The 135,847-nt window shown below is 40.2% G+C and overlaps 5 protein-coding genes across 9 annotated transcripts; 3 read left to right on the top strand and 2 right to left on the bottom strand.

The window, feature by feature from the left end:
- Positions 1-32,798: 32,798 nt before the first annotated feature.
- Positions 32,799-40,129, top strand: LOC119735520 (probable pterin-4-alpha-carbinolamine dehydratase). The gene is made up of 3 exons (XM_038209249.1): positions 32,799-32,945; positions 38,807-38,944; positions 39,714-40,129. Exons 1-3 carry the CDS (start codon positions 32,856-32,858, stop codon positions 39,900-39,902), a joined length of 417 nt encoding a protein of 138 aa, XP_038065177.1. The 5' UTR covers positions 32,799-32,855; the 3' UTR covers positions 39,903-40,129.
- A 2,292-nt stretch (positions 40,130-42,421) lies between these two features.
- On the top strand, positions 42,422-100,345 carry LOC119735516 (neural cell adhesion molecule 2-like). Of its 2 annotated transcripts, XM_038209241.1 has the most exons (17): positions 42,422-42,615; positions 48,057-48,202; positions 52,342-52,492; positions 53,313-53,492; positions 55,506-55,598; positions 56,561-56,676; positions 76,606-76,783; positions 79,031-79,155; positions 81,046-81,202; positions 81,864-82,032; positions 82,796-82,947; positions 87,382-87,533; positions 89,276-89,393; positions 93,472-93,653; positions 95,679-95,796; positions 99,070-99,216; positions 99,926-100,345. In XM_038209241.1, the coding sequence occupies exons 1-17, from the start codon at positions 42,540-42,542 to the stop codon at positions 100,147-100,149; spliced, it is 2,484 nt and encodes an 827-aa protein (XP_038065169.1). In that variant the 5' UTR covers positions 42,422-42,539; the 3' UTR covers positions 100,150-100,345. The 2 variants fall into 2 exon arrangements, with proteins under 2 accessions (XP_038065169.1, XP_038065170.1); XM_038209242.1 differs by lacking the exons at positions 99,070-99,216; positions 99,926-100,345 and adding an exon at positions 97,561-97,650.
- Positions 59,074-61,442, top strand: LOC119735519. The gene is made up of 2 exons (XM_038209247.1): positions 59,074-59,904; positions 60,688-61,442. The coding sequence occupies exons 1-2, from the start codon at positions 59,089-59,091 to the stop codon at positions 61,018-61,020; spliced, it is 1,149 nt and encodes a 382-aa protein (XP_038065175.1). The 5' UTR covers positions 59,074-59,088; the 3' UTR covers positions 61,021-61,442.
- Positions 65,150-72,370, bottom strand: LOC119735517. 4 transcript variants are annotated; one of them, XM_038209243.1, is made up of 5 exons: positions 72,231-72,370; positions 71,371-71,425; positions 70,190-70,286; positions 67,888-68,787; positions 65,150-66,719 (listed from the first exon to the last, which is right to left on the bottom strand). In XM_038209243.1, exons 3-5 carry the CDS (start codon positions 70,277-70,279, stop codon positions 65,394-65,396), a joined length of 2,316 nt encoding a protein of 771 aa, XP_038065171.1. In that variant the 5' UTR covers positions 70,280-70,286; positions 71,371-71,425; positions 72,231-72,370; the 3' UTR covers positions 65,150-65,393. The 4 variants fall into 4 exon arrangements, with proteins under 4 accessions (XP_038065171.1, XP_038065173.1, XP_038065174.1 ...); XM_038209245.1 differs by having other exon boundaries at positions 67,888-68,772; positions 72,231-72,369; XM_038209246.1 differs by having other exon boundaries at positions 67,888-68,768; positions 72,231-72,369.
- Positions 100,346-106,849: 6,504 nt separating the features above from the next.
- LOC119735194 (ABC transporter G family member 20-like) lies at positions 106,850-131,061 on the bottom strand. Its single transcript, XM_038208900.1, has 16 exons — positions 131,023-131,061; positions 126,322-126,396; positions 124,134-124,208; positions 123,461-123,593; positions 122,399-122,495; positions 121,186-121,351; positions 117,385-117,488; positions 116,062-116,135; positions 114,775-114,824; positions 114,187-114,240; positions 113,051-113,121; positions 112,509-112,597; positions 111,549-111,652; positions 110,990-111,149; positions 110,151-110,255; positions 106,850-108,030 (listed from the first exon to the last, which is right to left on the bottom strand). Exons 1-16 carry the CDS (start codon positions 131,059-131,061, stop codon positions 107,924-107,926), a joined length of 1,503 nt encoding a protein of 500 aa, XP_038064828.1. The 3' UTR covers positions 106,850-107,923.
- Between the last annotated feature and the right edge of the window lie 4,786 nt (positions 131,062-135,847).

The following is a 135,847-nucleotide window of genomic DNA, read 5'->3' as shown; positions in this document are numbered from 1 at the left end:
GGGGGGTGTCAGTGTAGTATGAAATATTGACTCTATAAAATTAGGACTCATTGGCTCGATTGACAGAGCTCAGTGGACAGAATAAGATCGAGAACAGTAACAAGTCACGTGTCAGGGTTTTAATAAAAGAAGATGTCACAGGAAGAAAAATTTCATATGTGACACCAGCAAAAATCGAGGCAACAGAAGCTTGACCAGGCCCCGTTAAATAACTATTAAACAAAATCAGAATTATTTATGAACTTTAAGTGTTATGGAACTAATCATTACATTTTTCAGTAACAGTTAAACTTCACGTATTATACTTAAAATCGCTTTTACTATACTACAATCGTGAAAACGACTCATCCACACTATCGGAGCAATTGGACCACATAAGATTACATCATCATAATTATTACTTCAACTGATGGTGTTCATATTTATTATAACTCGAAGAAAAGGAGTGTATTAAATCTACTTTAGATCACCCCTTTAAAAATGCTTTAATTTGGGTTTGCGTTAATTTTGCTCGTCAATTTATCGACACGCACATTACTTAAATTTTACTTTCCAATACTGTAACATGGGTTTTCACGTCAAGATACGGGTTTGCCTTCGGTTTGCTACAAAGAAATCGGTTTCCCCCGAAATATATTGATTATTGGCTTTTCCGAATGTTTTTGTTTGTTTTAGTTTGATATAAAATATGATCGGATTTTGACACTTCGCCAACGAATTCGGAAAAGGCCCCCGACAGTTTATCGACGTTCAGCCCCCAACTTTCCCGAAAATGGAAAGTGGTAAACACAGTGTGGAGTCATTGCAAACTTTTCTCCACCAGGGCGTCGAGCAACACGCAGAGGCGTAACTAAAGGTTTAAACTTTTTGGGGGGGGGGGGGGGCACCCGTTGTTTCATATTTTTTGTCAAGGGGGGGGGGGGGGGGTTGGGTTACGCCACTGGTAATATTCGGTGGGCTCGTGGTCTGGAGCATTGAATACGCGGTTTGCGGGTAATTCTGCAGGTTGTGGGTTCCAGTCCAGCCTGTGGCTATGGTGCGTGTGTCCTTGTGCAAGGCACTTTGTCACTCATTGCTTCTCGCCACCCAGGAGTAAATGGGTACCTGTGAGGGCAGAGATAGTTACTGTGATTGACTCTAGCTTCCTTGCACCTAACATGCAGCATCTAGCTGTATTCTATATTTGGAATGTATAATTGGCCCAATGATCAGGGGTAATACTAATGTAAAGCGCTTCGATCCTAAGTTAAAAGCGCTATATAAGAACCCGTTGTTATTTCTTTACTGCTACTTTTCTTATCGAGGTCGACAAGTTAACCCCGGAACGAGGCTGGAGTTATTACGTCACATGTCTACTCCACTCGACACTGTCAAATCATATTTATTATTCTTCCTTTTCCAGCCAGCCGCAGGTTAGATACGTAGCATGATAATATGGGAAGTCACGTCAAGATTAAAAAACCTGATTACACAGAAAGAAAAAAAGTTACTCGCGGCATTCCGTTCCACCTCGTGCCCAGCCGACCGGCAATAAATCACACCCGATACCAGTCGAGTGCATAATGCATGAATCGGCCCCTGGCCGTATAGTGGAAGATTAATTTCGGCGATTCTGTTTGCGGAATAATTTTTTTTCTTTTCAAAAAGCCAGTGGCCCATATTTATATCACTGCCGAGATGCCCTGAGCATATCACGAAAATCACTAAATATGAACTGATGTAGGCCCTATTTATTATAGTTTTCATACAATGGATAGTGCGAGAGTGGTACAATACAAAAATATGAAATTGCGGACCTTTCTTACATAATGAGGAATAAAAACACCCGGTGTGGCGTTGTGAATGGGATCTCCGTATGATGATGATGATGATGATGATGATGATGATTATAGGGTCACTTACTGAGACACAATTTCGAGCAAAAGTTGTTTAGTTGGCTGTTCATTTTCAAGTAGGTTTAGTTTAAGTAATTATATTTCTACAATGAAAGTCGTGGTGGGCGCTCACTTACAAAACCAAACTTTAACATTTCGATTTGAGAAGTCGCTCACTGGTATATATATATCGAATGTTTTCTGAAACATTTATCATTTAACAACATTTCACAGTTATTTCATTTCTATAGACCTTTGTCATGCTGCCACCATTTCAGTTCCCTGTATCATTATAACAGTACTGAATGAAAATGTTTGGGGTTTTTGCAAATGGGAACGAGACCATTTTTCCTTCCAGCCTCGCTTTGGTTACAGTGATTTGAATGGGGGAAAATGAAATGGCTGCAACATGAAAATGGTCTATAGCGCCATTGCTATAAAAACAAAAACAAAAATCTTCAAGAGCGCTGTACAGTGTAACACAATTAGAAATTTTAAAAATATAATTAAAAACATTAAGATTATTTAAAAAAAAACCGACAAGATTACCCAGAAAACACTGACTCAATTAAATTACAAATTACAAGGACATATCAAAAAGTATAATTAATCATAAAATTGATTAAAGAGTCGCGTCTTGATTGCACACTTGAACTCGTCTTCATTTGTAAATCTCTTCAACTTGTGTGGCAGGGAGTCCCACAAAGTCGGTCCGGCAATTACAAATGTCCTGGCATTCAGTTTATTATAAGATCGGAGGACATAAAGTTTCAGAGTTGTCTTGACTGCGCAAGCCGTAAGCACAACGGAACTTCACAATCAAGTCCGTTAAATAAACTGGTGCCTAATTGTTCTGAAATACCCTGAAAATCCAAAGCAAAATCCTGAACTGGACACGCGCACGAACTGGAAGTCCTAGTATTGTGAAACCTCACTCTAAAATGCAATGCTTTCCAGCCTCCTACTTCATTAATTTTTCTGCTACACGGGGAGAATTCAACAAAACTAACACATCGGAACATGTTCACTGAAGTATAAAGGCGCAATTTATGTAGAGACTTTAAGAATTGTTCAATCACATTTATGAACTCAGGGGAAAATATGTAGACTGACAGCCCTCTCCGTAACCAATGTCTGATATATAATTATGTGAGCATGCAAATTTTATGCGATCCCACGCGCCGGTCGGGCGGAGTCGACTTTTGAAATTGTGTCGTCATTTCGATCAGAAATGTGGATCAATTAAAGTTGATTGGTCAATTAGGCTGTCATGTTTTTGTTACACAACAACGGGTTAACGAAGACCCGATATAGAAGGCTCCAGCTGAATGCACGGGCGGATCCAGAACACATTTTTTTTTGGGGGGGGCAAACAAAATAATTTTGGTCCCTCAAGAAGTGGGTCGAAAAAAATTATACGGCGTGGGGTTCGGGTCCCGCTTTAAGGGTCCATAATTTTTGTTTTTGGAATTCTAGATGCTCTGTGGTGCGATCTGAGGGAGTTTCTGACCACTTTAACCAAATCTTTTTGAGGAAAAGATGGTGGTGTACGCAGTGCCTGCCTTGATTGCGACGTCACTGAAAAAACATGGATTCGTTTCTGGGTTTTTTTTTTTTGGGGGGGGGGGGGGAGGAGGGGGGAATATTCCCCGTTGCACCCCCCCCCCCCGGATCTGCTCTTGGCTGAATGGTCAGAATCTCGAGGTCAAGACGCAGTCTAGCTGCATAATTAACCCCAACTCCCTAGGGGTTGTGCAATATTGTATTAAAATTGGAGGACTCAGGACTATTGATGAATCTGCTCGAATATCATAGACCCTTGCTGTGCAAGCAGACAAAAAAAATTGAAGGGCAAGAACTAATTTAAGAATTATGCTCAGCTCATCACAGAAAAACATTGGCTCAGCAAAAACGGGTTACCGGCCAATATGTCGTGCTACGTATCTTCCTTGTGACTGGCTCCCGGCCAATTTGTGCTAAGCACGTAAATTGGCCGGGCACCATTTTCTGCTTATTTAACAGTTCCGTGCAATCGGGACCGCAGGTGGCCGGCCTCCGACCATCGTCGCCTCGCTCGGTCCCCGATGCGCTTGCCTCGTCGCCTCGATAAAGCGCCCTGGCACGCCGGTGATACGATGTAGCACGCACCGTGTCGTAAAGACGGGAGCAACCACAAAAGTGGCAACACGCTTCTGATTATTATGCGAGGGTAAAAAAATTGGATAAGTTTAGGTGGGAAATTGGAGCATTTGTTTCTTAAGCCTGAAAAGCACCCCCAAAAAAATTGTATCACGCGGATACCGGAAAACTATACACATTTTATGCAAATGTAAGAGATAAACTGTATATAGTTGGCCTTGTGCACAAGTTGGCCATTTTTTGGTGTTCACTGAATGTTTTTCATAAATTGTGAACTGTTGAATGGGATGTTGCCAGACTATTTATTCACTATAGCCTTACTTTCATTATTTTTTTACAAAATGTTTTCACAAATTTCAAATTATTCATCAGAGCAGACTGAAGTTAATTTGCAACGTCATTACTTTCATTTCTCTACACAAGTTCCCAAAGGAAGATTTTACCTCACTCTCAATCCAATATGGCCGACTCGTGGATAAGGCCCATTTGTGATGATTACGGGAAGAGCACCCTTTAATAGTATAGAAACCTTTTTCGGAAGGGAAAAAATCCTGACGTACACGGCAGCCAAGTTTTGTCAGCTCCGTAGAACATCATGACACACACAAAGATAACTCAATTGTATGAACTCTGTTCTTCGTGTAAAGAGTTTCGAGAATAAAATACAAAGAAACCCCCAGCTCAGTAGTTTTTCTATTTTTAACCCCCGCGTAGTACATGTTTTATGGAGCCCCTGCTTTATTGATAAAAGGCTGTGCATTTTTGCACGAAGTCCATTTCAAGAACCTTGAATTGCTCTCCATCCTTCAGTTATTATGTCTGAACTTCTGGATACATGTAGTTGAATTTGCTAGGAGGGTACAATCCTTCAATTTCTTCTTCTTTTTCCGTTCGAGGAATCCTTTTTTCTCTTCTTTTCTAATCTCATCACCCCAAGGATGAGATGTGGAGTGGAGAACACACAAAGAGCCAAGGAAGAAACAAATCTAATTTGGTCGAGAGGCAGACTACGTCTTCTAAAGGGATTATATCCGGACAATTTGAAATTGTCTCCGAGAACCTCTAGAGAAACGAAGATCGACCGAAATCTTCTTTGAGTCGCTGCGCAGGCCAGGATGGATCGATCAATTCAATAAATATGAACGTCTCGGTACCAAACACTGACTAGTCTACAGACTCCCTAGTCACGAACTCCCCATTGCCATCGGATGCAGTTCACTTGATTCAAAATGACTATTCACTGAGAGTGTAAATTCATACATTGGTGTGCGCAATGGGCGGGATTTATAGCTCGTTCATTTACGTTACAGGGTAAACATATACGATAGCACTGCCCGGCTTACAAGTGACAGTGAGCCAGCGAGTCAGTCAGCGCGGCACGAACATGACTGAAGATTGGCGCCTTTTTTTTTTAGACCTGCCAAAAAACTGTAGAAGCCAACGGTTCGCCCCGTTGTCTAAAATCAAAAAGGAATTTGGAAACAACTTTAGGCGTGGGTTATGCGTCAATCTAATTGCGAAATGTGCACGTATACGGCGTTGACACTTTGACATTAATCATAACGGCGCTAACATTACACCCCACGGTGACGACAGGGCCTATGGGAGAATGGCATTATTTATATATCAGAAAAGTCATTATATCGACCGTGATATAGGTCGATTGAAGTTCCATGGTCATGTACGGAAGCGTAGATGGGCCACAAGCAATACAAATTTTCCGAATTGGTGTCTCGCAAAGGTGAGTTACCATCTGAGAGATAGGCCTACAGCGCGTCCCAAAATACCGCAACTTTTGTTTTCTTTGCGAGGCTCTATCGTCGGCGCGGAAACACGTACCGCCATTTTATTTTTAAGTTTTGAATTGTAACTTTATCCCTGGCGGGTATTGGCTTGATTTTTTTAAGGAGTTTTAAATTATTCGTGTTCAAATAAGGGCATGTCGAAAACAAACTTCACCGATTTCAAGGAAAATTGATGATGCAGTGCATCAGATGCAAACGCGAGTCAACAAGCTGTTGAAAAAAAACCCCAGTTGATTTATATTAAAAACACATTGAAATTGAAACGAAGAGCAATAGACTAACCGTGAATTTATTCAAAAAAGGAAACACAGATAGTGAAAGACAACGAGATCGTCACATCATGAACCTGATGAAGCATTGCCACATTAGAAAAAAAAAGCGCAGTTGATTTTTCCTTGAAATCAGTTGAGTTTGTTTTTGACGTGCCTTTATTTGAACACATACAATTTCAAAACCCTTTTGAAAATCAAACAAATACCCACCAGGGATATAGTTCAGATTCCAAGCTTTCTATAATGATTATAACAATAATGGCGGTACGTGTTTCCGCGGCGACGCTAGAGCCTCGCAAAAAATGTTGCGGGTATTTTGGGACACGCTATTTCTGGTGGCCCCCCTACGCTTCCGTACTAAATCAAGGAGCAAAATAACAAGAAGATAATTGGAGTGTGGTGCTTGGTTTTTTTTTTATTGAACTCTCGTCTATTTCAACGTCATATCCTGCCTCTCGCATTTTGCGAAACCGGATTTGAAATTACAACAAATTGTAATGGACATTATGTTTGTCTTTGAACTTATGAAGCTGAAAATCGAGACATCAAGGTTTAATGCAAACCTGTCAAAAACCACTGAACAACTAGTTGCTGTTAAATATGAAGAATAATATTTCTGTTGGCGGAGTGTGGCCAAGTGGTAAGGGTTTGTGTTTCATCGTCAGAAGATCAGGGGTTCGAAACAAGCTATTTGTTGTGTCCTTGGGCAAGCCACTTTATCCCAACTTGCCCCTCTCCACCCAGGAGTATAAAATGGTACCGGCATTAACTGGGGCGTAACCTGCGATGAACTAGTATCCCGTCCAGGGGGAATAGAAATATTCTCAGTCATTTCATGCCAAGGAAACCAGAGGAGTAAAACTATACGGGTCTGATTTTTAGGTTTTTAATTCTTAACCCTGCGCAGCGTTTACAAGAAATTTTTATCCGAAGTCGCCAACTGCGTACCTTTGGGACGCAGGTACTTCCCCCACTACGCAAGACCCTATCCATGTCAAAACAACAAAAAGCCACGTGCCAGACAGTGTCCAGGCATTTGCCAGACAGGGCACTTAAAAGATAATTGACTGGTGGCTGCGGTTTGCGGCTATGAAGGGAGATGGCTGTGTCAAGTTACAGGTGTTTGTATATGTTTCAATGAGACTTGGCAGGAGGCCTGGTCCCAAGGTTGTTGACACCGCTCGGGTGAAACCCTGGCTGCAAAGTTCATTGAACCAGCTGATTTGGCATGGGTTGAATGAGGATTAGATGGAAGGTGAACGTCATTGGCCCTCAATTTTTTTTTTCCAAAAAATTCGGTCACCTGCGTACCCGGGGTACGCAGGTCACTCCGCGCAGGGTTAATTGAAAGGGCCCATGCAATGTAATTCGTTAAATGCAATCCTTGAAAATGCACCTTTGTGTCCCATTTAAACTTATTTTCAACTTTCATTTTGCTATTTTCAAGGATGTTTTGGTGCCTTTTTGGTTGTTATGCTCATGAAAATTTCCATATTCATGAGCAAAAGTGTGATGTCATTTCAGTCAGAAACCTCTGCGTTACAGTTATTTCAGCACAAAAAAGTTGCCCCAATTTGGGATATTTTGCTGTCATTAATTTTCTTTTCTTTGGTTATTCGTTGTAATGTCAGCACATGGCAGCAAGCCAATCAGCAAACTTTTCTCACAAATGTTTTCAATGAGCACATTTTTTGGTTTTCACAACTTGAACCGACAACCGCTATACTGAACAGTGTCTTCCTGAAATTGCATCACAGCAACAGCGCCCCCAGTTGTCTGGAAAAGCATGCACATTTTTTGTTTAATGTTTAAAGAAGTGTACGTTTCAATCAAATTAACCAAAAAGGGATGTCAAATATTTTTCTTACATTTAAGAGGAGCAGAGAGATGTACAAAATGTGTTCCTAAGAAAAATTCATTTCATGAACTTTAAATTTCCATTGAAAGCCTGTTGGACCTTTTAAAAAATATTTCAACCTTATCCAAAAATACACGTTACCGGCAATATTATTTTAAAGATGTATGCGTCAGTACCATTGTTTTTTCCCTTCCATATCCCGCACTCGCTTGCATTACTCTCTGACTCAGCAGAAAAAAGGGGGAAAATCATGTTTGTCAAATCTGATTAATTTCCATCGCTGTCATGCAGTCTTCATTAAAATGTAATCAACTCTCGCCCACCTTCAATTATGAACCGAGTGTGCGCGGCAACACGATTCCATACAGAGTTGCTAATGCGCTGCCCTGTCGCAAATCTACTCATCTACTCATTCACTTATTCGTCGTTAACCAAATTTAGTTTTATCGTATTTTCTTTGAGTTTAGTTCATGAGATATTTTTGGAGACGAATATGCCGAAGCTATAACGAGTTAGAATGCTGTATTCAGATATTACACTGCTATGCACTGCTATGCGAAAATGAGATCTTCTGTAAATTTGAAATTGAAACTAACAATTAAGCCTGAGGATTTTCAGAAACGGTGTTAAAACATCTGTCCGTTGAATTTGCAAACCGTGAAAAGCAACCCATTGTTTTTATTTTTTATGTTTCATTAGCTGTAGTGTCGTGTGTGCTTGTAACAGATCCTTGGTTTGATGCTTAATTGGTCAATCAAAAGTAAAAAGTTAAATTCCAGTTGTATGAATCTGTTATCTTTGCCGTCATAACTCGATAACAATCGTGACAGGTCGTTTGTACCTAATCTTTATTTTGAAAAATCAGTGATGGGACTAACTGCTTCCATTTCATCTTAATTTGTATACCATTCATACTCACTGCGCAAGCTCAAAAAATTGTATTGTCTATCAGGGCCCCAAATTCTCTTATAGAAGTGTTAGTAGTCGCCTTTATTTAGGAAAAAGGTCTGCTTATGTAGTGTTATTAATGCGTAATCTTGTAATTTATATGTACTCGTAGACAAAATGACAACGCGCTTAAGGAACTCTTAAGTACTTGAAAACAAATTGGAAATCTGGTCTCTTATTATGTAGGCCAAAAACACATGCCATGGTTTTAACTTTCGACTCTCTGCAGGTGGATATTCAGTTACTTATCCTGGGGAAAAAGTATGTTGTTTTGACTGATTTCAGTTTCAATCAGCTTAAAGGTAATTTTTGTACAACATTTGCAAACATGGAAAAATTAAACTACAAAATTATTATGAAGCACCTTACATGACTGCGAGTAACAATCTTAAGCATTGTGTGAAATCAGTGCACCTGGTATTCTGTGATTTTCAAGAAAAGGGGAGTTTGTGTCATTCTCAAACGATGGTTCGGACAGCCATCGTTGTAAAAACAAAATTTGTTTTTTCTTCTTCAAATACTATCCCATACTGACCGAATTTAGTTAGTCCACATTTAGTGGTAGCAATCGGTAACATATCCATGAACAGCCATGAGCCAGCTAGTTTGGTTTCCTGACCTGGCAATTCGCTGACGTCCATAAATTATCCGATTTCGTCTGAAGCGTAGGGGCAGAGACTACAAGAACTAGACTACAAGAACATTTTTCCCCTTTTTCCCCGTCATCTATGAACACAAAACTTTAAACAGGTCAGTGAAACGATATTTGCTTTGAAATTCTAACCCCCAATCCATCCATTTCTGAAAAATACAGCAAAAGCAAATGTTGTTCATCAACTTTAACAAAACGTTAGACTGTTCCTTTCACTACATTTTTGAAGAGAGCACTTAAACAATTTACATCGTTGGACCACCATGATGCGAGAACGTTTCTATTAAGGCCTATGTCGTGTAAATCATCAACAGAAATTTAAATCAGAGATTTTCTCTTTTTGAAATTGAAATTACTGGACGATTCGACACACGTATTTTTCTTGATAAAATTCATTTTATTCCTCCGGCACTGTTCGGAGACTGAACCCGGCCGCGATATTTCTTTTGTCGCCTGCCAATCTGCCGAAAGCCGGTCAGCATTGAAGGTTCGCGGTGTTTACGAAATAAACAGAAAAAACACCTGGGCGTCCATAATTATACTTCAATATGGATCGTATCCTTCATCCTGGCTCTCTCTCTCACACACACACAAAACTCATTTCCTGAAGAATTATGTGGGTAAAGATTCGAGGTATGATACACGGGCCATAATTGGCTTGGCTCAATGCCATGCGTCGTTGTCGAGAAGAGAAAGAACGAAAGAAAGTAACAACCCAAAGAAAAATCTTGAAATTGTCCTCAGCTTATTTGAACTGAGGCCAAATCAGAACTGACAAGCACTGGAAATTCAGGTCATGTAAAAACAAATCTCGCACTTTGTATACGCGAATTCTTTGAAATAATTCCAATGTTGGCCGTAAATAACAATCTCCGTCTTGAAGTGGGAAAAATGGGTCATCTTCGAAAAACGATTTTCTGTATTATTGCCAGTCGGCCAACGATTGGTTATAAAAGTCAGATAATACGATACAGAGTGAGTAAAAAAAAAAAGCGGAACCCAAATCCCAACAATTATATTTCATATTTACAAAATCTGTAGCACCGAAAATAATAATAACTGGAAAGCCAATTTCATAAGGTACTTTTGGGTGAAAAAAAAATGACTGAAATTGGTCAATCCGTTCAGAAAATATCACCATTTAAAATCAATGGCCCTAAAGCCTGTCTCTTAAAAAAAATGCGATTTCAAGAATCGTCGTCGCAATTGTCTTCAAACATCACCAGCGATTAAATCTCAGTTTTAACGTTAAAGTATTCAACAGAATCCCTTGGAAGGCCCGTCCTTAAAAAGTGGATTTTATAAATAATATTATTTACCCAACCAGGGTTGTTGATGAAGATACTGTGTACTACAGTTGGGTGACAGTTGTTGAAACAAGGATGTGTGTTATTTTCTGTGTTGTTCCAAACAGTCCAAACACACAATGAATTGCGTTTTTTTTTGGACGAGACAGGTTTTAGGGTTATTGTGTTGAAATGGAGATACTCTTTGAACGAATTGAGCAATTTCAGTATTTTTTCATCTATAAGTAGCTTATGAAATTGGCTTTCCAGTTGGTTTTTTTTAGTGCTACATATTTTTTAAAATATGAAATATATTTTATGGGATTCGGGTTACGCTTTTTTTTTTACTCACCCTGTATATAAAAGCATAACATAATGTTCCGATAAAACAGCAAACCCGGTTTTGTTTTTTGCTCTGGTCCCAGAGAGCCAGTATGTGGTCCTCTTTGTAAGACACTGACGGACTCGCTGTCTTACTGACGTTGTGAGTCGGACAGTGCTATCGTATAGGTTTACCTAGTAATGAATGGCTGAATCCGGCTGATTTTGTACACAAGTGCATGACGGATTTCCAGTGATTAGCCATCATGAATCAATCGAATAGAATTTCGTAAGCACTGAGACCAGCTTTACTGGGCTTGCTTTGTCCTTTTTTTGGGGGGGGGGTCACATTGTAAACAAAAAAATCACATATGTAGGGGCAAAGGTAGTTTGATATATTTTATCTAAAAGTATTGTTTTCAATTTCAAATTGTTCTTACAGACGTCGCAACTGGACAGTAAAATCATGACAGGATCTGGTCTAAGAAATAACGAATATTTTAAAGACTTTGGCATTCTTTCAACCGTAAAAACTCAAACCTTTAAGAATTTCTCGCAGAATGTTAACTCTTTTTCTTGTATAGAGGCCAGCCTGACTGACATCTTTTATCGCGCGAATAAATAATGCACAGTCATTGATCCGCGGCCGTTGGAGAGGCCGAAAACTGTATGTTTGCTACGCACTCATGCAGACGATCACGAAGCCACAGACAGCGCGTTTTCCACGCATGACTAGTCGACTGTGTCGAAGACCTGGCGGGCAAACCCAACATTATTCAAGATGGCGAGAGAGGACACAAATATGAGAAAATGCCAATTTCCTGGTGTCCTTAACGATACATTTATCAAAAACGAGGATTTTTTTCCGGGAAGACTTTGATATTTAATCTCTGGCTATGTCCAAATAGTGAAAAATGCATTCACTATATTAAAGTGACATTCAATTCCACCGACTGAAACTAGGGACCAGGCATTTTAGAGTGAAACTCATGGTGGCAATAAAATCCACATGGTGTTCCCATGGTGTTCATAATATCCCCATGGTGTTTATATATGGTGTCCATTAAATCCCCATGGTGGTCCCATGGTTTCCATTACACCCTCATGGTGTTCTTATTGTGTCCATATAATCCCCATGGTGTTCATAAAATCGTCATGGCGTTCCCATGGTGTCCACGCAATCCCCATGTTGTTAATTCCCATGATGAGTATAAAATATCACATGGGGATCATTGTAACTTGGAATGGTTCTCTTGATTCCCCCCCCCCCCCCCCGGGTTCTCCATGGGGTCCTATGGGACACCCATGGGGCCCCTTAGGAATCCCATGGGATCCACATGGAACATTTTTGTAAGGGCAGTCAATCGAAAATATCGCAATTTCACTCGAGTTTGCACTGAACTGGAGTGGTTTTTTTTTCAGTGTATTTCAAGCTATTACACTGGTTTCACTTTAAATCGTCTGATAACTAGCTTCACTCTTTGGAATTTAGAGAGTATGCATTTTGGTTTTCTTGCTACCACTGGCTTTTGGATCTTTTGCCATGCTTGTAATTTTTAACCTAATTTTCGCCGTGAGGAATAAAATAACAGTTTCGAAATATTTATATAACCAAACAGTCGTGCTTGATTTATCTCTCCCTGTAATCACGATCTCCACTGCATCGTATAGTCTTAGAAAATTGCACTTGATTGATATCGCTCGATCCCCGTCTCCCACCAAAATCCCTCGTTTGTAAGCAAGGTCCCTTACACACTAATCAGTTTTTCCTCTTCAGATAGAAAACCAGCCTGCTGGCATTAGATTTTTGTCTGGTCATGTCCGACTGTGCATATCGAGATATTAAAAATTCACCAAGGTCGCCGGCGGCCCCGGCCGTGTTGTGGCCCCGCGGAGTTGTCATGTTTCCACGGCTTGATTGCATTAAGTGCACGGAGCGCGGGCTGCAATGCGACTTTTCATCAACATGACTGGTATTGTCATTATTTGCGATTTGTTTTCATCGAAATGTCGGGCTTGATGCTGGGACATGATGGATGTGTGTCAAAAACCTTTTCACTAAATTAGGAGCGTCAACATGTATTGTAACTGTGTTTACGTTTCTGACTTGACACACTTCTATATTCAACAGTAATGTATTTAACGGACGTATATAATCGACACATGTATTTGTCATCATTTTCTATCATGTATTCTCGTGGTTTGATATTATATTAAGAAGGCAACACTTTCGATTTCTTTTTGTGTACCAGGGAAAGACTGTCATGGGCTGTATTCGGTTTATTCGTAGGTCGGCCATCTTGAATCAAAAGTGAGGCAGACCATTCGTAGGTCGGCCATCTTGAACTTATGGGGAGAACCTTGTTTTTCAACAAATCAACAATGAATATGAATGAAGACGATGTATGGAACATTATAGATACCAGCCTCATTGTTCTCCGGTGAACATTAAAAAAAAACTGATGGATAAAAAGCCATCTTATCATATTAGTGAAAAGAATAAAAGAATGAAAGCAAGACAATCGCAGCAATCAGTATACGATCAACCTCGTCCCCAGTGCTTACTTTATTTCCAACCTAGTTTCCAATAGTAAACCCTGGATAGGAAACTTTCTTCCTGCATCCTGAATCGATACGGCAATTGGATAATAATGGATTTTTGTCGTGTACTTGGTGTTGTTATTCACAACGTGCAGTAGCCTACGTGTTTTCGCGATTATTCGTCCATGCCTTCTCAAAAATACTCATTTCCTTCCCAATTTGTTCATATTAATATGAAATGTGATACTACATGTTGTCTCGGTAAGATCGTAACAATTTAATTAAATAAATCGTGTTTTTCATAACTCACGCCATGTTCGCGCTGCGACGAATTGACTCTGCTTTTACCCCAGACACCGCATACAAAAACAAACGCAAATGTAACGCACAAGCAGGCACCAGACTATTCCTCATTTGAATACGTGTTCAAAAATCTTGCACATGCAAATGATCCAATACCAGGGTGAGAGAGCAGGTAGTGATGGGCGCGTACTGCTCGACACCCTGGGGTCGAGGTTGGTATACGATAGTCTGACACCTTCCCATTCAAGAGTGTACAAAGAATAACATTGATTCGGGGAGCACGATCCGAAAGGATTATTTGCAAAATAAGACTTCTGAACTCCTTGCCTGGTTAACTCTAAAAGGGCCGGGGCGGAATCCGCCCCCCCCCCTTAACTTTTTCGCGATACCCTTGTAAAAACAAATTTCCCCGACCCGAGCTTCCTGACTTTTTAGCCTCGAGTCTTGCGCATCTTTTGATACCAAAAACATCAAATTCCGACCATGATTTACCGCGCAGCGAAAAGAAAATTCGGCGTTGCGCGCCGTGAAAACTGAATTTCCCCATACGTATAGTGTACACAAAGCAGAAATACAATTGGTGCATATGTATAATTAATTAGCCTACAATTCCAAAACCCTTTAACATATAGTCATGGAATTTCTTGGGTATGTTCATATGAAGTTGTTCTATGCATGCACCGAGTTTCATAATTTTTCGTCACTCAATGGCCGAGATCTGTGAAATGCTGTGAGATGTTTAAAATAACCCGGCCCCTGTAGGGATAACCCTACCCTAAAATAATGGTAGAAGTGTAACATGCACAAATTATGATTGTACGCCTATGTAATATTTCTTGAACATTTCTTTCTATTACCTTCTTTACTTTTTTATTTCGATACAAATTACCAAACTCAGAATCTTGTATCATGCAGAAGAGATCACTAGAAGAACCCACCCTGCTCAGTAGTATATCTTTAAAAAAATAATCTCATGGTATATGCAGCTATGCATTAACACACGCTCAAATTAAATTTGGGCAAAGAAAAAAAAAACAAAAGATTGTGTATTATCGGCTCCTTTGGTTGTTAAAGGGCCTGGCATGAATTTTACTCGGCAACATATTGTGTGCAACTATCTTCTCCTCTTAAAATGTATGAACGCTATTTGACATCCCGTTTTGGTTAATTTGATTCAAAAGTGCACTTCTTTTTTTTAGACATTTAAAATTTCCCATGCTATAAAATCCTTGACAAATGAGGGCGCTGTTGCTGTGATGTCATTTCAGGAAGACACAGTTCCGTTCAGGGGGTTTCTGTTCAAATTGTGAACCAGACATGTGCTCATTGAAAACATTTGTGTGAAAACTCTGCTTATCGGCCTTCTGTCATGTACTGATGAAACAACAACGAATCACCAAAGAACAGAACATTAACAACAGCAAAATATCAAACATTCTGTCAAATGTTTGTGCTGAAATAGCTGTAGCATTGAGGTTTCTGCCTGAAATGACTTCGCACCTTTGATCATGAATATGCAAATTCTCATTAGCATAACAAAACCAAAAAAAGGCACCAAAATGCCCTTAAAAATGGCAAAATGTGAATTCAAATTAAGGTTAAATGGGACACAGAGGTGCATTTACAAGGACTGCCTGGAATAGCTGTAACATTGAGGTTTCTGCCTGAAATGATTACACACCTCTGATCATGAATATGCAAATTTCATTAGCATACACAACCAAAGGATGGCGCCAAAATGCCCTTAAAAATGGCAAAATGAGAATTGAAATTGAGATTAAATGGGACACAGAGGTGCATTTACAAGGACTGCATGACAAAAATTGCATTGGCCCTTTAAAGAAAAGAAACTGAACACGTGACCCGACAATCATGACGACAAATAAATGTGGATGGCCTGCCGGGGGTCGTCGGTATAATTAAATTTTGACAAGGCCGGTGCCATTGAATTGCCCGCCGATGCGGTCACTCATCCTTCACACAATAGCCCATCTTATTAAGCTGGCTTTATACTGGACGAAATTGACCGGATGCTAAGTTGGAAGTAACTCACACAAACACCAGTGTCTAGTGGCCGTTGGGGTAACTGTAAAGCTCAACGACAGTGACAATGAAATCGCGCATGATGGCGAGCTGATGTCGATCTCAAAGAGCAAAAAGTAAAGGTAACGTTTGTCTGGGGATCCCCATTATTAAGTGCTTTTTGATTGTTGACTTTCCGTACTTCACATCCATAATTTAGGTTACCAAAAAAAAATCCCCCTAATGTCCTACAATCACGAAATTGAAAACCTTGTTAATTTGACATCTTACGCAGCATCTATTTTGTTTGCTTTGCCTAAACGTATTTCCAGCAGCGGCCATCGAATTAAGAGCCAAGGCTGTTTTCGTCAGACTAGCGCCGTATCCATGAATGCATATCAGAAATAACAATTCAATATAAGAAATCAAGTCTCAAAACACTGAAAGCACGTCGGTTTGAAATCAGCGTTTTCGAAAAGAAACAGTCATGTCAGTTCAAACTATAATTGAAACAGAAATTCGATCCATCGTGTGATAACCGCAAATTTTCATGGCGAAGTTGTTTGCACGTTTGTAGTTTTCTTTTGGATTAAATTATTTCTTGGGAATCGCGTTTTACATGTAATTCGAAATCAAGCGCGACAGCGGTTTCAAACAGCAACACGCTTCAAAGGGATCATGACATGATTTTACCTCGAAACATATTTTGTGCAACTTTCTACTCCTCTTAATCTACGAATACGATTTGACATTCCTTTTTGGTTAATTTGATTAAGAAGTGCAATTCTTTAAACATTTAAAATTGTCCACGCTTTTCCTGACAACTGAGGGCGCTGTTGCCGTGATTTCATTTTAATATGCAGACACTTCAATTTAGGGGTTTTCTGTTCAAATTGTGAACCCCAAAACTTGCTCATTAAAAACGTTTGCGAGCAACGTTTGCTCACTGGTTTACTGTCGTGTACTCAAACAACAAGGAATACCCGAAGAAAAGAAAATTTACGACAGCAAAATGTACAAAATTCTGGCATATTTTGGTGCTGAAGAAGCTATAACGTTGAGGTTTCTACCTAAAATGATATCACTTTTGCTCATGAATACAGAAATTCGCATTGTCATAACAACCAAAAAGGAACCAAAATACCCTTGAAAGTGGTAAAATGAAAATTGAACATAAAGTTTAACTGGGAACGAAGGTGTATTTTTAAGGATTGCACCAACAACAAAAAAATACATTATATATCCCTTTAAAGGCAACTACGAACATTGGTAATTACTCCGAGACGAAAAAGTGAAGATTGTGATGTACACACATAATAAATGTTTGTGAGTGCAATGGTAAGAATAATTACATGAAGTCAAGTGTGAAGCCGGGTGTAATTGAACATTCCAGCTGTCGCTGAATGAAATTATTCTTTTTATTGCACGAACGTGAAACATTCATTATTTGTATTATGCAACACCTGAATAAATTCTCGTCATCTGATTGGTTATAGCCCCAATAATGCCACCGTACTTTTATTACCGCGTCCGGACCGTAGGTTGGGACGAATAATTCAATGATATATGATATCATATAAGAACGACCTACCAATCAGAAAACTAAGATATATTCAGACGTTGCATAATAATACAAAATACCCTGTGAAAATATACTGCCTAAAATGGTATCGTTCGGAAGAAAACAGTCACTGAATGTGATGGTCTGTAAAACGTGTGCTGCATACGTAGTTCTCCCCCCCCCCAACATGTATCCACAGAGCAATTTTGTCACTTAAAACGAAAACTAAATGCACATTCCAAAAAGCTCATGATCTTCCGTACCCTTACCATTTACCCATAATGTCGAAGGATTTTTTTCCCTTTTTGCTGCGGATTGCAATCTCATTAAAATGCTCCGCCGATGAGAGCACGTCTGGGCAATTGGATTTACCACTTTGTGGCTGATCGCCCCAATGATCACGGTATGAATTGCGTCAATTCTAAGGGGCTGGGTCTACCAATAATTGCATTCAACCACGGAGGCTCCTTTTGCTATGCTTAATGTCAAGCTGATATTATCTTCTTCTTTTTTGACTTATAGTTTGTTGCATAAAAGGTTATCTTCGCGACAGTGGTCTGCTTTACATAATTTATATGAATATGCCAAGGATAATATTTTTGCAAGCGGCGGTTATCCGATTTCTTTTTTATTTTTTATATTTTTTTATACGCAAAGGTAACCTGTATATCTGACAGCCGCCGCAGCAGTCGCCATTATTGTTTAGCTATGCGTATGACGAGGATGTTCTTTTTAGAAGTCCTATGTAAAAAAAAGAAGTAAAGTCTGTTCCTTGGCATGAAACGACTAAGAATAGTTATATTAATTCCCCCTTATGGATGGGATGCCAGTCCATCGCAGGATACTCCCCAGCTAATGCCTTTACCCATTTATACTCCTGGGTGGAGAGAGGCAAGTGGGGTGAATTGGCTTGCCCAAGGACACAATATTATGAACAGCAGCTGGATTCGAAGCCCTGACCCTCTGATCATGAGTCACAAACCCTAACCACTGGCTACTCCGCCACAGAATGGACCGATCCAGTAAGCCCCGCCCACTGCGCAAATTAACACGTGCTCCTCTCCAATGCCACACTGCGTTTTCCTGCCGAGCGCATCATACGCGCGTGCACGCATGTCGAACTTTTGTGCACGCATGTCGGACATAAATCACGGCTGTGATTGGTCAGAATACCATGGGGCGGTGCTTCCATTGTTTGCATGCCAGACGGACCGACACACAACCGATTGCCTCAAACCATAATATGATTGGAGTTTATTTAAGTCGACAAGAAGTAAAGGTTGTAGCCTGAGGTGTGATGAAATAAAAACGACTATTGTTTCTGTCATGAAATGAGTACAAAGGGTACTTTTGAGAGCTATTTTTCAGGTCCTGTTTCGACCCGAACGTGCAATTTGTGTAAAAGTCGTCGTTGCGGGCAGCAAACAAAACACAGTAAATCGTGACGTAATAAACAGGCTCATTTATGCTACTCTCCATCGGGAGTCCTGTTTATTACGTCACGATTTACTGTGTTTTGTTTCCTGCCCGCAACGACGACTTTTACACAAATTGCACGTTCGGGTCGAAACAGGCATGACAGGACTTGAAAAACAGCTCTCAAAAGTACCTTTTGTACTCATTTCATGACAGCCACAATAGTCGTTTTTATTTCATCACACCTTAGGCTACATATACCCAAAAAATGATGGAAATGTTTTCGAGCATTCCACAACCTCTTTAATGAATTAACACAACAAAACACACCTCAAAAATAGCTGCTGAATCCAATCGATCTACAGACTAAGGCTGCATCCGAATCATATAGAGCTAGGTCTAGGTCTGCGCCCATTGAAAATATGCGGGGACGCGCTGACAATAGACGTAGCCGTAGCTCTGGAAGCCCGTTTCGGACACGGCCTAATCCAACAGACCTTATCCAATTAGAGGAAGCCATTTTTCGATCGTACGGTTCCCTGAATCAATCAGTTATATAAATTGTAAACTGGTCAATGGGATGGTGCCAGAATATTTTAAGATTGGAAGTGCGTTCCAAGCCTCATTGTCAATGTTTTTCTCAATTTTTTTTTTTTTAAATATGGCTTAAAGCATTAGCATATGTTTAATCTCAAATTTGAAATTATTCATTAGAGCAGACTGGTATTAAGTTTGTGATTAACTTTAATTCATTGTTTTTGTTTCTACTCGCAAGTTCCAAAAATGGAAAGTTTACCTCGCTTTCAATTGCATATGGCCGACTCGTGAATAATGTATATAACCACAATTTCAGGTCTCAATTCGAATGATATTATTAAAGTAATGTTTTCTTCAGAAATTTGACCAGAGAGTAAACAGTCAAGTGATTATAACTTGCAGCCTAAGACTGTACCTGTACAAGTTCAGCTTTTTCAAAAGAGGGATACTTTTCTACCGTCTCCTGATGTAAGGTTGAGGAAATATAATGGGCACAGGAATCGAAAGTTTCCTTTCAATTTATTCTCTGAGAGTCATTCAGTGCTGGACTGGTTATCTCACCGCCAGTCCATAATTATCTCTTGATATCAAGGCCCACATTTTCGAATTATCGTGGACGATGACTGCTTAAACGATTATCAATCGAGTATTTCGTACTTATATGCAGATCGCCACTCAACGGTACGACTTACATTACAATCCTTCCAAGAATCATTAACGCATTAAATCGTTAGAAGGCCTTCGTCAAAAAGGAATTGCTTTTAAGACCATTTATGGCCCTAAACCTCGGAACCTTTTTGTCTACTTCAACATCCCATCAAAAAATGTCCATTAAAATTTCACAATCACTGTTCATTACACGGATGACCAGTGGTAAGATAATTTGCTTCTGCACATGTATTGGTTGATCACCATTGCGTATAAGCCAGTGCCACTCAACTTTTTTTTATAGCTCTTTAATAACATTTGCTTACCAATTATGCTTACATATGCCACTTTTTAATCGCTGCTTGCTGGTTCTTTGATTCGAGAGAGGCCATTTCCACCCCTTTACCAATTTGCTTCCCCAAATGGACTGAAACGTGACACTTTGGCACTGGGGAGCCCAATGACGTCACGTACCACCTTGGCATTCGCGCACTCGCGCGACAGCCTCGCCTTTTGGACGCGTGCGAGTTCTCGCGGCCATGCGTGCCCGTGCGCACGCACGACTTCACGAGACAAAAAATGATGGAGATGTACAAAAGTCAATTATTCAAATAGCGACTACAATACACCTCCCCTCCCCATGTCTGCTTTCATTTCATGCAGGCACAAGTGTGTTTATCTTGGTGAATCGTTTCCATGGGCACAAAAACTGTATCTCTATTATTTCCAAGGGTAGATTTTTAAAAGATGAAACTATTTTGACCTTCGTGAAATGAATGGAAATGCCTGCAGTACCTGCACAGCTATATTTTTTAAAGCTCAATGGTTTCGCCGGTAACAAAATAACATGTGTAGTTTTCCGCGCACGAGTTTGAAACATTTTCGCAAAAATCTTCTTTACCTTTGTGAAATAAATGCATGTACCTTCAATATCCGGCGAACACAGATTTGTACACGCCGTTAAAAAAATGCTGATTAAACAAAATTGATTGATTTCAAAAAATGATGTGAAAATGTGAACTTTTCATTTATATAATTAATGAGTATCCTTGAATGTCCATGGCATTTAACACTTGTTTTTCGTTAACAGCAAAGCACAAAACATAAAACTAAAAGAAAATGGCCGAGTGCATGATTGTTGCTCAATCATATTCACAACAAAAAAGCCTGTATCTCTAGTTTTTTTCAGTATGGGTAGAACTCCTCTGCCCTTCATAGGATATAAGATAAGTGGTTACAATGACTTCAACATTCAGTACATACAGGATTTTCAACCAAAGAAATTAATGGATCGAAGAAATGGTACCTTATTGAGACATTCCTACACTGCAAAAACTGTAGTGTTAATTTAACACCAGATGGTCCTATATAGATACCAATGGTGTAAATTTAACACTGCAGTTTTTGCAGTGTATAGACTTCTGCACAAGAGATCCTATTTTTAATAACCACTTACCCTAACTTTACCTTATCCTTCCGTCACCAAACTTTGGAAATTTGGGTTCACGAGGAATTGATGTATCCTACTTGCGACACTAAGTTTTTTTGCCGAGAAATAGGAGTTGAAACGACAACTTTAAGGAGACATTGAATAATCAACCTTTAAATTATCTCCCTGAAAGGTTATCTCCCTGATAGAGGGGCCTCGTAGCCGAGCGGTTAGAGCGTGGATCTACGGAGTGGAAGGTTGGCGGTTCGAATCCCATTCGGACCAAAAACTGGAAAACTCTCTCTGACGACCCAACAGTAAAATGGGTACCTGATTCGTTCAGGGAAGGTAAGACGGCGAGAGGAGAGGACTGGGCCCCGCCACTGATATACCGCGCCCAAGACACAGTGGACCTCTAACATCCTGCGGCCAGTAATGGCTATGGGATCTTTACCTTTACCTTTACCTGATAGGTATAGCTTTTTTGAATAAAGTGTCTCCCCATACTCTCAAATCGCTGGTTAAAATTTGGTTGGTTAAACAAGTTGGTTAGAATTTTAACCAACATTGTGTAAAATGTTACCCCGTTGCGTAAAATGACAAAAAATGTTGGGCCAAATTTGCAAATTTTACACAATGTTGGTTAAAATTTTAACCAACTTTTTTTTAACCAACCACATTTTAAGCAGTGTTTTGATAGTGTATAAGGGTACATTTTACAGGAGTTTGGCTTCGGGTAAAAGGGAAATGAACTCAGTTCAAAAAGTTCGTTGGTCTTTGCGAAGACAGCTTGCCAATAAATTCGTGGTTGGCCACCTGACACCTTATGCATGACATGTACATGCATAAAACAATGCACGCAGAGAGAGTGTCAGTTACGAATTACGTGTGCTTGCGTGCCCGGGTAAGGGTGCGTCAGCGAGGGCGATGCGCTTTTGACAGCCACTTGTGCGTCTGGGGTTTTTTTTCTTCGAAACATCGGCTGCGTCTCTGGCTTGGGCTCCGGGAGAATCAAAGATAAAGCACATGACTTGAGGCACTTCGGTTTAATGGGAATCCATGACATTATATTCTGCCACCGGAACATTGAATTGTGTAATATTATATAGCCGAAAGATAGAGTATTTTACATTTTGGCTCGGGCATTTGAGGCTTCTGAACGATTCTGAAGCGAAGGATGCAGCCGAAACTATAAACGCGAAGCCGAGGTTTCAGAAATACCAAACAAAAACACGTTGGCCTACCGGGTACTCTTCTGTACAGTTGGGGGGGGGAATGTCGCTTCACCAAAACGTTTCCTGATTCGAAATAACATCCGTGCGTTCGTGCGCACGGAATGCACGCGCATTGATAATGGCGGTCAAAATTTCCCACAGTGCTTTGCGGCATCGGCATTTCCTTCCCAAGGTAATTGTTTTGCAAAAGAGCCTTACTCCCTGGATGTAGCAGCTAACAAGTCAGCCAAGAGCGACGTGCACTGACGATGTCATGATATTGATTGGTTTGTTAATGAGGAGAACACACCGCGATGTCCTGTGTTTTCACCCGTGATGGTGACGGTCAAGCTGGCGGTACCAGCCGCCAAACCGTAACAGTTATACCACTAGAAACCTTCGAGCCCTCGCCCGTCGCGTGTATGTCCCGTATACGGGTTTTTAGCTGCATCGATTCGGCGATGTTACAGTGATATTGACCCGCCGCTGCCGCTCCGCGGCGACGGTCAAGGATCATTAGGGACCATTTTTAGAAATGATGCAAGTGTAATTTATCTTGCATGCATGGTGGAGACGTATGCTGCTCTGAAGAAGTTGCCAATTACATTAATATTCTGAGTGGATATATCACCAGGCTTATAATCATCTGCATATCCCCTTCCAATTCTTGTCGCGAGATGCCAATTAATATTCAGCATTCGTTGATCTAAAACTTCATCAGGTTAGTTGTTAAGCACTCGTCTTTAGATTTTAAGCAGTTTTGTTGCTTCATACGCAAAGAAAATGCACAAATGACAAATGATGTACTCTACCTTTATGGCGTTCAAAAAAGGAGACGGTTTCGAAAAATAAATCCACATAGGGGGCCTATTTCTACCGTATTTAAATCGTGTCAAGAGCAGTGATACACGTAAACCTACCGTCCATGCGTTTCTGAGAAAAAAACCACACCGATAACACCCTAGCGTGGTTGACATCATTGCAACTCGAGGTTTCATTCCTGTTGGCATAATCTTGATTAGGTTTATATCAACCTCGAGCTCAACAATATTTTAGACCATGGTTAGTACTGTTGTTAAGCACTCGTCTTTAGATTTTAAGCAGTTGTGTTGCTTCATACGAAAAGAAAATGCACAAATGACAAATGATGTACTCTACCTTTATGGCGTTCAAAAATGGAGACGGTTTCGGAAAATAAATCCACATAGGTGGCCTATTTCTACCGTACTTAAATCGTGTCAACAGCAGTGATACACGTACACCTACCGTCCATGCGTTTTTGAAAAAAAATACCGATAAGGCCAAAAAAAAAAAACACAAAATACTCGGTCATTGGTCAGCGCGCGCGTCGATTTTAATCATGCGCGTCGACCTTTTTTTTCTTCAAATTAACACGGAAGCTACAACAGCGCCCTCTATTGCCGCGCCTCCTCAAATGTTTGTACCAAGGAGCACCAAGGAATGGGGAAATTGCACCAAGGCAAATGATAAAGGGCACCAAGGCAAATTATGGAGGACACCAATGTATAATGAGGACACGACAAAGTAAAATAGTACCCACCTCGTCTGTACAATACAAGCTTGAAAAAAAAAAGCCACCCCACCCCCCCAAAAAAAAACCCAGCGTCGCCGCATCAATTCCGGAACTTCGGTCTGACCAGAGACCGACTATTTTTTTTGGCCTAACACCCTAGCGTGGTTGACATCATTGCAACCCGAGGTCTCATTCCTGTTAGCATAATCTTGATTAGGTTTATATCAACCTCGAGCTCAACAATATTTTAGACCATGGTAGGGAAACTGGATCAGTTCTCCTTATTTTGATTGGTTTAATGCCGTAGCAACTTGCAACCAGTTTTTGTATCGTGCACTTGGCGATTTTAATTTTACACTTGCAGGCCTATATCGTGTTTTACAACGTGTTTCGGGAATATCTTACCTATAAATTTCACAAAAATTCGCTGTTGAAATTTGCTTTCTTTCAGTTGAAGATTAGTCGTGAAGGAAAGATGGAATGATTGTCAGCTTTTAAAATATAAACCTTACTCGCGGTATTATGGGAGTACATCCGCTATTACATGGATTCCGAAGGCTACTTGAATCTAGTTCCCAGACTCCATATCAAGAAACCAAAAGTGACTTGAAACACTATAAATCCGCCACGGGCTAGAATACATCTCCCAAAAGGGACCATATTATTATCCAAGATTGTTGGTTATGTAAAATGATTCAGTAGCAACGAGTAAGAGACAGCAGCTAATAAAAGCGCACTGCAATACCATGGGGACGAGGTTGTACCTGTCCCCATTTTATCTTCCCCATATGCTTATAATTACCACAATGATGAGTTTGTAAGGTCGCTCTCGTATTTCCAAGTAGTGAAACTTGACGCCAGACGATTTAGAGGGAAAGTCACTCCATTGAAATACGTTGGGAAAAGAGTTTCTCTTTTGGAAACTCCAGTGAAAACCCGATTTATTCACTTTTCGTGAAAATGAAGGTAGTTGAGGTAGTTATTCACTTACAGTCCAGTAATGTATATCATATAGTTTTGTTATTTAATCGTTGGAAATTTATACGATAATATATAACGCTCAAGTTTCTTGAGAAAAAAAAAGGTGTCATGATTTCACAGGATGCTTGAGATAGTTATTCACTTACGGTCCAGTAATTTATATAAAAAAAATTGGTAGTTTTGTTTTTGTTTTTTAATGTTTGGAAATGTTGTATAAAATTACCTTTAAACTACATGTACATATGGTTTAAATAAAATAGGGCGAGAGAGCCCCTTTAAGGAGTTGATCTCGAGCACCGCGTGGCTGATCGATGGCATATCCGTGGGGAGGTTTCTGTCTCACCTGTCCACGCAGGGCTTGCACAAAGGGACATAAATACATCACCAGCTGCTCAGAATTGCTTTTTCTACCCCCCCCCCACCCCCCCCCACCCCCACCCCCACCGGTCACCGGAATCACAAGATAACTCATTACCATATGAAAGAAAAAGGCTTGCTCGCTTTTTATTCCCCAGAGGGGCTATTAATTTTTAACAATCTCTTCATTTTTAGGAAACAGTTGACTCGCGTAGCTCACGTGTCAATTAAAGGGAAGCACGATACGAAGAAACAGAAAGACAATGAAGATGAATCACCGCGTTTGACCATGGAGCTTTGACAGAGGTGGAGCCGTCATGATTTTTTTTCAGTGGGGGCCCAGTGGGGGTATCAGCATGGTATGGGGGCACCAAGGGCAAATCTACAAGTTTTTTGCAAAAAAAAATCAGTTTTGGCCAACCTTTTTGCTGCAAATTCGAAAAGCGGGGGGGGGGGGGGGGCCTCTGCACCTCATTTGACGAGCCCTTTTTTCTTTTCTTATCTCTGTTTTCATAATTATTTCACAAATCCGTACGATGAAGGGAATTAACATCAAATTAAAAACTATTCGTCTACATTCTTTCCCCTTTTGGTTGATCTACTTTTAAACAGACACTTCTTGGTTCAGTTGAGGAGCAGATTTTATTCGTGGGGGACACCTGCGGGGGGGGCGCACTGGGAATTTATGGTGGCACGTCCCCCCCCCCCCCCCCCCCCACCCAACTCAGTCTTCCCCCCTCCTCGGCTACGCAACTGCTCAGTTTGATCATACAAAAAATGGGCATTGCTTATTTTACAATACACATCTTGCAAGTTGCATGGTGCCCACTCACTGATGAAAGGTGCTGTTATCAAACCTCAGAACCAATAAAAGGACGAAGTATCTTATACGCATGCTCAGTTTATACAGAGAAACTAAGGCCTGACCTCATTTGTGACGTCAGACGCTAGGGGTCGATGAACGATCAGAAAATTATAGAAGAAACCGCGAAAATATCACATTGTGCGCCAGGTCGATAATACAGTATACGCTGTGACACAATTAAAACACAGTTAAAGGTTAATGAATTCTGCCACAAGGCTGTTGCGCCATAGTTTACACAATCAATACTGAGCAGTAACAAAAGCATGTACCATATACTGCAGCCAGCGCCACAGGCAATAATGTGATCAAGATATTCAATATGGCGCGACGGGAAGCAACCAGACTAAAAATTACAAAACGTAATTAAGTCACGGTTGAGGCGCTATACACCCTGAAGGGAGAATTCAATCCGAATATTTTTTTTTCCGTCATTCTGGATTCTTGATGCTATACGGGTGTCACGACGTCGTGCATGCTTGAGTAAGGCACGCGTTCAAAGAGCACTTTCGAAAGAAAGCGTTTTACCACGAATTGATAATGGTTGGAAAGATCGTTAAAAGGTAGAATACGAACGTTCACACAACTAAAACTTGTAAATGTGCTGTTTTGTTTCCGAAGGAATTTCAGGGTACAACCATTTTGGTCCGGAAAATCGAGCTGCGTTGGAGCGCTAGTCGTCATTCCAGTCACAGTTCAGTTTTCAAAACGTTCTTCAAACGCGCTAGGACCGCTACTGGTACAATCCTGAAGTACAGGACCTGATATCTTACAGCGAATTTCACAGTAATTTAAATGCATTTTATGCGGCACCAGCCTTTTGTAATGTTGACAGTCTGGCTCAATATACCATGCTTGAAATACGTATAGACAGGGCCACGTATAGACGCGTCCGATGTAAACATACCATGCCTGTCCAACGTTTTTCTCGGAGATTTTTTGAGAAATCTGGCCGAATGTCTTCCTTTAAGAGAAGCAGGCCTGCACTTATATTATTACTTGAAATATCTCTAGTCAGTAAGTGGTCGGAAAAAAACCTGTAGCCGACAGAACGGCTTAATATTATTGGTAAGGTAGTTATAGCGTTTTGTAAATCAAATTCAATGCAACCTAGGATGTACGTAAATTGAATTTCAATTTAATTTCAATTCGTTGTTTTTTTAACGTCGATTTCAACTGAACAATGACTTACAATTTCGCACACACGTCACAATAAGGTATCTATGGCAACTTCAGGATTTTGCAATTTAGAAAAGATTGTGATTTTTTTTTATTGGCATCGATCTATGGAAAGTGACAAACCTGTGTCAAGAAGTCATATACATTGTAAGCATACAAGGGGCTCTTTTCGTACCTGCATCTATATGATGACAAAGTTAGATTATTTTACGTCATTTATTTGTTTTTGAAACAAAGAAGATATTAATATATTTTGAAAGTTAGTAGTCAAATTAATGTTTCAAGATTTTCACGGAGTGACCACAACGACAATGCCGCTTAGCTCCTTAGGCCTACATTGCGCCACAAAGTTGCCACTTGTTCACGCTTTCTCTGTACTTTGGGAATAAAGGCGGATCCAAGGGGGCAACTGGGGCCTTTGCCCCCCCCCCCCCATTTTTGTTTTTTTTAGTGACGTCGCTATGAAGGCAGGCACTGCGTAGGCCTACACCACCATCTTTTCCTCTAAAAAAAATGGTTAAAGTGGTCAGAAATTGCCTCAGATCGCACCACAGAACATTTAGAATCCAAAATTGTTGGGGCCCTAGCCAGCACCGAACCCTACGTCATAATGTTTTGATCCATATTTTGGGGACAATTTTTGGGGGCCCTCCAACCCCCCTCACCAAAATAAAAATTGTGTTCTGGATCCGCCCTTGTTTGAGATTCTCTTTGTTTAACTCCGTTTAATGTGACGATGTACTTTTTGATTGATTGACTTATCCTAATGATTCTCTTGAATGTCTTCTAATGGTTTCCTTTAATATGTTCTGTGCTGTGATGCAAAGTCTGACTGGAGACCAGAAAAAAACACATTTTAATACGTCTTTCCTTTTCCTGTTTTTTTTCTTCCAGAATAAAACTCCTTCAGAACCAATTTGCCGTGTCCTCTTCCCACTTATTGACCCCGACCAGCCAGGGTCACACAATAGACCCCTTTGTGTTTTGCACCGGCCATCTTGGAGGTACATTAGTCATGTAATTCAATGACAACGAATGCACAACAAGCAACGCACCTCAAAATGGCTGCCATGCAAATGGTCTGTACGTATTATATAGGTGAAGCGAGCAATACATGCAGGGTGAGTAAAAAAAATCGAAACCGAAAAAGGCAGGACCAATTTTTGAATGAATTTTTGCCTGCAGAACTTTAAAAATCTAGGATATGGAAGCCCAATTAATAAGCTTTCTTTTATCATTCAAATCACTCATGTACTTTTCAAGTTACGGAATTTTGAACACAAACACCGTTTTAAAATTCGTCCACGGATCACAAAAAGGTAAGTGTTCAAATGAGTTGACAAAGATTGCAAACAGATTTGTTTTAAGGGGCTGGGGCTGGAGAAACAGCAGTTTAAGTTTTTTTATAAGTTAGGCTGTGTTACATTAACCAACGGATAACGTATCACCAACCGATAATGTTACAATTATTGACCGATACTGTATCACTAACCAATACTGTTACAAAAAAGACCGATAATGTAATAGAATGTGCTACACCATCAGTCAATTGTTGTTGCATTATCAGTCTACAGTATCAGTCAATAATTGCAACATCGGTAGCATTTCGAATATTTTAATGCCCGATTTTCTTCAAACTTCGGTTGGCGGGTTTTTAGGATACTGCAAAAACATAGCTTCGATGCCTGAAAAATACACATCATCTGATAACCCATTGCCGCAGGCCGCAGCGCCAAAATTGTTATGCACGTTTTGGAACATGTGCAAGTACACGCATGTTCAGATAGGTAAAAACAAAAACAGAAGCTTCAACAACTGGTAAATTTTACATTAAAAAAACATTAACCTATACGAAGATAAATAAATCATGCCTACTCTGACCATGAACGTCGTGTTTACCTTAATATTTAAAACAAAATCTAATGAAAATGTAATTGCAACGTTTAACGTGTTGTTGTTATATCGAGGGGGCATTAAAATTACATGAAGTGGACTGTTCAGCTATCATTCCTTCACAGGCAAATCCTCTGCATTATACATCAAAATGCCTCTCGGTTCACGTTGAAATCAGATTGATGACGATGTTCTCAATGTTATGTACAACGTACAGAGGTTTATGCGTGGATCTTGCCAAAAATGTGGACGCAAGCCATATTGCTAATTGTACGCCATACGCCCTCAATTCAAAATAACCTGCGATAACGGTAAGAAAGAGCAAGAAAATCACACCACTTACCGCCAAAGACAATCCGTTGCTCGACCCTTACGCAGAAATCCAGTCTCTGATCAGTATGCCGCGAGAACCGGCGCTCAAATCGCAAGGAATATCGCCAGTCCAGTTGCCGTAGCGATAGCAGACCTGCGGACGTGTATATAATAATCCCCGCTCGCTGATGCTGCGAGCATCGCGCATGATGCTCGGAGCGCAGAAAAATAGCCGGTGTTGTCTGGACGGTGCGGTGCTGTCTCGTCTTCGGAAAAAAGGATGTACTGCTAAGTGGATCAGCTACTGCGTATGATGATGAAAACCAAGGGCTTAAGTGTGCGAAGGTCTGAGCCCGGCCTCCCTCGTTATTGTAAACCTCCCATTGACTCACAGAATCATCAACATATGCCTACACAGAAATAACTCGCTGTAGCTCATCATCAGACTGGTATCCAGATACGCATGCACAGTAGTAATCTGTCCTCCGTCGTCTAGGGCAAAAAACAGTGCCAGATATGAACGGGAAGATATATGACGGCGTGATATAATAGCGCGTGAAGATGTCAAACGCGAACTGCGAGATGAAAAATCGCTCTGATAATTTCAGCCAATCAAACCACGCCAATATATGATGACGGGCTAATGAAAGGATGGGCCCGTACCCTGTGATAATGCATGCTATAACACACTGACTATAGCCCAGTGCGCCTCTGTAATTGTAAACACTGTGGATGTTAATATTTTGTAGCACTTGACTATAAATACGAGGGCCCAGCCTCTCGCTGTTGATCGGTTGCCATGGTAACGTGTTGCCATGGAGACCCCTCCGCCGTTAGCTAATTAGGGAGGAGAAAGTGGCCGTTGACGGACGGTAAATTAGCTCTCGGAGCCGGAGGGAGCAAAAATCATGTTTGCCTTCGGCGGAAAATAGCGACGTTTCACCTGAGGGGGCCATTAAGACAATGCTATTTTTAGCCTAGTAACGATTACATTGTCATTGGTTATCGCGCTCGTAATAAGATAATGCCGATATAATGGTAGCAGCGATGGGTATTTCCTTACAGAAAAGAGACATAATGATGAAGAAACTGGAATTATTATCAATACATGAGGTTATTGTAAAATTGAGAAGAAAAAAAATTGAAATGTAATTTTCCACGTCCTTTTAGAAATAAAAAATGTAATAGAAAAATAAATCTAAAAATTAATGTGGCCTGACGTTGCGAACTTAGCAAGTTCTTCTTCAGAGGCTAAAACAGATTCTTTTCTGTTTTAGCCTCTGAAGAAGAACTTGCTAAGTTCGCAACGTCAGGCCACATTAATTTTTAGATTTATATATTTCAGGTCCATCCAGTCAGTAAGCAGTTTGCAGCAGTCTTACTTTTTTTCATAATAGAAAAATAGTTATGCTCGAGATTGTATTATTTTTTTATCTCAAAAAGGTGTTGTGACGCTAACATTTACAATGGGAGTAGGCCTAGGCCTACTTCTACGTACATTTTTTTTTTAAGAACATTCAAAATTTAACAAATCTTGAATTTGTCAGCTACCCATTATCTTAAAAAATAATGCCGCCTGACATTGCGAACTGGACAAGTTCTTCATCAGAGACAGAATGAGGGAGGTGCAAGAAACAAACATTTTATTGTAACTCTGAAGCCGAACTTGTTAAGTTCGCAACGTCAGGCCGCATTAATTTTTATTAGATTTGTATATTTAAGATCAATCTGTATATGTATCATTATAGTCGGCAAAGTATCCCGGGGAAAACATCACACAAACTTAGAGAGAGAAGACAATGAGAAGAATTGACAGTTTTAGAGGTGGGAGGAAAAGCCCAGAAGATATTCTGGGGAAAACCCACAGAATCAGGTAGGGACTGAAAACCCAATCCACATTATTAGCCCAGGCAGGAATCGAACCCGGGTCACAGCGGTGGAAGGCGAGGAAAGTACCACGCTACGCCAACCTGACTCCCCAATCAATCCAGCCAGTATTAAGCAGTCCTATTAGTTTTCATCTATCCATTATCATTAAAACCTTCCTCCTTTTTAGGGGGGGGGGGTGGCGATGGGAGTGGATGGCTGGGATGTAGAACTGCACCGAGGATGGCAGGGGCGGATCCAGGAATTTTCGCGGGGGGGATGAACACTTTTTTTCTCCGGACACTTGGCCTCCCCGAAAATCAATAGGGGAGGGGAGGGGGGGGAGGGGGCTCGTACGAAAATCAGTAGGGGCCGGGGGGGGGGGGGCTTGTACCATACTTTCAATGGGGGCGCTGTTCAAATCAGACGATTATTAACACTATATTACGGAATAATGTACAAATAACCCCTAACCAAGCTGGCTAGATCTGTCCGTATTTTGTGCAAAGCCTCGCGGCACACATTATTACCAGTATAATGTTCTGGGTGTCAGCAGGCGGAGGGGGTTGCATTATTTTTAAGGAATTTCTTTGATTTTTTTTGACAGAGCTGGGAGGGGGGGGGTAGGGTCCTTGGCCCGGGTTCTGTTTTATTTTCGAGGTTTCATTGCGTCATTATTACATTCATGTCTTGTCACGAGCAGGACCGCAGCCCGGGGGCCGGGAGGGGTGGGGGCCGGGAGGGGTGGGGGGAACATTGATTCCTAATAATTAAGCGAATTTGAGCTGATTTTGTTTTGAACAATGTTTTTGTTCAAACATGAATTTCTTCAGAAATAGTCTCTGGTGCTTATTCGGTTTTACACCCCAAAAAATGTGCACGTGACACGCTGAGAAAAAGAAGAATTGAGATATGAAGTTTGCTGAGTCTGCAAAAATATTTTTAAAAAATACATGTATGGATTTCTCCGCTTGAGGGCGGCATAGTACGCTTACGTTGCAGACGACTCAAAGTATGGTATCCTTTGTCCCGCACACGGTTTTGTATGGTGGAACTGTCACGATTTGGCAGAGTGTCTGACTACAATCTCGTAAACATGCGACTTTCACTTGTTCGGCGGTTCTTGAAAACAATGGTGAGAATGAAATCTGTTTGGAAAATTACATATTTTACCACTATCTGCTGTACGTGTATGTAAGAACAATGAGAATTCCCACAGGGGAGTTCTGTCAGCCATTATTTTTTGAAGTTGAGGGGCTTTGGGGGACAATTTTCTGTCAAAAATTAGGCCTAAGTAATGCAATTTTATTTTTAAACCTGAAAACTGAACTGAACCAACATGACCAATAGGCAATACCACTTTAAATACACGTCTATACCCGTTTAATGTTACCAAATACACGTAGTTCAATAATTGGAAAAAAGGGAAACGTTCCATACTCGATCGTCAATTTATCTGCTGCCAAACATATTAATTGTCACCACACCTTGTGATTTTGAGGAATCCAGGAAGCTGTGTTAAGGTGAAAAAAAATTAGGAAACATTTGTTTTTAGGAAATGGGTCAACTCGTACCCGAGTTAACTCGTACCCGAGTCAACTCGTACCCCAAAATTGACACCCAAGTCAAGTCGTAAGAGTTAGGTCGTACCCAAGTCAAGTCGTACCCCAGTCAACTCGTACCCGAGTCAAGTCGTACCCGAGTTGACTCGTACCCGAGTCAACTCGTACCCGCAGCTCAAAATAGTTGCCTATTTTCGAAAAGAAAATCAGTGAAACGAATGGAAGATCGGAGGGATATGGCCGGTTGTCCGTGCACGGTGACATCGTTTGTGCCGAGCCTGTGCGCACACTCGCTGGTCAACGTGGTCGTACCGTGCACAGTGACATCGTTTTTGCCGAGCCCGTGCGCGCACTCGCCGGTCCACGTGGTCGTCCGTGCACGGTGACATCGTTTTTGCCGGGCCTGTGCGCGCACTCATCGGCCAACGTGGTCGTACCGTGCACGGTGACATCGTTTTTGCCGGGCCTCTGTGCGCGCACTCATCGGCCAAAGTATGCATGCTTTTATGCTGCTCAAACCGATCGATCGGATGGTCTGTCACACAGTTCATGATGAATCGAATCGGATGTCAAGTTTCGAGGACGAAACCCGATTAGCTCAGTTTTGTTTAAGATAATAAAACTTTCTCTTGCACTTGAATTACAATTTGCTAATGTCAAACAATCTTTCACACCCAAGGATCAACTAACAAATTGGTCCCCTAAAACTTATAGAAAGAGCATCTCTGAATGAAACGAGCCACCATTTTCCTTTATCGTGTTTACTTCCTTGATGCCTCAAATGTAAACAAATAATTAAAAATCCTACATTTCTGTTACCAAAATAATATTCTAGTTGAACTTATCGCAGAAACTTTATTTAAGCTGCACAAGATTTTTTTTACGACATTTACCGAACTAATTGTACAAAAAATGACCAACATACTAACCCTAACTCCCTAGGCCTTTTTGCTAGGATGTAGCCTCAATCCTGCAAAATCCTCCAATTGGCCTCATGGAAAAATAGCATATAGCCTCAATCCTGCAAATTCCTCCGTTATTTCTTGAATATGGTCCATGGAGGGGTGACCACTGCCTGAATCCTGCAAAATCCTCCGGCTATGACTGTAAATAGGTTGAGGCAGAGGCAGTGACATCTTGGAGCAGTGCGGAGGATTTCAAGTATAATCAAGGACTAAATTTATGCACGGCTGAGCATAAACAACACAAGGTCCGGCCCAAGACCTTGACACAGTGCATACTCCGAAATCAGTAACGCACTTTTGCCATGTAACCTCAATCCTGCAAATTCCTCCAATTTGCAAAAAGGATTTTGGAGGATTCAGGGCGGTTAGGGTTAAAGAATCATTATAAATTAAATAACGATGTCCGTGTGACTCTTTTAAGTTTCCTGTAATATATTTTCTCTTCAGATTTGTACTTTCAGGGCCCCCAATCTTCCCAAAGGGATTTGTGCCATGTGCAGTTTTTATTCAATAAATGATGCCAAAAATGGAGTGAGTGAACGTTGAAAAATATTACTTTTACATTACAAAATTCATTTTTTAAAGGGAATATACAACATTTGCAAACATCGAAAAATAAAACTACCAAGTTTTTGCGAAATACCTTAATAGGATGTTGGTAAATGACAGTCTAAAGCATCCTGTAAAATTATGGCACCTGGTATACTGTCATTTTCAAGAAAAGTGGTATTTTTGTATCAGTTTCCAACGCTGATCGGCCGATCAGCGTTGGAAACAACTGGCTTTTTTTCAAATACTGGCCCCAATTGACCATTGTACTTGTTTGCAATCGATTACAAACCTATGAACGGGTACGAGCCAGCTAGACTGGTTCCCTGACCTTACAATTCCCCAATGTATGTAAACTGCTCTGTTTCTTCTTATATGGAGTCAGGGAACCAGACTACAGGAAAATGATCGTTTTTCTTGGTTTTTATAGCATTTTCGAACCCAAAACCTCCAAAAAGTCAGTGTAACTATATTTGCTTTATATTTCCAACCCCCCAATTCCATCCATTTCTGAAAATTACAGCAAAAGCAAATGATGTATATTCCCTTTAATAGCAGCTTTCTTTTAAAAAAAGGTCTTAAATACTAAATTCGTAAAAAGAAAACTATGCCCTTAAAACACGTTCGACCGAACAAAAAAAAAGACGTAGCAGTTCGCACAGTCACTCCGCAATCTCAGTGATCCAGGGTCTCTGAAAAAAAGAAAGAAAAAACATCATTACTAATACTACACACATTTTAAAATAACACATCTGATAATCTTGATGAAAAGTGAAATTTACCATTTATCAGCGAGGGCTCCGTCGACTCGCGAGTGGTACCACACTGATGCCGTTTTGAAAATGTTCTCCGCGCGGTACCCGTCCGTTCGCGATGAAGCCCTTGCCGATGAACGGTACATTTTCCCTTTTCATCCAGATTGTGATCAACATTTGATACCACCGCCTTCAACTAATCCTTGAACTTTATTTGTACTTCTGGCGGCGTAACTACTATTTCTCAGTCGCCGTTTTTGAGGGTAAAATCGGAAGTTTTGTTAACCATCCATCCGTACTTCCAAACTAGAAAAGGAGGGGAGTACGAGTTGACCTGGGTGCGAGTTGACCCGGGTACGAGTTGACTCGGGTACGAGTTAACCTGGGTACGAGTTAACTCGGGTACGAGTTGACTCGGGTACGAGTTGTCTCGAGTACGAGTTGACTCGGGTACGAGTTGACTCGGGTACGAGTTGACTCGGGTACGAGTTGACCCAAAATCTGTTTTTAGAGCACATTTTTGGATGCACACGTCGTGCAGAACCAAGTTGAAGCAGCCGGTCAAAACTGATTGAAGTGTCTGGAACAGCGGTACGTTATACGCATGACATGGATAACCATGACGTCGCATGAGCCGGCCAATGATAATGCAATACGTCATTATGAATATTTATTTTCTCATGAATATTTAGTTTATTTCAATGGATACTTCAAATACGTCCAAAGATTGATTATTGCAACAGCGATCATGCGCGGCCTAGCGGTTAAGAGTCTCGTGTATCAAGCAAGCGTCCCGGAGGTTCGAATCTCGATGAAGTAACTGACTGATTAATAAATAGAAATTAAGGAAAGGAGAGGGTGAGAGTAGAGGAGGGAAAGTGGAGGAATAACCATAAAAGATGTAACTTTTGGTGCTAGAAAATTAATTGAAAAAAGTGGCGATTGAGTATGGAACTTTTTCCATCATCTCAACGAAGGTCAGTCATTGTAACGCTGATGAAAAGACATGAATCTGGGACTGAGAAACTTTCCAATTTAGTAAGGAAATACAAAATTTTCTTGACTCTCCGTAGATTCTGTACACAACTGCTGAAGTGGGGTTAGGTTGCAACATTTTTTCTGAAACACACTTAAAAGAGAATCATGTCGCTTGAACAAGCGACAATAACATCATTATTTATTTTCGTCGCTTGAACAATTTAGTTATTTTGAGATCATAGCTCTCGACTGACCTCGATCCCTTCATGGGCCTAAATCTTCAATAAAATGACAATGATTTGCCTGATTTACACCACGTGTACTACCCAACATCCAATAACAACATTCCTTCTAGACTAGTAAATGTGGTGTCAATAACAACGCCACGTTCCACAATCGCGTAAAAACACCTGAAATATATCTGCACGCGATTATACGGATTATCGAAGCAGCTTTCGTGAAAATAGAATGACGTCATCGTACTGAAGAACGATGTGATCGTTGTTTGATCATGCGGCTGTTGTACAATCTAGCAACATCACTAGATTTAGCGCTGGTCCTCTACCTAATCACACAGCAAATCATTACATCCAGACTGATGGATTCTGCTGAGTCACCGACGTAAACGTAATTGTAATGACATTTAAATCAGCTTCATCTTCCTTTTGGAGTATACAACAATTTAAATGGCCAAATTTGGAGTTTGAATTCTGTAAGATTTTTTTTACATTTTTACTTTTAAATTTGTTTTACAATTCTAAATTGTCCAAACCTATCAAGACGTTTAAATTTCATAGGAATCCCCATTCAATAAACAATGACTTGATTTTTGAATCAGCTTTTTATAGCTCATAACAAAAAAGTTGTGATTTTTTTTCCCCGGACCTGTCCAGACGTTTCTGCTTTTGATTCTGCTTCTGCTCCATACTGTGCAATCACCTCCATTTGGCGGTTGTCACGCACAGGTCAGTGTGGAAGTGGTACAGGCGTGCAACTTTTCCTCGGATCTGCTGATTTCCTTGTTTCTTTCTTCTCATGAATGCCATTACAAATGGCATTGGAATGGTTCGGAATGTCCTCGTTTTTTTTCTCTAAATTCCCAGTTGCATGCCTGAGTGTAGCAAGCTAAATTTTGAAGTCTGCCTTGGAAACTAAATTTTGGAAGTTGATGTCCGCTGCACGGATGTTTGGTGGGAGCATGTTCCATTCTCAGGCTGATCTTGGGTGCATTCAATATTGGTAGCATGTCTTGTTGAAAGGTGGAGGAACTGTGATGTGTGGTCCTGCCGGGCCAACAATGTGGTTGTTGACAATCACCTTGCCTTCGGCTCGAATAATTATCAGCATCCAGACTCCAACCAGTCTAAAACATAGTGTTTCAAGACAATTCTAACTTTTTGTTTCGGGAGATTGACAAAAAAATTCAAAATGAGTGCAATGATGGAGGGATCGAACCTCGACGTTGTGATTCCGAATTAAGCGCGTTATCCATTTGGCTACACAATCACTCGGGTTTGAATGGCAATTTAATATATAACATGTATATGGTGTAGGCATAGCCCCACAAATGCGGCCAATTTACTGGACTACCTCCGTAAAAACAGCCACACTGTCTCCATCAGTGACATGTTATGCGCCCTCATGCAATCTATACACAGAGGATTACTAAAGTCAAGCAACAGCCGTCGCGTGACACCGCGTGACTGACAGCTAACATGTTGACCTGCTGGTCACGCTATCAGCACGCTTTGTTTGTAAGCGTCGCCATGTTGGAATTGAGTTGCACTCAAATGTGTACAAGAAGTGAGCCTCAAAAGTTCCTCTGGAAATTACACGAAAAGTAGACGTCTGAGGAACTGCCTATTTGTTTCCCTTGCTGGTATTTAAGAAGGTGAGTTTTTTTACAAAACGTAAATAAACTAGCAGCAAAGTCTGAATGTGAAAATCGCAAAAAAAACAATGCCCTCCTCATCACTCAAGATGGTGACAGTGTGGCCGTATTTACGGAGGTAGTCCAGTAAATTGGCCACGTTTATGGGGTTAGTGTAGGCCTACTTGTATACGTGGACATGAGGGCGTTGTACGATGTCCCAGTTTAAGAACGAGACCAGTTCACGGTAATATGAACACTTCGTAAAATTTAAACAGTGCCTGACTGTTTCTTTTGCCCCCTCTCTCGCTCTGCAGGCAACAGAAGCTAAGCAGATGAAGCTGAGCGCTGACGATCGGACGGGGAAGCTCGCTCCTCTCCAGGCCCAAGGATGGAAGGAAGTGGAAGGCCGAGACGCCATCCAGAAAGTCTTCATGTTTAAGAACTTCAATCAGGTCAGTAATACCAATGGATCCAGAAACACATCGAAAGGGGTTCCAAGTCACTCTGGAGATCAGGCAAAACTTTGAAAATGAGTCTCCATTTTTCCAGTCGGGAAAAATTGGGAAAAACACCAAAAATCAGTGTTGCAGTTTCTGCGCGACTGCTGGCGGAATAGCCTTTCTCTGTGGTCATCGACGCACCCAAATATAACATGACACGCGACACAAATTTGCCTGTCACCAATTGGGGTGTTGACTTCCCGTTTAATGACTCTGCCGAGATAACCGGCTATCCAGCGGCAGAACTGCAGCTACAAATCGGTAACTTCATGTACATTAAGTCATGTTGACATCGACAAAATGTCTTCACAAAAACAATAATGTCTGGCGAAGCTAAATACGAGCCGTTGTAGTTAACACCGCACCGTGTGCCTAAACCCGCACACGTAAACACGTACAGATTGCATGACACACTTAAAGTGACCTAGAAAGTATATACATTTTGGGCGCGCACTCTGATAAACAGTGCATCGCTAGGTGACGTCTTCAGACTTAATGAATAAATTATGAAACCAAGGTCAAAGGTAAATCTACTACAGTTTGACAATGTGCACCTGCGTTACAATCAGGGTAAACTCCGGGAATTTGACAGGAACCCAAGAAGGGAAAGGTTTTCGCCAGTTCGGTGTACATGTATACGTGTGTATCTTGTGCCATGTGTCCAAGTTAAGTTGTGTTCAGTGACTAATGTCTTTTCGTCTCTCTATTTCTTCATTGCAAGGCCTTTGGGTTCATGAGCCGCGTGGCCCTCCAAGCAGAGAAGATGGACCACCATCCGGAGTGGTTCAACGTGTACAACAAGGTGGACGTGACGCTGAGCACGCACGACGTCAGCGGGCTGTCGGACAAAGACGTCAAGCTTGCGACGTTCATGGAGACGGCCGCCTCTTCCGTCCTGCCTCCATGCTAATCCCTAAACTTCGTCTGTAGGGGCGTAACTGTACCGTTTTTTTTTTTTTTTACATGATGTGTATCGTAATATTGAGGTCACGATATGATACGCATCATGATACAAGGTCTGCATGTGGGATTTGGAAGGATTTGAAATGGTTTGGATTGAAATAGAAGAAAATCAGCACATCAACACAGCAGAAAGCTACTTTGTACTGTAAGGTCAAGTAAAACAAAAATAGACCAGTTCTTGATCGTCCCTGCCTGCTTCTTTTTAACTGCCCATCTCCTAGTTTTCTGGGGGGTTTTGATCCTACATTTGCGACGCAACATAGTTTGTCATTTTATTCCCACCAGAAATTGGGAAATCAAAATGATTGATGTAATTTTACATGATATGATGCAAAAATTAAAGTTTTGTACTATCTTTCATAATATAGATTGAAGTAAAACTACTAAAATAGGAAAAAAATTCCTCAATAACAGGCATGCAACTTTTCCTTGGATCCGCTAAAGTTCCTCGTATTTTTGCTTCTCATGAATGCCATTACAAATTGAAAAATACTGTACAACAGCTTTTGTGGTTTGGAATTTCCTCGTTTTTTCTAAATTCGCAGTTGCATGCTTGCAGTAAAATTAATACGATATGTGTGCTGTTTGTACCCTACATTGTGGTGTCATCGCAGTATCCAAATTCACTAAACATATGGCGTATCATTACTTTGTTGGTTTGAATTACAATTGTAATTATGTATTCATTGACATGTGATACACGGAGTACAATGTCTTTGTGGCGCTGTAGACAGCTGGTGTAATGGACCTTGGCCAGTCCACTGCTGTTTCATGCCTAGGCAGATGGACTGAATAACATAACATACTACAGCTGTTTCATGTTTGCTCAGTTCGACTGTGTCCAAGGGCGGATCCAGGGGGGGGCCAAAGGGGGCCATGGCCCCCCCCCCCCCCCCCCCCCCAAAACGAAACCAATTTTTTTTATTTTTTTTTATGTGACGTCGCAATAAAGGCAGGCAATGAGTACACCACCATCTTTTCCTCAAAAAACATTGGTTAAAGTGGTCAGAAATTGCCTCAGATCGCACCACAGAGCATCTAAAATCCAAAAAAATTTCGGGGCCCTTAAGCGGGCCCCAAACCCCACGCCGTAATTTTTGGACTCACTTTTTCGGGGGCCCAAAAATTTTTTTGGCCCCCCCCAAAATGGTGTTCTGGATCCGCCCTTGACTGTGTCAGGCCATGGAAAACAGTTCCAGATGAGCACAGCACTACATTTAGCATGGAATTTACACAAACGATTGATTGTTTATATTTGCCGATTAAAAAGTTCTTTGGATTTAATATGGTAAAGGCAAAAGCAAAACATTCTTTTACATGGGTCATATTCCTCCATTTTTACCAAGCTTTATAGTCTTTTCTTCTTTGGAACAGAAACACCTGCCAAATTTGGTAATTTCATTTGTGCTTAGGCCAAAAAAAAAAATAATTCTGCTTCCGATTACATGGCATTTGAAAATAGGGTAGGTAGGTAGGGATTTTTTTTTTGGCATTTTTTTTTGTGTACGGTCATATGGAGGTGTCTGCGTGTAGTCAAGGGTAAAAGGTAGTAATTGATGGTTTTCGGGTTTTTTCCCTCATTTTCCCCCCCCAAAAAATTAGGGTAGGGGCTGTCAAAGCAGGGTAGGTAGGGTAACCAGAAGCAGAAGTATACATTTTTTTTTGCCTCATGTGGTGCCCCAGAAAAGTCATTTCCAGCTGTGTATATTTTTCCACTTGTGTATTGGTTCCATAGCATAAAAAGTAATACCGTCTGCTTAAAAAAATGTTACCCTATGGGGTAAACTCAGAGTTTTCGAATATAGCTTTCAACATTTATATTTGTTAAAATATTGATTGTAATGTCACTTCCAGACGTAGACCACTGTCTTTTACCAGTGCGTTTTGTTTTGTTGAAGTTAAAAAAAGAAAGCAAAAGTGTCCTTAAATATTCAAAAATGCAAATGATTTTACCAGCATATCATTGTATAAAGTTTGACTGGAGTTCAGGTAAAACAATGTCAGACTAATTTTACTTAAACATTCATGATATCAGAAACCAATAATAAATCATGTGTTGGAAAATACTTGGATCTATTTGTTGCAAATTATTTTATGAGATTAATGACCCCATAATTATTCATGCAAAAAAAATAACACTTGAACATTTTATCCAAAATATGATGGCCACCTATTAATCATGTAGTGAATAGCAGCAGACGCATTGAAGTGAATTCCAAAGTAGTGTCCGCATTTTTTTATTTCAATTTTTAACGCAAATTAAAAAAAAGTTGCTAAAGAGCTAGGATGAAAAACCAAAACAGCGCCACCTGCCGATAGTGGTTTAAAAATAAATTCCGCTGAGTATGGTCTGACGTACCATTACTTTTAGCCAATGGGATGACTCACTCGGAAATACGTCATCAGAGAAGTCGCTGAGAGGATGACGTCATCGCGCTTCACGGTACACGTTCGCGCGAGCGCACTGTACTCGTGTATAGCATAGTGACTTCAGAAGCTAGATGGGGTTGGGTTTTTTTTAGTGACTTTGGTTTTATCATTTTGCCTACATTTCTGTTGTTTGGAAATACCCTTATTCGCAACCATGAAGAAGGAGAGTGTATGGTCGCTTGTGAAGGTTGCCGTGTTGTCGATATGCTGTGGAATTATAACAGTTGAATGTAAGTTGCCGAGTTAAAAAAAACATGTTGCCATTGTTTTGTTAGCGAAAGTTCAGTTACACTGGCCTGACTACAGTTTGTCTCAGTGTCACTATAGCCTGTCACTGTCATGACTGTGTGAGATTTCCGTGAGATTTGCAAGAACTTAGTTTTAGTTCAGGCTCAGTTCATCTGACTGCGTAGCATGCATGCAGCGTAGTGGTTTCACCATTAATAGTTGAAAACATTGTGGGAAAGAATGTTGCAAACTGACGCCACTTTTTTCTTCATGTATCATGTCAATATTGGAGGTCAGTCATTGGGGAAAAAAAGGTTGAAAAGACACGAATCTGGCCTGAGAAACATTTCCAATTTTTAGGAATTACTAACTAACCCGTAACCGTGTTAACTTACAACAGTTTCTGGCATGTCTGTTGCAACCTGACGCCACTTCAGCGGTTGTGTACAAAGTCTATCAGTCTCTGGAGAGTCGAGAACATTTTCTAAGTATTTTTTAACAAATAGAAAAGTTTTGCAGTCCCAGATTTGTGTCTTTTCAACATTTTTGCAATGACTGACCATTATTGAGACATGACATCACTGTCAACAGGTCAAGGGCTTTAACGTAAAAGGATGGGAACAATGAACCACGCTTGACCAAAAAGTTATCGTCACCAAAAAATGGCCCAAAAAATGGCATCTTACAATATAAAACAATGAACCAAACTTTACGATTGTTTAAAACCAGTCGGTGTTTTATCAACTGTATAAACCCCCCATGTGACGGGCTCTCATGCCAGGGTAAACTGTCTTAGGTATTTATGTATGATTCAAAACTTGATCTCTCACTCAGTCTCATTCAAAGTGAATAACCTTGGTATTACTAGTGGAAAAAATAACAATTTAAACAAGAAATCTATTTTTTTCACAATAAATCTCACTAAAAATCACAGAAAATGCGTCTTGAACAAACTCTGATTTAGAATCTTATCCTATTTGGATTTCCTCAATTTTTGTAAGGGAAGTCTTTACTTACTTAAATGTACAACCTAATGACATACATTTACAAAAATAGTAACACGATGTTGAACTCTGTAGGAACACACACACGTCTAAGAACTTAAATACTAGTTAGCTGCTGCAGGAAGTGACTGCCTGGCAACAGATTATTATGCATTTCCTCTGACTTCTCAGAATGATTTTATCGAGAGGTTCCGGTTTCTGATAGTTGGGGGGGGGGGGGGAAGTAATTGCTTTTAACCCTTGGCATGAATCGTAATCGTTGTAGAGGGAGGTAGAGTGGGAGGAATGGGGGTGTGTCATTAGGGCCAGAATAACATGTTTTTCAGCTCTGGCAGGAGCTTTGTCACTTGGTGGTCGGTCAGTCGGATGGTCTGTCTGCCGGTTCTAATTAAAAATTGACCAAAAGTGTGGTAGGCCTACCATTCCATATACGTGCCATTTGCGGCGCATTTTTTTGGTGTGGCATTTTTAAGCTCTGGCAGGAGCTTCTACACGTCACTTGGTGATCAGTTGATCAGTTGGTCGGATGGTCTGTGTGTTGGTTCAAAATATTCACCAAACAAATGGTGTTTCATACCTGCCAGTGGTGTTGCATTTTTCAAGCTCTAGCAGGGATCATTTTGATCGATTTCATGCAAGACTTTCATGCTAATCATGCAAGACTTCTTGCAACACATGGCCAGAGCAATATTGTTTACTCACACTTTTTTTCCCACTCACAACAAAAGAAACGTAGAAATTAAAAAAATATGTACATGCAAAACAATTTGGGTTTCATATCCTGTGCAGCTCATTTGTTTTCTTATTTTCAATAAATTTCAATGGAAGTTATTCTACATGTATCACTTATGTATGTGAGGCATTCTCATTCTGGCAAATTGAGACAGAACTGGACAAAGTTCGAAATGAAGGTTTGTAGGTATTAAGAAGGAGAATGATTTCTCCTTTACATAACTGTTTATTGCACTTCAATCAGACATTCCATTGACAAGTTAGGCTGATTAAAGTTTGCATTTATCGACATGCCAGTAAAGTGGAATACTGAGGAAAGGGCCTTTGAAGTTTCAAGTTTTTTAGTTGTGAAAGTGAAAGATGCCAATTATTTTTGTCCTTAATCCCGGTTCATACTTCACGCGAAAGCGAAAGCGAAGCGAAATTCGTAACGTCAACAATACGTTCAAAGCGCGTCCACCATTGTTGACGACATGGATTTCGCTTCGCACTTGCTTTCGCGTGAAGTATGAACCGGGCTTTAGAAATAATTTTATTCCACGATTTGTATACTATTTTAAAAAAAAAATAATTGTGCAGTGGACATTAAAGATGACAAATATCAATAAATCGGAATATTGAGAAAAAATTTACCTCCTTTTTTTTTTTTTTTTTTTTTTTTGCATTTTCCTTCGCTACAGCCAGTGCTCCGTTTCATTTTGCCAGAAACCTTCACATACATGTATTATTATTTTTTTTGATAATGAACAGTTTCCTCTGAGGAGAGTTACAGTAGAACCCAGGATTTGGTTTGGGGGGCTCAAGAATTTTTTTTTTACAAATTTGTTAAAAGTTGAAATAAAAAAAAAAAAATGTTGCCCAAACTTTTTGGCCGCAGAAAAAAAATTGGGTTTTTTTAGGGGCGGCCTATTTTGACGTTGGCGCCAGTTACACCCCTATTATACTACTCGAAAACAGGCCACATTCAGATCACCAAGGCCAAATCGTGAGACTAAAAAAAAAAAATACCAAAAAAAAAGGAAATAAATAAATTGACAACCTCTTGGGGGAGGGGGGGGGGGGGGCTCAAGCCCCCCGAGGCCCCCCCTCTTGGGTGCGCCACTGGACATAGCCTTGACCAAGGCTATCAGCTTGTTCTCATACGAGCTTGTTCCCGCTACCGCACACCACGCGCGCCGCGACACAATCACTAGTTGTACTATACCGTTAGCCTCAACGACCCTTGCGTGTGCTTTGTGTGCATGTACTGTACGTACGCCCCACACACACTTCCGCAAACAGCCGTACAATAAGTCGAAGCGCAAGATAGCCTTGACGCAACCGTGGCGAATTCCTTATGTGTTTCTTTATAGTTTCGACCGAAATCGGCCGAAAATTTCTGATGCGCATATATTACACGATATCCAATCAAAGCCCGTAAACTTTGACCTGCGACATACATATTCATGACCCACAAATTACTGTATACACCACGTACATGTACATGTATGTTCACTCAAACCATGGTATGTCCAGGTATTTCAATCCCATTTTAAACCATTTCTCCAGTTTTATTACAAACAAATGAAACATGCCGCTATATGAGTGAACAATTTGTTCAAAATGATACTATTTCCAATGTATTGCGAATTGGACAGTTCAAGACAGTCCGCCGACGTTTTGTCGGTGCAACAGCGTACATTATCACGCCGCTACCTGCCCGTGCTATTCTGACAGCGAATGTAGGGAACAGGTCAACTCGGACCCAGGTCAAATCATACCCATTTAATCGAATGCAGGTTAACTCGTATCTATAAGCACCCGTATGAATTAACTGCAAGAAACGAGCTATTGACTTTGGGATGGAAATATACGAAACTGTCAGGTACATGGTGAAAACAAAACTCTCCCTGAATACGTACCATGTGCAAATTACATCTCATACGTACGACACATGTATTTTAACGCGTACGTATGAATCGTATATGTCGTACCTACGACATACGTACGACATGTAAGTCGTAGATGTAAATCGCACAAGATACAAGTCGTTCTCACAAGATATGTTGCATGTACGACATAATCGACAAACAAGTCAAACATACGAGTTACAATTCATATTTTGTACACACGAGATATTAAGTCGTACTTATATACGACTTTGTCGTATGCGACAAAATTATATCGTACCCTGTCGACTCGACTTATGCACGACATATATGTTGTACCGGCACCTGTCGACATTATGTCACATGTTTGATATGTCATACTCTGTCGACATATATGTCGTACCCTGTCGATGATATTAGTCGTACCCTGTCGAAATATGTCGTACCCTGTCGATATATTAGTCGTACATACGACATATAACTTATAAGTTGTTCATACAAGTTAAAATCAGTCTTACAGAATAAGTTTGCTGAAGGAGAGATATTTTTTTCCCATATCCCCTTGACAGCTTAGAAGAAATACCCCCCCCCCCCAAAAAAAAGTCAGCGGTAGATATACTCAATAGTGTGAGCACTTTTTTTGCCGCTGAACGTGAAAGCGCAGCGTGTCTTACTGCATGGCGCCAGCCGGGCCGGTGCCTACAGTGGACGGCCCCAACGTGGCCTCTGTGCATGGTGACATCGTTTTTGCCGGCGTGCGGTTTTGTACCGTTTGCCGTTTTTGGAAGGTCTAATTTTTCATCCTTTTTCATTTCATTTTCGACCCAAACTATGTGTAACTTTATAAATATTATTCTACTATTATTTAAGATTTTAAGGGGGTGTTTACAATAATTATTGTTACCACAGGCCGTCTGGTTTATAAACCTTTGGTCGTATTATGTAATGCAATAAATATTCATTTTTTTGTCAGCCGTTATCCAATAAGAGAAGACTATTTACCATAGCGCGTACTAATTATCATATTCGGCATACACGGTTGCGTCAAGGCTATCTTCCGCCTCGACTTACTGTACGGCTGTTTGCGGAAGTGTGTGTGGGGCGTACATGTAAGTACAACATGTACATGCACACAAAGCACACGCAAGGGTCGTTGGGGCTAACGGTATAGTACAACATTGTGTCGCTGCGCGCGCGGTGTGCGGTAGCGGGAACAAGCTCATATGGGAACAAGCTGATAGCCTTGGTCAAGGCTACACTGGACAGTAACATTTGAAATAGAGATTTAATTTATCTTTGAATTAGTAACATCCTCTAAAAAAAATTGACTAAACGTTTGTTTTCCATCAACATGCACTATTTGGCACTCGAATGATAAAATGTGAATCGATCAGACTTTGTTCAACAGAAAAAAGAAAGAAACTGAACCAGAAAATCATAAGATATACAAACAGTGTGTCTCATAATGAATGTACGTAATCCTGAGGGACAGAAAGGTCTGTTTTTGTCCATTTCCCAGCAACATGCTCTAGATAGTTTGCAGTTGAATGATGAAATGTTAATTGAATGGATTTTTTTTTCAACAGAAATTGAAAAAAAAACCACCAAGAATCATCGACTGTACAAAACTTGTGTCATTTAATTGATGTAATCCTGACCGTTACATTGCAATTGCAAAAAGTCATTGCAGAAATATGTGGCCAACTTGTTTTGGCAAAAATTATAGTTTGATTATTTTTCACATACCTGCCCTCTCTTCCAATATAATTTAGAATTAAGCAGACTCAATTGTAAATATATTCTCAATTTTTTTTTATTCCATATGTCATTATTTTACAGGTATCACCTTTGACCCACAGCAGCAGATCCCTGTACAGGTGGACACGACCTACGTCCAGCTGAGATGCCCGTTACAACGCTGGGGCGTGGTCAGACCAGTCACGTTCAGCTGGTTCCACCGGCCAACGACTGGACAGGAGACACAGGTATATTAACCTATCGCCGTAGAATCGCATCAACGCTGCTTGTGAAATATTGTCCAATTATTTAAACAAATGGACGCGAAACGCGCCAAATCTGAGACAAACAAAACTTAACGTGCAAAATTCCATAGGGGTACAGACCAGTAAATCGGTCCGAAATTGCCTGCGCCGGCCAAATCACGATTTGCATGCCCTCAAAATCTTCGGTATTTGAGCATGCTGTGGGCCATGAACTTGAGGGATTGTAAAAAATATGGGTGGAAGCCGTGCACAGGACTGGGAGCTTGCAGTTCTGTGTAATTTTGATGTAATTTGGACCCTAAAAGCGCACTATTTTGCAATGGAGTGCAGGCATCGTTTTTCAAAATGGCGATGGGCTTCAGGACTATTTTCAGGGGTGATCATCTTCAGATTGAAATTTCTCCTAAAAGTCATCAGTTGACCCCCCGAAAATTTAAAAGAAAATGAAAGATGATGAAATAAGCTTTAATTTGATGTGTGTCTTGAACACCTTGGAGAGTTGGGAGTATTTTTCCCGAATTTTTGAAGTGGGAGCATTTACCATTGGGGTCTATGGAAGTTTATTTACTGGTCTGCTACCATAGGGTTGTCTAAGGGGCGTGGCTAACTTGCAAACGGCGATTGGACAATTGAGGTCCCGTCTGAATGAAATGGCTTATGGCTTTGCAGTAACACACATGTCTATGGGAAGGGGCTTATCAGCTGCTTCTATAAATGGGTGTGTAAGTTTGCAAGCCGTAGCGATTAGTATTTGAATGTCAAAAAAAAAAAGGAAATCAAAATGTCAGGACATTTTTTAAATGAAGTTCTGCATGCAGCACTTTCAAAATCTAGGATATAAAAGCCCAAATAAACTTTCTTTTAGTACAGGAATAATTCAAATCACTCATATGTGCTTTTCAAGTTACAGAATTTTAAGCACATGCAACTACTGTTTTAAAGTTCTGTCCACAGATCACCAACAAAAAAGGTTAGTGTTCTTTCAGCAAAACAAATACAATTCACATATAAGAATGTATGTGAATTGTTTTCTTTTGCTAAAAAACCACACCTTTTTTCCGTGGACAGAAATGTAAAACGCTGTCTGTGTTCAAAATTCCGTAACTTGAAAAGTATGTGAGTTATTTGAATGCTTCTTGTACTAAACAAGTTATGAGTTATTTGAATGTTATTTGACTGCTTCTTGTACTAAAAGAAAGCTTATTAATTGGGCTTTCATATCCTAGATTTTGAAAGTGCTGCATGCAAAACTTCACCTTAAAAATGGTCCTGACATTTGGGTTTCCTTTTTTTTTTGGACTAGCCCTGTATACAGGGACAAGACTACAGTGAACATGTGAACTATTCAACATTTTTGATTTGAATCTGCCTAAAAATTGAAAAAGAAAAAGATTTGCCTACCAAACTGCATGGACTATTCAAAATAGCCTACAGGGTGTCCAAATGAGGGCTGGAAACACATTTTACTATTAAAACCTCGTACACAAATAGAGAGACCAAACAAGACTTTTTTGGGGGAAGGGGGGCTTTTGATAACAAAGATGCATTTTTTGACAATGGATTTTCGACTGTGTGATACTTCGATGGCCGGGCACTGTTCATACCCCTCCCACCGACACAAAAGCCAGCATTGATATTATAGGCCTAATAGTGATTAGCCTATTGTTTTACCCTCTATGTTTTAATTGGTTTGGATGCCATTATTTAAAAAACAACTCCCGCATTTTGAAAATTATAATTTTGAGAGTTCACAGAAATGTATGTGAATAGAGCAGTAGACATGTACATGTACGTTGCACTAAAGTTCCATGGAAGTGAGTAATACAGCAATGGTGACTAATATATCCTGTCCTTACACAGAGGTACTACCTGATACCTTTCACAGAAATCTTTAAAGTGATGTTTGAAGACACACTCTTAAGAACAGCCATTTGTTTTTGCACTAGTAAAACTTGTTGGGAAACATTGATACACGGTTGTGTTTTATTATGAACCACACGAACACTGAGGAGACAAAAGATAAATTTTTGAAGTCAGTGCTGCTAAGTCTTGATTCAGAATGAATATGATTTCACTTACCTTAACAGTACATGTATAAGCTCATTTCATGGCACATTAAAGCTATAGTCCATCTTTTGTAATTAGTGCATTTTGTTCGTTTGAAGCAACAAAAGTGTTCAAAATCCAATGAAGGATACTGAGCAACTAACCTGATGAAGTTTCAGCTAAGCTTCAGCTGTACATTCTCAATTTCAAATCAAAAGTTACTGAATCATGTTTTGAATTGTTTTGAATTGCAGCTATACGCGACGTCGCGCACTGATCCAACGAATTACAACAACCGCGCGCGCTTGTGCGTCGTTCCAATACTTGTGCGCGCTGCGCTGAATAACAAAACGAACTACTAATTTAAATTTTCCTACGGTGCTTCTTAAGAATCACCGTTGGAAATGCCTTCTTTCGTTGATTACTTCAAAATGACAGCTTCCCAGAAAGAATAATTTCACAGGGAGTTTAGTTCCCTTACTATCTTTCAACCAAGTTTGTTTTTCAACAATAATTACGCCAGTTACTTTTCGGATGGCTGCAAATGATGGACTATAGCTTTAAAATAATACAAACTCATTTCATGGAAATGGCCCCCAATGAATTATCCGTCTGTTTTCATGACTCATGAGGGAGAGTAGTTGGAAACCGGATGTGGAGGACCTTCCATGTGGGGGCCATTGACCAACACTGACCATGAGTTGTGGTCGTGTTTTTTCTACCTTACATTTACAGTGTCTGCTGTAGTTCAGTAAAAACAAAAATCATACTTGATATTTTCCTTTGATATAATAAAGGTTTTATTATATGAAAAATATGGGTCATTGTGTAAAATTGGGGATGCACTTTTGCCCTGTCCCTATACATCTGACATACATGTAGTATGATTGCCGTGTTGTAGTTTAGTCCATCACAAGTCCTTTCACAAGTGCTTTCATAATTCCAGTCACAAGTAACTTGATGAACAATGCATGAATGCTATTCAAACAGTTCATTTGAATAGCTAGTGATCTCTGACTTGAGCCTGAAGGATTTGTGATTGACTTGTGATGACCAGGGGTGTGAAATCTCAGCTTTAAAGCTGATTTCAGCTTTTTTTGTTTTGGATTTCAGCTTTTTTACCTCACTTGCTGTGTACAAAAGTATGGGAGGTTTCCAAAGTTCAGTTTTTTTTACACCTTTTTCAGCTGTTTTCAGCTATTTTTTATCAGTGGTCACTCACATCCCTGGATGACCTAGCTTGCCGGGACTTGTGGGAACTTGTGATGGTCTCGACTACAACACTGTATGATCGGCATAATTGTGGACATCACTACTAATTAATGCAGTCGTCCTCCAAGAAAGATTTATAACAAACTACATGTATACATGTACATACCCATCAACAAATGAAAAATCGTTTGTAGTCGCCCTCAATTAAACTTTGAAGCAAATTACGGAGTTCAGAGGTCAGGGCCAGGAAAAATTTCACACCTTGGACCCTAAATTTACGAAGTGACTGATACATGTATGAGATCACACTTTTCTTGAAAAGAACATGGTATTTAATACCCAATTTCTGAGCTGGAACTTGAAATAAAATCACAGCTAAAGCTTATAGACTCAGTAACTTGCTTAACTTGCAAAATACACCTGGGTTGAAGGAGGCAATTGCAGTAAATTGCCTTGCCCAAGGACACAAACAGCATAATATTCCCATCAGGGCCCAATTTCATAGAGCTGCTAAAGCAGAAAATTTGCCTAAGCACGAAAAAACATTGCTTAGTAAAATTCGGTTACCGGCCAAAACTCCATGTGATGTACATTGCTTGTGACTGGTATTTAGCTGTTACTTAGCATAACAATCGCATGGAGTTTTGGCCGGTAACCTGATTTTATTAAGCAAGACGTTTTTGTGCTTAAGCAAATTTTGTGCTTAAGCAGCTCTATGAAATTGGCCCCAGGTGTTCGATCCCATGCACCATCAGACATGAGTCAAAGACCATAATGTTTGGATCACATACGACACTGATGTACACAGAGCAGCTTCTCGAATCCTTACTCATCCGTTGACTAATTCCTCCCGCCCACCACAGATTTACACCTCCGCCCACTTCACGATAGCCACGGATGGGGGCCTCCTTACCATCGACAGGGTGCAGAAAACTGACGGCGGGGTGTTCACCGCCATGGCCACCGACGCGGCCGCCAAAACCGGCAACTGCACCTTTTACGTGCAGGTGTTATGTGAGTGTCGAATGAATTTGAAGGATTAATATGTAAAAAGTAAAGAGCCCAGCTGCTGTTACTTTTAATAATAACCTTTGAAAGTTTGAAGCACCTTTGAAGTTGAAAGCGGAGGATTTGGGTAGATTCATGTTGGTAAAAGGGAATATATATATACATCATTTGCTTTTGCTGTAATTTTCAGAAATGGATGGAATAGGGGGGTTGGAAATATATAGCAAATATAGTTACTCCGATTTTTTTGAAGTTTTGGGTTCGAAAATGCTATAAAAACCAAGAAAAACAATCATTTTCCTGTAGTCTGGTTCCCTGACTCCATATAAGAAGAAACAGAGCAGTTTACATACATTGGGGAATTGTAAGGTCAGGGAACCAGTCTAGCTGGCTTGTACCCGTTCATAGGTGTGTATTCGATTGCAAACAAGTGCGATGGTCAATTGGGGCCATTATTCGAAAAAAAGCCAGTTTTTTTCCAACGCTGGTCGGCCGACCGGCGTTGGAAATTGATACAAAAATACCACTTTTCTTGAAAATGACAGTATACCAGGTGCCATGATTTTACAGGATGCTTTACACTGTCATTCACTAACAGTCCAGCGAGGTATTTCAAAATGATTTGGTAGTTTTATTTTTTGATGTTTGCAAATGTTGTATTTTCCCTTTAAACGATTCAAACACGCTGAGACTTTTCCGCTACATGGGATATTTTGTGGTTTGTGTACGTTTCAAACATTATAAAAATGTCAGAGTCAAGTTACATCATAATGTTACATCTCTACTCGTATACTGTACCAATAACCCACAACCCTTTTGTTTCCAGACGGGCCCGTCTTTGACACCCCGTCCGTCAGCCAGTTGCAAGTCAACGTTACCCAGTCCTTGGTCCTTACCTGCCCCTACGACAGCAGCCCCGAGGCACGCGTCTCCTGGATGAAGGACGGCATCATGCTGGGCTCCACCCAGAAATTCATCTTCAGCGGCAAAAACCTGACCATCACAGGTACAACAAGCATGAATATTGAAAAAAAAACGATGTTTTAATTAATGGATAATTAATCGATAGTTGTGTGGTTACATTTGTTTCTTCAGTTTAGGCAAGTAATATTGGGGAGTCAAGTTTTCAGTCCCTACTTGATTCTGTGGATTTTCCTCAGAATGTTATTATTATTATTATTTATTCGGCCAAAATACAAGATACAACAAGTAATCCACAAAAGTAGGCAAAACTTGAACAAAAACAATCTAATCCAAGCTGGCCAGGATTGACAAAAGTAAAATGAAACACTGTGACTCGAAAGCCTGTCAATCCTAACTTGAATGGTACGTTCTATTCTCTGGGGTATTCCTCCCACATCTAAAACTGTAATTTCTTCACATTGTCTTCTCTTCACTGGGCCCCATGGGAGACCAGTGGATTCCACTGAATGGGCTTCCCAGTTAAAATAATTAAACATGTAATAAAATAAAAAATAATGATTGTAAGAAAAGACTGAATACACATAAAGTTTTCCTCTCAGAATCAGTAACAGCTTACTAAAACAACAACAACAACAACAGCAAACACACAAATAGCTTTCAGAAGAAAGTGGGAAGAAATTGGAGACAGACATGATTGTGAAAATAACGTCAAGCGAAATTAACATTCTGTAAAGGTGAATGGGTTATTATTGAAACTTCCATTTTTCTGTACTAATTGAAATGGTAATGAAAGCGGAAAAGGTTAATCAATCAACAAAATAATCATGTACATGTACTTGTCAGCTCACCAGAGGGGGCTAGAGCAAGTCTGGGCAGCCCGTCTATCAAAGGCAAATTTGGACACGTTGTTCAGCTTCACTGTGTTCTCTGATTTCCAAAGAGTGAAAATTGGGACCAAACAATTTAGAGTGAATATCACTCGAATTTTGGACTGAAATACTTTGAAAAACTCGAGTGACAACTAAGCTTGATCTATTGAATTGAATGAATTTCATGATAAAATGTCTGGTCCCTAGTTTCAGTCGGTGGGAGTAAATTGTAACTTGAATGGAGTGACTTTTTACTCTTTAAGTATAGAGAGTATACTTGGACATTCAAATGTCCTAGAAAAGTTGCTTTTAGCTGTGTTTTATAACTCTGTTATTCCATACCCAACTCTACTCAGCCCTGCCCCTCCTACACCATCCTACCCTGTTCCAATGTTTCCCTTATCCTACCCTCTCTTTCCATGCTCTCCTCCCATTTTCCCTTCTCACCCCCCTCTACCCTCAATCATACCCTGCCCTATACATTTTGCACATTGCCAGACCCAGCTGTTTCTATCCTGTCCCGTCCTATTTGTCCTCATTTCCTTCCCTAATCACCCCACCATGCCCACAGCCCGAAATCCTACTTTACTGCTCCTAGACTTTTTATGATTGTATAGTAGTAACTGTGTTTTTGTATATCTAAAAAAGTACATGTTAGGATATATTTTGGTCTTGTCATGTTTTGTGTATTTTTTTAATTATTGGATGTATACATATTTTTAATTGTACACTGGGAACATGGGCGTCGCGAGGGGGGGCAAGGGGGGGCACTTGCCCCCCCCCCCCCCTGGAAAAGCAAAAAAAAAAAAAAAAAGGAAGAAAAAGAAAAGAAAAAAAAAGAAAAAAGAAAAAGAGGCGCGAAGATGAAGTGGTGTAAATTTAATGAGTGGGGGGGGGGGGGCAAAATGTCCCTGCCCCCCTCTAAAACTGATAAATTGAGAGTGTGTTGAGAAATACAAGCATTTTTTGGCCAAACAATTTTTTGCCCCCCTCTAGAAAAAATCCTGGCGACGCCCATGACTGGGAAATGAAGTTTCATGTAATTTTGAGCATGACAATAAAGAAATCTAATCTAATGTAATGCAACCTTGGTACAAATTGCTAGAACCTGGTGTCAAGGGTCGCCTGCAAGCCCTAATCCTCCCCTACCCCTCCCCTCATAAGCTCTACCTCTTCGGAAGAGTCTCCGATTGATGACCTTTGAATTTTTCCTCCTGCACACACAGCTGTGGACTCCACTGACAAGGGTAGCTACCAGTGTCGAGCCACCAACACCGTCGGCTCAGCCGTCAGCTCACCGATATCAGTCGTGGTTGTGAGTAAGTGGACGCGAACCCTTTATTGTGTCATTGTCGAGTCAATCACGAGCCTATCACAAGTAAATCACAAGGCGGTTCACAAGTCTGTTCATAAGTAACGGTAAATGTACCGTAAGGCCAAAAAAAAAAGTATCCTGTTTCTAGTATGGAGCTTGCCCGAAAAGTGGTGCGGCAACGCAGGTTTTTTTTTCTCCTCCTACTTTTATTTTTTTCAAATGTCGGCTGATGTTGCAGATGACGCTTAGATCCCCTTAAAACTCTCAAAAATATCCTTCAGAGTGGAGCTTGAGATGCTATAAGGCTTGAGAATTCTGCACCCACTTACGATCTAGATCGACACGAACATTCTTTGGGAAATTTGGATAGTCAAGACAGAAATGAGAGAAAACTGTAACGTCGCACCATAGCGACATCGACATCGTGCATGTGCTGCCAGGCCGGTCATTAGTCTGCTCCCTTACATATTGTGCCAATTAAAAAGCATTGACAGGTTCCATCGCTCTCTCAGTCTGGCTTCCAGATGCACAATTACAAGAGTAGAGGATCACTAGAAGTGTACATATCACTCTTTTAAAAAAGTCAACGCCTGTTTCAGACCGGCAATTAATCCACACATTCTGAATCATATTCCAAAGTACATGAAACTTACCATCGCTCTCTCAGTCTGGCTTCCAGATGCACAATTACAAGAGTAGAGGATCACTAGAAGTGTACATATCACTCTTTTAAAAAAGTCAACGCCTGTTTCAGACCGGCAATTAATCCACACATTCTGAATCATATTCCAAAGTACATGAAACTTTTAGACATTTGAAACTGTTTAGGAGCAATTAGGTCAAAGGATGGCGATCTATTTCTATTGAAAATGATCACATTAAAGTTTGCCTGCCTGAAACCAGATTCTATTTGGGTTCATTTATCTTGCATGCATTGACATTCCTCCCGTTGCATTTTCCCTGCAGTTCCGACGGCATTCGTGACCACGCCATCCTCTGTAGAGATCTTCATCACGGGAGAGCCCGCCAATCTCACCTGCAGCGCCATGGGCTCCCCCCGCCCAACAATCGAATGGAAAAAGGTATAAGGTTGATTCGTGTCGTAGGCCTTTAAACAGTATGGTAGCATTCTCATTTCTCTGTGTACTACTAAAGGGAATATACATCATTTGCTTTTGCTGTAATTTTCAGAAATGGATGGAATTGGGGGGTTGGAAATATATAGCAAATCTAGTTACACTGCTTTTTTTTGAGGTTTTGGGTTCAAAAATGCTATAAAAACCAAGAAAAACAATCATTTTCCTGTAGTCTGGTTCCCTGACTCCATATAAGAAGAAACAGAGCAGTTTACATACGTTGGGGAATTGTAAGGTCAGGGAACCAGTCTAGCTGGCTCGTACCCGTTCATAGGTGTGTAATCGATTGCAAACAAGTGCGATGGTCAATCGGGGCCAGTATTTGAAAAAAAAGCCAGTTTTTTCCAATGCTGATCGGCCGATCGGCGTTGGAAATTGACACAAAAATACCACTTTTCTTGAAAATGACAGTATATACCAGGTGCCATGATTTTACAGGATGCTTTACACTGTCATTCACTAGCAGTCCAGCAAGGTATTTCAAACTGATTTGGTAGTTTTATTTGTTGATGTTTGCAAATGTTGTATTTTCCCTTTAAACCTTGTGCCCAGGGTTTTAAATTTCTCAAAACTCAGTAGCAGATACACCCTGGCAGGCAAAAGTGGTTTCCCTTAAACTCTGATTGGTTTATTTTACGTCATAAAATATCACAAGCCCAGTGGTGTGGAAAATTCAAGTCCACTATATTTTATAACTATATGCAGGTGTGTTTGTAAAAAAAAAATTCATGATCTGTTTTTTTTTAATGGAAAAAAAGTATGAATTTGGTTTTACTGAACTTCAGGGGAGACATGTACGGAGCTTTTAAAGGGACATAGGTGAAAAAAAAAAATTAAAAAATCATCGTAAGAATGAAAAAAATCTGCGTTCGAACGAAAAAAATCTGCGTTCGAACGAAAAAAATCTGCGTTCGAACGAAAAAAATCTGCGTTCGAACGAAAAAAATCTGCGTTCGAACGAAAAAAATCTGCGTTCGAACGAAAAAAATCTGCGTTCGAACGAAAAAAAATCTGCGTTCGAACGAAAAAAATCTGCGTTCGAACGAAAAAAATCTGCGTTCGAACGAAGAAAATCTGCGTTCGAACGAAGAAAATCTGCGTTCGAACGAAGAAAATCTGCGTTCGAACGAAGAAAATCTGCGTTCGAACGAAGAAAATCTGCGTTCGAACGAAAAAAATCTGCGTTCGAACGAAAAAAATCTGCGTTCGAACGAAAAAAATCTGCGTTCGAACGAAAAAAATCTGCGTTCGAACGAAGAAAATCTGCGTTCGAACGAAGAAAATCTGCGTTCGAACGAAGAAAATCTGCGTTCGAACGAAGAAAATCTGCGTTCGAACGAAGAAAATCTGCGTTCGAACGAAGAAAATCTGCGTTCGAACGAAGAAAATCTGCGTTCGAACGAAGAAAATCTGCGTTCGAACGAAAAAAATCTGCGTTCGAACGAAAAAAACTTTTCGTTGACGACGCTGCAGGCGCGCCCGTAGTTACTGTACGTCTCCAGATTCGGAAACATATAGGTAAGAGTAAGACTATTCAACAAAGTGTGGTTATCCAAGCCAGGCCTAATTTCATGGTCCTGCTAAACAGATGGTTTTAGTTTTTGCCCATCATAGATTTAGGGAATCATTTAAATCGGTGTCTCTATTGAGCTTCTACCCTTCTAAAAGGTAGGGGTTGTCGATGTCTTATAATATCCTGGAATGATAATAGCTTTTCACTGCTCAGTCTTCGTGACTAATTATATATTTTATTGTGAGGGTGGAAATGAAATCATTGCATAAACTGTGTAGCGGCAACATGTTTATTTTGTACTGACTCATATGATTATTATTAGTTGCATTTTTTGTACTAAAAGTGTATCGCATAATTATTATTACATTTACATTGTATATCGTTTGTGCTGTATGCATGTAAAGCTTAAAAACTCTGTTGTTTGATATAGCGCCCTCTAGTGCCAAAAAAGTTCAGGATCAGAGGTTGAATTCTTCATGAGCCAGTAGGCACTGTATGTACAAATTTATCTCTTAGTAACTTCAAATTACACCAGTTTCAAAGGGAAAGATTTTACTTTTATGCACAAACCCAATGGACCTCATCTAAAAAAATCTAAGTTTTTCCTAAGAATTTTTTTTAATCTTTCCACGCTAAAATCATGATTTCTCTTCAGAATTTTACTTTTTGGTGGTTGATAAGCTGTAATAAGGAAAATATAGTGGGGGTATTAAAGTAAAATCTTTCCTTTTCCTAATAACGACCACCTTGTTGTCTCTTGTCTATTTCAGAGCAGACTCATATGGTTTGGTATCTTTCTGAATGCTGTGGCCTCCAATGGAATGGATGCAACTGAGAGAAATGTCATGATCAAGGTTTACTTTGAAATGGGATTAATATATTCAGATATCCTACGCGCATTGGCACAGTATCATCAAACGGTAATAAGTGAAAGACACTTAAAGCGTATTTTGAAGGGTATGGGACTGTCACGGCGAAAGGATTACAGTGACATCAATGATGTCATTCGCTTCGTTGAGCACCAGTTAAATGAGTCAGGCAAGCAACATGGCTATCGCTGGATGGCACAGAAGTGTAAAGTCAGCGGACTAAAAAGTACACAGGAAGAAGTCCGCATCATTCTTCGCATGCTTGATCCAGCGGGAACACAGCAAAGAAAAGGGCGGCGCCTCCTAAGACGATCGTACATTTCCAAAGGTCCAAACTTTTTATGGCATTTTGATTCATATGACAAACTAAAACGCTTCGGATTTTGCATAAATGGATGTGTTGATGGGTTCTCCAGGTATATTGTCTGGCTGAATTGTTACATCACAAGTAGCAATCCAAGAGTAGTTGGCAGTTACTTCATGGAAGCCATCTCATCACTGGGTGGATGTCCTTTGGTGATACGAGGTGACCTTGGAACTGAGAATGTATTTGTGCGTCTGTTCCAAAGGTATCTTCGGCGCAATGACAATGACAACAGGGCAGGTGAAAAGAGCTATCTGGAAGGTCCCAGTACAGCTAACCAACGAATAGAGTATATGTGGAACTTCCTGCGCAGGGAGTGCACTGACTTCTGGATTTGTCTCTTCCGGGACATTGAAGCTGCGGGTGATTTTGACGGGGGATTCTTGGATGTTGGTCTGTTGCAGTATTGCTTCATGCACCTCGTGCAGGTGAGCAGGCGACATTTACTTCTGTATGTCCTATCAGTGCATTCCCTTAGGCAGTGGCATAGCTTGGCTTTCTCAGAGGGGCGGGAGGGGGGGGGGGGCAAAAGGAAGGGGCAGGACTGTTTTTGCTGTAAATTGATGCACCTTGTTGGTGTATTATGGGTTTTTTGGGGGTCAATGTAAACAAGTAACCACCCAAATTTGTTTTAAATACAAGCGTTCTTGTGGGAAATTTAATGCACTTTGAGAGCATCGTTCAATTATATAAGCACATGATCAAGAACATTCCGCAATCAAATTTCAAGCTACGCCCAAATTTAAAACTACTATACAGGTCAGTGCCTGTATACATGTACAATGGGGAAATATGTTCGACACTATTTGGCACCGCACTTCAAAGAAGTTTGAACATATAGAGTTCTTACTGCTCAGTTGAATATCAAATTAAAATGAATAATTTGTTGTGAGGTTGTTCTCTCATATTAATTGAAGGGAAATTCTCTATTTCAGACATGCTTGATCCTTTTTGTATTTTTTAAATGGCAGCCTGAGCATGGTATATTTGAATCTCCGGTGAGTACATAAGGTATAGCTGAATAAAGTGTTGACCAGCACTGAAGACAATTTTATTGAAGGCAATTACAGTGGAACTGTCGCAAAACAATTAGGCAAACTTTTACATGTACACTAAAAAAATGGTCACTCCAAGTTAAGTTGTATGCAATGTTGCAATGTTTGAGCCACTAAAATAACTGTAAAGTTGTTTCTCATCCATTTTTGATGTAGAGGGATCTGGATGCTATTTTGGAGACGTGGAACAGTCATCGGATTCGACAGGTGCACAATTCAAGAAGCCCCAGTGGACGTCCTTTGATACTATACTCACTGCCTGGTTTATATGGCACCCATGACTACATCTGCCAAGTTTCAGATGCAGACGTGGAACTCTGCAAGCAGGAGTGCACATTTCGACAGCCTTTACCATGTGATGCAGATGTGTTTGAAATGTGTTCATGTATCATGAATGAAAACGATTTGGACTACCCAACCAGTACTGATGAGGCACTAGATTTGTATCGAACATTGAGAAGGGCATCACAGATTTTTCTGACCAATTGATTATGATAAATGTTACACTCTTGGTCCAATTCATCTTCACAGAGGAGCACTTGTCATCCTACTTCCCATCCTCAAAATAATTGTAAATGCATACAAATAAAAGCAATATACATGTAGTTTTCTAATGTGCGCCTCATAATTTGCAAAGATGAAATCTGATTTAGTGCGACATACCTCTACATTATTTGAAAGTTCAAAACTCATCTCTAGATCAGTGCTTGGCGACTACAACTAGCTTTCGAATGAAATTCTAAGCAAGACCATCCCCAAGATAGGCCTATGGAGTAAGAAGCATGCAATTTTTTTAAAAAGTTTACCCGAAAGATGTTTTGAACAATTAAGTATATCTACTAATGGCTTAAGCCGTGTTTGTTTGGGCTTTCTTTATGCATGAGCCTTACAGACTCGCAAATAAAGAAAAGCGGTCTTATAAACGTGAAATTAAATCATTGGTTTTCGGTGACTTTTTGTGAGTTTGTAATTGGTATTTAATTTAAAGCCTAAAGCTTTTGCAAATTGACATTGCTGTTTACTTTAAAGTACTCGTGGTTTGGCTAAAGGTTTTAACACTTGTGTAATAACAGGACCCTTTCAGGACCCTACTTTGCAGGAAAGGCCAGAAATATTGTGGTGCCAAATCACTATCGAACTAAACATGGGAGAGAAAAGCACCTGTTCATCATCGGGATTCAAAACCAAGACCAGTTTCATAATTGGGGTATAATTTGCAGGGGGCACTTGGGGGCCTGTTTTTCTTGGGGGGGGGGGCACTCAATCAGTTCTGTCACACTTAAAACACTGACTAGGGGGACTACCACCAGATTTGTTCCTTCTCTACTTTCATAGTGCAGGCTGTGACGGCCCTTGCAAAAATTCCTGGGTTTCAATCCTAATGAGAACCATATTTTTTTGTTTTATCTTATCCCATATTTGTTTCTTTCATTTCGATCAAGCACCAAACCAAATACTACATTCTGTATGTACATTCCACACTGCCAAACCTGGAGTGTTAAATATGACACAAACGGTGTTAATCTTGATTTTTTCCCGTTATCTATATATGACGACACCCTTGGTGTTAAATATAACCAATTCTTGGAATTAACTTGCCAACACCAAACTGTGTGTATTTTTAACACTGTGTATTGTTGTTAATGTAATACAGATTTTGTAAAATGTATTCTTCACTGGTATCAATATGTGACAACGCCAAGCGGTATAAGTTAAAACCAATTGAATTTAAACACCATTCCGATAGCCAAAATGGTGTTGAAATGTAATACCAATGGTTTTTTTTCTAAGCCACACTGGTGTCAAAATGTACACAAATGTGACAATGACAGTGACAGTTTTTTTGTAAAACCTTAATTTAAAAATCAGTCGATGGGGATATAATACAGCACAAGCGCGGTAACTAAACCAGAATTTCAAGAGGTACAATTCAAATTAGATTATCATAACCTTTTTATTAAACAATAACATTAAACAGGAGTGCATGATATGCAGTAAAAATATGTAAGTGTTAAAACTTTAATTTTAAGATACCAAAATAGAACTTTAATAATAAACAGCACATAAAGATATGGTCATACTTTGGTTGTGACCCCATAAAAGAAATGTTTTTTTCCCCCTTTTATTTATTTGAAAGCCCACTTATTTTAAAGATAGCAATTCAAGGAATCATCCAGCGAAGTTATACTAAAGACCCTGTTGATTAGAACAAAATGAAAGTATGTTGATAATTGAAATCTCCAAATATCTTCTGCCGAAAACTTTTGGAAATTACCATGTGTCCGTGTTAATACCCACGCTTCCAGCTGGTTGTGAATGTGAATCTACCTTCCTTTGAGAACACCGTCATATTTTTTGCTGTTTTCTGAACATGCTGTGTTCGACTGAAACTTTCACAGGAAGACCATTTATTGTCTTTTTTTGATTTTCTGGTCCAAAAATCAGCATTGCACTTACAAAAATCAATTGATGACCATACCTTTAACAGTTTAAAAATCCTCAGCCTTTTGCAGGTTAAAACATGAGGTAAAAATAGTTAACATACGTGTTGGTTCATACAATATAGCTATTTAAAGGCTGGCACAAACATTGGTCTTGGACTGTGCGCACACACTTACTCAAAGTCTTCTCCCTACCCCTTTTTTTTTGAAAACTGCCAATGCTATTCCATGCCTTTTAAATAAACCTAATGATGAAGCAACAATGACATTGCAAAAATGGAATTAAGTGTAATAAACTGTGTTAACACAAATCTGCTTTCTATTATTAATGGCAAGTGTATACAATAGGGTAAACTGGGGCAAAATTTTCACTATCTGCTTAGAGATAGTAGGAAACAAATGTGTTGTTTTATGCACAACATATTTCCATTATAGTGTGCAAATCTGAAATTATGGTGACTATACCCATAAGGGGAAATGTTCAACCCTTTTGGGGAGGAAGTTTGGCAGGCCTTTTACCGGAGCATTGGGTTAAAAACATCCGCCCCCCATTTTTTTTCTACGATGATTGCTACAAATTTCTTTTTTGATCTAGTGTCAAAATTGGTTTCACACTTAATGATATTTGTGTGCAATGGGTCCTCAAAACCCTAAAGATAATCTAACATGAGGGAATTTTGGTAAACTTTGACCATCCCCTCCCCCTCCAAACCATTCCCACTTAAAATGTCAGTTTGATTTTATACAATATGTGGGTACATTTCAGTAACCCCAATCAAAGAATAGATTTGTAGAAAGTTATCCAAAGGCCCTTTATTTTGACCGGGTAAAAATGCCCTGTCAAAAAAACAGTACTAAGCACATATTAAGATAAATGTTCAAATTTCAATAACTTGGACCTATTATTGCATAATTAACCCTTAAAAGAGAAAATAAAACCCTTGTTCAACTAAGATAATTTGAAGTGATATATGTGCTAAACAGCACCTACGTACTCTTAAAGGAAGGGTATACTTTTGGTAATTGTCAAAGACCTGCCTCCTCAATTGGTGTATCCCAACATATGCATAAAATAACAAACCTGTGAAAATTTTGTCTCACTTGGTCATGGAAGTTGCAAGAAATTAATGAAAGAAAAAAAAAACCCTTGTTGCATACAATTGTTCTTTCCGACGCCTGATAAAGTCTTCACGCCTAAAGCCTTTATCAGAGTCGATTTTTTTTGTTAAAAATTACCATTTTCTCTAAAATTACATTAATTCAAAGGGGTTGTTTCTAACAATACAATATCATGCTCTTTACCAAGTACATGTAAGTTGTTATGGTCATTAACTTGTGGAGTAATTACCAAAAGGACACCCTGCCTTTAAGATATGGCAATGAATGAAATGTTTTCATTATTAATTTTTACATGCCTTGTACATCTTGTTAATTTTTACAAGCAGTGGGAAAAGTCAAGGAGGCATTTTTTACCCCAGTTTACCCTACAATTTATTTTTTGGGTAAAATATAACTGTTAAAAGTCGAACTTCTAAAATACCAATATTTATAAGTGGTCAAGAAATGTGTTAACTATGCATGCATTCTGAAGAAAACCTCAAATCCAACCCCCCCCCCCCAAAAAAACCCTCAAACCCAACTCCCCCCCCCAAAAAAAACCCTCTCAAACACAACTCCCCCCCCCCCCAAAAAAACCCTCAAACCCAACTCCCCCCCCAAAAAAAAACCCCTCAAACCCAACTCCCCCCCCCAAAAAACTCAAACCAAACTCCCCCCCCCCAAAAAAAACCCTCAAACCCAACCCCCCCCCCAAAAAACAACAACATCAAACCCAACTCCTCCCCCCCAAAAAAAACCCTCAAACCCAACTCCCCCCCCCCCCCCCCACAAAACAAAATCAAAACCAACTTCCCCCTCCAAAAGAAGAAAACCTTACACACCCCCCCCCCCAAAAAAGGTACAAATGTACCTGTACACGTACATCAGTGTACATGTACATTTACTGCACATTTTTCTTTAAATACTACAAGTTATGTGATCCTGCAATACATGTATTTCAACAAGTGGAATGCAGTTGCCCAAGGGCGGATCCAGAACTGAATTTTTTGGGAGGCCAAAAAAATAAAGATTTTCTTATATAATGTTCATGGTATTTTTGAATTGTGAGGATAATGTTGTTGGCATTTTATGCACTTTGGGGAGGAAAGGGAATTATAAAGTACCCAGTTGTCCTCTCCAAAAAAAAAATGTTTGCTCCATTTAAAAAAAAAAAAATTGGGCCCCCCCCCCCCTGGATCTGCCCTTTCAGTTGCCTATCCAGGTCAGCAAAGTTGAGACCTACACCCCTGGAATTTAGTTAACAAATTTTGTTGCACATCCTGAGTACAAGTTTACTGTATAAACACTCATTTTACCGGAGGTTTAAGCGATGTCCATGTTCATGTAGTTGGCATCTAGTATGTGCATGAATTCACTGCGGAATTCTGGATACGATCCATATGTGCACGGGAGTTCCAGAAGTGGACCACATGTGTGGGCTTGTGGTGCCCGGTCAATACCTCTCATTCGATTGAAGGTTACATCTATGGACTTGGTGCAGATGAACTCAGATCCTGTGACATGCCTAAGGAATTTTCTGAGCAATCTGTCATCCAAACTTTTGATGAACTGCTTTAGGTATGCCAATGCTGATGCTTGCTCTGGGTTCACTGGAGAAGAATCTAAGAGTTTGACTACCTTTCGTGGAGTTGGCATTTTGCTGCTGTACATCTCTTGTAGAGCTGCTGGATTTGGAATTCTGATCTGTAGTCCAGGTCCTGCAACAGAGGCAATAGCATCCAAGGCATATTTTGGTTCCTGAATTAGCTCTTTATGAGCAATACTTATGACCATGGGACGAATTTCATCCTTAGATGGGAGTGAATGGCAGTTAACTCTCCCTAAAAGGTCGAGAAAATCGTCTTGGTCATCTGAATCAAGTGGTTGGCCATGGAGAGCCTTGTCGACCACGCGCCGATCAGTCTCCGACAGATACATTCGGAGAGAATTTACCAACATGTCTGCGGAGACTTCTCCCTCTCCATATATAACTGCACATGAAAAGGCGTATGCCAGTTGCAGCGGATAAATGCCTGTGTCATTGTAGCCCTTGAAAAGGATTCTGCCAATGGCCTCCCATTCGTCTCTTCCGTAATCAGGGAAAAGAGCAGGAACTCTTTCATCTTCACCTAGAGACGATGCCTGAAAAAAATCCTGCCAGAAAGCAGAATATACCTCCCGTGAGACTCCTTGAGCATCTGCCCCCATTTCGTCTATGAAACGATACTTTATTTTTGAGTTTAAAATATCTGGGTTCATGAAAATGCTGATCATTTCCTGTTGAACTAGGGAGCGATGAACACTCAGGACATGGTGGTCTGTAGTGATCTCTGTTGGTGGACTTGGTGATCTTGGCAACTCCACGCTGTCTGCTTGTGAAGTAGTTGGCTCTGGTGGGGGGTGGTTCAAATCAGACGTGGTATCGCTGTCAATGATCCAAACGATATCTGGTCGCGTATTAGTAGATGGGGTGGACTCTGGCAATTCAGAGTTGAAATCCAAAAGTTCTTCTGGAAACTGAATCCCATTATCACTCGCAATGAACTCCAAAGTAGGTGAAAGGGGCTCCGGTGGAGTGCAGTTTACCTCTGGCAAGTCATCCAATTCACCTCTACGAAATTGAATTGTGGGTGTATCAGTTTGGATGAACTGCAAGACAAAAACATGTACATGTACATGTAAATTTAGTTTAAAAAGAATACTTCTATGGGGCACAGTAAGTCAATTAATTGTTTACAACATTTTGGAGACGATTTTCCATGGTTTTATGACAATTTTTCATGGTTTATAACTATTACATGGAAACCATAAATAGTGTTGAATAAAAATTGTTTATAAACCATAAAGAAATGTGTTTTCACAAAATCATGGGTTACAAACCACCAAACAAGAATAATACACAAAAAAATGGTGCATAAATCATGGTCTACAATTTAAAAACCATGTTTTTATGGTGATTCTTATTACATGGTTTGTAAATCATAATTTTGTGCACACAGTTTTTCATGGTTTATAAACCACGTTTTAAGTTGCATCAATTTTCATGGTTTAGAAACCATGTCTTTTGTGGATTTAATTTTCATGGTTTATAAACCACGATTTATGCAACACTTTTTGTTATGATGATTCTTATTTACTGGTTTGTAAACCATGATTTTGTAAAAACACAGTTTATTATGGTTTATTAAACATATTTTTCTATGATTAAACACTGTTTATGGTTTACATCTCATTGTTATAAACCATGGAAAGTTGTGGAAAGCTTGGGAAATAAATGCAAATTTAAAAGAAGTTGATTCAACCCGTGACCTCCAGCATTCCAGAGTACATGTAAATGTTAACAACTCAACAACCAAAAGGGCCAATACCAACTCCGAGGAGAATCAAGGAAATGTTAACTTGACATGAAAATGTTTGTGCTCTTGGCCTCATAGGGTTTGATCTGAACCTCATGGCCAATTACATGTAAGCAGGGCATGCGGCCATTAATCACAGTGGCCTGAGCTGGATTTGCATGACACATTGTTCTAATTAAGCCATAACCAAATACGCAAAGGTTGTGATGGGGAGGGGTGTGGATGCAGGCAATTAGCGCACCACCGCCAGTGCCTTTTTCGACAAAGTGCATTTTCAACAACCCTCCAAAAATACACAGGGTTGTATGTGTATTTTTTTAAATTTGTGGAATCTTTTTGCTTGTTAGCAATATTGCCTCTTCAGGATTTTGAAATCAACGGAAATACATGTAGGCATACAGCCAGCGCAGGCCCTGTTATGAATCAGTATTTAAAAGATGACAATTTTGAACATCACTCACTTTTGGTGTACATGTCTCGGCAGGCACTTGGGTGGTAGAAACATCAACCTCAGACATGTCAGGGCAACTAAGGGATTGAAGCTGTCCATCTACCTGCCGTTGTGACTGTTTCAGATCATCCTCAACATCTAATGGAGGTGTTCCAGAAATTCTGCTTTCATCTTGTTTGTGGCTCTTTACTTTTGTTTTCTTTCCACTTGGAGTTTTAGGCCCCTTTGCAGTGCCCTGCTTGCACCTTCGTTTCGGTCTTTTGTTTGTCACAGGTGCATGTACGAACTCGTCAGATGAGGTACTACTTTCACCTTCAGGAAATTTACTGCAGCTTTCAACATTTTTGTCTGGGGTTACTTTCTTTTTAGTTGCAATATACAGGCGCAGTATCTTCACTCGAGCTGTCTCATACATTTGTTGGACTGTAGTGTCTCCATCAAGCTTATCAAAGGATGGGTCGGTAATGAAGACGTCAAAATCCGAAACATTCCCATGTCTGTTTTTACCACCAGGAAAGAACCATGTTATTGCTTGTTCCATAATTTCCGACAGTCGTGTGTCAACTTTGTACTTCTGGTGTTTTATCCCACCTCCTTTCTTCTGGTAGATTTGTTTATATTCCTTCATGTCAAAGTCGTAGTGTACCCATCCAACCTCAACACGGCGCTCTTGTTTTTTGGCATTTTCATTCCCAATCTGGCTCTTGGATCGCAGGAGGTGCGACGTCATCTTGTTCTTCAAGGATTCAACAAGAGAAGTTTTCCGGTCTGTGTTCCCCTGAGATTGTTTGTCTTTGCTCTTGGCAAAAGACACTACGGCAATGCGATCTCCATATCTGGGTAGATAATCTCTTAAGGCGTCATCGGACATCAGACATATCACCTCCAGATCTATCTGAAACACAAAAGACTGTTGAAAGTGAAATGTGCATACTTCTGGGAAAATGTTTACCAATGTGTTAAACAAATCCCTTGCATGGTTATGTGCATTATATTGGATCAGTTAAGACCACCGTTAGGTTGACTTACAATAACCTACGGCCCCCCAAAAAATTTTTCTTAAAACCTGGCCCAACCAACAAAAATTATGCAGATCTTTTTATTAAGAAAATAAGAAAAAAAAAGTTATTGTGCAAACGTGAAACATAATTATTGTTTACACCACCTTTATTATTCAACCTCCTCTCTAAGCTTTAAAAACAAGTGGCTCTACATGTATCTAGTACGTTTGTTCAGCTTTCAAAATTCCGACAATTTGACTAAGAGAAGAGGAAATGCTGCAGAAGGTTGCTTAATTCTCCAAGATATCTCCAGCATTGCAAATTTTGTTGTCAAAGTGGCATGTAGAAGCTTATTCCCTTAAACCAAATCCATTCTGACTATTTCAAAAATCACTTTCATTTTGCTTCGCCATGTTTTTTGCAGTTTGGAAGTACATGTACATTGCACCACCCTTGGGAACAGTACTGTACAATAAGCAGTTTCACGGTAATATGCGCCATCTTGCTCATGGGGTAAATTTACACGCGTTGTTGTGTAGGCATCGTCAATTGAAAACGTTTGCACTTCGAAGTCATCATGCGTTCATTCCAAAATTCCCCCATGTCTAGCAACGCATGTTCTTCTTGCCCCGTGAGCAAGATGGTGAAAATTACTGTGAAGGTGATTATCAAGTAAAAAAGGATCACACAATTGTATGTATGCATACATAAAAAATATATAATCTCAATGGAATCTATAAACATTTCACCAAAGTAAGCTTCATTTTATATGTAACAACAATAACATTGGATCTTTTTGGGGTGATATGAGAATACATGTATACTTCACTCGTCATAAAAATACAAAATAAGCTCGTGACAACTTTGGTATTTTCTTGACTTATAAATGTATGCAGTATCCTATGTCACCCTGAAATACCATCCAATATATAATTCTTGGATATGAACATAATTCAATACAAGGATGGTAGAGCTTTAAGAAAAAACGAGCCGACTACCCTTGGAGTTAGATTGTATTTTGAAAAGGTTGAGTGTGGGGTAAGAAAACAAACTCAACTAATCCAACATCAGAGCCAAAAGTAGGAAACTCATAGGAATGAATGAATGGCCTTATACTAAGTTATAGGAATGAAGAGGAGCTGTCACAAAGTGTTCTTACTGCAAAGAATTAAGTTTTACACTGGAATCAAAAAAAGGAAGTAATGCATGTGGAAGCAACAAAAGATTGGGGAAGGTGCAACATGGTAGTGTTGGTTCAATTGCAACTTTGCTTCTTACTGTTGGCTTATCACCTTAAAACATGTAACCTACCTTATCCTCTTCCATGCGCTGTATACACTGATCATCGACATCCCTTTTCTTGAGAAAGTCATGTAACTTGGACGTCTCGGGCTCAGTCATGCTCAACCTGCAATTTCAAAGATGGTCTTACAGTTAGGCACCTACAAAAGGGGTGTGAGTGGCCACACACAAAAAAAGGCTGAAAACAGCTAGCCAAAAGTCTGATACTTTTGTGTACAAAAAAGCTGAATTTCAGAGTAAAAATCTAAACAAACAAAAAACTGAAATCAGCTAAAAGGGTGAATTCTCACACCCCTGCTATAAACTGTTTGCCCTCCCTGTGCTGCCCCATCACATATGTGGGTGATTTGGTCATGTTTTTTTCAGGTCCAACATGCATGACATATGTGCCCAATGTAGGTCCGTGGCCCAAGTACAGGAATTTCAATAACTGGTCTTAAAGCAGTCTATGAGCTTTCAAACGGTCTTACTAGGGCTTGCTGTTAGTTGGTCATGAAGTTTGACCATTGCAATGAAGATCTAGCTAATTGTCCTTCTTCTTGTAAGAGTCCCTATCCTGTTACAATACTAGCTACAACCCCCCCCCCACCCCATCAGTCCCACCCATTATGCTATGCTGAGGCAACACACTTATGAGACATTTTTAAAAGTAATTTGCCTTTTTGGTTTCTTTTTATAAAGTGAGGCAAGTTAAAAAAAAAATAATTAAAAAAGGCTATATAATTATCTTTCAAATTTTTCAGGTAAAAAAATATAACTGGTCGTCATTGTGATTTTCAGAAATTTGTCTATCCACAAATCCTTTACAGTATAAATTTTCATTCCTAATCCTTGTAATAGTTCCAAACTTTAGAAGCGACTGACATGTATATTGTTTGATCATTTCTGGCTTTCAATTAGCCTACTTTACTAGTCTAACACTTGTACATGTACATGTACTTTCTGCTTCCTCACTTTCAGATACGGGATTCACTAATTAGCTGATTCCTACTCATACTCATAGCAATTGACAAACATGTCGGGCTATTCTGATAGCCATGGCTAGCCCAACATGTTTTTTGGTGGCCCATGGATAACCAGTTAAATGTGGAGAAACTGTTGCACTTACAAGAGCATGATATGAGTCACATCATGATTGATACGTTTTACATGTTTAGTTTTCAGGGCAAAGAATGTTTTGACATACTCACGATTTTCAGGGGAGAAACTTTCAGAAACGACAGTCAGGACGGTAGGGAGCTAGTCCTAGGGATGACAAAACCACATACAGTAATCAATCACATGTAGCATACATTTGTTTTTGTTTGAAATTCGGGGTCATGGCTGTTTGAACTTTTATAGACGAATCCGGTGACCATGGTGACACTGCATGTCACTGGACATTCCCGAAGGCCCCCATTAATGGCGAAAAGAATTGTGCTAACTATTGTACCGAGCAACCGTTCCATGACCGTTCCATATGACCGTCTCTCTGTACAAAATGCCAGCACAATGCTCTTCGCCATTGAACTGTTTCTTGACTGTCCATAATATGGTCACCGGATTTGTCTAATGTAGTTGACAATAAGTAACACATTTTTCATTTACAAAATTACACGATACGTGCACTCTACATGTACATACAGTACATGAACTGTACATGTACAGTACATACAGTACATGTACATATAGTACATGAACTGTACATGTACATACAGTACATGAACTGTACATGTACATGTACATACAGTACAAGTACTGTACATGTACATACAGTACATGTACATGTACATACAGTACATGTACTGTACATGTACATATAGTACATGTACTGTACGTGTACAGTACATATGTATGTGGTATGTTCATGTACAGTACATATGTATGTGGTATGCATGTACATGTACAGTATGAGCTGCAGTGCTATGGGGCTTTGTGAATGGGACGGCCATGCATGCCATAAAGCCCAGCTTGGACTTTTGACCGCAAATTGCAATGAAACTGTGAAATTCAAAGACAGATTGAAAATTATGGCGGGAAGATTTCACAATTTTAATGGATTAAGTCTTACCTGTAGGCTTTGGATCTGGAAACGTGACTGAGTGCTAGCTAGCGTGCCTCCACGTCGTCAACAATGGCGTCTGTGTCTCCGGCCGGCAGCCCAAGTACGCAGATTTTTTTCGTTCGAACGCAGATTTTTTTTCGTTCGAACGCAGATTTTTTTCGTTCGAACGCAGATTTTTTTCGTGCGAACGCAGATTTTTTTCGTTCGAACGCAGATTTTTTTCGTTCGAACGCAGATTTTTTTCGTTCGAACGCAGATTTTTTTCGTGCGAACGCAGATTTTCTTCGTTCGAACGCAGATTTTCTTCGTTCGAACGCAGATTTTCTTCGTTCGAACGCAGATTTTTTTCGTTCGAACGCAGATTTTTTTCGTTCGAACGCAGATTTTTTTCGTTCGAACGCAGATTTTTTTCGTTCGAACGCAGATTTTTTTCGTTCGAACGCAGATTTTTTTTCGTTCGAACGCAGATTTTTTTTCGTTCGAACGCAGATTTTTTTCGTTCGAACGCAGATTTTTTTCGTTCGAACGCAGATTTTCTTCGTTCGAACGCAGATTTTTTTCGTTCGAACGCAGATTTTTTTCGTTCGAACGCAGATTTTTTTCGTTCGAACGCAGATTTTTTTCGTTCGAACGCAGATTTTTTTCGTTCGAACGCAGATTTTTTTCGTTCGAACGCAGATTTTTTTCGTTCGAACGCAGATTTTTTTCGTTCGAACGCAGATTTTTTTCATTCTTACGATGGTTTTTTAATTTTTTTTTTTTTTACCTATGTCCCTTTAAAAGCTCCGTAGACATGCTCTTACTTTGTGTGGTTTTTTTTTTTTTAATGGAAAAAAAGTATGATTTTGGTTTTACTGAACTACAGGGGACACGTGTCCTTATTTTTGTATGGTTCGGTAAATATCACACTAAAGCCGCCTTTCCATAAGCGCAAGTTGTTTTTTATCTCTTACCCATACGCTGCGTATACATTGCGTATGCGTCAAAATCATTCCATGGAACGATTCTGACAAACGATTGAAACGGACATGCAAGTATTTGGTACATTTGAAAAGGGACTTGTGCTTTATTATGAGGTTAATTTTTTTTTATTATGACAATGATCCTTCCTTTCATTGTAACAAAAAAAGCAAGGATCGTTATTGCTTAATTTTTTTTATAATTCTTTTTTGTTGCTTTAAAGACACTATTTTACTTGTACAGTTACAGGATGAGTCGAAAAAAGTGGAACCCAAACCCCCCAAAAATATATTTCATAATTAAAAAGATATGTAGCACCAAACATAAAAATGACTGGAAAGCCAATTTCATAAGTTGCTTTTACATAAAAAAAAATTACTGAAATTGCTAAATCCGTTTAAAGAATTATCACCATTTAAACGCCATGACCCTAAATCCTGTTTCCTAAAAAAAAAACAGTTTTTTTTTTTTCTTCTGATTGTTTGGAACATCAAAGAAAATGACACAGAATACTTGTTTCAACAACTGTCAACAACTGTAGTGCACAATATCTTTATTAACAACCCTGGTTAGGCAAACAATATGATTTTTAAAATCCACTTTTTTTTTAAACTGAGGTTTTATCGCTGATGATGTTTGAAGACAATTGTGACGACAATTATTGAAATCGCATTTTTGGAGGAAAAAGGTTTTAGGGTCATTGCGTTTAAATGGTGATATTCTTTGAACTGATTGAGCAATTTCAATATATTTTTCTTCTGAAAGTAACTTATTAAATTGGCTTTCCAGTCATTATTATGTTTGGTGAGCACTGCATATTTTTTTTAAATATGAAATATAATTTTTGGGGTTTGGGTTCTGCTTTTTTTGACTCACCCTGTATTTTAGTGAAAACATCTGTCAAAACTGGGACTCTTCTCAATTCATTTCTATTATAATTACCAACGATTAAAAGCTATAAAACGAAATAAAGTAATACGTCACACGCAGTGCCAGGTAATACCTGGTGTAACTACTGACATTAAACTAGTGAGATATCCACATAGGAAACTGTCACACAAAAATAGCCCACAGTTTCATGTACAAGTCATACAGGTCTTATAAATAGCCGCCATGTACGTGCACCAACGCACTTTATTGATGGTTTCCTGCCTGGCAGGAATCTAATGAAGGCCTTGCCTTGTGTTTGGCAACCCATGTCATAGATAAAATGTAAAGTGCGCTGTACAGTTTGTATAGAGTGCATTAGAACATATAGTTTTCGAACTAGAAAATTAAAGCCAGAGTCCATCATTTGCAGCTATTGAAAAGTAACTGACGTAATTATTGTTGAAAAACATACTTGGTTGAAAGATAGTGATGGGACTAAACTCCCTGAGAAATTATTCTTTCTGGAAAGCTGTCATTTTGAGGAAATCAACGAAAAAGGCCTTTCCAACGGTGCGTCTTAAGAAGCACCGTAGGAAATTCAAATTAGTAGTTTTTGTTATTAGGCGAAGCGCGCGCAAGCATTGGCACGACGCACACGCGCGCGCGCGGTTGCTATAATTCGTCGAATCAGTGCGCGACATCGCGTAGCTGCAATTGGCTCAGTGAGAATGTGTCTCGGACGCTGGATTCAGGCCCATTTCAAAACATGATTCAGCAACTTTTGATTTGAAATCGAGATCCTAGAATGTTGTTTTTCTCGAAAAATACAGCTGAAGCTGAGCTGAAACTTTATCAGATTGGTTGTTCAGCATTCTTCTTCAGATATTGAGCACTTTTGTTGCTTCAAACAAACAAAATGCACAAATTACAAATGATGGACTATACCTTCATGACCTTTAATCAACATACATGAGTACAGAATTGATTTTGTTTTTGTATAACACACATTGGAAAGCAGGATTTATTTTACTTATTTGGGTGAGGATTACAGTGAGGGGGGAGGGGAGGTATTAAAGTGTGTGAACTTTTTTACTATTAAAGTTTGTGTGCAAATTTTAAGGAAAAAAAATCCAAATTTTATATCCTGCATTACTTAAAAGTTTAGGGGAGGGGGGTGTCTGGAAAAAAATGCATTCACTGGTCTCTGCCAAAGTTTCGAAGTTTTTATTCAGGGTGCTGCTTTGGCAAAGTGTTCTTTGACAATTAATATTTTTCAATATTCAATATTTTACAATATTATTGTATAATATTAATACTTTGCAGTTGGATAGGCTAAAACTTTACAGATGCACTAACTGTGCCTTGGTTGTCTCTATGTTAATACTTGATGTAATTTAAAAAAAAATGACTTTGCAAAGTTGAAATGGGCAAATCAGAAACTTTAATGTAGACCTACATTTGTACATATGCTTAATTTGAAGGAATGAAAACAAGGAATAGTTGAAATAAAGTCGAAATACGGACAATTTCAAAACGATGTACCGGTAAAAATATAGCTTGTTGTATGCTAAGAGGTTTAAAGTTCTCCCACCAGGAGTTCATCACGTCATATTTTGTTTTAATTGGTGTATATTTTTTTTGCAATACAAAAGTTATTGATTTTTAAATGAGATATAAACAAAAATTACAACGTTTAGGTATGGGAAAATTATTTAACAACTTGAATTATTTATAGCATGACAATTTCAAAGGCATTAGATGCATTATAAGATAGAATTTTGCGTCGGGGTGATATAAATCAAATTAGGTTTTGCCCTTCACCGACGTTTTTTTAAACACTGTATACTCAGTGTGTTACCTCCCGAGTGAAAGTTGATGCATTAGATGCAAAGAAGTCAGCTTTGTTTTCAGAGGGTTGCAGACGCCCAATAATTGTATAAAGATACAAATATACAAGTTCAAAATGCTTGGGAAAAAAAACCACCATATTTTGTTGAATAGCAAAAACTACACAGCTTAAAGAGGTTGTGGAATGCTCGAAGACATTTCCGTCATTTTTGGGGTATATGTAGCCTAAGGTGTGATGAAATAAAAATGACTATTGTTTGTGTCATGAAATGAGTACAAAGGGTACTTTTGAGAGCTATTTTTCAGGTCCTGTTTCGACCCGAACGTGCAATTTGTGTAAAAGTCGTCGTTGCGGGCAGCAAACAAAACACAGTAAATCATGACGTAATAAACAGGACTCGTTTATGCTACTCTGCATCGGGAGTCCTGTTTATTACGTCACGATTTACTGTGTTTTGTTTGCTGCCCGCAACGACGACTTTTACACAAATTGCACGTTCGGGTCGAAACAGGCATGACAGGACTTGAAAAACAGCTCTCAAAAGTACCTTTTGTACTCATTTCATGACAGAAACAATAGTCATTTTTATTTCATCACACCTTAGGCTACATATACCTGAAAAATGACGGAAATGACTTCGAGCATTCCACAACCTCTTTAAAAGTCTTGATTTCTATTTTTCTCGGGTTCTGTTTGTGGCAGGGTACCGTCACACTGACCACCGACAGTCTTCACATCATCACCCAGTCCAGCGCCGAGGACGTGGCTATCTCGTCCCTGGAGTACAGAACCATAAGCGTGGAGGCTCAAGGCAAATACACCTGCACTGCCCGCAACCCAGAACAGACCCTGCAACACCTCTTTGAAGTTGCTATCCATGGTAAGACATGAGAAGCACCTTTTACGTTTATTTTCAAATTTGATAACTTCGTTATCAAATCATATTTTGCTAAAGTCAGCTGTTTTTGGCAGACTAGTCCAAACAAATCTACAGTTTGTTGTTGATGTCCAGTATCCACGTCGTGTTAGTCCTTCTGTGTTATTTATGGTCGTAATTATTCTTAAAGTTAATATATAGTCCATTATTTGTAATTTGTGCATTTTGTTCGTTTGAAGCAACAAAAGTGCTCAAAATCTAATGAAGGATAACTACTGAACAACTAACCTGACAAAGTTTCAGCTCAGCTTCAGCTGTATATTCTGAGAAAAACAGCATTCTAGGATCTCAATTTCAAATCAAAAGTTGCTGAATCATGTTTTGAATTGCGCCTGAATTCAGCGTCCGAGACACGTTCTCGCTGAGCCGAATGCAGCTACGCGATGTCGCGCACTGATCTAACAATTATAGCAACCGGGGGTGCGTGTATGTTGTGCCAATGCTTGCGCGCGCTTCGCCTAATAACAAAAACTACTAATTTTAATTTTCCTACGGTGCGTCTTAAGAAGCACCGTTGGAAAGGCCTTCTTTCGTTGATTACTTCAAAATGACAGCTTGCCAGACAGAATAATTTCACAGGGAGTTTAGTCCCCTTACTATCTTTCAACCAAGTATGTTTTTCAACAATAATTACGCCAGCTATTTTTCGGATAGCTGCAAATGATGGACTATAGCTTTAAAAGAAACTTTTGGTAAATGAGTTAGAAATACATAATCATTGATCATTTCCATTATTTACTCGAAACTCCCTTGTGTTACTTTGAAAATTTCATTGGCAAATACTTCCACTCTACTATTGGTATCCAACTTTAAGGTCATCGTTACAAGCCCTCAAGGGTTTCTAGATGGCCCTCAATTATATTCCCAAATATCTTCACCTATTGTCAAAAGTTTACTGTGAAGTTGAATGGAATATACCAAACCTGAAACTCGAAGCTTTATTTTATTTTCGTTCATCTTATTCCCTGTTCATGTGGTTTAAAAGTGATTAAGTGATTTGATTCATTTCGTGTTTTTTCGTTTTTCATTTCAATTTTCTCCACTTTTTAATAGTTTTCTGGCTCAGTCTGGTGCGGTATATAGAAAAAGTTTGAAGGAGCACAACAGGCTTGTTAACAGAGCAATTTGTTTATCAAACACAATGAACCCCCAGAGAAGATAACACTTTTCCCCCAGGGTTGTGGCACATTTGAAAAATGGGAGGAGGGGGGCATCCACATTCAAAGTGCTATAAAGCTTTACAGAAAACCCTTTTTATTTGGATTTCAACAATGGCTCTCTTTAAAGCTACAGTCCATCATTTGTAATTTGTGCATTTTGTTCGTTTGAAGCAACAAAAGAGTTCAAAATCTAATGAAGGATACTGAGCAACTAACCTGATGAAGTTTCAGCTAAGCTTCAGATGTACATTCCGAGAAAAACAGCATTCTAAGATCTCAATTTCAAATCAAAAGTTACTGAATCATGTTTTGAATTGTTGTGAATTGCAGCTATACGTGACGTCGCGCACTGATCCGACGAATTATAACAACCGCGCGCGCGTGTGCGTCGTTCCAATACTTGTGCACGCTGCGCTGAATAACAAAACGAACTACTAATTTAAATTTTCCTACAGTGCTTCTTAAGAATCACCGTTGGAAATGCCTTCTTTCGTTGATTACTTCAAAATGACAACTTCCCAGAAAGAATAATTTCTCAGGGAGTTTATTTCCTTTACTATCTTTCAACCAAGTTTGTTTTTCAACAATAATTGTGCCAGTTACTTTTCGGATGGCTGCAAATGATGGACTCTAGCTTTAAACTGTACTTATCAGTGAAGTTTGAAATTTTTTTCTGCTTTTTTTTGGGGGGGAGGGATAGATTTTTGGACTCCGTACCTAAAACAAACCTTTTTTGAGATTTAACTCTGCGTAGGGCGAGCCAATATATCAGCTCAAAATACCACCCCCTACAGAAGGCAAGTTCATCAGCTTGAACAACGTAACGCATTGTGTTGATTCAGTCCTATCCAATTTATTCCGTACTCAAAAGAATCGAAGCAACATTTGCAAAAATAGAAAAGAAGTGAAATTTACTGATTTTGTCAAAGTGTACTGATTTCGGCTTCCAAAATTCTGACTTTCAATTCATAAGGTTAGTTTTATGCATTATACTTGACAACGGTCTTTGGATTTGTTTTCATACCGTCAGCACCTCCTGAGATAACGTCCGTCTTTGAGTCCACCATGTACGTCAAGATTGGCAAGCCCATGACGCTATACTGCCAAGCCACTGGAATTCCTAAGCCGTCCTTCACTTGGTTTAAGGACGATAGGGTAAGAATTGTCATTCCCCCCCCCCCCATTTCACCCCCCCCCCCCATTTCACCAAGCCCACATAAAGTTGTTCATAGGTTAATTTTTTTTCCTTTGATGCTAAGAAATGTTCTTGCAAAGTCCTCAGTGCTATTTTTGAAAAAGTGCACATAGTACAAGATTTAAAGTATAACATCACAGAAAAACATTTGATTAATCCTTTTCTTCCTCCATTGTCCTCTGTTACAGATAATCCATCTGGTCTTCCTTGTTTGTGTTAACACATCTCTCGCCATCTTTCATCCCTTTCCACCTCTATACTGTCCCCCCCCCCCCCCCCCCCGCATCATCCCTTCACTCTCACACTCTTTTGTCCGTTCCCACTCCCTGTGACCTTTGATCCTTCCCCTTTCTGGTCCCTCCCCTGTTTACACCAGACCCCTTGTGGTTTGCCATCTCCCTTTGTTTCTTTGTTCTCTCATCCACCCTCCCCTGCTTCTTTCCACACCTTTCCCTCCTAATCCTCCTTTTGTGTTTCTTCTTTCAGCCCTGCATGTTTGTGTGCACCCCCATGTTAATGTATGTATCTCTGTCATTTCTGTTTTAGCCTCTGAAGAAGAACTTGCTAAGTTCGCAACGTCAGGCCACATTAATTTTAAGATTTAAGAAAAACATTTTGGTTTTTTTGGAGGTGGGGGGGGGGCATTGAACACATCTTATTAGCTTTGGACAAAAAGTTACTCATGATTCCGGCAACCAGATTTGCTATTCCCCTGCTTAAATAGAGCCTAGTAAAATTTTGAAAATTGTCCATTAAAAGTTTTTTTTTTTTTAACCGCTTCGCGCCGGAATTATTTTGACATTGACCGGATCCAGGCGCCGGTTTGTTTTTCACAAACTTCAATGCCAGACGGGTTCAGGCTGTCATCTGCGGGTAGCACACCCTGATTTTCGGCCTTGCTCGTTGCATGTTTATCTGTCATCCGTTCCGAATACTGCAAAATCTTTGCATGTATCCACGTCATGACGTGAACTGGTGAAATCTTTTAAGTTGAACAAACAAATTGACTGGAGCAGGGTTTGAACCTGCGACCTCCGGATTGCTGTTCCGGTGCTCTTCCAACTGCTGGCTGCTCCCGATTTTGTCAATGCCTTGATTTCAAGGGTGGCTGGTCAGAAGCCATAAACCCGTATATGTATGCCATGTGTAGCCAGGATCATGCCTCAATTGAGTCACGATGCTAGCAACATTAGCAATGCTGCAAACCTGGCAAATAGCAAACGGGGATCACTCAGAGAAGATACAGTCATTTATTACAAATTTGCGAATATGTGTTTTATTTGAAACTTTATTTTACGCAGACCATAGTGTGAGTGGCCGAAACCCATTTCCAAGCAGGCTGGGACGGGTACATTTGGATAAGGCCAAAAAAAGTCTCTGGTGTCTGGTATGCGCGCGCGATGCCGTAGCCATGCGCGGCGGAAAATAAAAAAGTTTTTTTTCAATGAAAGATGATGTCTCAAAACCGCCAAACTCACTGGTTTGACTGGAATCCTGCTGCTGCACAATTCTAACGTGTTTTTAGATTGGGTTATGGTCGAGAATAAGCTTTATGTGGCCTCTCTGGACTCCTATATATTTGCACTAAGTTTAGTCGGGCACCATTTGCAGTCATCAGCCGACATTTGAAGCAAAAAAATCAGGTTAAAAAAAAAAAAAGTCGCGTCGCCGCACCACTTTTTGGGCAAGCTCTAGACCAGAAACTGGAGACTTTTTTTTTTTGGCCTAACTAAAAACGCGGTGTTTTTTTTCACACGAAATTGACGAGCCCGTCTATTTCTTGAGTATGGTTACTAAACTTTGTCATGTGCGTAATTGTTCCCATGATTCCTTTGGTTTCCCTTACGCAGGCTATAGCGCGTGTGGCAGATACCCATTTCCAGGAAGGTTGGGATGGGTACCTGAGGGTGACTGAGGTGATCGGCTCTGACAAAGGGCTGTACCAGTGCCGCGCTGTCAACGATGTCGGGGAAGCCTTCTCGGAAGCTTTCAATCTGGTGGTAACTGGTGAGTTTTTTGTATAAGTTTCCCCTCAAAAGTTGAACGAGAGAGTGAAATTGAAAGGCTCTTTAACAACATTTTGCGCTCCCCCGAAAAAAAAAAAATTAATTATTTTTTTTTTGACATGTTTTTAATAAAGAAAAACAAATGAAATATTATTCATAATAACTTGTCGTTTTCAGATATTTTGTCGAGATTGAAAACCTTATTTTCTCAAGTGTACAGAAGATCTTGGAACCGTACAAATCGTAATTTCAATTAGAAAAATGATAACCAAAACAAACAAAGAAAAGCAAAACCAAAGATTTGACAATAGATAGGGTGAGATTGGGGGTGGGGGGATGGGAATGAGGGTGGTCCTGTTTTATTTTCCTGTCATATTAAAAAAATGTTGTTTTCGCATAAATAGCAATTGTTGCATGAAGTGCTGCTGGTAGTCTAGATTCAGAAATTTCACTTGCCTAAAAAACTATCACCCAACCATGCTCCGTACAATTGTTATCATGAAGTTTCACCAACATTTTCTGTGCAACACAGTGCAAGTTAGGAAAGCTATATTGCACTAGCATAGGCACATCTATTCTTTTTCCTCCTAACTACAAATTGTTTGTGATGATTTTTTTTTTTTTCCACGAAAATTCCTACTGTCCCTCCGTCTTGTTTGCAGGCCTGCACTTTCTGGTGAAGCCGCGTCCCAATAAGTACATCATGACCAACAGCACGGCCCGTATGAACTGCAAAGTAGCCGGCGCCCAGAACAACGTACCGGTGGCCATCGATTGGTTGAAAGACGGCAGGCGTGTGGACGCGCGGTGCTCACAGGCCGACTTCAACAAGTGAGTAATTATCGAAAGCTAGTGTATGCATGTATTCACCACATGATTCTCGGGTTACTCCCAGAAAACCTTGCCATGCATTAAGGGAATAAGTGTGTGCTTGGCCGGTATTAAACAGGTACGTTTACTACAGGTTAGGGGCCTGGTCTCTGATAATGGGCCAAACCAAATTCCCATTCATAAATACCTTTCAGTTAGAAACTCAAAACAAGTAAAAAGTATTCATTTCCAACGAGTTTGTTCAACAATTCTACTTCATGTTTTGTGAATTACCCCTCTGGCTAAGTTTAGGATATGTGCCTTGAGCAAGCAGTACTAAAAATCTCCTTATATGGAGATCGGCGCGCGCGTGGCCCGTACTACTTTGGTGGTGCAGAACACAGCGGTGCCAAAAAAAAGTGTTTAAAAACCAGTCGGTGTTTTATTAACCATTTAAAACAGCCAACATGATGGGCTCTCAACCAATTAGCAATGGGTAAACTGTCTTGGGTATTTATGAATGGGGATTAAAAATAGGTTTTTTTCTGTGCGAAAATTTGAAAGGAAGTGCGTATTATAGTCTCCAAATAGTATTCATAGCCTATGGTATATAATGCAACGCCTGAATAAATCCCTGTCATCTGATTGGTGGGTTGTTGATTATGTGTCACTAAACTATCAGTTTGTACAGCATCATATTTAGGTATTCAAGTTCATTATCCCTCTCTAGTCAATTTCTCTGTTCAACCTATAATCATGGCTTCCTCCATGTCTTGCTTGTCAGTTCCCTGTGTACGGGCACCTTTGTCATGGGCCGCTCTCTGTATATCAGCCGCATGGCCACAGCTGACGAGGGTGTGTACACCTGCGAGGCTACAGAGCAGGCCGGACGGAACCCAGAGACCATCCGGGCAGATTCCCTGATACAGATCCTAGGTGAGGCAACTGTCACAAGCCAATCACAAGTCAGTCACAAGTCAATCCCATGTCATATCACAAGTCAATCATTAGCTAGTCACAAGTCAGTCACAAGTCAATCACAACTCAATGACAAGACAATCTTATGTCAAATCACATCAGTCAAAAGTCAATCACAATTCCATCACAACTCAATCACAACTCAATGACAATTAAAACAATCTTGTATGATCAAATCACGTCAGTCAAAACTCAATAGCAACTAAATCACATTCAATCACAAGAAGTCACAAGTCAGTCACAAGTCAATCACAAGTCATCACATTAAGTTATCACAAATCACTCAGAAATCACCTAAGAGTCAGTTGCAAAGCAGTCATAAATGAAATCACAAGTCAATCACAAGTCAGTCACAACTTATCACAAATCACTCAGAAATCACCCAAGAGTCAGTTGCAAAGCAGTCATAAATCAAATCACAAGTCAATCACAAGTCAGTCACAAGTCAATCATTAGTCACTCACCGGTCAATTACATGTCAATCACTAATCAATCACAAGTCAGTCACAAGTTAATCATTAGTCACTCACAGGTCAATTACATGTCAATCACTAGTCAATCACAAGTCAGTCACAAGTTAATCACAAGTCATCACAACTTATCACAAATCACTCAGAAGTCCAAGAAGTCCCAGAAAGAGTCAGTTGCAAAGCAGTCATAAATCAAATCACAAGTCAATCACAAGTCAGTCACAAGTCAATCATTAGTCACTCACAGGTCAATTACATGTCAATCACTAATCAATCACAAGTCAGTCACAAGTTAATCATTAGTCACTCACAGGTCAATTACATGTCAATCACTAGTCAATCACAAGTCAGTCACAAGTTAATCACAAGTCATCACAACTTATCACAAATCACTCAGAAGTCCCAGAAGTCCCAGAAAGAGTCAGTTGCAAAGCGGTCATAAATCAAATCACAAGTCAATCACAAGTCAGTCACAAGTCAATCATTAGTCAATCACAGGTCAATCACATGTCAATCACTAGTCAATCACAAGTCAGTCACAAGTCAATCACAAGTCAATCCTGAGTCAAAATTGTTTGAAATATTTTGAAAAGTCTGATCGACAATTGTTCAGTATTTACCTGTTACAGGTTGTTACTTTCTTTAAATATAAGAAAAATAACAATTGGAATTTAAAAAACAAAATACTGGATGTCTTTTACTGAGGTTTCTTTGGGTATTTTGTACATTTAATATGAATCAACTGTTAAATCACTGTACCTGTGACGCAATACTCACCCCACAAAATGCTATTTTTATCCCCGTACGTACATGGTACTTCCTGTGAGTCACATGACACCATGCGCCCACGGAACCCGCATATTTTTGGCACAAGTTCAGACCATCTCCAACTCCTGCAATTTGTCGTGGGATTTGATTTATCATCGGATCGAAGTTGAAAAGGTCGGAGGATGTACATTTTTTGCAAGTGGATGACTGTATAATCGGAAGACGACAGCTGCCCGGCTATGATTCTTTTTTTTTCTTCTCCATGGGGTCTGCGCGAGGCATGCCGAGGGCGCTGTTGTCTACCGGTGAGAGTTAACTGAGCGTGCTCACATTTCCCTGATGATTAAACAAACCAGCGCATGTGCGTCAAAGTTAAAGGGAAGATACAACATTTGCAAACATCAAAAAAAAAGAAAGAAAAGATCAAGTTGTCACAAAATACATGGATTGTTAGGGAATGACAGTCTAAAGCATCCTGTAAAATTGTGGCTCCTTGTGTGCCGACATTTTCAAGAAAAAATGTATTTTTCCAACGCCAGGCGGCCGACCAGCGTTGGAAAACAACTGGCTTTTTTTCAAAAACTGCCCTTAATTTTCCTATTTAGTCGTTCCGCATTCCTTTGCAATTGATTACACACCTGTGAAGGGGTACAAGCCTGCTAGACTGATTCTCTGACCTTAACAATTCCCTATTAAAATTCTAAAATTGCTCCGTTTCATCTTACATGTAAGTGGGGTTCAGGGAACCAGACTACGAGAACGTGATTTGTTTTCTTGGTTTTTCCAGCATCCACAAGCCCAAAACGTGAAACAAGTCGGGTTAACAATGTTTGCTATAACATACTAATCCTCCAAATCCATTTATTTCTAAAAATTACCGCAAAAGCAAATGTTGTACATTCCCTTTAAGCCTTGCAAATTACTTGCATATGTAGGGAGCTAGCATATTGGAAGTGTATTCGCCCTCTGGGAAAACAGAAACACGGACCAACTGGGACCAAGTTCGTGAGGCTGCTGCGCATGCACAGAATGCAATTTACCAGCAGCACTGTCATACCCCCAGGAGTGTAGGGGTGTGCATCGGTACCCGGTACCTGAGTACCCGACAGTTGATGTCATAGGAACCGGTTCCAGATTATGGGATCGGGTACCCATAACCAACTCTATGCTAATTACTTAGGCCAAAAAAAAATATATTACATGGCATTCGAAAATAGGGTAGGTAGGTAGGGAATTTGTTGGGTTTTTTTTACCATTTTTTGTGTGTGTACGATCATATGGAGGCGTCTGCATGAAGTCAAGGCTAAAATGTATAAAGTGATGGTTTTGGGTGTTTTTTTTTTTTTCATTTTCCAATAAAAAAAATTTGGGTAGGGGCTGTCAGAATAGGGTAGGTAGGGAAACCGGAAGCAGAACTATTATTTTTTTTGGCCTTAGTAACTTCTCAGACAATGAAAAAGAAAGGTTTTGAATGCCGTTAATATATGTGGGGAATTTTCAGAATGAGCACCAGGCTACCATACATGGAAAACCTACGCAAATTTTCACTTTAGTTGACATGCATTTTGATGCAAGACAGATGACGTTGACAAAAGTGGCAGTTTTACACGGTGAAGCTTTAAAGCCTGTCAGACAACTTCAGGGATTTGAATTTTGGGGTTGGGTTTTTTTTTTACGGGTACCTGTGTTTTACAACAATACGGTCAATACAAGTCCATCACAAGTCCATCACAAGTCCATCACAAGTCCATCACAAGTCCATCACAAGTCCATCACAAGTCCATCACAAGTCCATCACAAGTCCATCACATATCCATCACATGTCCATCACAAGTCCATCACATGTCCATCACAAGTCCATCACAAGTCCATCACAAGTCCATCACAAGTCCATCACAAGTCCATCACAAGTCCATCACAAGTCCAGCACAAGTCCATACAAGTCCATCACAAGTCCATCACAAGTCCATCTCAAGTCCATCACAAGTCCAGTCACAAGTCCATCACAATTCATCACACAAGTCCATCACAAGTCCATCACAAGTCCTCACAAGTCCATCACAAGTCCTTCAGTCTCAAGTCAAGTCACTAGCTATCTAAATGAACTGTGACAAAAGCATTGTTGTTCATCCTGTTACTTGACTGGACTTCATATGAAAGGACTTAAAGATATAGTCCATCATTTGTAATTTGTGCATTTTGTTCGTTTTAAGCAACAAAAGTGCTCAAAATCTAAAGAAGGGTACTAAACAACTAGCCTGATGAAGTTTCAGCTCAGCTTTAGCTGTATATTCCGAGAAAAACAGCATTCTAGGATCTCAATTTCAAATCAAAAGTTGCTGAATCATGTTTTGAATTGAGCCTGAATTCAGCGTCCGAGACACGTTCTCACTGAGCCGATTGCAGTTACGCGAAGTCGCGCACTGATCCGACGAATTATAGCAACCGCGTGTGCGTGTGCGTCGTGCCAATGCCTGCGCACGCTTCGCTGAATAACAAAACGAACTACTAATTTAAATTTTCCTACGGTGCGCCTTAAGAAGCACTGTTGGAAAGGCCTTCTTTCGTTGATTACTTCAAAGTGACAGCTTGCCAGAAAGAATTATTTCACAGGGAGTTTAGTCCCCTTGCTATCTTTCAACCAAGTATGTTTTTCAACAATAATTACGCCACTTACTTTTTGGATAGCTGCAAATGATGGACTAAAGCTTTAATGTGAAAGGACTTGTGATGGACTCAACTAGACACTGTTCAATCCTAGCCAAAATCATTGATTCTAATATTTACAGTTGACACATCATTAGGCCCCAATGTCATGCCTCTGATAACCAGGATGTGGCATATGTGTCTGTTTATTGTCCTTTTTAAGCTTGTTTTTTTTGTTCGACATAGTTTTCAGAGTATTTTTAACCTTACCAGTTGCACCTTGTCAGACATTTTGTGGAATCTGCACATTCAATAATTTTCATTGATTAATACAATTTACAATCAGTTATAGTTTTGTTCACGAATATTGGAACATTTACCGCTCTGACTTTTTAGGATGATGTCTCCATACTTTCTAACAGTTATACTTATTGTCGGAAAAATAAATACTTCATTTTAATCCAATAAAATTGAATGTACTAATATAGCTTTGTCTCTTGTGTGACAGTCCCTGTGGAGTTTGATCCCGTCTTGCCTCGAACGGTACGCGGTGACTTCCACAGGGGGCTGACGGTACGTTGCCAGGCGACCGGAACGCCCACACCCAAGATAGAATGGTATCGCCATGGCGTCCGCGTCCTCAACAACACACACAGAGTAGTGAGTTGATCAAGGAATGGTATATACCGGTACTCCTGGGATTGGTTCGGGATGAGTTGGGTTGGCATGGCTGATTGGCTTGGTTTGGGCTGGGCTGGACTGGGATAGGCTGGGCTTGGCTGCAGGACGGGCTAATCATTGGTTGGGCTGGGTAGGGTTTGGTTGGCCTGGTAGGGTTGGGCTGGGTGGGTTTGGATGGATTGGGCTGGCTGGGATTGAGTTTAGTTGGGTTGGTTTGGGTTGAGTTGGGTTGGCATGGCTTGGCTTGGGCTGGGCTGGGCGGGGATAGGCTGGGCTTGGCTGCAGGACGGGCTAATCATTGGTTGGGCTGGGTAGGGTTTGATTGGCCTGGTAGGGTTGGGCTGGGTGGGTTTGGTTGGATTGGGCTGGGTGGGATTGAGTTTAGTTGGGTTGGTTTGGGTTGAGTTGGGTTGGTATGGCTAATTGGCTTGGCTTGGGCTGGGCTGGGCTGGGATAGGCTGGGCTTGGCTGCAGGACGGGCTAATCATTGGTTGGGCTGGGTAGGGTTTGGTTGGCCTGGTAGGGTTGGGCTGGGTGGGTTTGGTTGGATTGGGCTGGGTGGGATTGAGTTTAGTTGGGTTGGTTTGGGTTGAGTTGGGTTGGGTGGGGTGGGGTGGGGTTGGGTTGGGTTAGTTTGGCTTGGGTTGGATTGGGTTGGGTTAATTGGGTCAGGTTGGGTTGGGTTAGCTTAATGGGATGGTTTGGGTTGGTATGGAATGTGGGTTGAGTTGGGATGGGATGGGTAGAATTAGGTTGGGTTTGGTCGGGATGGGTTGGGTTGGGTTGGGTTGGAATGGGTTGGGTTGGGTTGGGTTGGGTTGGAATGTACTGTAGGTTGAATTGGGTTGGGATGGGATGGGTAGAATTAGGTTGGGTTTGGTCAGGATGGGATGGGTTGGGTTGGGTGGAATTGAGTTCAGTTGGGTTGGTTTGGGTTGAGTTGGATTGGGTTGGGTTAATTGGGTCAGGTTGGGTTGGGTTAGGTTAATGGGATGGTTTGGGTTGGTATGGGATAGGTAGAATTAGGTTGGGTTTGGTCGGGATGGGTTGGGTTGGGTTGGAATGTACTGTAGGTTGAATTCGGTTGGGATGGGATGGGTAGAATTTGGTTGGGTTTGGTCGAGATGGGTTGGGTTGGGTTGGGTTGGGTTGGAATGTACTGTAGGTTGAATTGGGTTGGGATGGGATGGGTAGAATTTGGTTGGGTTTATAATTAGGTCAGGTCGGGGTGGGTTGAGTTGGGTGGGGTTAGGTTAGTTTGGATTGGGTTGGGTTAATGGGTTGGGATGGAACGTGGGTTGAGTTGGGTTGGGATGGGTAGAATTGGGTTGGGTTTGGTTGGGATGGGATAGGAATTGGGTTAATTGGTTGGGTTGGGTGGGACGGAATGTAGGTTGAATTTGGTTGGGATGGGATATCAGGTAGGGATGGGTTGGGTTGCGTTAATTGGGACGGGATGGGTTGGGTTAATGGGTTGGGTTGAATTGGCTTGGCTTGGCTTGGGTTGGTTTGGGTTGATTGGGTGGACTTTTACTCTGCCATTGAGCTATTTGAAGTTGTTAAGCTTTGGGTAACTTTGCCTTGTGTTTAAAATGTGGTCGTTCCATCATGACAATCCCTGTCGAGGATTGGGGGAGGCAGCATGTAGGATCAGTTATTGTTTCGGATGAGTGATCCAGCAGGGTCTTTAACAAGCTTGACACATTTCATCGTTATGTCAGGTGACTGGTGGTCTGATGAAGTTCCTTGCCCTTCACGTGGCCGACTCTGATCGATACACTTGCATCGCGTCCAACAAAGCCGGCGAGAAAGTGCAGAATGTGCACATCAGTATCAACAGTAAGCATTATACCCACAACCTCCTGCTTCTATTAATGACCATATGTGACCTGTTCTGTCAAAAGCAGACGCTTCTGGCCGGAGGTTGAAATTAAGATAGGGCCAAAAAAACGCTGTGGGGGTGATTTTTATCGATTTTCAAATTTTTGCATATTTGTAATCCTGAACATGTCTATAATATATCATAAAAGTTTGAAACCCTAATTTGAACTCTACATATACTATTTTGGATGATTTTGATAAAGGTATATCTGTTAAAGAAATAACTGTTTTGTGACGTTTGTGGCCTTTTTCTCCGTTTCCTACTTTTCGACACAATGAACTTCAAATTAGCAAAACTCTGCCCAGGAATGACCAGTTTCAAAAATTAAACCACCTATTAAAAGGAAAAAGAACATATGTTAACAATATGTAAAAATATCATTTTTGACTTTGTGCCCAGAAAAGTCTGATTTTGACAGAATAGGTCACATATGGGCAATTCCACGGTTACTCACGTTACGAAAATGTAACGTGAGTAACCGATTTTGTGCGTCTTGTTTATCATACATTTATAACACATTTTTCTGGATGTCATCTTTGGTGCTTAGGTAGGTCTAGGTCTACTCTATCTACCATGGGGATAACAGTTATTAAACCTTTTCAGTAAGGTAATTACAGCCCAAGGAAACTCAAAAGTACATCAAAAATGTAACGTGAGTAACCGTGGAATTGCCCATATGCTTAGAATAGACCCCCAGTCAGCTGGTGAGTTTTAATCTGATGAATGCGGCGGGCATCGCCATTAAACAGTCACTGTTTTGTATGATGGAATATAGGGTGAGTCAAAAAAACCGAACCCAAATGTCAGGACCATTGTTTTAGTGAAGTTCTGCATGTAGCACTTTCAATATCTAGGATATGAAAGCCCAATTCATAACTTTTCTTTTAGTACAAGAATCATTCAAATCACTTGTACTTTTCAAGTTATGGAATCTTAAGCACAACCATCGTTTAAGATCCTGTCCGCAGGTCACAAAAGCGTGCCAGAAAGAATAATTTCACAGGGAGTTTAGTTCCTTTACTATCTTTCAGCCAAGTTTGTTTTTCAACAATAATTACGCCAGTTATTTTTTGGATGGCTGCAAATGATGGACTATAGCTTTAAACAATTGTCCCGACATTTTGGTTGTTTTTTTTTACTCGCCCTGTATTGCATCGGGAGATGTGGATCCCGTATTGGGTGCAATTGTGACCTTTCAAATAGGGCTGTCCATTTTTGAAACTGCACTTGACCAAATATTCTAGTATTCAAAACTTGCCGATCAAGTTTTACACAAGCCAGCTAAACACTGCCTCCCTCGCTGGTCACAAGTTGCATACAAAGCAGGCTGGTTAAAAATCGCATGCGCTGATGGATATTATGGAACGCTGGAGTGTTTTGCAATTGCAATAAGTACTATATAACTGTCTTGGCAATTTTTATATCCAACTAAAGTGAAACCAATAAATACATGGGGGCCGTATCATATGTCCGACGCCTCATAGGTCCGACGCCTCATAAGTCCGAAACTTCGGACTTATGAGGCGTCGGACTTGTGAGGCATAAAATTTATTTATTCCGCCTCATAGGGCCGACGCCTCATAAGTCCGACGCCTCAAAAGTCAGACAACAGAAAATCGAGGCGTTTAATTTGTTGGACTTACGATGCTTCAGAGCTATGAGGCGTCGAAGCTATGAGGCGTCGGACTTATGAGGCTTCGGACCTATGAGGCGTCGGACTTATGGGCCTTTATTTGGATAGGGGACGCGCTTTTGTCGGGCTTATGAGGCGTCGGACTTATGAGGCGTCGGACTTATGAGCGGACTCCAATACATGTACGTGTCGACAAGAAAGTTATCGTCGACACAAAATTATCATACGATTAAAATGACTCCGTAATCAAGTGCACACGTGCATATAGTTTTCTCCTTTCGAATATTCAAACCAGCAAACAGCTATTGCAACAATCGATTGATGGTAGAGTATTCCGGACAGCCCTGCTTTTGAGGTCATTGGTTCGAGTCACACCTTAGGGAGCTTAAGAATTTTTCTTACAAGCCCTCGGAGTGCACTGACTTTTTAGTGCTTATGAAATTTCATCATTGAAATTTATATGTTCGTACAGGGTGCAGTCCTTCATTTTTAAGCAGCGCGATCGCGCAGGCGCTCCTACTGCGCTCCTCGACTGTCTCGAAGGAGCGCCAAAAATAGCGCTCCTCAAAAATCCAAAAGAGGGCTCGTCAAACACGGGAAGTTTAAAAATAAGAAGTGATAAAAACGCAAAGGATTATAAGTCTTAAGATACACGTATTTTTCGTTGGTATAATGCCCAAACATGCCGCTGGACATCGCTAAAAATGAACGAACACCGAGCTCGTACGTACTGTATGAGATCGTGTGTGTACAGCGGTTGTATACTGTGCGTGCACAATCTGTATGTCGCATAGAGATGCTTGAAAACACGTGGGCCCGTACGGGCTAGTGCAGCAATGACTGGTTCCCGCTGCGCCGCGCACTAAATCCCAATGAAGGCATGATGAAAATGCGGTAACCAGTCAACGTAATAGTCGCGCGCGGTGCAATGCACTGCCTGCCGTACAGTGTTTTGCGTGCAGGCTGGACGGAATAGACGTTGTAAAAATGCCAAGAAAACAACGATTGAGAAGGACGATCTTTGCAAGCTTATTCACAAAACTTGATCTCTCTTGTCTGTGTATGTATTTCCCGTGTTCATGAATTTATTTTGAGGAAGTTTTACTGGTATGTGAAGTGAAACGATGTAGCGTGTTTCACCGAAATCCTATACCGTGAAACGAGTCTCATTGCCGGCCCACCACACACAGTGCATCACAAACGCTCGTACTAGTGCGAAGTTCAGACGTTGTTAGCCAGTTTCTCGTCGTGACTAGCATTGTGTATATGGCATACTTGACCTGCATTTTCCATTATTTTTAAGATCATCGACGGCAGATATTTTCGATAAAACTTAAGGCAAGTTTGTGTCATTTTGAGGCTCTTTTTGTATAGCTTTTGTAGAGCAATTGAAATAGTTCAGGCTGAAAATTTCATATAATTTTAACGAATCTGAAAGCAAATTTTCAGTTGCTTTATATGCCGTTTATTAACTCTCCATTTTCCAAGTATAATCAAGTGATGAACCAACTGACAACTGTATTAAAAAATTAAAGCCTAAGCAGTAGTCAAACCTTTTATTAATCTCCACTTAGTTAGTTTTTTAAAATAAATTTTACCTTGTCTTACAGTTACAAAAACGAAAAAAGTAACGCAACTTGAGCATAAGTTATTATGCAAAAACTAATAATAATGCAGCCCCTTGAATAAATCCATATATTCAAAATAAAACAAAAACAATGGTAACCCGTCGTTTTACCGCTGTTTATCCGTAGATTTTAAGGAGAGCGATTTGCTCTCCTCAAATATTTGAGGAGAGCGATTTATAGCTCTCCTGGATTTTCTTTAAATGAAGGACTGAGGGTGGATTAAAAAAAATGGAACAGAAGTAGGGCACATGCGAATCAAAGGGGGATATCCTCTGTTAGGGTAGAATCTCCTCTTTAAAATGACACCCTGATCATGTCATTACATTCACGGTTGACTGAGCAGTGACCAATTTTATGAAAGGGTCTATTTAGAGAATTGCACAACTTTTCAGTTGTGATTTTTGTTGTGTCAATTGTCACAGAGTGAAAGGCTATAGTTGGCAATCAAGGCAGGTTGGGGAAAAAAAGAGATTTCACCTTATGGCGCAATTCTCTAAATAGAAAATTGGTCACTGCTCAGTCAACCGTGAATGTAAGGACATGACCAGGGTGTCATTTTAAAGAGGAGATTCAACCCTAATAAAGGATATCTCCCTTTGATTCACATGAGCCCTACTTTTGTTCCAAATAGCAATAATATCTCGGTTTCGGTTTTTTTTATCCACCCTGTATATTCAATATTTAGTCCAAACTAAACATTGAACATATATAGATTGTTTTAACGGACCAAAGCAAAGTAACCCTTGTCTTTTTCTGTTTTTTTTTTATCTGCAGCTATTCTGACTACCCCAGCTGCCCTCAGCCTCACCATCACACCATTCAGTTACAATGCCCAGATCCAGTGGGGCGTCATCGCCAACGGCGGCTACGCGGTGACGGGCTTCCAGTTGGAGTACAGACAGATCAAGCCCACCGTCTCCGAGTGGACCGTCTTCGAAGACATCGGGATTAGTGAGGTAACATAGTAGAATCAATATTGGGTTTTCCCTTTAGGGAGCGTCTCATAAGTTGGGAACATTCGCGGTCCAATGGAACGTTCCGTTGGAACGCCAGGCGTTCCATTGGCGTTCCATTGGGAACGTGCCGTGTTCCCAATGGAACGCGGGTGCATTCTGCGCAATGAATGGAGCGCATCGATCTGCGGTCCAGCTGGAACGGGGAGGGAACACCGTGTTCCCATCGGAACACTGCACGGCGGGGTATTCGCGGTCGGGTATACGTACGTTAATTTTTTCGTAATATTGCAGGCCTCTGAGTCGGAGTTAATCCATGACAGATTTTTCTGACAAAGTGTGTATCGTCAATGGTAAGTGCCGCTTATATCGTTCTATTTTTAGTTGGTAAATTTATTAAATAGTAAAGATATATAAAAAGAATCGTTCTTGCACCAGCATACTTGAACGTGAATACGCAATCACCGTAGTGATTGCATGTAATGTGAGGTCCGGGCTACCGAAATTTCACCACAGAAACGACATTAACATCTCCATCAACGTTCACTCGTAACTTGTGTCCCGACTTATGAGACGCTCCCTTACCGACATAAGTTAATATTGGCAGTGTATGCTCAGTGATGTCCGAGGGCATGTGAGCAAATATGCAAAAGTTTACTCAGGTGGGACTCGAACCCACGACCTCCTGCTTACTCTACAGTTTGCCCTAAACAAAGTGTCCGTCTGACTGTTTTTAAAATAACTACAAAACCATGAGGTCTATTTTTAAAATGTTTGGTTGTGTAGATACTCCTAAGCCTCGGCCTCAACCCCTTATGAGTTTCATTTAATGTCAGTTACGCATCACTGCACAATTGTCAATTGATATCACAACAACATTTTTGGACACTGTGACCAAATTCAATGCCTTAATCAATTTCAGTGCTGTGTTTTATCTGAAAAAAAGCTGATGTGGTTTGAGATTGGAATCATTTGCCCTTGGGCATTAAACTGAGGTCTTGCCATGATGACCGATAGCCAGGCAAATGATTCCAATCCCAACCGCAGCCCTTTTCACAACATGCAGGATTCTACACAGCTTGCTCAGCACAGTATTGAAATTGAATAAGGCAAGGAACTTGGTCAGAGGTTAATTGATAATGAACTAAACTGAAAAGAAATGTGTTCTTTGATGATATATTAGCAGAACAATGAAATTGGGAATTCATGGGGGCTGAATCTCCCTCCAAAGCCCTTTTCTTGGTTATAAGTTCCGTGCACAAGTACCCCATCAACGGCCAGAAAAAAAGAGAGTTGGGGGTGACCTAGACTGGTTCCCGATCCATCCACTGCATATTTCGAATGTATACCAGCATCCAAAGTTATTGGAGGCGGGGATTAGTCTCATAGACGCAGTGGCTAGATGTGCATATGTGACCTGTTCTGTCAAAACCAGACTTTTCTGGGTAAAAGGTCAAAAATGAGATTTTTACATATTCTTAAAATATGTTCTTTTTCCTTTAAATAGGTGGTTTAATTTTTGAAACCGGTCATTCCTGGGCTGAGTTATGCTATTTTGAAGTTCATTGTGTCGAAAAGTAGAAAAGAGAAAATGGCCACGAATGTCACAAAACAGTCATTTCTTTAACTAATATACCTTAACAAATCATAAAAAAAAACTACATTTAGAGTTCAAATTAGGGTTTCAAACTTTTATAGTATATTTAAGATTTGTTCAGGAGTACAATTATGCAAAAATTTGAAAATTGATAAAAAAATCACCCCCATAACATTTTTTTGGCCCTATCTCAATTTCAACCTCTGCCCGGAAGCGTCTGCTTTTGACAGAACAGGTCACATATAATTGTACACGCATGCTGTGTGTCGATCCCGTCCATGGCGCTCTCAAAAGAGGTAAAAACATGCCCTCTTTTGTTCGGGCAAGGAGCCCATTAGCAAAAAACTAGATTTTTTGGGGTGGGGAATAAAGAAGCAAGAGCAACGAACAATTTTGCATTATGATAATCTGTTAATTCCCTCTCCTGACAGCGGTCCTTGGGCATCAAGAATCTAGACCCCGATGCATCGTACCAGGTCAAGGCCTGGGCCAACAACCAGCTGGGCAAAGGCGAGGTGGTGACCATGGAGTTCCAGACTGTGGCAGAGGGTAAGATATTCCAACGTTTCATTTCTTTGTGAAGAATTAACGATGAAATCTGGCACGTCGTTGAATATTTTGCAAGTTTCTAGGCTTTTCGATAATTCCTTACAAGGCAACCCCCACTTGCCTCTCTCCACCCAGGAGCAGACCTGCCAACCAGTACGGTTTTGCCGTATTTAATACGGGAATTTATTGAAAATACGGCCGTACGTTTTTTCTCCATAAAATACGGGTTTTGACCATTTTGACACGCCAAAAAAAATCCTAGTTCGGCTGCGAGTGAAGAGTGCGCAAGAAGAAAAAAACGGCTGCGAACGTATACTACGTTGAGACACGAGGCTCGACATCGCGATCAAGTAAGCTAGGGTGTCTGTGATTGGTGCATGGGATGTAAACAAACGCATGGACCGGGCGTATTAACCAATCGGATCGTTGCATACAAAAGCGCTAGGCATATACTGCGCATACCATGTGCAACAAGCTAGCTGAGGATAATTGAGCGTGGAATTCGAAAGCAGCACTGGTGTGAAATAAATATGGCTTCGACCTCCAAAAAAGATATAAAAAGGAAGCAACTGTACAAAAAAGAGTACACCGAGAAATGGGATTTCATCCAGCCGTCCCAGAGAGGAGAGAATTACGCACGGTGTACGTTGTGTATTTCGTCTCTTCGTTTAGTAGGCCTAATATTATTATTATTAATCAGAATGGTTTTGTGAGTTTTTACTGAAGTTTACTCGCCATACAGTTTTAGGTGGATTAGGGCATTTTTAAAATAAGTTGTAACGTTAAGGGGCATATAACGTCGGGGGAAATAATTTTGAAAAATCGCCGCCCCCCAAAAAGAATTCCTCAAAAAATGCCTCCCGAGTAACCACAGTCCGTAGTCCGTACATTTCCACATGCCCTGATCGTTGATGAGTACGGCCGCCCCACCACGCTGGCGCCCTTATTTATCAGGATGTAGCATGCTCGCAGCAACGTGTTTTACGTTTGTGCACTGGTTCCTGTCAACAAATATATCTTGGGCCTAACGGGCCGGGTACCAGCTGCACCGACCATGCGACCGTATCGGAGTATGCATCGACAGCTTAATGCTCGCGTACTTTTCGATGACAGGTATTGAAGCGACGACTTTTTTTTAAGCAAACATAGTTTGGAACAAGATAAATAATGACAGTTTGCTTAGTCTGCAGACTTTCTCCTTCATTATTTATGTACTTTTAATGTGATAAACTCGTGCAGTGAAACTGAATGACGACGTTTTGTTTGAACACAAATACTGTGTCCGAAAACTGGGCGCACTATTACGGGCGCGCTGTAAAGGGCGTTGATTTTTTTTTTAATTTATAAATTCCCTCTCACCGCCCGACCCGGGGAACCAAATCCGTAATCCAACTAACTGAGAAAGGTCTTAACTAAGTTTACTTCGATATATCATAGAGTCAGTTGTGAATAGAATTGAATTGAATTTTGAATGGAATTGAATTCCTTGAATTGAATTTGAAAATTATTTTTTTATGTTACCTAGGCTATTACCTATTACCTTATGACTTAGTTTCAGCGGGCCTTTTTTTTTAAAGTCCCTGAATACAGCAAAGCTCTGCTCAATTTTTTTAAATTAGGTATTTCTAAAATCCTCACACCACGTGGAATTGCAGCAACATTAAACCTTTGTAAGCTCGTTTGTGCATTAAAACAAAAAAATACAGGTTTTCAAGGAAAAATACAGGTTTTTGAGTTTCAGAATACAGTTTTGTTATCTCACAGGTTGGCAGGTCTGCAGGAGTAAAAATGGGTACCGGCATTAGCTGGGGAGTAACCTGCGACGGACTAGCATCCCATCCAGGGGGAGTGGAAACATTCTCAGTCGGTTCATGCTAGTGAAACCGGAGATAAACGCCGGTGTCACATGAAAATCTGACTCCTATGAAAATCAGACCCCTATTTCCCTATGATTGGTTAATCCCTCGCACGTGACAGGTCACTCTCCCCAAACGATCCTAAAAATAGCATGGTATCGTACTCACGCGTGCGCAGTACTACCAATGAGTCCACATTTCATGGAGTCGGATATTCACGCTACACCGGCTGATGTTTGAGCCACATTGGCTCGCGACAGACTTTACTTTTTTACTTACCCTATATTTAAAGGGAATATACAACATTTGCAAAAATCAAAAAATAAAACTACCAAGTTTTTGCGAAATACCTTACTAGGATGTTGGTAAATGACAGTCTCAAGCATCTTGTAAAATTATGGCACCTGGTGTGAAGTCATTTTCAAGAAAATGGTATTTTTGTAAACATTTCCAACGGTGGTCGGCCGGTGAGCGTTGGAAAAACCTAACTATTTTTCAACTACTGCTCCAAATTTACCTTTTTTTCCAGTCCAAATTTTGTTTGCTATTGGTTACACGTTCATGAACGGGTGCAGGCCAGCTAGACTGGTTCCCTTGCCTTACAATTTTCCATCATCTGTAAATTGATCCATTTTTATCTTTTATGGAGTCAGGGAACCAGACTACTTGAACATTTTTGTTTCTCTTGGTTTTTCCAACCTTTTCGAACACAGAACTTCAAAAATGTCAGTGTAACAATATTTGATCTATTATACTAACCTCCCAAATAGTTCATTTCTGAAAATTACAGCAAAAGCCAATGATGTTTATATAACTGACATACAGACCCTTGTCATTTGATTGGTGGAACTCACATCACGTGGCATTCGTTATTGCTCCCATTCATGCCGCGGCTGAAAAAGTACTATTCGCCCATGGGGAATGGGAAATACTATTCAACAGTTAGGATCATGACGCGGTATTTGTGTGCAAATGCATGCTGGTGTGTGCGTTCAACGTTGCAGGTAGCGCGTATTGTTCCAAAGAGCCAGCGCTACAGCGTTGGGTTCAAACATTTCGTGAAGGGGTGGTTTGGAAGAGAGAAATACATTTTCCTCCAGTTTTGTATTGAAAAAAAGTTCAAATATATCAAATGACAAGGATCTATTTGTCAGTTATATAAAACAAATATTGAGTGGCTTTAAATTGTGAATGTGCTCGGTAAAATCTGGACTTTTCCAGTTCACTCGGCTTCGCCTCGTGAACTGGAAAAGTCCAGATTTTACCTTGCGATAATATTCCTCCCATTCCACGCTGAGCCACTCAATATTTGTATAATATTCCCTTTAAATAATAGGAAACCCATTTTATTCTTTCCTTGGCCTATTGTAAGTCCACATCTTTCAGAACCATGGTTTTTTTTCTCACCCTCTGACAGAGGGTGGCGGTATTCTGCAGCTGTCCCTATCCCAGCTCCTCATCATTGTCATCATCATCATTGCTGCCGTCGGCATGCTGATTGCCATCATCTGTGTCATTGTCTGCAGGCGTCACGGGTCCAACCTCGCCGTCATGAGAGCCAGGCGTAAGTACCAGACGCCTGACCAAAACAAAAATGACATGTGACCTGCCCTAGCATCAAGGAATAACCCCCAGCTTTGACTTTTCATGTTATGGGCAATTCCAATGTTACTCACGTTACATTTTTGATGTACTTTTGAGATTCCTAGGGCTGTAATTACCTCACTGAAAAGGTTTAAAAGCTGTTGTCCCCATGGTAGATAGAGTAGACCTAGACCTACCTAAGCACCAAAGATGACATGCAGAAAAATGTGTTATGTATGATAAACAAGACGCACAAACTCAGTTACTCACATAACGAAAATGTAATGCGAGTAACCCATTCTGTGCGTCTTGTTTATCATACATAACACATAAAAGTATCGAGTTGTGTATTTGTGAAATACATAACACATTATGTGTTATGTATTTATCATACATAACACATAAAAGTATCGAGTTGTGTATTTGTGAAAATGAACGATGCCAAATGTTTTTTTCTTAAAAATCAACCGTTATTCCATGACTTTTATACTGTTTCTTTGAACTTTGTATATCAAAGATTACAAATATCAGTAAGTTTGAATAGCTGAAAGAAATGACCCCCATTTGCTTGTTGCATTTTTCTCCACTATGGCCTATACCCAGTTCCTTCTCATTTTGCCAGAAGGCCTCACAAATATGGTCTGAATATAAAATTGAGAGAATGACGGTTTCTTTGGTGGTACCTTCAGAGAGGGCCCAGGCGGATGACAACCAAGCCCTGGTCACCAACCAGCAGGACCAGTCCTCCCATGTCAACCCCGCCTACGAGGGGGGAGGCAAGGCCCAGAAGGACATGGAGCTCAAGGAGGTCAAGCCTCAGGAGGAAGGGGGCGGGGGCGGGGACGCCAAGGCTCAGGCCGACGCCCCCTCGGGGCAGAACGGCGAAGCTAAGAAGGAGACCACTACGACGTAAGGACAAGATCCTGCAAGTATGAAACCCTCAAGGATCTGAACAGCACCGGATTGCTCATAATGCTTTTCATGCATTTTGTTGAGTTGTATTACACAACTCAAGATAAGGCCCAAAAAAAAAAATAAGTCGGTCTCTGGTCAGCGCAGGCGTCGATTTTAATCATGCGCGTCGATCTTTTTTTTTTTCCAAAATGTTCCGCGGTAGCTCCAACAGCACCCTCTATTTCCCCACCTCCTCAATTTTTTTTACCAAAGAGCACCAAGGAATGGGAAATTGCACCAAGGCAAATGATCGAAAGCACCAAGACAAATTATGGAGGACACCAATGTACATGAGGACACCAAAAAAGCAAAATACTACCCCACCTTGTCTGTACAATCCAAGCTTGAAGAAAAAGAAAAAAAAAGCCAAAAAAAAAAAAAAAAAGCCGCGTGGCCGCATCAATTCAGGAACTTTGGTCTGACCAGAGACCAAATATTTTTTTTTTTGGCCTAAAAGAAGAATGTTCAAACCCAACCTGTTAAGTTTCAGCTCAGTGGATATCACACTTTTTTGAGAAAAAATCGTGCACAACTTTGGATCACGAAACACGGTTTCCTCTATACCATTTATTTCCAAAAGTCAGCGAATTGACTGATCGTTGGAAATCACCTACATTTTTTGACCTGATTTGTGACTTGACTTAGGACTTGACCAATGATTAACTTGGTTTTAAACTCTGTCGGCAACCCTTCTTGCCAAGATTCCTAATCATAAAAAAAACTCAATTTGGCAACCATTCTTGCCAAGATTCCTAATCATAAAAAAAAATGTTCGCTTTTGAAATATAAACTGAAGCATGTGAAATATGCAGTATACAACTGTAGATCTTTATTTGTCATGAAGCAGTTGTTAAAAGTTTAAATGGGGTAAAACGTATTGCCCAAAATGTACAGCATAGCATGTTGCAATAATGAGATCTTTCTATACCGGTATGTATTCAAGATATGTAGGAAATGTCTAAGACATTCAAAGGTATTTTCACATGGAAATTATTTTAAAATGCTTGTAAGGATGAAATATGATATATAAAAACACTACAAAATATTAAAGTGTGCAATGCTGTAATAAAAAAAATATTAACTAAAATCTTGCCATTCACTTGACATAATATATTAGGATATAATTTGATCTCATCTGCATTTTTCTCGGCATAATAATTTAAAATATATCTGACCAAGAAGTATTTAACCCTTTAGCACTTGTATTCAATTGTATTACATTGTATTACAGTGTAGTGTGTTACATTGCATTACAGTGTATTACATTGTATTACATTGTATTACATTGTATTACATTGTATTACATTGTATCACATTGTGTCACGTTGTGTTACATTGTATTTAGTCCTCCATGAATTTATAAAACAATAGAGTGCTGGGGCAGTTTGGGGTGGTATCAGAAATAACAGGCCAGGGCAGTTTGGGGCGGTACAAGCGCTAACTGGTTAATTGTAGAAACTTGTTTTTGCCAAATAAGACTAAAAAGCCAATATGGGAAGCAGTCGGTGATTTTAATGCCGTGAATTGCCACGATTTGTGAAATTTATGTAAATAATTTCGGCAAGGATTTTAAGACAAAAAAAATGTCCTCTCTGAAATAACCACCCATATGTGGACTAATATGTAACCGTTGCATGTAACATCTGTAAATATCTGTATGATATCCAAGCTGCATGTATTGTTGGGGAAAGTGGTTTTAATGCGAGCTGAAAAAATGAATGAAACATGAATGTATGTATATGCACCTTCTCATAGTGTTACTGGCGATTCATCTAGTAAAAACAATGAGATGTTAAGTGCTTTTAACCATTAGCTATGAGCTTTGCGTGATTATTTTTAATTATTCAAAAGAAATAAACTGATGGTTGAAACCGAGATGGTTGATGACTGAGAAAAGCCCTTGTTTTTGTACGGCAATTTTTTTTGGGTCAATTTTCGTAAAGAAATAAAATTCTCTTAACCTTGCTGTGAAGGTGCCTAATAAGAGACGAAGAACACATTCCAATTCCATTTCTGGACAGATTTGCTTAGGAAAAGAAATTTCGTCAAAAATTATGGGTAAATTCATTCAAATGTTTATTCCCCCCCCCCAAAAAAAATTGATGATTCTAATTCAATTTCAAGAAAGTTTAATTGGCTTCAACTCGGCTTGTATCCTTCACGAAAGACACTACACTATTTTGGTTAAATCATTTTTATTGTTTGATGATTTCTCTTGATAACCGACAGACTTGTGTTATATATCACAACCAATCCTCGGATTACATTGCAATTCAATACAACAGGCATTTATTCAGTTGTCGTCCGGGAAACGTGTGTGTTTGACTTCAGTTAGGCAGATTTTTCTGCGTGTTGACAAAAATTCAACATTATTATATTATGTTTTTTACAACACCTGAATAAATCCCCGTCATCTGATTGGTGGATCGTTGATCACGTCAATGAATTATTTGTAGCAACGCGCTTGTGGCGCGCAGCGCACAGTGCAATGGAAGTTCTATTGCACGGTGAATAGAACTTCCATTGCATGGTGTCACTTCTGCTGGTGGTGGCGCTGTTTTAAATCGAGCTAAATTGGATATGATTGTTCTCAACCTGTTGAACAGTTTGCATTGATATAAATATGATGAACTTGTCAAACTTTTAAACAGTCTTTAACCTGAATACATTGGCTAATAAAAGTCAACCGCAATCAGATGACAATAATTTATTCATGTGTTATATAAAACAAATAATGAATGTTTCACGTTCGTGCAATGGAAAGAATAAATTCATTCGGTGACAGATGAAATGTTCCATTCCCCTCCGCTTCGCCTCGTGGAATGGAACATTACATCTGTCTTCTCATGAAATTGTTCTTACCATTGCACTCACCTGGTGACCACTTTCAAAACAAAAAAAACCTACACACAAAAAATTATAATCAAAATGTAAAATTTCTTTTCCGCTGGAAATTTTTGATATTACAAAACTACAATTACATAATTATAATGTGTGCATTTTAAATAAAAGGTTGTCTTACATCTGCCATGACATTTAATTCATGATCGCATTAAAAACAAAAATGCACATTGCATTGATGGAGCCAGTTATTAGTTTAAAGGGAATATACATCATTTGCTTTTGCTGTAATTTTCAGAAATGGATGGAATTGGGGGGTTGGAAATATATAGCAAATATAGTTACACTGACTTTTTTGAACTTTTGGGTTCAAAAATGCTATAAAAACCAAGAAAAACAATCATTTTCCTGTAGTCTGGTTCCCTGACTCCATTTAAGAAGAAACAGAGCAGTTCACATACATTGGGGAATTGTAAGGTCAGGGAACCAGTCTAGCTGGCTTGTACCCGTTCATAGGTGTGTAATCGATTGCAAACAAGTGCGATGGTCAATTGGGGCCAGTATTTGAAAAAAAGCCAGTTTTTTCCAATGCTGGTCGGCCGATCAGCGTTGGAACTTGATACAAAAACAACCACTTTTCTTGAAAATGTCAGTATACCAGGTGCCATGATTTTACAGGATGCTTTACACTGTCATTCACAGTGACATTTCATAACAGTCCAGCAAGGTATTTCAAAATGATTTGGTAGTTTTTTTTATGTTTGCAAATGTTGTATTTTCCCTTTAAACTGCAGAATATCCATCTAGGTTCTTCCACTTTACACCTATATAAAGGGTGAGTTGTCTAGATATTTCTCCATTTCAGGATTAAAAACAAACTCCCTTTTGAAATCTGGAACTGAAATCACAAAAGTCTCTTATCTGTAAGGCTCCATGTACAGTACGTCACCAAAAAAGTGTCCGTCTGGCTAGTTTTGAAATAACTACAAAACCATGAAGACAATTTTGAAAATGTGTAATTGTGCAGCTACTCTTTATCCTTGGCCTTAACCCCTATGAGTTTCATTTAATTTCAGTCACGCCTCACATGCACAATGGTCAATTGATAACAACATGTTTGGACCCAGCCTTGATCGATTTCAGTGCCGTGTTATGTCACACGACTTTTGAGGGGTAAACGAATACCCTGTATACATACTATAGATTTTTTTTCAAATAATACTGAAATTCTGCAATCCTGTATGTGTGACCTGTTCTGTCAAAATCAGACTTTACTGGGCATAAGGTCGAAAATGATATTTTTACATATTGTTAACATATGTTCTTTTTCCTTTTAATAGGTGGTTTAATTTTTGATACCGGTCATTCCTGGGCAGAGTTATGCTATTTTGAAGTTCATTGTGTTGAAAAGTAGAAAATGGCCACGAACGTCACAAAACAGTTATTTCTTTAACTGATATACCTTATCAAAATCATCAAAAATAGTACATGTAAAGTTCAAATTAGGGTTTCAAACTTTTATAATGTATTTTAGACATGTTCAGGATTACAAATATGCAAACATTTGAAAATCGATAAAAATCACCCCCACAGCGTTTTTTGGCCCTATCTCAATTTCAACCTCTGCCCAGAAGCATCTGCTTTTGACAGAACAGGTCACATGTGTTCTTCAACTGACTTGTATAGGGCTACATGTAACCACACCTTGGTGCAATACAAAATCTCTCCATAATACACAGTTCTGAGAGCTCTACAAAGTGCTCAAGATGACAGACAACTGTAATGTCATAACAGTGCCTGCAACTACAGCTTATGAGACGTGTGTATACAGAATATCTCTCTTCAGGCAAAACTGGAATTCTGAAAGATTGCTCTGACAAATTTAGCTTTCTTCTAATCAAATTTACCTGAAATTTAATACTGTTAAAATAGATACTGTTGGAATAAACAAGTTAATTTACGTTAATAAAAACAGGCTATCACTGCTACTATTGTCAAAAAAAAAAAAAAGTAATATTTTAGAGTCAATTGACTTGATCTCAATTTTTACACTACATATTTTATGAATATAACTAATTCATATTTCATTAAATAATTTCCACTTTTTATGTGAAGTGTATTATTAGCTGGTTAAACCAAAAATCAGATTACAACCATAGTACACTTGGACCAAATATATATTTACATTTATCAATTTTTTAAAGAAAAATTGCATTGATCACATCTGTGTATAAAAAATTCACTTAAAAATGGCATGTCTTTCCAATTAGAACAAGACGGGGAACAAGTTGGGTGAAAATAATTACAACAGTACATGTACATCTTCAGATCAAGATGTAACCACACCTGCACACCAACTGAAATTAACTGTTTTTTTTGGTAAGCAAACGTTAAAGTTGCTCTACCCATGCTCTTCGATATATTAAATTTTCACTTTCTACGTTTTGGACCTTTTCGACACTCTGAAAATACATCTTGTTTGGGGGGGGGGGGGCACTTGCTTTTGCACCCATTGCGTACAAAAAATACACCTGAATTATTGTCATGCTGCAAATAATTCAAAAAGAGTAAAGTAAATATTCCATAATTAAACTGTTTTTGTCTTGATAAAAACTGAATATTATTGCTAGAAAATTAGCAATTTCAAAACGGAAAGTATTTCTTTTTCGGGGTGAAAATTGAAAGTAGCGGAATAAAAAGTTTGGGGGGGGTAGGTTTAAGAGTTTTCCACTAATTAGGTCTTTAAGATCATACAATAAGAAGGCAGAACTTGGCCAACAAAGCTATCAGCTGCCTCGTACATTGGCGTGAAGTCCAGAGATGTAGACTGGTTCTCCTCACTGCTGGGGTGACTGGGTGAACAAACACATAGTTTAATACAGATCACCGTCTGACCGCTTTACAAGAAAACGACTACTGAATTCAATGGAACTTTTCAGCAAAGAGCATTGGAAAATTCATAGCACATAGTTACATATCATAGACTGACTGTTAAATCCCCATGGATGTCAGTCCATCGCAGGTTACTCCCCAGCTAATGCCGGTGCCCATTCATGGGGGTGAAGTGGCTTGCCCAAGGACACAATGTACGGCCAGCAGCTGAAATCGGACCCCTGAACCTCTGATCAGGAGTCACGAACCCTAACCGCTAGGCCACACTTCCCCAATACCAACATAACTTTTCAGATCTATCATACAAACTATGACTGGGGTTCTAAAAGGTTTGCATGAGAAGTGGCTATGATAAAGCAATGATTCGGCAAATTCAATGCAAGAAATCTCACAAAAATACACTGCTGAAAAATTTGGGGAACATACAACACCTTGACTGAGGCGAATGTGCCAGATGTCACAGGCTGAAATCCCAGTTTTTAGTCAATTTCTAGCCTGGTTTGTTTGGGCCAATCAATTCCCATTTCCAAGGTGTGCAGCATTGCTTAATGGTGCTAGCATCGTGACTTTGTACGTGGTCCCTAGCTACTAATGACTGGTGCCCTTGAACAAAGACACTGATGGGAAAGCGCTAACCTAGGGCTGGATAGCTCAGTTGGTAGAGCACCGGTATGGTAATGCAGAGATCACAGGTTCAAATCCAACGCCAGTCAATTTCTCTCTAAATTTCACTGTACAACCCTAGGGGCATATCACGCAGGCAATGTGTTCCCAGGCAATCTCCAAGACGAAAATGGGGAAATCTTTATTTCATGTAGATCTTCAGAAAAGTTTCACAAACTGAAGGAAAAATGTATAAAATCAAGTGATCACTGTACACTCAGGTGGCCCCCTTCAATGGAGAAACCATTGTGCACGCTATTGCGCACAGCAACTGCCCCGTGATGGATTATCTGAACAATAGCTAGCACAATGCTTTCGCCATTGAAGGGGGCCTTCGTGCTGGAATTGACAGTGTGCCTGGAATTGTCTATAGCGCATGCAGTGCACTTGGTTTCCTGACAGTTGCCTTTGAAAAATGACTAGCGTGACCTGGGGCCGATTTCACGAAACGCCAAGACGCGTCTTAAGAAGGGTAACTCGATCGTCTCAACTCACAAATCGTCCTAGGATGGATTTCACCAAACTTAAGACACGTTCAACACGTCCTAACTTCCTTAGCAACGCGGCTGAACTCGTCCTAACTTATTAGTCGTCCAGAAATCATTGCAATATCTTCTCTTTAATGACGAATGTTGGCCTAGAGTAACAGCTTCGAGGAAGAAAACCGCTGTAGAAACAGATTCGAAAAGATTTCTGATATGTGGGTAGGTTTAGTGAAAATAACTAATTTACAAAATTTAACTATATGCCAACAACTAGTAGACTTTTTAAAATAAAGTGATGAAACGGGGAGCAGGAATGACTCCATTGCATCTTGTGTCGAACTACCTTGCGTTTGAAATTTATTGAGTACAGTAATTTTTCTGGCTAAAGTTTGTGCTCTATGCGCGCACACCTGCGGGAAATTGGTTTTGCATGTTTCTTGTCAATGACTTTTACGTCCAGTGGTAAAACCAAACATGAAAGAGCCATAGAATTGGTAGTTTTGATGCGTCTTGTTAAGATGTGTTTAGTGAAATCGGTCTTAAACCGCATCTTAGCTTAGGTCGATCTTACAGTGGGGACTCGTCTTAAGTCCTAAGATGAGTCGCAAGACAAGACAAGTTTCGTGAAATCGGCCCCTTGCCTAATTCTGATGAATATATACTGATATGTAAAGCAATAAGCAATGATGACAAGGTTTTTGAACCATTCTGCAGTTTCCTCAAGCCGTGTGATAATGTGGCGATGACCTGGTGATTCCATGATGAAACAAGCTGGTGTCTGTTCTGCGGTCGATGGAAGCAGTTGCGATGATGACCATGAAGCAAGTGACAGAAGAAGGAAAAAAATGGGATCTACTTTCTGATGCGTAGGAACAACGCCGACATGGAGAGGAAGAATATGGCCCAAGCCAGGGTGATGACGTAGCCCAGCCAGACCTCAACATGCTCCATGCCCCATCCTAGGAAAAACAAACACCAAAATCACTCAAACAACACAAACTTTCAAAATAAGTCTCATCCACAGGTCATCTTTAGTGGGGCGCTGTGGTCCAATGGTTACGGTGTTCGGCTCGTGTGCCGTGGTACATGGGTTCGAATCCTGACCGTGGGAACATGGTGCTTGTGCTCTTGAGCAAGGCACTTTACCATTATTGCTTCGTCCTTCGGATGGGACGTAAAGCCGTAGGTCCCGTGTGTTGTGTAATGCACGTTAAAGAACCCAGTAACACTTATCGCTAAGAGAAGGGGTTCGCCTTGGTGTTTCTGGCAGTGGCTGCAATGTGCGCCGCAGCACCTTGTAAACCATTATAAGGTGCTACATAATGGGTCTCATATTTCTCATAAACTTTATTTACCTTTCTTTAATAATTGACATAATTTCCAGCGCCTTGAGTACCTAATTGTTGGTAGATACGTGCGCTATATAAGACTCCGTTATTATTATTATTATTATTATCTGTCATGATTGGAAGAAATGCCTATAAATAAGGTGTTAGCTGTTTCGACGACAGGGGTGAGTCAAAAAGAAAGAGACCGGATTAGCGAGCGAGGCCGGAAATATCAGGGTGTGCTACCCGCAGATGACGGCCTGAACCCGTCTGGCATCGAGGTTCATAAAAAACAATCCCGCGCCTGGGTCCGGTCAGTGTCAAAATAATCCCGGTGCGAACTGGTTAATAAGATAACTCAAAAAATTATGGACGGATTGGCATGAAATATTTTTTAGGGGTGGTCCTTGGTACAAGTACAAATCAATTAGATTTTGGAAGTGATCCAGATCTGGGTTAGTCTGAGTATCACCCGTAATCCACGGAGCCAACTCTCCTGTATAATGTCTGATATGTCAAAGCATGCAGATTTATGCGATCTTGCGCCTCAGGCAATCAGAGTCGACTTTACTAAATCGTGACGTCATTTCATTTACAAATCACTGCTTAAACTGTGATTGGTCAATTCGAATCCAGTGTTGTGTAATACAACAACAGCCGCACGTGTACGTGTCGTGGAACATAATACAGAGCACGGTACCACAGCCTTTGTTGCTGTGTCTAGCGTTTTTTGTTTAATCCATGTCTAGACGTGACAAAGGTGAATGACCGAAGACCCGACATAGAAAGCGCCCACTCATTGGTCAAAAATCTAGAGGTCAAGATGCGGTTGTCTTGCATAATTAATCAGCGAATCTGTTCAAAAATTATAGACCGGCTTTCGCAACGGTCTATTACATAGACTAAGTCTGGATCTGGATGCAGGATTTTCATTAAGGATTCTTCACCATTTATGCAAGTATTTCTTTTGGGTGTACAGACAAGCATGCCAATAGATGGCGCCCTGCAACATTCGAGGTCATCGTGCCTTGGTCATTTTTCATCTGGGTATTTCTCACGCCCCACTAAAGGGTCCCACATTGGCACAATATGGCGGGGAATTCTTTAGCCTTGGCAGAGGGTTGCGCTCTCTGAGTACTTTCTTTTCTTTTTTCTGTGTCCCTCGTTGAACTTGAATCAAAGGGAAGTTGAGGAAAATGCAATGGAATTGGAATCTTGAGTTGCATATGTGACCAGCTCCACAAAAAAGGGTATTATGTTGCAAAATGTGAAATGGAGTTGTATACATGTTTGGAAAGCCCACAATGTAAGCTTTCATTTGGTATAAAGCAGAGCTCCATAGCCCCTCCCGTTATGGAGATATGACTTCCTTGGAGTTCAACTTGCACAACTGAGAAAACAGGCTTTGAAATAGCTTGCTTTGTTGTTGAACAACAGAATGATGCGCACAAAATGGTTGTTTTTTCCACTTTGTTCATCAAAATCAATATTTCTGTGAAAGAAATCTGAAACTGTATGTATTAAAGATGTCATTCATGTCAAAAAATGAAACTCACATTTTGACGAAATTTTCACCCTCTCAATGTTTAGCAGGCTATTACACAATGATGCTCAGCGCGACTTAATAGCCTTTTTTAGAGCCGGTCACATATTATATAGGGCTTTGGGCAAACAAACTAAACTACAGACCAATATACGAGACTTGCCAAATCGCTGGACTGACAACCCAACAATCGACTAACTTGGCTCACCTTTGCTGAGGATGTCCCTGAGGCCCTCGTTGGCGTAGGTTTGTGGCAGGCAAATACTGATGTAGTACAAGACATCCGGCATGGACTGTATGGGCCAAATGATACCTGCGGGGAGGAAAAAAAGTAAGAATCCACAAAATGTTGTCCTCTAGTAGTGAATTACAAATTCAAGGTTAGGCCATTTAAAATTGATTTTTAGGTTTCCATCACTGAAGATTGAAAAAAAAATGGTTGGGAGGGGAATTTATATTTTATAAATTCCACTTCTTCACATTCAAAGCTGTTGTACCCCAGGACATTAATCCCAAACCATGGATGGAAAACCTTCACTGCACACATAATCTGGACGATTGTGAAAGGCATGATGCAGGGTTCAAACAAGCAATTGGCCTACCCTGGCCAGCTAGATGTCAGACTTTGAACTTTTAAAAATTTACGACTACGAGTACTGTACAACACGCGCTCAGTTCTTGCCCGAAGGAATTATGTACCGTAGTACTGTATGGTGCTTAGAGTGTTGTCGTATCAATACCTATACGATGACATAAGCATTAGCATAGTAAATTTGCGTGATGTGCTATGTTAACGAATATAAACAGCTGTACAACCGTTGTTGGGTGGTGCAGACTCCTTTCGTATTCATTGGCGGATGACTGAATAGCTGTGAGCAGGTCATGGGTTCGACTCCCACCCATGCAAGCTTGTGAATTTTTTCTTAAAAGCTTTCGGATAGTTAACAATGCTTATAGAAAACTACGTCAGTGAAACGAAAAAGCCAATATTAAATTTTACATCTTCCTGAGGCAAACATGTCATCATGCAAGACAAGGAGAGCTTACCACTCATAAGGATGATGGGATAGAAAAATCCCTGGGTGAACTGCATGACAGTGATCTCGGTGCTACAGACGGAGGACGCGAAGAGACCGAAAGCCTGGCCGCAGAAACCTTGCAGGATGCAGAGTAATGTGATCAGCAACAGGCTGCCTTCATTTGGGATCTAATCCAAAATAGTACAATGAAACAAAAATGGCAATTTTTTGTCTTATATAGCGCACGTATCTACCAAAAATTACAATGTAGGTATATGTTTGAAGAAGAGAAACGTTTACAAAAAATTAACCACTGGCCTCAAAATTCTTGCAAGATACAGAGTAATGTGCTCAACACCTGCCTTCATTTAGGATCTAATCCAGAATAAAAAAAAAAAATCCAATTTTGTTCCTGGACACAGAAAATTTTGAATTTTTTTTTTTCTGCATTTAGCTGGCTAAGCTTATTCATATATCAAGTGTGCATTTATAGGCCCTTAATTTGAAAAAAAAAACCACAACAAACAAACAAACACGCAAACGCATTAAGCTTCGGTGTTCATAACCCTTGAAAAAAATTGACTAACCTTGAAGACTGCTAAGACAAAGACAAGGACGAGTACAATTTGCATGATGGTCAGAAGACCCGTGACGAGGACGTGGGAAAGCATCACTTCGGTAGAACTTACACCTGGAAAAACAGAAACACACCAAAGAAATAAATAAGTATGAGGACCAATCGCTTTGGACCACTTCTATTTTTCATGGGGGTTGCTCTTGTTGCAGAAACAAAAGAATGCATTTGTAACAGTTCATTTGAATAACTTTTGAACCGATAAGCTGTGTGATAGATGATTTGTGATGAACTTGTGGTGGAATTAAGATGGCTCGTGATGGACTTGAGAGGACATGTGAGGACTTGAGAGGACATGTGAGGACTTTAGAGTTTTTGTGAGGACTTGCCGAGACTTGTGAGGACATGTGATGAACTTGTGGTGGAATTAAGATAACTCGTGATGGACTTGAGAGAATATGTGAGGACTTGAGAGGACATGTGAGGACTTTTGAGTTTTTGTGAAGACTTGCAGAGACTTGTGAGGACTTGCAGGAATTTATGAGGACTTGTGATAGACTTGAGAGGACTTGTGAAGACACGTGGGACTTGTGAGGACATTTAAGGACTTGTGGAGACTTGTGAGGATGTGTGATGGACTTATGAGGACTTGTGATGGATTTATGAGGACTTGTGATGGATTTATGAGGACTTGTGATGGACTTATGAGGACTTGTGACGGCTTTATAGGAGTTGTTGGGACTTGTGAAGGACTTGCAGAATTGCATGAGGACTTGTGAGAACTTCAGAGGACTTTGTAGGACTTGCGGGGGCTTCTGATGGACTTGGCGGGACTTGTGAGGGTGTATAAGGATTTGTGTGAACTTCAGAGGACTTGTGAGGACCTGTGACAACTTGTGAGGACTTGTGAGGATAAGTTGTGAGGACTCTTTTTAGGACTTGTGATTAATATGACTACAGGAATGCCTCTTACCAGCCACCCAGCTCCGGTCCAGCAGACCTTCTTTCCTCTCTGTCACCAAAGACAACGCCGTTACACCCATGGCCAGGAAGAAGATGATTCTGGCCAAAAAATATGAATACCAAAATAGGGAAAATAATTCATGTACTCAAAAGAATGATTGACTTAAATTTGAAAGTTTTTGTATTGTTTGGTTAAATAACATGCAGTGCAAAACAAAGCATGCGAAAAGACCAAATGTTGATGACATTAAAACAAATTTTCATTTTGTAAATGCTGACGGTAATTTTTAAGTGTTTAAATTCTGTGCATTATAAGGAAAGAAAATTTCCCTTTAATGTCTTCTGTGCTGTCCGAGTTTCAAAACACGAAATTCAAATAATCCTCGTGGTTCTTCGATATAAAGAGTGGAACCTACAAAAAAATTCTTCAAGTGAATCATCATTGAAATGATCATCTTAACACAAACAAGTGTGATATTTAGGATAGTATGCTCTGGCTAACATTGTAAGCCATGCTTGGCACCGCATGTGCCAACAACAATCACAACTTACGTCAGTATTATGCCGGGCGCGGCAAAGTCAACAAATTTGGTCATCTTGCTGCCATAGATGGGATCCTCAAACTGGAAAAGAAGGGAGAACATAACTTATCTCTGAAAGTTGAAAATTTGAGTTAACCATCCCCAAACCTTAAGTCACCAAAAGTGTTTTGCCTGTGTACGTCCTGGGCCTCAAATCCAGCTGCTGTTCATATGTTGTGTCCTTGGGCAAGCCACTTCACCCCCACTTGCCTCTCTCCACCCAGGAGTATAAAGGGTAGCGACATTAAGCTGGGGAGTAACCTGCGATGGACTAGCATCCCAGCCAGAGGGAGGGAAAATATTCTCAGTCGTTTCATGCTACTGAAACCAGAGATAAACGCCGGCCTGATGGGCCACATTGGCTCGTGACAGTCTTTGCTACTATGTCCTTCATGTTCATTATGCGGCATCTTTGAAATATCTTTTTTGATAAAATTTAGCTCACATATCCACCTGCTATGTTTTGCTCCCTGGGTGATGGTTGCAGATTTTTCGATCATTCCAGGGTTTTTTTCTTCCGCTAGCTCAATTCTTAACATTTTTTCAACAGTCTTTTCACTGTTTGTTTCCTGGCTTCTGAGCTACAAGTGCCTGCACATTTTCGAGTAATCTTCGACGTCTTTTAATACCAAGTTTCATGAAAAGAAATCAGAAAAAATGAATAACTTCTATTGTATGTGTCAATTCTGTTAATCACACTTATTATCTAAGTCACTGGTCAAACTCTTTTTGATGTCTATTTATTTTGTAACTACTACACACAGACACACAGACATGTTTACGTCACATACCTAGTGTGGACATGCCTTTGTTTTCGTGTAGTTAAGAAAAACCTAAAAAAAACCTCATTTTACTCACACTGTGAAAACACTTTCAACCCATTTTTTCCCCTATGATTCCCTTTAAATTAGTGCTTCTCTTCATTTTGCCACTGATAAACCTAACCCAAAAATGCCTCTAAACCCGTTTTCCAGAGAGGGGAAAACCTTGTGTGGACGTGGGCAAGTCCACACAACGTCGCTGCTACCTGGTTTATGTGAACATTTTTTGTTCGGAAGTCCACACAGTGAATGTAATGCTTGTACATGTACACAAAAATTCTCTCACCACAACTGGAATCTCAGCAACCTCAGGGTTGGGCAGAACCTCTGCAGTTAACTTCTGCAAGGGAAAAGAACCAAAAAGAGTGTGTCATCACAACCAATCGTGACTACAGAAAACTGATCATGAGACATTCATGATGATTCCGATGAATAAAGTGCAGTCACTATGATATTGATAGCATTGTTATCAAAATTCATTTTCAAAATTTTCTCTTTCTACCTTCCGTTATTTAAGAAAACTAAAGATGATACTGGCAATGTATTGAACAAGAAGTCTGAAAATTGGATGAAACGTCTGAAAGATGCATTTCTTTCTAAACTGAGAATGTGGTCTCAGATTAAATAAGTCTGATTTCAGACTAAAGCCCAGTTCATACTTCACGCGAAAGTAAGTACGAAGGGAAATCCATGTCTTCAACAATGGTGGATACGCTTCGAAAGAATTGTTGTCGTCATGACTTTCGCTTCATTTTCGCTTTTGTGTGTAGTATGAACCAGGCTGAACGTCGGAAAAATGTCGGGGGGGGGGGGAGAGGGGGAGGGCCTTATCCCTGTAGGTTACTGAATGCTAAATGGAAACACAGTTTAGTACCTGAAATGCTTCCAGTAGTTTTTGCTGTAACGAAATAGCAATCTGGGAATCTGCACATGGGAACAAAGAACGGTAGGATGATTAGAAGTGATTCCATTGCATGTTGTAAGTGCTGGGTATTAAAGGTATAGTACATCATTTGTAATTTGTGCATTTTGTTCGTTTGAAGCAACAAAAGTGCTCAAAATCTAAAGAAGGGTGCTGAACAACTAACCTGATGAAGTTTCAGCTCAGCTTCAGCTGTATATTTCGAGAAAAACAAAATTCTAGGATCTCAATATCAAATGAAAAGTTGCTGAATCATGTTTTGAATTGGGCCTAAATTCAGCGTTCCAGACACGTTCTCACTGAGCCGATTGCAGCTACGCGATGTCGCGCACCGATCCGACTAATTATAGCAAGTGCGCGCGTGTGCGTCGTGTCAACGCTTGCGCGCGCTTCGCCGAATAAAAAAAACGAACCATGTACGGAAATTTCCAACGGTGCTTCTTAAGACGCACCGTTGGAAAGGCCTTCTTTCGTTGATTTCTTCAAAATGACAGCTTGCCAGAAAGAATAATTTCACAGGGAGTTTAGTCCCCTTACTATCTTTCAACCAAGTATGTTTTTGAACAATAATTACGCCAGTTACTTTTGGGATAGCTGCAAATGATGGACTCTGGCTTTTATGAGAAAAAAACACCTCAGGCCAATAAGCCAATTTGGTATTTCAACTCCATCGTCAAGATCAAGATCAAGGAAAACCTCTTCCAGCATTGCCGATAAGAAGATAGAAAACAGTGTAGGAGCCAGCACACACCCTTGTTTTACCCGATTTGTAAAAAACAAAAACAAACTTGCTTGATAAGGCCAAAACAAAAGTAAGTCGGTCTCTGGTCAGCGCGCGCGTCGATTTTAATCATGCACGTCAATCTTTTTTTTTTCCAAAATGTTCCGCGGTAGCTCCAACAGCGCCCTCTATTTCCGCACCTCCTCAATTGTTTTTACCAAAGAGCACCAGGAATGGGAAACTTTTGCACCAAGGCAAATGATCGAAAGCACCAAGGCAAATTATGGAGGACACCAATGTACATGAGGACACCAAAAAAGCAAAATAGTACCCACCATTGTCTGAACAATCCAAGCTTGAAGAAAAAAAAAAAAAAAAAAAAGAAGAAAAAAAAGCCGCGTGGCCGCGTCAATTCCGGAACTTTGGTCTGACCAGAGACCGAATATTTTTTTTTTTGGCCTAAAAAAGCAAAAAAACAATAATACAAAAACAAAATAGAGCAACAATCTTGACTTTACTTGTCATGTCGAGATACACGTGGACTGAACTGCCCTGGATGATCGTGTTATTAATTGCACTGGGTTTAGTGAACCTGTAAAAAGATTGGGGGAATCAAAAATCATTTGCGAGAATAAACTACAAACTGCTGTTGCTGATGAGCACTCATTTCAAATAGTGGTGTGTTTCATTTACACGAGCAATGCTAACGTTTCCCAATGTTGGCAACGTTTGCGCAAGTCGGTCCGACTGTTTGCCACCAACGTTGGAGAACATTAGCAACAAAGGCGAACGGTCTTCTTGAGTCCTTTCGCTACATTTTCCAAATCGGCCGACGCGCAGAATAAAGGTAACGATTCCATCGGAGCTGAAATATTAAATTCTACACCTAAGGCCAAGTTCGCGCAAGGACTATAGTTGACCAATGGTTAACTAACGTTTGCCCGAACTCTGTCTAGTCAACGGTAGTTGACTACGCTAGTCGACTATTTGGAACCAGCCTACTGGGGTTGGTTGCTTCGCTGGTAACCAATAGCCGCGCGCATTCATAACGCTATCAGAGAGCCAGGATCCAGACGTTTTGCGATGACATTTTGACCAGCATTTGACTAGAGACGTTCGCACGTTGCTATCAGTGCGCAGGCGTAAGGTACGTCACAAATCAACCACTAGTTGACTAATGGTCCTTGCCCGAACTTGGCCTAAGTTTCTTCTTTTTTTTTTGAGGATTTTAAAGTTACTTTTCAAACAGTGACGCTTTGTAGGATTGGCATAAAGGGTGCCACCATTTTGACAACAGTTTTTTTTAATGACATTATTGTTCCCTTTGGTGTTGGCACATTCGCGTGGGCCTAGCGTGACTGGAACATACCCAAGATATCCGGTTCGTTCGTAAAAACGTCATACACGCGCACGCACCACTGATAACTAGCGCCCATTGGAAAAACGCTGGAGCTGCGTTAATTTCCAGTTCCATCTGTGCTATGCAGGGCCTAATTTCACGGCGCTGCTTAACAGTAAGCAGAAAAGTTGTGTTCAGCATAGCAGAACAATTTGCTAACCTTAAGCACTATTTCACGGCGTGGACGTGCTAACGGTCGCGCGTGCATGGAGATTTCTACTGTTACGTCACTAAGTTAAGCAAATTTTTCCTCTGAAGTAAGCGTGCCTTTTACTGTGCTTATGCTTACCGTCTCCGTGAAATAGACGGAGGCTCTGTTAGCAGAAAATCGTGTGCTTAGCAGCGCCGTGAAATTGGGCCCTGCACCGTGTGAAGTATGCATGGATGAATTGAGATGACGTCACACTAACGAACCGGATTGAGAAATGGAACAACCAGCTACCTTACGATGAGATCCTTAGTGAAGTCCGGACCCATCTCAATCACACCCCAGTACTCCCCTCTCCTGACTCCTGCCTTCCCTAGACCCACGCTAGCCACAGGTACCTGCACGGTGAGTACAAGTAACATTCATAAGATGGAAATTTTTTTTTTTTTTTTGCTTCGGATGATGTAAATCAAATTAGGTTTTGCCCTTCACCGACGTATATACACTGTATACTCAAGGGCGGATCCAGGGGGGGGCCAAAGGGGGCCATGGCCCCCCCCAAAACGAAACCAATTTTTTTTTTTTTTAATGTGACATCGCAATAAAGGCAGGCAAAAAAAAAAAAATTGGTTAAAGTGGTCAGAAATTGCCTCAGATCGCACCACAGAGCATCTAGAATCCAAAAAAAATTCGGGGCCCTAGCGGGCCCGAACCCCACGCCGTAATTTTTTAGACCTACTTTTTTGGGTACCAAAATTTTTTTTGGCCCCCCCAAAAATTGTGTTCTGGATCCGCCCTTGTGTATACTCAGTGTGTTACCTCCCGAGTGAAAGTTGGAAAAAAATCACTCGGGTGGGACTCAAAGCCACGACCTCCTGCTTTCTAGTGCAGATGTCTTACCACTCGACCACCGAGCTAACGGGATCGGTTGGCTGGTTCGAATCTGATGTACATAGCAGCGGGTACCGCATTAACTATTCATAAGATGGAATTTTTGCGTCGGGGTGATGTAAATCAAATTAGGTTTTGCCCTTCAGAAGTAACATTGTTTATACCACAGAACTTTGTTAGTTTGTGAGGTGTTCGGGCAAAATGAGACAAAAATGGGCACAGGCCGTAGTGGAAAAAAATGCCAAAAAACAAACGAGCGTAGATGATTTTTTTTTTGATTTTCAGAGATGTCTAAAACACATTTTAATGAAATAGTGTGAGTAGTATAATAGAAACCTTAAAGGTAGTTTTCTCAGTGTTTTGCTGTTTTGTCACTTCGATAAATGCAAACATTAAACTAAAAAGGAACAGGGGCGATTTTTTTGGTTGATTTTCAGATTTTGGCATAGCGTTTAGCCAGGCACTCAGACTCAGAAGAATTTGTTCTAATGATTCCGATTTTTGCCATACACAGATACTGAGGAACAACTTGGTGGCCAGGGGTCACAGCTCTCGCCAAGTTCATCGTGCCATTGCCAGAGCTAAAGCTATCCCCAGAAATCTAGCTCTCACGGGAAAGGCCCCTGATGCCATGGCCAAACCCATGATTCCCTTGGTCACCACGTTTCACCCCAATCTCCCTCCCTTCGTAAAATCACTAATGACAATCATCATATCCTCCATACTTCAGATCGCCTTGCCCGCGCCATCCCCAACGGCCCCACATTGGCTTACAGGCGTCCTCGAAATCTACGGGACTTGATTGTTCGAGCTGAAGTCCCATCCTTAGATGCATCCCCTCCCACCCAGCATGGTACTTTCAAGTGCAGTTCCAGATGTGTTGTCTGCCAGATTCATATCCAGGAGTCTGACTCCTTTTCTGGCCACTCTTCTGTCACTACCCACAGAACCATTGGTAACATCACTTGTAACACCCCTAATGTCATATATCTCATTTCTTGCAGGGTCTGTGGAGTACAGTATGTAGGTGAGACTAAGAATACGCTCAAGAAGCGTTTCTATGCCCACCGGTCAACGGTCAACACCAAGAAACTAGACACCCCTGTTGGTCACCACTTCAACCTGCCTAACCACTCCATTTCTGATATGATTTTGCAGGGCATTGAATCTCTTGGCCATCGCAAGGACTCAGTTCGCCTCAGCAGAGAGAAAGTGTGGATGAATCGTCTTCGAACTATTCAACCACATGGTCTCAACATCCAACTTGGAAATGATTAATCTCTGGTCTTCATTGTTTGTGTTTACCCATCTTCCCCCATCTTTCATCCCTTTCCACCTCCATACTGTTCCCCCCCTGTTCCCCCCCCCCAGCCCCGCCCCCCCCCCCCCCCCCCCCCCCCCCCCCCCCCCCCCCCCCCCCCCCCCCCCCCCCCCCCCCCCCCCCCGCATAATCCCCCTTCACTCCCACACTCTTTTGTCCGTTCCCACTCCCGGTGACCTTTGATCCTTCCCCTTTATGGTCCCTCCCCTGTTCATACCAGACCCCTTGTGGTTTGCCATCTCCCTTTGTTTCTTTGTTCTCTCATCCACCCTCCCCTGCATCTTTCCACACCTTTCCCACCTAATCCTCCTTTTGTGTTTCTTCTTTCACCCCTGCATGTTTGTGTGCACCCCCTTGTTAATGTATGTGCCTCTGTCATTTCTGTTTTAGCCTCTGAAGAAGAACTTGCTAAGTTCGCAACGTCAGGCCACATTAATTTTTAGATCTTTAAAACCTATTTCATCTCGTCTGTTATGAGTTGACTGTTCATTCACTGTAACACAACTGCAGGATTTTTCAATGCCATTTTCTCAAGAATCAGTTTTACAACTTGAAGTTAGTTGGTGGTCTATATTTCTGTTACTGAACTCAGTACCCCTTAATGTTGGATGCCATTGGAAAGCCCTTTTTCAGCAGAATCCAGATATATGAATACCTCAATTCTTAAAAATTCCAACTTTAAGCACAATTTGTGATGACAGGTCACATTTATGCACTCTAGTGTTCACTAGTAACCCTTTAAAATGGTGGCAAAGAGCTAGCTCAGAGATACAACAGAAAACTTATTCCGCTACTGCTGCCACAATGCTATGGGGTTGTGTATAAACAGGTGGAATGTCAACAATATATTTTTTTCTCTCTTCAACAGATTTTCTAGGACACAATTAGGGTTTTTCATGATCAGTTCCTATGCTGTTTTGACATCTATGATGAGGCAAGGGAGGCCAGTTCAACACAAGACCACTGAGCTCGAGCACGGCAAAATCATCACAGTGGTGCACTGAACATGCAACAAATATACATACAATATAGGTGTACATATAGAGGGAGTATAGTAAACTGGACTGCAAAACTGGAAGACTGCCATACACTGCACTTCATCACGCACGAGTTGCGCTGGGTTCCACGACTTTACGATAAAGTTTTCTTGGAATATCAACTTTCCATGACTCCTTGTAGAAATCACAACAGTTTATGACTTTTCCCAGATAGCTTTAAATGCCAGGATTTTCACGGTTTTCCCTTACTGTGGGAACCCTCATCTTCTTTTCCTTTTCAGAGGCTATACAAATAAAAATCTGTCATGAGCCAATATGGCCCGTCAGGCCGGCAGTTGTCTCCGGTTTCAGTAGCATGAATATTTCTACTCCCCCTGGATGGGATGCCATGTCCGTTGCAGGTTACTCCCCAGCTAATGCCGGAACCCATTTTATACTCCTGGGTGGAGAGAGGCAAGTGGGGATGAAGTGGCTTGCCCAAGGATATAACATCCGGCCAGCAGCTGGATTCAAACCCCGGACCCTCTGATCATGAGTCGCAAACCCTAACCACTAGGCCACACCCCCCTTCACAGAGGCTATACTGGGCCCGATGTCTTGGCTGCACTCATCGTAAGCAAAAAAGAAACTGAGATGCGATCAAGCTACATGAGTCGTTTGTCGGGAACTTTCATTTGGAGATACAGGCCAAATATCACTCCACTTCATCACATCTCTTGGTGTTCCGACTTCCATATTTTTTTAACTAAAGATGGTACCAGCATGCGGTTTTCACATCAGTAATGCTGAGATTGTGCTCTTTTCAAATCTGTAATAAAAAAAATGTGACCAGGGTCGACAAACGACTCATTTAGCTCGATCGCATCACAATTGTTTGCCAACTACCTGATGGACTGTGTAGTTGTCTATCTGCTGGAGGTAGAGATGGCTGAACAATGGCGGTTTCTCCAGGTTCACCACAGCAACAGGCAGATCCCGTGGGTCATTGCCGACGGCAAGACAGAACAGCGATGTCTGGAGGATGGGAATGATGACTGAGAAGAATATAATCCTGAAATAAAAGAAACAACTTTCCATTATGACATTTGCCTCAAAACATTTTTTTCTTGACTTTTGATACAATCAAATGCTTACTATCATTTGTAGGTTGTTTCTAATTATTTTGTTCAGTACAGTTGTTTTGAGATTTTTTTGACATCTGGGGAAACAAATTACACTTTGCACCAACACATAAGTGGAAAATCATTATTTTGTTCAATGGAACATTGCTATGAGCGCATGCACATGAAATTGATGGGGCACCATTTCTTAATATACATGTATCTTAATTTTTCTAATTTTGTACAAAAGGTTTGGGGACATGCAGCAACTGCCAAAAATTTTTTGTTTTACATTTCTGTGGGTTTTACAAAATTTGATTTAGTCTTATTTTTTTTCCAAGTTACACAAATTGGCTGGAGCGGGGTTTGAACCTGTGACCTCAAAGGAACCAGCCCTGTGTCAGCGGTTCCCCAATTTGTCATTATAATTGTTCAAGGGGGGCTAGTCAGAAGCTATGAACCCCTTTCTGGTTTGTTTGAAATTTCGATTTATTTTAAATGTTCCTTTTTCTAAGTCATATTCCCTAATTCCTAATTTGTACAGATTTTACCCTGTCAATTGAATCCCACAATGTGTGCAAAGATTGGTTACCACCTCAAAAAAAAAACTCTTTTAACTTATGCACAGAAGTACGATCAGTACAAGTGTCGCACAAAACTGTTCACTAACAGTGCACTCCAGCAACTTGTCAAAATTTTAAACTTTTTATAACCAATTTTAAACTGACTTTTGATACCCTGCCCACAATATTGTCATGTTTAAGAATATCTTTGTCTTGTGCATGTATTTTAATGTTTAAGCCTTTTTTTTATACTTAATCATATTGTGTTTTAAATACAAATGTAGTGTTTTAAAAGATTGTATGTTCACATGTACAATTCAGTTTTTTTAACTGTGAGGCATGTTTTTAATAAACCATTATTGAATTGTATTGAATTGAATTTGTTCAAATCAATTTTCTTGGCAAGATTTCTTATCAACTGAACTTTGACCTTACCCAGGATTCCTCATGATACGGATGATGTTCTTGACCATCAACGCCCACAGATGGGCGGGGCTTAGAAGAAAGTCTGAGCAGTGTAGATTTGAAGAGGCTGACAACAGAAACAGAAATCCTTATTGTTCCATGTTCATTGTATACAGGAAACTGAATGAAGTGGTTTTGCCCCTTACAATCACTGGAAAAACCAACAAAGGCTCAAAGCCCCAATATAAAATGTGGATGTGCATGTTCTGGGGGTGATAGCTAGGAACAATGAAATTCATACAGATAGTGAAGGATCCAAAAGTGGGGGAGGGGACAAAAACAAACCCCACACATTTTTGGTGGGGGGGGGGGGGGGAGAGGAGGAGAGGGAGAGGAGAAGGGGGGAGGGGGTGGGGAGATTTCCCCCTCATCTCCCTGTTTGTGTTTCTCACAGTCAGGTTAGCTATGAATAAAGGTACATACGATATCATTTGGTCTTTGTGGTTATTTTCCGTTTGAGGCAACAGAATTGTTCAAAATCCTTAGTAGAGCACATACAAGTACATGTAACGTGATGATATCTTAGCACAGTTGCTACTGTACAATTTGAAAAAAAAAACAGAGAAAAAGTGCACAAATGTTTGGTCCTGTGATTTGATTCCGTTGCGTACGCACGTAAAAAAGTGTGCCCACAGCCACACTTTTAAAAATCACCAACAGTCATAGTTTTCTTTTGAACAATACAAAAGTGGAATAATTTCACAGTATCTTTGGTACTATCCCCATCTTCATGTTGAGCAAGTTTTTTCTTCATTACATCGGTAGGTGCGTTTCCTAGCAATTACCAATGTTCCTACATGTACGTGCCTTTAAAGGAACGGGAATTGGTTAAAAAGTATTACTGTAGACATGTTAGACGTACTTGCAATAGCGCCCTCTAGCAACAGAGAGACAATACCGGTTTATATTTGGTTTTGTTGGTCAAGTTCCCTGATTTCTTATTCTTTCTATTTCACAAAACATGGCCCATCACATTCCCCCCCCCAAAAAAAAAACACAAAAAAGGAAAAACTGATTAAATTTTCGACTCACTAGATTCGTGACCTTTCCTGTCCTCGTCAATCAATAGGGCCGAATCCGAGGAGAAGGCCACATCGTCGTCATGGCAACCCTGGAGAGAGTTGACCGATTGACTGCTGCTGCTATGGACCACAACTTCAGTAGACTGCAAAATATATTACAAACACGTTCTTTCCAACATCAGTCACTGATACAGGTTGTCAAGGTGATTGATCAATACCAATAATTCTGTTTGCTTTACTTAACTACCCTCAGTTGCTCACCCAGGATTTGGTTTTTTTTGGGGGGGGGGGACTCAAAAAAAAATTTTGTTTACACATTTGTTAACACTTGAATTTTTTTCAAAAAATTTTGGCCGCAGAAAAAAAAATTGGTTTTTTTTTTTGAGGGGCGGCCTATTGAGTCTCTCAAGAGGTTCTCCCCTGATCACAGTGGCCGGGATGTGTGTTTTATTCCAATGGTTCCAAATATTAAAAAAACATGTATACTTTGTGTTCTTTGGCAAGCCACTTCACCCACACTTGCCTCTCTCCACCCACGGCATTAGCTGGGGAGTAACCTGCGATGGACTGGCATCCCATCCAGAGGGAATAGAAATATTCTCAGTCATTTCATTAACGCCGGCCTGATGAGCCACATTGTCTCGAGACTTTTCTTTACTTTCACGTGTATACTATTGACTTACTTGCATTTGTTCATCGCTGTCGCCAGTCTTCGCGCTGTCTTGCATGCAGAGCTTAAGGAACACATCTTCAAGTGTCTGGAATTAAAACAAGCCAATGACAAAATATGTGAATTGATCTACACTCCACATGTATTACGGCAGGTATGTACAGGAAAAAAACTGAACAAACCACTGACAAAATATGTGATGGGATCAAGCTAAATGAGTTGTTTGTCGACCCTGGTCAATTTTTTTTTTACAGATTTGAAAAGAGCACAATCTCAGCATTACTGCTGTGAAAACCGCATGCTGATACCATCTTTAGTTCACAAGTTTAATGGAAGTCAGAACACCAAGAGATGTGAGGAAGTGATGTGATGAAGTGGCCCTATTTTGGCCTGAATCTCCAAATGAAAATTCCCGACAAACGACTCATTTAGCTTGATCACATCATATTTATGAAATGATTTATACTCTACATGTATTACGGCAGGTATGTACAAGGAAAAACTGAACAAAAATATCTTGCTTACATGTAAGTCACAAATTTGTGGTCAATTATACCCCAATTGTGTGGAAAGACCCAAAAATGGAAATTGAAAAAATTAACCAGAATGGATGTAAGGTCAAAGGTAGCTTGCTGGCGATGTTGGAAGGCACATGTAGGGTGGGACGCCGTACAGGGTGAGTGAAAAAAAAGTGGAACCCAAACCTCCAAAAAATGTATTTCATATTTCAAAAAACATGTAGCACCAACAATAATAATGACTGGAAAGCCAATTTCAGAAAAAAAAATTAGCTGAAAAATTACTTAAATTGCTCAATCCATTCAAAGTGAATCACCATGAACTGAACCTAAAACCTACTTTCATAAAAAAAAAATGCGATGTCAAGAATCGTCGTCACAATTGTCTTCAAACATCACTCGGTGATAAAACCTCAGTTTAAAAGTTAAAAATATTCAACGAAGTCCTGTCTTTTTGAAAAAATATTGTTTGCCTAAGCAGAGTTGTTAATAATGATATTGTGTACTACAGTTGTTGAAACAAGTATTCTGTGCCATTTTCGTTGCTGTTCCAAACAGTCAGAACACACTATAAATTGATATTTTTTCTTTTCTCTGAACGGATTGAGCAATTTCAGTATTTTTTTCATCTAAAAGCAGTTTCTGAAATTGGCTTTCCAGTCATTATTATTTTTGGTGCTACCTATTTTTTTTTTTTAAATATAAAATATTTTTGGGGGGTTTGGGTTTCTCGATCGGAACGGAGATTGCTCACTAACCTTCCTGAATTGTCCCGTCTTGAGTGTTGTTTCACTCTTATTTTTAATGTTGAAAATCATATAATAAAAAATCTGGCAGTGGTTCAATTTTATTTCCTGTACCATGCCTGTGAAAATAGGTATGCATGCAGTGCGTGTGTACGAGCGAAGATGGACTCTAATAATCACGGCAGGGGGGAAATGATTTCTACCGTGCCTTGAACTATTTCACCCATAATCATTGTTAGACCTACATGTACATGTACCCATACCCTGAGAAAAGGTCTGTTAGTTGCAATATCAAGTCCAACTTGATTAAGACGTTTAGGCCTGCATAATGATTTCTTAACACACCGGCCCCCGATAAGAATAAAATTATCACTGAGACAATTAAGTGTAATCAATGACGATTTGGGGCACTCGGGCACTTTATGGGGGCACTCGTTGTCTATTTTTACGCTCGCCATTTATTTTTTCTACATATTTGAATTCCGTACAAGGTTTCATATTTTTACGCTGGAAATATCGTTCTTCAACGCCATGAACCTTTACAGCAGTGAAATGGGAACTACACAACAGCAATTCCGTGGACAGAGCATCACAAAATAAATATTCAAAAGACAGACGGTACCTTTTGGCATGAAATGTGAGAGAAAATTTGTAAGGTGAGGAAAAAGTAAAAAAAAATTTAAAATAATTCAAATTAACCAAAAGTCGGGACTTTTTTATTCCCCCTTTTTACACAACTTGGCAGAAAGTCAATTGTTGACAACAAACTTGATGAAAATCGCCGCTAGAGGGTGTACTTGCATCGCAAAAAGTGAAATTCCTGATGCCGCGGTAATAGAGTGGCCGCAATAATGTAGAGTCCGACTAAATTACCAGTAGTGTGCCCTCCACACACAAACAAAGAGACAGCACAACAGACAAACTGACAGACTCTTACCGGCATCTGATAATAGTCGATAAGTTCCTGGGGAGGCGACTCCGACAGCAATTTGCCGTTTCTCATCAGACCGACCTATTACAAAAAGAGAACACAACAAACAATTAACACAAACTAAATTAAAGTCAGTTTCTAACAGAGCACTACTGCCTGTCAATCAAGCAGTGCACACATTGACCGACAAGATTGCAACTTTTGGTCAGGTGACCATGGTTGCTTAGTCACACTCGGCAACAAGCACTGTGAGAAAACCACAGATGGGCGGGGCTTATGGGCAAATCTGGAGCAGTCCATTTGAAAGATAGGTGTAATTCAGCGATCATCACTTTAATATTCAAAGGAAAACTTGTTAATTCATAAAAGCGTGAATTACATTTATTAATCGGCGGATATGAATCAAGTCAATCACAAGTCAATTGCAAGTCAATCACAAGTCAGTCACAAGTCAAACACAAGTCAAACACTAAGTCAAACACTAAGTCAAACACTAAGTCAATCTTAAGTCATTTACAGGTCAATCACGAATCAATCATAAGTCATTCACAAGTCAGATCATAGTTCAATCACAAGCAAGGGCGGATCCAGAACACAATTTCTTTGGGGGGGGGGCTAACAAAAATTTGGGTCCGTCAAAAATTGGGTCAAATTTGTTTTTGATTCTAGATGCTCTGTGGTGCGATCTGAGACAATTTCTGACCACTTTAACCAAATGTTTTTGAGGAAAAGATGGTATGGTGTACGCAGTGCCTGCCTTTATTGCGACTTCACTTTAAAAAAAAAATGGGTTCTTTTTGGAAGGGGGGGGGGCATGGCCCCCATTACCCCCCCCCCCCCCTCCCCCTCCCCCAATCCGCCCTTGATCACAAGTCGAACACAAGTCAATCAAAAATTGTGATCCACTTGTGGTAACTTGTGACTGACTCGATTACAACTCCACACATAGAGAGGGCAAATCACCGTGCCAATGCCCACAGTGCTTTAGTCCCTCTGTGATTGGTCCGTGCATTCAGATCCGCAATTTGATTGGCTCACACTTGCGTGACAACGCTGACTGCATTAAGAAGCCGCAGCCCTAATTTTGTTTTCAATCCAAAGTGGGGGAGGCCAAAACACTCTCCGCCATTAAATTTGTCCAGAACAGCAACAACCCTCGACCCTGAAAATTAAATATAAACCTCATTATTAAAGTGGACAACAAGTCAGACCAATTTTCTTACTCGTGACCAGCCACGTGTAGGGCTGCATGTACATGTTCCATATAGGAGTTGAGATCTCATTGTGATCTGTATGGGAGAACACGCACATGCATGCAACACACATTAGAGGTCTGAACTTGTCAGGACTGGCATCCACAAAGCACAGATGGTGAACTGAGATTTACGCATCAGATCTCCGCTCCGTGGCAACTGTAACTGAGGAGGCAGGCATCTGGTTGCCGTGGCGCCGGAAAGAGAGAGAGTGTGGTTTCTGCTTCCTCCAGAGGGAGAACATGCTTTTAATTTACACGGATGACTGCGAGTACATCCTGTTAGGGTGTGTGACACACTCAAGCCCAGGGTGATATGATCAAGATTTTGGTAAGTAAACTGTACATTACACATACTTTTACAGTGCAGTAGCCTTTTTAGATTTTTTACTTTTCATTTGTTACTTCTTTGACTAAGGGAATAAATGTGTGCTCCGGAGGTTTTTATCACTCTGTTAAAGACCGCTTAGAGTCTGGGTGCTGATAATTACCCGAGCCAGAGGCGAGGGTAATTATCAGCACCCAGACTCTAAGCGGTCTTAAACAGAGTGATAAATACCGACCGAGCACATATTTATTCCCATTCATAAATACCTTTTCGGTAAAAAATATATCAAATAATTCGTTCAAAAACTCCCCATTTTGTTCAACAAGTTCACTTCATGCTTTTTTAAACATCCCTCTAGCAAATTAATGCAGTGTTCAGCTGGCGAGTAAGATGTAAACAACCCTTTTATGGAGATTGACACGCGCGTAGTATGTTCTGCGCGATGTTGCGCAGAACGCACCTGGGGCGTTGCATTTTGAATTTAGAACTATAAAATTCTGACTCGCATGTAGTGTTGCGCATGCCTACGTGAGGATTGTGAACGTTCAACCAATGAAACGGAAGACGCACTGGATTTTTAGGAGTCCACATTTTATTGTGACACTGGAAAAGTGTTTAAGACCAGCTAGCCATGGCTTTATCATCTGTTTAAGACCGGCCACGTGACGGGCTCTCGACCAATAGGAATAGCTAAACTGTCTGAGGTATTTATGAATGATACTTTATATACCAATGTCCACAACACAAAGTGCATGCCTTAGTGTACAAGCATTACATTCGCTGTGTGGACTTCCGAACAAACCAATTGTTAGATACGTTGTGTGGACTTACATTGTAGTTAGTCTAAAGTTGTAGTTTCGGTGACTCGGATTTGAAACGAGTCACATCAGCAAAAGACTCAGACTTTGTACTCGGACTTGACCCAAGAGACTCGAGACTCAGACTCGGACTCAACTTGAGTGAATGGACTACAACACTGGTGTGTAGTATTGGGCATTCTCTTTCAAGCAAATATTGAAGGGTGTATGAGGGTGTATTTTTAGAGCTGGGTTAATAATAATAATAATAAACAGTTCTTATATAGCGCATAATACATTAAGTCTCTATGCGCTTGTGCAAGTGAACAGGTGAGTTTTAACAAGTTGTTTGAATTGATCCAAGGTGGGACAGGTTTTGATATGGTTAGGGAGATCGTTCCATAGTTTGGGAGCAGTGAATTGAAAGACATTCTGAAAACCTAGATGTGATTGTGATTTTGAAAATAGAGAAGAGTTTGAGTTTACCAGCAGGCACCAGAACAAGACCATCATGTATACATGTTCGATGTTACGTTTGATTGATTAATCCTTTCCTCTTCGGTCAAACGGTGTCAAATAATTGAACAGCTGATTTTTTTTGCGTCAATTGGTAAATATCGGTAAATGTTTATTTACTGTGCCAATATTGGAAGTTTCAATTATAACCATAGAGCTATATTAAATTACTAGAGCGCTAACTCGATGTACAAAGTAATGCCTGATGGGTGCATCCATGTTTGTGCACAAACCTATGGAAAACTCGAAATTTTGCACGGCTTTTGTACGGCTATTTGCATATCTGCGTTTGTATTCCATACCGGTGCGTCATCGAAGCCGATACGCCCAAAACCGAAACGCACGATCAGCAAATGAGCGTGTCATTTTGCTTTACGCAAACAGGGCAACGTGTGCGCGTCCCTCCGCTGCAGATGCTTTTCGCCGTGACGTTTTTTGGAACGTTATGACGCGCCTAAGTTGTTTGCGTATCTTCTACTTGCGCATTGCATTTAGACTACACTTTTAAAATTCAATCCATCTATTTTGATTGTGTTCTACAAACACGCACATAAATCAAAATGTCTGCGCCCAGAGTGGCTTCAAAGCGTCTCCGCGCCCAAGAATGAAGAGTTAGCGCTCTAGTAATTTAATATAGCTCTATGGTTGTAACCAAACAATGGCTGTGTCCGACTTATTGGCTGCGGCTTGAAATTGCACACGGGTCTATGGGAAGTGGCTGCAGCCACTACCATAGACTCGTGTGTAATATCAAGCCGTAGCCAAGTAATTCAGACACGGCTAACCACTCTCTTTTTTTCTGAACACTGGTGTTTGACATTATTTTCATCAAGTAATCCTTGTGTTCATTCAACTTCCTTGTGAAAGAGTTCTATGTGTGGGATTTGAAAAATATTTTTGGATGGATAAATTTTTAATGTGCTCTTGTGCCTTCCAAATGGCAAGTCTTCTTTTCACAAAGTGGTTTGTCCATTGATCAAAGTGAAAAATATTTAACCAAATAAAGAAAACTTTGAACGATTGATCAAATAACTGAAAACTTTTTGCAGGCCCAAATCCCTCAACAAATTGAATAATCCCTCAAAGGCTTTGAAATGTGATATTTGGAAAACTGTTGCATAGAACACAATCCTTTCTAACAATGTTTTTAGAATAGCAGTTTTAATAGTGTGCTAAATGTCTCTTTACACATAATTGTGTGATCTGATGTTACCATGAAATGAGCACGAAGTCAGAAATTACCTTTTTGTAAAACACTGGCATGCAATTGTAAAAGCAAGAAGGAGGAAATTCCAAGACTTCAGGAGATTGGAACAGTGTTTTTCAATTGTAAATGGCAGACATAGGACATTAAAAACAGAGGAAATCAGCTGATCCGAGAACAACTTGCATGACTGAGAAAATAGTGGGGCAAAGCCAAAATTTGAAGGGGTGGTCGTTTTTTTGTTTGTTTGTTTGTTTGTTTTTTCAGGTGAACCTCAACCTGTAAGTCCTGTTCTACCTTTCCCCCAATTGTTTTTGTCCTGTCAAAAAAAAATTAAAAAAAATTGACCTCTGTCACAAGCCAATGTGGCCCATCAGGCTGGTGTTTCATCTCCTGTTTCAGTAGCATGAAACAACTGCAAATATTTCTACTCCCCCTGGATGGGATGCTAGTCCATCGCAGGTTACTTCCCAGCTAATGCAGGTACCCATTTATACTCCTGGGTGGAGAGAAGCATGTGGGGGTGAGGTGGCTTGCCCAAGGACACAACATATGGCCAGCAGTTGGATTCGAACCCCTTACACTCTGATAAGGAGTCACGAACCCTTACCACCAGGCCACACTCCCCCTTAATTGTCCTCTCAAACATCCCTAAAAACTTTAGCAAAATGGTCATTTTCTTCCTGTCTTTCACTGTACCATTACAAAGCTCTTGCTCCACAGAATCAACACATACACACACAACAAATCTCAATTCTTAAACAGTCCGACTTCATGATCTGATACACCGTGTCCTCTGGAGACGTGTGTACAATAGGGAACAAAAGATTGTATAAGTCTCCACAGGACAATTTCTGTAGATAAATACGTCTCCACAAGATTTTCATGAAATAGATATATGGATGTTACTCAAAAACTAGGAATTTCCAAGGTGGGTTGATCCGTCACAAATGGAAGAGTTTTAGAAAAGGGATATTAAGTCCAAATTTTAGCCAAGGAAATTAACTCTGGTTAAAATAAGAGCTTTTTGAAACTTCACTTTCAAACTCGAAAACTTTACTACACGAGAACAAAGAAATGTCTCCACAAGACTACAAATTTCACTATGCGTGCTCATTTTGTAGTGACAGGTCATGTATCCTCATCAAGTTTAATTTTTAAGAAAATTTACGTGCAATTTAACCTGGACCTGCTGGACAAGTTTGGTAAGAAACCTTCCTCAATTTGTGGAAAAAAGTAAACAAAACTTGCACATGTGTAAAATTTCGACATAAAGTCAGTACAGTATTTACAACAATGTATAAGCACCGTCGATATATCGATATTACTCGATTATTCAATATATATTGATATCACCAATAGCAATTTGTTAATCTATCAAATATATTGACATTTTTGATATGGAGGAAGGATATCGAAAATATAGAAAGTGCGTCAGATTATCGTCAAAATAAATCTCCCATTTGTGCTTTTGCTTTTTGTTTAACGTTGGATGTATTTGGCAGCAAGTTGTGCTTATGACTCAAAATAAAAGCATCACGAAATGCCAAGCGGCGTCGCTTTGTGCTCTGCGTTCTCCTGAATTCGCAGTTCCCTCAATGTAAAACCTTAAAAGAAACCGCCCGTTTTGGACAAACTGTCAGCGCTGAGATTTGTTTTAAAAAGTTTCAGTAATATGCTCCAGAGAAAGCCGTGGAAAACTTGGGTTTTTTTTATCTAAGTGTCATCTTTATGGTCTTTAATTTTTACATGGGATTATCGATATACCGGTATAAAATATTCCCAAAACTGGATTTCCACAATATCGATTATTTGAAAATTCTGATATGGACGGTGCTTTAGCACAGTATCATAGAAACCTCACAATTGATTGAAATCCTTAAAAAAAAAATTTAAAAAAAAATGGGAACTCTCAATATACCACATACACAAAAAGAACACTTCGCACCACTTTAGTAAGGCAGAACTGGCACACGTACAAGAAAAGAAGGTTTAGAAAGAAACAAGTAATGTAATTTGCCATGCTGCGGTGCTAGCACGTAAAAATCAGGGTCGTTTCGGTGTTGTTTAAGGAAACATATGGCAAGCGTCACACTCACAAAACAAACCTTGCCTGTTGGCTTGCCGCGTTTGTCAGGGGCACTGAATTTCTGCTTCACACAGAAGCAATTACGGATTTTACCTTCTGTAAATGGAATTCAGCTTTTTGGAAAAATAAATTTGTAAATTAAATAGTGTCAGCAAACGTCTTTAATTTCAAGCACAATGTAGCGCGTCTAATGCGTATTTATAAAGTGTACATATCCACCATTATTGGTGCTCAAGGCCCTACATAATAATTATTACCCTGCTCATTGGGCCAATGAAACATTCCTAATACCATCTCAGCTCCCTGGGTAGTATACAGCTTTGTTACTAACCTAGTTACTCCTGGGTGGGGAGAAGCAATGAGTGACAAAGTGCCTTGCCCAAGGGCACGCGCACCTTAGCCGCAGGCTGGACTCGAACCCACAACCTGCAGAATTACCAGCAGACCAGGAGTTCAATGCTCCAGACCACGCTTCTGGCAGATTAGGCTACATTTTGGGTCCAAAGTGTGATATTTTTTTCCTGTCCCTGTTACCTTGCTCCTTGGTAATGTGCCATGTAAGAACATTTTGTATAATTAAAACCCTAACTCCCTAGGCCTTTTTGCTAGGGCTTTTTGCTAGGATGTAGCCTCAATACTGCAAAATCCCCCAATTCACCTCATACAAAAATAGCATAGCCTCAATCCTGCAAATTCCTCCATTATTTTTTGAATATGGTCCGTGGAGGGGTGACCAATGCCTGAATCCTGCAAAATTCTGCGGCAGCGACTGTCAATATCTTGAGGCTTGGCCAGTGACATCCTGGAGCAGTACGGAGGATTTCAAGTATAATCCAGGCCAATATTTATGCATGGCTGAACAAAAAGAACAAAAAGTCCAGCCCAAGACCTTGGCAAAGTGCATCCTATGAAATCAGTAACGCATTTTTGTCATGTATCCTCAATCCTCCAAATTCCGCCACTTTGGCAAAGAGTATTTTGAAGGATTCAGGGCGGCAAGGGTTAATTAAGAAAGATTTCAATTTTTCTTTGGTTTCGTGGGTAAGTGGTTTACTATTCATATTGACTCTTGGATGATGACTGCATTGAGTTGATTCAGAATAATAAAACCTTAGATGTCGGATGTAAACAGGGAAAGGAAAAAAAAGTGGCCCCAAATTCGCAGAATGACCCATGGGCCTAATTGTCTGACAGGAAAGCCATTTTCACATGACATACATGATGTGGGAAATTTATATTGGGGGGGGGGGGTATAGATTAGTTCAGGTTTCCTTGAAAAGGAAAGCATTCAGTTTTGTAACAGAAAATTAATCCCTTTAGGTTAATAAAAAATAATTGAAATGATCCGTGGCAGATTGGGAGTCAGAGGCCTTATTGATGTTTTTACTTCCTGGTTTGACGCGCTATGGCCTCGCTGTAAAATTGGGGTTTTTTTAATCAAAGTGTCATCTTTATGGTCTTTAACTTTTACATGGGATTATCAATACACCGGTATCAAATATTCCCAAAACTGGATTTCCACAATATTGATTATTTGAAAATTTTGATATGGTCGGTGCTTTAGCACAGTATCATAGAAACCTCACAATTGACTGAAATCCATAAAAACAAATTTAAAAAAAATTGGGAACTCTCAATATACCACATACACAAAAAGAACACTTCACACCACTTTAGTAAAGCAGAACTGGCACACGTTCAAGAAAAGAAGGTTAAGAAGGCAACAAGTAATGTAGTTTGCCATGCTGCGGTGCTAGCACGTAAAGATCACGGTTGTTTCGGTGTTGTTTAAGGAAACATATGGCAAGCGTCACACTCACAAAACAAACCTTGCCTATTGACTTGCCGCGTTTGTCAGGGGCACTGAATTTCTGCTTCACACAACAGCATTTTACAGATTTCACCTTCTGTAAATGGAATTCAGCTTTTTGGAAAAATAAATTTGTAAATTAAATAGTGTCAGCAAAGGTGCAAATTTCAAGCACAATGTAGCGTGTCTAATGCGTATTTATAAAGCGCACATATCCACCATTGTTGGTGCTCAAGCCCCTACATAATAATTATTACCCTGCTCATTGGGCCAATGAAGCATTCCTAATACCATCTCAGCTCCCTGGGTAGTATACAGCTCGATGCTGCCATTTCGGCACAAAGTAGCTCTTGATCAAACACAATAACCATCTCTGCCCTCACAGGTACCGATACCTAATTACTCCTGAGTGGAGAGAAGCAATGAGTGACCAAGTGCCTTGACCAAGGGCATGCGCACCTTAGCCGCAGGCTGGACTCGAACCCACAACCTGCAGAATTACCAGCAGACCAGGAGTTCAATGCTCCAGACCACGCTTCTGGCAGATTAGGCTACATTTTGGGTCCAAAGTGTGATATTTTTTTCCTGTCCCTGTTACCTTGCTCCTTGGTAATGTGCCATGTAAGAACATTTTGTATAATTAAAACCCTAACTCCCTAGGCCTTTTTGCTAGGATGTAGCCTCCATCCTGCAAAATCCTCCAATGCGCCTTATACAAAAATAGCATAGCCTCAATCCTGCAAATTCCTCCATTATTTTTTGAATATGGTCCGTGGAGGGGTGACCACTGCCTGAATCCTGCAAAATCCTGCGGCAGTGACTGTCAATATGTTGAGGCTTGGCCAATGACATCCTGGAGCAGTACGGAGGATTTCAAGTATAATCCAGGCCAATATTTATGCATGGCTGAGCAAAAAGAACAAAAAGTCCAGCCCAAGACCTTGACAAAGTGCATCCTATGTAATCAGTAACGCACCTTTGTCATGTATCCTCAATCCTCCAAATTCCGCCACTTTGGCAAAGTGTATTTTGAAGGATTCAGGGTGGCAAGGGTTAATTAAGAAAGATTTCAATTTTTTTTTGGTTTCGTGGGTAAGTGGTTTACTATTCATATTAACTCTTGGATGATGACTGCATTGAGTTGATTCAGAATAATAAGACCTTAGATGTCGGATGTAAACAGGGAAAGGGAAAAAAAGTGGCCCCAAATTAACAGAATGACCCATATGGGCCTAATTTTCTGACAGGAAAGCCACTTTCACATGACATACATAATGTGGGAAATTTATATTGGGGGGGGGGGGTAAAGAGTTAGTTCAGGTTTCCTTGAAAAGGAAAGCAGTCAGTTTTGTAACAGAAAATTAATCCCTTTTAGTAGGTTAATAAAAAATAATTGAATTGATCCTGGCAGATTGGGAGTCAGAGGCCTTATTGATGTTTTTACTTCCTGGTTTGGAGCGCTTTGGCCTTGCTGTCTGTTGCATCTAATGCAAGACATTTGTGGGCAGTTGATTGAGGTTTGGAGTCCAGCCTATG

This window comes from Patiria miniata, unplaced genomic scaffold (assembly GCF_015706575.1).
Source record: "Patiria miniata isolate m_02_andy unplaced genomic scaffold, ASM1570657v1 HiC_scaffold_29, whole genome shotgun sequence".
Lineage (NCBI taxonomy): Eukaryota > Metazoa > Echinodermata > Asteroidea > Valvatida > Asterinidae > Patiria > Patiria miniata.
The sequence above is the reverse complement of the archived record's forward strand: the minus strand, read 5'-3'. Positions and strand labels throughout refer to the sequence as shown.

Coding starts and splice junctions, on each gene's coding strand:
- LOC119735519 (XM_038209247.1), top strand. CDS start 59,089: ATGATCAAGGTTTACTTTGAAATGGGATTAATATATTCAGATATCCTA. Junction 59,905..60,687: donor GCTTCATGCACCTCGTGCAG/GTGAGCAGGCGA, acceptor TTTTTGATGTAG/AGGGATCTGGATGCTATTTT.
- LOC119735194 (XM_038208900.1), bottom strand. CDS start 131,061: ATGTTTGAGAGGACAATTAAGGGGGAGTGTGGCCTGGTG. Junction 123,594..124,133: donor ACAGCGATGAACAAATGCAA/GTAAGTCAATAG, acceptor TATATTTTGCAG/TCTACTGAAGTTGTGGTCCA. Junction 112,598..113,050: donor GCGCCCGGCATAATACTGAC/GTAAGTTGTGAT, acceptor TTTTTTGGCCAG/AATCATCTTCTTCCTGGCCA.
- LOC119735516 (XM_038209241.1), top strand. CDS start 42,540: ATGAAGAAGGAGAGTGTATGGTCGCTTGTGAAGGTTGCCGTGTTGTCG. Junction 42,616..48,056: donor TGGAATTATAACAGTTGAAT/GTAAGTTGCCGA, acceptor ATTATTTTACAG/GTATCACCTTTGACCCACAG. Junction 89,394..93,471: donor TGTGCACATCAGTATCAACA/GTAAGCATTATA, acceptor TTTTATCTGCAG/CTATTCTGACTACCCCAGCT.
- LOC119735517 (XM_038209243.1), bottom strand. CDS start 70,279: ATGACTGAGCCCGAGACGTCCAAGTTACATGACTTTCTCAAGAAAAGG. Junction 68,788..70,189: donor AGCGCATGGAAGAGGATAAG/GTAGGTTACATG, acceptor CACTTTCAACAG/TCTTTTGTGTTTCAGATAGA. Junction 66,720..67,887: donor CCGAGACATGTACACCAAAA/GTGAGTGATGTT, acceptor TTTGTCTTGCAG/TTCATCCAAACTGATACACC.
- LOC119735520 (XM_038209249.1), top strand. CDS start 32,856: ATGGTGGAACTGTCACGATTTGGCAGAGTGTCTGACTACAATCTCGTA. Junction 32,946..38,806: donor GGCGGTTCTTGAAAACAATG/GTGAGAATGAAA, acceptor CTCGCTCTGCAG/GCAACAGAAGCTAAGCAGAT. Junction 38,945..39,713: donor TGTTTAAGAACTTCAATCAG/GTCAGTAATACC, acceptor CTTCATTGCAAG/GCCTTTGGGTTCATGAGCCG.